Consider the following 144,179-nt stretch of genomic DNA (forward strand, 5'->3'; position numbering starts at 1 on the left):
CTATGTGCCAGATATTCCTAATCCTCAAGACAACTATTATTGTTACCACTTTCCAGATGAGAAACCTCAGAGTGGTGAGGTAACTTGTCCAAGAATGAAGAGTTGGAATGAGAATATATACATAGACAATCTGACTCCAGACCCTACACACACTTCACTGTACCTTACAATACCCAGATGAAAGTAAAGCCGGTATAGGTAGTGAAAAGTGCCAGAAAAGAAGCGTTTGATTGCCAAGGCATCCATTTCAAAGACATCCATCTCGAATAAATGTATTGCCAGCTGTACGGCACATACACTAGCTAAAAAACCCAGATCAGGAGCCAGGCCACCTCACCCATGGACTTCCTCTTTCAGAAAGCCCTGGGTGACCTAGAGAACGAAACACCTGAGTGACCCCGATTCTTCCCTTCCCGTGTCCTAATTCCCACCCTTATGTTTTAAATTCACCGATGAAGTGTGAACCCGTGAACCCCCATGCTTCCCTCCCTCCACCTGACCTCCTGTGTGGCCCTTGGGTGTGACTTGTACCCTACAGGACTTGTGTGTAATAAACCTTGTTTTTTTTTCAAAGTTCCCTAATTATTGTTGCTGAGGTGCTCTTGCAATCATGTTACCAAGTGCAAGCTCGTTCAACAGGCCAGTAAATCGGGGGAGGAGGTGCTGGGGCAAGGAGCAATGGCTTAATTCAGAAAGCTGGAATCCAAGAAGATGGCTGCAGGAAAGAAAAAATTAACATATCACCTCCCCCAGTCTGGCAAAACCAGGAGATATTTGCAAAACTTATGGCCCTTTTTACTTTACCTCCTCACCTCCCCCTCTCCCTGTTCTGTAAAAGAAACTAGCATCCAGACCCTGGGATGATGCTTCTCTAGGACCCTAGTCTGCCACACACAAAATGGAATACTACTCAGCCATAAAAAAGAAAAAAATCTTGTCATTTGCCACCACATGGATGAGGCTTGAGGGCATTAGACTAAAATTAAATGTCAGACAGAGGAAGATAAGTGCCATGTGATCTCACTTATATATGGGATCTAAAACAAACTAACAAACGAAAAACACTGAACTCATATGGAGAACAGAGGCACAATGGGTGAAGGGGGTCAAAAGGTATAAAATTCCAGTTATAAAATAATTAAGTTGTTGGTATGTAATGCACAGCATGGTGACTATAGTTAATAAAACTGTACTGCATATTTGAAAGCCACTGAAAGAGCAGATGTTAAAAGTTCTCGTCACAAGGAAGAAAACATACATTGTAAACATAGATATGCACAAAAAATTTTTCACAAAAATTCACAAAACATTTTCTCCAAAAACTTTATTCAACAGAAATTATAATAATAGGCTTCGAAGTAGAATCTAGGAGACACGTTGTTACATTACTCGTTTTATTTATCAGTATTGTGATGCTATCCAGAAAGAAAACTGAAATAACCAGTGACATTTGCCACACAGTATGCTTGTTCCTGTCATCTCTACCAAATAATATCAAGGAACGATATAAGTCCATCAGCTTTAATGGTCTTATCTGTGAAGCTAACGACAGTGTATGAAACGTTGACTTGTGGACAAAGAGAAAACATGAACTATCACGATAGCTTGCTGTCTGGCTGCGATGCCAAGCGGCAAGTTTCCTCATGGACTGGCTTTCTTCAATCAGCGCCATATCCTACAGGTATTATCCTTGCTACCTAATAAAGCAAATTTCACAAAGTTAGTTTTCTTTATTTTACTCACTTAACTCTCTCTGTTTTTACAGGTTGACATTTTCTGGGTCATTGTCGATGATCAGTATGTTTCATGTGCTAGAGCCTCAGTGCCCAGCTGCAGAGCCCCTCAGCAGCTCAGGCGTTTGGGGGGGGTGGGAATCTTTTTTTTTTTGCATTTTTCCATGTCAGTCATAAATTGGGCAAGTTCACATTCTACTTACACACCCCCGCGAGATTCATGGCATCTCCCCACCCCACCTTCACACATGGCCACCAGGTGGAAATATGGTGACTTTGAACATCTCCAGGTTTGAGTGACTAGCTTATGAGGGGGCAGCCCATCCCACTTTGGAACGTCTCAAAACGTCAACAGATTTTTCTCATCGTAGGTCAGAATGTGAAATTTGCATCCTCCTGCCCGCCCCACGACTATGATCGACACTCTTCCAAAGCAGCCTTGATACAACTCCTCCCCCAGGGACGCCATTCACATTCTGTCTGTGGGAATGACGGCCCTGGGCCCTGGTACGGAGCAGTGCTGGGCGCTGCTGCTTCTCTCAACCTCAGGGGCCAGGCAGGTACCATCGACAGAGGAAGTGTGAGGGCTGCACGGATCGGGAAAGCCTGTGAAAACCGCACATTCCCCGCAAAGGCACCTCGTATTTTTAAAAGTGTCATGATCACACCGGACAGTTTCTTTCCATTTAGTGACTCTAAACCCTCAGGCAGTCCACTAATAAATGCATGCAGTTAATCACACTGGGGTCTGACAAGAAATAGGGCAGATCAGTTCAAACCCAGTGCTCTGCTGAAGGCCAGGCAGACGTGTCACCCCCATTCTCATAAGCGCTGGCATCTAGTAGGTCAGTATTTAGCATGTTGGTGCTTTGGGAAATACTAAATAAATCGATAATATCTTAAAAGAGCTCAGGCATTTGAAGGCCACCACTAAAACAAGGCACAATCAACACATATTCCTTCCCTAACTCTTAGGGTCTTCTGTGGTTGAGGGGAAGAGGTACTGCATAGCTGACCCGGCTTAACATGAACGGTGTAGACTAGGAAAGCCTGGCCCTCAGCTCCTGTGCTTCCTGTCACAATCTCCCACCTCCTTCCTCATTGTGAGAAAGGATCCAACATTCTTTATTATGGCGTCGTCTTAGGAGTACCTATGTTTTAGTAACACTCGCTAACCGTAAGCCCAAAGGAAGTAATCTGCAATTTTAGAAATTATCCATAGTCAGGTGGAAAGGGGTGGTATTTCAGGGCAAAGGGGAGATTATTCTCAGCACCTCTGAAGTTATATGATTAGGAAGCTACCAAATCAGCCAATATATAAAGCCAACTTCGTATATGCGACATTTCACTTACTAGACGAGTTAAGCAATGTGAAAATCTTCTGGACACGATGAGAATCACTGAGAGTTAGGCAGATTCGCTCCTCTGTGCCCTCTGAGGGCATCCCTACCCAACACCACTGTAGCATCCCGCTCCCTGCCAAGGTTTCCTCCAGAGGCAGTGCACTAACGTAGTGCCATATTCTTGTCATTTTTTTTCCCCTTTCCACAATCTAAATTAACCTGATCTCAATCCACTTCTTATAAAATATCGCTAATATAAGTTATTCACAATAAATCGTTAATCACTGAAAAATTGCTCAATATGTGTTCTTTTCCCCCAATATTAATGTGTCACGAGGGGACATCCAAGGAGAAAACAATTTCACTCAAAGAACAAATCTCTAATGGGCTATAAATTCCACTGTGAAGAACTCAGGTCCTGACTTGTTTTAGTTACTAACATTTACTGCCGTCAACTGAGTATTGACCATCTGATGGACTGTACCTGGGGAAATGTAGGAAACAGGAAGAAGGCAGGCTACTGAATTCTTACTTCGCCTGGAGCAACTGAAACTGAGAATTCATAAAGCCTTACAGTCAGTGGCAGAGCTCACTCCTGTGGTTCTGCAATGCAGCTAAAATGAAATAAAGGACATAAAAGGCACCAAGATGAGCTAGGGACCCTGGTGGGGATGGGGGTGTCTCCTTTTGGTATCCAGCTTCGTAACTCTAACAGCCAATTTGAAAGGAAAACTAAGTCGATGGTGTTTATTTCCCCCCTACCTGTAATGATTATGTCACCTTTATAGTTGAAAGCACATGAAAAGATTTCATCTGTGTGTCCCTCAAGAACCTGGAAGCACTGACCCGTCTGAGCATCCCAGATTCTAGCTGTTTTGTCAGAGCTGCCAGTGAGAAGACGGTTCCCTTGGGGGTTGAAAGAAATCTATAAGCAAGAAAGAAGAAAAGTGACCACAGGTTTGTGTAATTTGATTCCCACTATATTTTTAATCAGCAGAAAGGGGACATTACTAAGTACCTGTCACCTTCTCAGCCTGGTATTTATTCTTACATAGAACAGTTCCTTCAGGATGGGAAAAATATTGCAGGGACTAATACATGAAAATTAAAATCTAGACAGTAAAGTTTGATTGCCCAACCGTCACACACGGTTCTAAGGATAAAAACCAAAGCTCCGTCATACTTTGAGTGTTCCCCACCCAGCTTCTTTCCAAAGGCTCCTGATGCCAATCTCCCCACGCAAACCAAGAGGCAGAGCCCTGGTGCGGATGAGAACCCAAGCCAGGCATCTTCATACCCAAACCTCGATGTCACCGCTGCAAACCAACTTTCTGTCATCACAAGCATAGGGATCGTCCTTCAATCTGTGGCACAGAATGTCAGGGCCACTAAGGGAGGACTTTCTGTCTGCTGCTACTTAAAGCACAGAACTTTCCATCAATGTGTCCTGAGAGCCCCTACATGCCAGGTATCGTCACATGGTATCTGAGCAGCAGAGAAAAGTGTTAGTCCTCGGTTCCTCTGGACATCACGCTTACAACCTTTTCTAAAGCATCAGAAGATGACCATTTGGGCCACTTCCTCTGTAACTGAAGGTTTGATGAGGGCAAGTCCCAAGGCCATGGCTTTTTTCATCACAGTGTCACTAGGGCCTAGCATAATGCCTAGCACAGTGGGAGCTTTCAAAAAGTATTTGCTGGGCTTCCCTGGTGGCACAGTGGTTGAGAGTCCGCCTGCCGATGCAGGGGACACGGGTTCGTGCCCCGGTCCGGGAAGATCCCATGTGCCGCGGAGCAGCTGGGCCCGTGAGCCATGGCCGCTGAGCCTGCGCGTCCGGAGCCTGTGCTCCGCAACGGGAGAGGCCACAACAGTGAGAGGCCCGCATACCGCAAAAAAAAAAAGTATTTGCTAAGTGAATGAACGAATGAATGAATGAATACCTTAGCTTGGCACCCCATAGAAATGCCATTACTGGATGGCAATTCAATAGGTAATATATACTTAACAAGCATAAAATGCAGTAATATAGTTTGAGAACTCTTTCTATTCACACACACACACACGCGCTTATTGAGTGTGACACACCAGACTCTCAGCAACATGGCCTGGGCTCCCTCTGTGGCCTGTCTCCCCCGGTCACACATCCCATCCCTCTTCCTGCCAGTCCCCAAGGCCTCCCAGCCTGTGAAGAGGATGTGTCCTGCACAGTCTCAGAGACCAACCCTGATGGGCAAGGGGGCAGTGGCCACCAGCAGCAGGTGCAAAGGCAGGAGATGGGGAGAGAGCACAGCAGCGGGCGGCCCCGGGCTCCAGCAGGAGCCTGCAGAGACCTGAAACCATCAAGCTGACAGTTTACAAGGAACGAGAAATCTATCTCAGGTATGAGACCAAAGAATTGGGCCAAACTAGGGGCTGAGAGTCACCAGTCCCAGCCTTCAATACAATATTCTGAGGACACATCTAAACCTCAGACCCCTGATTGGATGGCCCTGCTCTGTGCATAAGCTTTTGGGAGGAGTTCATATAAAATCCTAAACTACAGCTTTCAAGTTTCAAAATAGGTCATTTTTAACTTCGTTAAGTGTTAAATATTTCCAGGAAATACTTCCTCAATTGCATCTAATCTACAGGACACTTGATATTTGCTGTGCAGCGTGTCTTTTGCGTAATATAAACTTGTGTGTTTACTAGAACCAGGAAAAATACTTTATTAGCTTCTTAATAGCTTTAATAAGTACTTTTAGCTAACAGAATCTTTTGCTCATGGCTGAGGAGAATGCTGTTTTATACTTTGTAAAAGGTTTTAGAAATCATTTATTATGCTGAGTTTCAGGACACTTGTAAAAATAAAGTCTTTAGGTAACTGATTTCCAGAAAATGTGAGATAACTGGCCAAACCTTGGTACCATCAGTGCCAATAGACCTATTTATACTAAGCCAGCTGCCTATTTTTTTGAAAATAAATAAACTGCTCCAAATGAGAAAGCAACTCACCTTTGAAATTTCACCTTCATGGCCTTCCAATTTGGTAATGCATTTTCTCGTGGCTGCACTGAAAACTCTTGCTGTTCCTTTTTGAGAGGAGTTGAGATATATATAAATTCATCTGAAACACAGAACTTTGACCACATGCCTTGAATTATCTAAATATCTATCCCTCTGACACACACACTCTGTGCTAAGTTTGTCTTCTTGCCTGCGGTGAGAACCAGCCACTTAAAACTTAAAATGCAAGCTGGTTCCACTGCAGGAGAAGAGTGAAAAGGAGAGTCTCTCTAGCCCCAAGCTTATTAGAAGAGATACTGGGTTCCAAGGTAGATGGGAGTGGGGAGACAGGAATCCAAAAAGAATAAAGTTTTTAAGAGAAAAAAAGGGGAATTAAAACAAGTTCTGAGAGGCTGAGGATGAAATAAACAGCAAGACTAACATCATACACCAAATATGAGTCTAGGGTTACAGAAGATCGAGAGGCCTTCCTGAGAAGGAACAGCGTTCACTACTCAATGAATGAAGAACAGGCACTAAGAAACCCCTTTCAACAGAAAAGGCTAAGAGAATGGTTTGTTCCCTATCGGGTCCCCAGTGCCCGGAAGTGCCAAACTCATAGTAAACACAATAAATAGATATAGGATGGATGGATGGATGGAGCGTAGACGGATGGATGGATGGATGGATGTACAGATGAAGTACAATAGTAGATACATTTCCTTAGAATTAAGGAAGAGAGGAGTTGGGGCTTTGCCCTGATGGCACAGTGGTTGAGAATCTGCCTGCCAATGCAGGGGACACAGGTTCAATCCCTGGTCCGGGAAGATCCCACATGCTGCAGAGCAACTAAGCCCATGAGCACAACTACTGAGCCTGCGCTCTACAGCCTGTGAGCCACAGCTACTGAGCCCGCGTGCCACAACTACTAAAGCCTGTGCGCCTAGAGCCCGTGCTCCACAATAAGAGAAGCCACCACAATGAGAAGCCTGTGCACTGCAACGAAGAGTGGCCCCCTGCTCGCCGCAACTAGAGAAAGCCCGTGCAGCAACGAAGACCCAACACAGCCAAAAATAAATAAATAAATAAATTTTTTTAAAAACAAAAAAAAAAAGGAATAGAGGAGTTAAATAAGCATAGAAGGAGAAAAACAGAAGTAGTAAAATTGTTGTCAGAAAAAAAATTGAAATTTATCTGCCCAGGTGAAGGATGCTGTCTCACCACAAATTATAGATTACATCAAGGTAAAATTAGCAAGGATAGGGAATTTTGGTTACTTAACTTTAATATGGAGAAAAGCAAAATATCTTAATAAATTTTCTTTTTACTTATCTTTCTGACAATATCAACTTCAGGAAGAAGTAGACAAAAACTGCTATGTTAGAAATTAATATGATTAAAATATAAAACTTGCAACTTGGTTGGACATTTCAAAAGCCTTAAAGAAAAGTGATCCAACTGTTTTAAGAATTTGTTAATAAGAGAGATTGGTTCAAGATAGCGGAGTAGAAGGACGTGTGCTCACTTCCTCTTGCAAGGGCACCGGAATCACAACTAACTGCTGAACTATCATCAAGAGGAAGACACTAGAACTCACCAAAAAAGATACCCCACATCCAAAGACAAAGGAGAAGCTGCAATGAGATGGTAGGAGGGGCACAATCACAATAAAATCAAATCCCATAACTGCTGGGTGGGTGACTCACAAACTGGACAACACTTATACCACAGAAGTCCACCCACTGGAGTGATGATTCTGAGCCCCACATCAGGCTTCCCAAGCTGAGGGTCTGACAACAGGAGGAGGAATTCCCAGAGAATCAGACTTTGAAGGTTAGCGGGATTTGATTACAGAACTTCGACAGGACTGGGGGAAACAGAGACTTCACTCTTGGAGGGCACACACAAAGTAGTGTGTGCATGAGGACCTGGGAGAAGGAGCTGTGACCCCAGAGGAGACTGAACCAGACCTAGCTGCTAGTGTTGGAGGGTCTCCTGCAGAAGCGGGGGGTGGCTGTGGCTCACTGCAGGGACAAGGACACTGGCAGAAGAAGTTCTGGGAAGTACTCCTTGAGGTGAGCTCTCCCAGAGTCCGCCATTAGCCCCAACCAAGAGCCTGGTAGTCTCCAGCACCAGGTCGCCTCATGCCGAACAACCAAGAGGGAGGGAACCCAGCCCCACCCATCAGCAGACAAGTGGATTAAAGTTTTACTGAGCTCTGCCCATTAGAGCAACACCCAGCTCTACCCACCACCAGTCCCTCCCATCAGGAAGCTTGCACAAGCCTCTTAGATAGCCTCATCCGCCAGAAGGCAGACAGCAGAAGGAAGAAGAACTACAATCCGGCAGCCTGTGGAACAAAAACCACATTCACAGAAAGACAGACAAGATGAAAAGGCAGAGGGCTATATACCAGGTGAAGGAACAAGATAAAACCCCAGAAAAACAACTAAATGAAGTGGAGATAGGCAACCTTCTGAAAAAGAATTGAGAAGAATGACAGTGAAGATGATCCAAGACCTCAGAAAAAGAAAGGAGGCAAAGATTGAGAAGATGCAGGAAATGTTTAACAAAGACCTAGAAGAATTAAAGAACAAACAAGCAAAGATGAACAATACAATAACTGAAATGAAAAATATACTAGAAGGAATATATAACAGAATAACGGAGGCAGAAGAACAGATAAGTGACCTGGAAGACAGAATGCAGGAATTCATAGCCACGGAACAGAATAATAAAGAAAAAAGAATGAAAAGAAATGAAGACAGCCTAAATGACCTCTGGGACAACATTAAATGCAACAACATTCACATTACAGGGGTCCCAGAAGGAGAAGAGAGAGAGAAAGGACCCAAGAAAATATCTGAAGAGATTATAATTGAAAACTTCCCTAACATGGGAAAGGAAAGAGCCACCCAAGCCCAAGAAGCACAGAGAGTCCCAGGCAGGATAAACCCAAGGAGAAACATGCCGAGACACAGTAATCAAACTGACAAAAATTAAAGGCAAAGAAAAATTATTAAAAGCAACAAGGGAAAAATGACAAATAACATACATAGGAAAACATAGGAAGAACCCTCTTTGACAGAAATCACAGCAAGATTTTTGGCCCGCCTTCTAGAGTAATGGAAATAAAAACAAAAATAAACAAATGGGACCTAATGAAACTTCAAAGCTTTTGCACAGCAAAGGAAACTATAAACAAGATGAAAAGAAAACCCTCAGAATGCGAGAAAATATTTGCAAATGAATCAAGGGACAAAGGATTAATCTCCAAAACATATAAACAGCACATACAGCTCAATATTACAAAAAAACAAACAATCCAATCAAAACATGGGCAAAAGACCTAAATAGACATTTCTCCAAAGAAGATATACAGATTGCCAACAAACACATGAAAGGATGCTCAACATCAGTAATTATTAGAGAAATGCAAATCAAAACTACAATGAGGCATCACCTCACACCATTTAAAATGGGCATCATCCGAAATCTACAAACAACAAATGCTGGAGAGGGTGTGGAGAAAAAGGAACCCTCTTGCACTGTTGGTGGGAATGTAAATTGATACAGCCACTATGGAGGACAGTATGGAGGTTCCTTAAAAAACTAAAAATAGGACTACCATATGACCCAGCAATCCCACTACTGGGCATATACCCTGAGAAAACCATAATTCAAAGAGAGTCATGTACCCCAATGTTCATTGCAGCACTATTTACAATAGCCAGGACATGGAAACAACCTAAATATCCAACAATAGATGAATGGATAAAGAAGATGTGGCACATATATACAATGGAATATTACTCGGCCGTAAAAAGGAACGAAATTGGGTCATTTGTAGAGACATGGATGGACCTAGAGACTGTCATACAGAGTGAAGTAAGTCAGAAAAAGAAAAACAAACACCGTATGCTAACACATATATATGGAATCTAAAAAAAAGAAAGAAAAGGTTCTGAAGAGCCTAGGGGCAGGACAGGAATAAAGACACAGATGCAGAGAATGGACTTGAGGAAACGGGGAGGGGGAAGGGTAAGCTGGGACAAAGTGACAGAGTGGCATGGATATATATACACTATCAAACGTAAAATAGATAGCTAGTGGGAAGCAGCTGCATAGCACAGGGAGATCAGCTCGGTGCTTTGTGACCTCCTAGAGGGATGGGATAGGGAGGGTGGGAGGGAGATGCAAGAGGGAAGAGATTTGGGGATATATGTATATGTATAGCTGATTCACTTTGTTATAAAGCAGAAACTAACACACCATTGTAAAGAAATTATACTCCAATAAAGATGTTAAAAAAAAAAGAGATAATGCAGTCATAATATAGCATCACATGTGCCTGCCAAACAGACTTTGCAGATATAGCACTGCATCATATGTGGGTGTAAAGGTGACAACACAGGCATACTATGGCATCATATAGTGTCGTCAGTGCGATAAACAATAGCATAACAACATACATATTTACTTTAAAGGGATGTAGATATAGCATAACTTCATTTGTTATTGTCAAGAAAATGATGCAAAGTATACAACTATACAGTGCTGTCAAGTAGATGATTAGACACAGTGTAGCATCAGACCGTGGTTACCAATAAGATCAGACAGACATGGTGTAGAATCATAAGTGACATTCAAGAAAGTGATGTATAGCTCATTATACACGTTCATCACGATGATTCACTAGACATGTTAGAGCAGCGCATGTTATAAAGGAGACAATGCAGGTTTATGATAGAACCATCAGTGGCCGTCAAGCTGACGAGAACAACATAGTGTAGCATAATGCGTGATCATTAGGGGGAGATGACCCAAGGTACACCAATATATATAGTTATCAAGGAGATGAAGATCTAGTTTAACATCATATGTGGCTGTCAAGGAGGTGATGCAGACATTCTATAGCATCACATGTGATTATCAAGAATATGATAGAGACACAGTGTACTGACATACATGGACATCATAGAGATGAGGCACATGTAGTTTCTATCACAGCTGGTCACCAGGGAGATGACCTATAGTGTAGAATCACACGTGTTTATCGAACAAAACATAAATCTCTCCATAAATTAAATGTACCAACAGATTACCTACCATCAGCCGAAGCAGTTGCAATAAGCTTTCCAGTGTAATCAAAACAGCTGTCTAGTATTTCATCATCATGGCCTGTTAATGTTGCCACACATTTTCCATTTGTAGCATCCCACAGCTGAAATTTTTTTTAAAAAGAAGAAGATGACAAAGACTATGACTTCCTATCTAAAGTGCAAAGGTGGCCAGAAGTGGTCTTTACGACATGTTTATGGCTGGCTAAATTAACTGTGCCAAAATCATGTGTATAATTTTCACATGTTTGTTCATTTTACCTTGATTCATGACCGGAGACCACAGCCAACCATCTAACAAGGCACACTTTGGACACAGAGAAGACCAAGGACAGACATTTAGAATGGGTAGACAAATCTGCCACTACATTAGGAAAAAAATCTCAAAGTGCATGCTTCTCTGATTGGAATGGAAGCATCCTCTTTTCATGCAAAGGGCATCAAACGGTAAAGAGCTTGATCTAAAACTACAATGCTAGAAAATGAAAAGCACATTAAGATTATAATACATTTGGTATATAACCTATATATCTAATAATAATTCTAGAACATAAGCTCTTAGCAACAGAAACGTAAAGGCAGGGAGGCATTGTGTTGAGACTTCGTGAAGTTCACTCTAATTGAAGTTTAATAAAGGAATAGAGGGGCATTAAACAAAAATAACGTGCCTTTTAAAATAATAAGACCTTTCAACACATTTAAATCAACTAAAACTATTTTACATCATAATTTCTTCAAACTTGGAGGATCAGAAACTTGAAATTTAAAAATTACCAATTGTTGATAATATCTTAATTTTATAGCACCTTTAAAATTTGTTAATGTTGCAATGAATACCTGACACAGTATAAAGTACAGCCATAAGAATTATGAAGCAAAGATATTTCTTGAGCTCACCATGCAGGTTTTGTCCATAGAGCCAGTTAATATCAGAGAGCAATCCCAGTTGAATAAGGCACTGCTGATCTCAGCACAATGCCCAATTAAGGTATACACCTTCCTACAAAATGGAAATGGTTCAGACTGGTGAAAGATTCCTTAGTCAAGAATGCGTACAAAGAATGATCTCAAGCCATTGGTGTAAGAGTCTGAATTTTACTTTTCACAAAATAATATCTATGATGACCAATCAAAGATGGCTTAACTGTAGCTCCAAAAAGAGTCAACTAGGCTACTAATTTCATTTCAGCAAAAACTATGCTTAAACTTTTAACAACCCAAGATAACAACATTACCTAAGACAACACTTCAGAGAGGCGTGGATAAAAAATAATAAAGGTAATCTGAAGTTCTAGAACTACTTTTACCCCAGATAGGTGGACCCCTTGGTTGTTCAGAAACTACCCATCAGTCGTCTGAGAACCCTTCCTCCCCTCTCATTTCTTGTTGCAACCATGTTGATCGGTACCCCTGATAATTGGTCCCTCTATCAAAACGCAGACAAGTCCAAGAGTGGCGTTTTCCAACAAAAGTAGGCTAATTTAGTTAACTTCTTAGCAACTAGAACCAAAAATAATTAGGAAGGAAGTTGAAGTTCTTGGACAAAATTAAATTTGGGTCATTAGCCATGATTTTATTTATTCATGATACCCGTGCCTACCATAATGACAAGCCATTGAAATTTGATTACATAGTACCTGGAATAAATAATAGCTGTGTAACCAGGCTATTGTTAACATTCTCCTTTTATGTTACTGTTTGGCATTATTTCCTCAGAATTCCAAGGAAGCGTGTATTTTTGGTGGATCAGAAAAATCATTAAAGAATGAATTAATTTGCTTTCAATGTGTCCCTATTCCTATGGAATCCAAGGTAAAGAATAGATTTGACATTAAGCTGATAAATAACAAAGACTATCTTCTTAATCTTCTGATGCAGGTTAGAAAAAAATTCTTAAAAATCAAGAATACCTTCCAGTATCAGTATCCCACACTGTAACTGTATGATCGAAAGACCCCGTGATGATTCTGTTCCCTGAGGTGTTAAAGGACAAAGAGATGATTTCAGCTGAGTGTCCCTAGAAAAAGACCAGATATCATCATGCAGACCTGTAGATGAAACGATTTCTACAAATGTATAACGTAATAGTCTAAAAGAAAATGCTAAAAAAGGCAAAGCTCTATAGGGAGAAGAGAGATCAGTGGCTGGCTGGATAGGGAGAGACTGCAAGCAAGCTGAAATACATTTATGTGCTCAGAATTTTAATGTTCGGCTCCATTTAATTTTAATAAAGGACACGTGTAGAGCAGGACACGCACCTTCCAACGCTCTTAGGCATTTATCTGAAAGAAGAGGCAGTGAAGAAGCGTGACCCACAGAAGTGATGAGTACGAAGATCAGGAAAAGTATACTTACATGAATAAAACGAGGCTCTCTGATTTAAGAAAGAAAAACTCTTGGTGTTAGTTAAAAACACTGATTTTCCTCTTTTTTTCTAGTCCATTTTAACTTTTTCTAGAAGGAGAACTTCTAGAAAAAGTTCTCCTAGAAAGTGGATCCTATTTTTTAAATCCATTTATAATCTGAAAGAATAAAATAATGTGATTTCCCATCCAATTGTCCCCACTGATTGCCACAGAGCATCACACTTTTTTGCTTGGTAGTTTTCGCTGAGGCAGGAAGAAGTGGAGGGTAGCAGTCATAGGATGGTTCTGGACGGACATGTGGTGGCGACAGACAGGGGCCCCTGTCGACATACCACCAGCATCCACTCTGCGGGCAGTGCCCTTTGGCCTTGTCACTTCCTGCCACTTGCCCCTTATACTTCAGACTTTGTAATACCAGAGGCTTCTAAGGCTGGAGGATAGAAAAGAAGGGAGTTTCTTTAAGAAATCTTCTGGCAGGTTCCTCCACTTCTGCCTCTTCCAAAAGGTACCAGCCTCCATCTCCTTTGCTTTTAGCCAGGTAGGTGACCATAGGTTTTAAGCAATAGTTGGTACGGCTTACAGACTGAAGTTAGTCAAAATAAAAAGCCCATCTGGGCTTCCCCAGCACGTCCATTTAAGTCTTTAGGAATAGTCAGGAAACCAGCTGAAACGCTCTTCTACTACAGTCTGAAAACCAATCACTCAAAAACATCTTCTAACTTAGAGTTCATTTTGTAATAAAACTACAAATAAAAACAAACACAAGGGACTTCCCTGGTGGTGCAGTGGTTAAGAATCCACCTGCCAATGCAGGGGACATGGGTTTGATCCCTGGTCTGGGAAGATCCCACATGCCGCGGAGCAACTAAGCCCGCGCGCCACAACTACAGAAGCCCGCATGCCACAACTACTGAAGCCCGCGCACCTAGAGCCCGTGCTCTGCCACAAAAGAAGCCACCGCAATGAGAAGCCCGCGCACTGCAACGAAGAGTAGCCACCGCTCGCCACAACTAGAGAAAGCCCGCGTGCAGCAACGAAGACCCAACGCAGCCAAAAATAAAAATTAATTAATTTATTTATTTTAAAAAAAACCACAAGTAAAAGGCTTACCCAAAGGAATAGCTAATGAAAATGTAAAACTCTTGATGTTATTAACATTAGTAACATACTGTGAGAGTGAACACTTCCTCTCCATTCTGAATGTCCCACAGTTTGGCCGTTGTGTCCATACTTCCAGTAGCCACCAATGTGCTTTGAGGATTAAACGATAAACACACCTGAATTACATGAAATGAGAGAGATGTTAGAAAGACAGAGTTTTAAATTGTAAATTCTAACATAGAAAAGCTTGGAGATGTGACTCTCTCAGCAGATTCAGCCTAGTTCTTTGTACAGATATGCAGCAAAATACCAGATACGAGTAGCCATTTAACTGCAGGTAGATCCTGAAGCATTCTCCTCTTGAGAAGAGGCTGCTGTTCTCCCACATCACCCAGCTCAGGCTTGGAGAGGCACTGGCTCCCCTTAGTCACTTCCAGACCATAGAAGAACAAGAACAAAAGCAAAGCCCAGCTCCTTTGAGATTCATGCTATCTGGCTCCCATCTTTTTTTTTTTTTTTTTTCGGCCACGCCGCGGGGCAAGTGGGACCTTAGTTGCCCAACCAGGGATCACTCCCATGGCAACACCCTTACCTTGATGTCACCTTTTCTACAAGATTCACTACCAATACATCAGTCTCTAGTTACAATTTCCCAATACTTCTACTTTCTCTCTTCCTTACCAAGCCTCCCCTCCAACCTCCCCATAGGATACCTTCCATTTCATGTACACCCCTCTCTTTTCTCCTGGTCCATTATCCCCCATTCAGATGACACCTGGAAGCATCACTCCTGCCAGCATCCCAAAACTCCAAGTCCCTGTCTTTTCACCTGCACTCTTCATATAACTCCTAAAAACTTGTATCAATCTGGGATTTTATCACTCATTTGTCTGCCCTACCCTCAACCAAGGCAGTTGAAGAAAACAGTATAGCAGATACTAGTGATGTTCATTCATGTCTTCTGTCCTCAGCTGTGGCCTCAGTAGCTTTCCCGATTTTGTCTAACACGCCTCGGATTCAATATATTCTCCCATTCCCCATTTTTGCCTCCACTCCCATCCTCATTCCTCCTCAGCAGATAACCTGGCCTCCTAATACTTCCCTGAAAAGACTTACCTATCAGTTGAGAACTTCCTCCCCTGGCCCTCACTTTCCTTTCCTCCAGTCTCAGATTCAGAGGGATCACTTTGCCATTTTAAGACACTACGTTCCCTGTACACCTAGGAGAGATAAGCCCACCAACTTTTCCTTCCCTCTAGAAGGAGCTAGATCCTTTCCAGTGGCCTATAAGTATGCTTGAGCTCTTCCCACATGAAAACTCATCCTCCCTTGACTCTACATATCCATTTTTTAACTACCTTTTTTTCCCTTTACAACCAAATTCCTTGGAAAAACAGTCTACCATCACTCACTGCCCATCTTCCACTCTTCAACTCTACTGGAACCACTCTAGATCAATGTCCAGTTGAGAGGCTTGGTTGGTCTTGGTCATCTCACTTAACATTCCTGAGGTTCTCGATATTTTCTTCCTTCTTGACTGCTTTGATAGTGCTCTGCTTTTCTTCTCTAACTTCTTGTCTCTTTTATTGTATCCTTTAAAATTTTCTCTTCTCCATCTTCCCAAGATCCCACCAGAAACCTTCTGTGCGGGGAAGGCTGGGAAGCGCTGCCCTGGACGCTCAGAGCCACTTGAGTTCTAAGCACAAACCACGATTACACACCTCCTCTGGGCGTTTGCTGCTGCAGCTCCCTCTGCCTGGAACACACCTGCCACCTCTCTGCAGAGTCTTTCCTGAATACCAGTCCTGGCCACGGAGGCTTGGCCAATCCCTCTGTGCCCTCACTGAGCTCCCTGCCAACTTCTAGCCCACCTACAACACATCTTTAAACTTATCCATGGACACCTCTACTCCCTCTACAAGACTGCAAAATCCCTGGGGGACCAAGAACTACATCTGATTCTGTTTGGTACCCCACACACATAGGCCAGGGCTTCACACAGTCAATACTTAGTAAACATTCATTGGATTGATGTTGTTGACTACGAAAAATACGAAATGCCTTCCTAGGAACTATAAATAAAGAAACCTTTACAAAATTCCAAGGGAGTATGAAAACATGGCCACACTATGAGAATGAGGATTCTGTCTTTCTTATGACCCTGGACAAATTACTTGAGCTCTCTATGCCTCAGCATCCTTAACTGTAAAATGGGGAAATATCTACCCCTTACGGTTGTTACGAGGGACAACTAAGCTAATATATGTAAAGGGCTTAGGACGGTGCTTCAGGCATGTTGAGTGCCACTAAAGGGTCAGTTACAATTTCTAACTGCAGTACCCCCAGTGTTTAGCAAAGTACCTTGAACATAGCGTGAGCTCTTGTTGGATGAACATACAATGAATTTGAAGGATGAATATAAATAAATTTTTATTCCTAAAATAAGTAGACTGTTTATTTTTAAAAGCTATCACTTGTTCCATAGGGTGCCAATTATCTCACTAAGTGCTATAAGATGTAACACAGAATTGGCCAAGGACAAGGGCTTCCCAATAGTGAAAGCCATTTCGAGTATCAAACTATTTATGCAAATTTGAGTTCTAATTATATCCAGAAAACATCAGCTTAGATATCTTACATGATATAAAAAACTTATTTTAAAAGCTACTTTGAGAACTTCGTCAACCCTCATCAAGTCAGTCCTCTAAAGACAAGTCAGTGAAATAGAAAAAGTCAGGTTGGATATTGTGTTCATATACTTATCCCATTATCTGCCTACTTAGTCAAAGCAGGATATGGGTCTTTTACAGCATCGGCAAGATATTAAGACTAGAGTAGTTTATAAATTATATCAATACCACCATACATGATATATAGAAACTGAAAATATCAGATAGGCTTTAAAATTAATTATAAAGGTATAGCCACTACTTTTACAATGGAATTCTAAAAAGAAATAACAATGATGTGATGCGCCAGTGTAAGTTCATCAATTGTAATATACGTACCACCCTGGCGGGGATGCTGATAATGGAGCATGCCGCGGAGGGGAAAGGTGAGAAGTCTTTGTACTTTTTACTCAATGTTCCTGTCAACCTAAAACTGCTCTAAAAAACAAGTTCTACTGAAAAAAGAGGAAAGTAAAACAAAACAAAAACAAAAAGAATGACAACATAGAAATATAATAAAATAAACGTACTCACTATTTCTGCTGTATGGCCCCTAAAGGTGTGGCCACAGGTTCCGGTTTCTACACTCCATAGTTTACAAGTCTTATCAAAGGACCCAGTGGCAATTTTGTCACTAAGATTTAAAAAGAATATATATGGAATTTGAAAACAAATTCAACCACAGTATTTGATACACTGAATTAAGAGAAGAGATATTAATACATGGATCTCTATCTACTCAGAAGTTTATTTCACTTTTAAAATAATAAACTATCCAGTGAATCACCTATACTCCAACATAGAATAAAATTTTTTTAAAAATAAAATGAAACGACAAGCAATCTTATATCTATTTCAGTGAACTCTATAACAAAATAGAGTTCTAATTTTTGAATAGTATCAGTTTACATGTTCAGCCCAGTGCTATAAACATCACCAGGAACTCGCTGTCAGAGAGCTCCCAAGGGCAGAGAGTCAGCCCTGCAAAAGCTTGAACCCTTACTCACCTCTCTACTACTGTGTGAACCTGGGAAGGGTATCTGAACTTTATATACGTTATATGAAACCAGCAATACCTATCCCAAAGCTCCTTTAAGCACTGAAGAAGGTATTTAAGAGGTTTTCAAAGCATGTGTCAGGCACTCAATAACTTTTAGTTCTTTGTCTTCCTCTTTTCCTTCCCCAATAGATAGAGGGAGACATGAATAAAAGAATGAATGGATTAATAAGGAATAAGTGAACAAGGGAATGTCTTTTTACCCATAAGGATTGTTGAATGCTATGGCATAAACCACATTCCTGTGACCCTCCAGGGTGTGAAGTTCCTCTCCAGAGGCAGTGTCCCAGAGTTTGCATGTCCGATCATAGCTTCCTGTGATAAAGCTAACACAAGCAATATAAATACACCACAAGGTGAAACTAGCAATGTGTTAATAAAGACCTCATTGCTTTTGCCTGCAAAATTATAACCCCATTTACCTTGCTTTTTACAATGGAAGTTGTGAAGGCAGAACAAACAAATTGGGAGCAATAGCTAACCTTTGACCTGGAAACTTTCCAATTTTAACCCAAACCCAAAAAGGAGTTACTAGTTACTAAATAAAATAAAGAGTAATCCTTCCAATAATCATTCTTACAATATAAATAGTTACATCATTAAATAATATTAATAATCAGTAACATTTTCTGAAACTCTAATATATCTCAACAAATAACATCATTCTTCCCGTTGGTCAGACCATAAAGTCTTAGCATCACCTCTGATGCCTCTCTTTCCCTCACATCCCACACACAATCTATCAGTAAATTCTATTAGCCCAGTCTCAGAATACATCCCTAGTAGGGTCACTTCTCACCAGCTCCATTGTCTCCATCTCTTGCCCAAACAAATAAAACCACCTTCTAATAGGGCTTGACTCACACATGTCCCTTACAAATCTATTTCCCTCACCAAAATTGGATTTATTTTGTTTAAACTTCCTCAGGTGGCTTCCCAGTGATCTAGAGGAAAATTCAAACTTTGCTTGTGGTCCGCAAGGCCAGCAGTCCTGGCTACACCTGGGACCTCAACTTCTCCCGAAAGCACACCCTGATCAGCCACATTCCCCTTCCCACTAGTCTCTGAAGAACTGTATTGTTTCTTTCATACATGCTAGTTCTTCTACCCGCCTGGTTTACCACCATCATCCCTAGGCCCTGGAACATGACTGACACACTAAGTGTTCAATAAATATTTGTTTAATATTTAACAATCCTTGAACGTGACTATTCTACTATAGGAATCGTTAGTATCAATATATTGACCTCTAATAGCTTAAATTAAGAGTATCTTAGTTATTCCTTAAATACTCCATTAGGAAAAATATTTCCCAAGCACAGAACAAAAAGCACAAAATTGAAAAGCCAGTCTTAATGACAAGTGGTTATGATAAAAGGTGAAACAAATTCTGATCTACACCCAACTAAACAGGAAGGCTGACAAGGCAGTATATCTGTGGTTCTCTTCTAGGCATTTTCCTCCTAGCTTCTTGGGGAATGTAAATTGGTATGGTCATTATGGAACAGAGGATGGTGGTTACCAAAAAAAAAAAAAAATAGAACTACCATATGATCCAGCAATCTCATCTCTGGGTATATATCCAAAGGAAACGAAATCAGGATCTCGTAGCGATACCTGCACTCCTATGTTCACTGCAGCATTGTTCACTATAGCCGAGATATGGAAATAACCTGAATATCTGTCAAAGGATGAATAGGTGAAGAAAATGTGGTGCATATATATGTTTACAATGAAATATTATTCGGCCATGAGAAAGAAGGACATCCTGCCATTTGCTACTGCATGGATGAACCTGAAGGACATGATGCTAAGTGAAATAAGCCAAACACAGAAGGACAAATACCATATGATCTCACTTATATGTGCAATCTAAACAACAACAAAGTTGAACTCACAGAAGCAGAGAGTAGAACAGTAGTTACCAGGGACTGGGGAGGAGAAATGGGAAGACATTGGTCAAAGGGTACAAAGTTGCAGTTACATAGAATGAATAAGCCTAAAGATCTAACGCACAGACGTGATGACTACAGTTAATAATACTGTATTGAATGCCGGAAATATGCTGAAAGAATAGATGTCAGGTGCCCTCATCACACACACAAAAGATGGTAACTATGAAGATGAGATGTTAATTAACTTGATTGTAGTTATCATTTCACTATGTATATGTATATCAAATCATCCTGTTGTATTCCTTACATGTATACTTTTAAAACTTTTATCCCTTGATTATTAAAACTTAGAAATAAAGAATAGAAATAGACACAGATTTACACATAGAAATAAAGAACCAGAGCACAGAGGATTTTAGGGCAGTGAAACTGCTCTGTGTGATCCCACAACAGTGGATATATGTCATTATACATTTGCCGACCTGCAGAATGTACAAAACCAAGAGTCAACCCTAATGTAAACTATGAACTTTTCGTGATAATGATGTGTCGCTATCAATATCGGCTACAACTGTGACAGATGCAGGTCTTGGTGGGGGACGCTGATGGTGAGGGAAGCTGTGTGCAGGGGCACAAGGCAGACGCTTTATAGGAAACCTCTGTACCTTCTGCTCAGTTTTGCTGTGAACCTAAAACTGCTCTAAAAAATAAAGTCTAATAAACTGTTTTAAATAAACAGAGAACCTTACCATGAGCCTGATTTATTAAGTGCAACGTTAGTCAATGGCAGTATATGTGCTCTGAGAACCTTCAATGAAAGAAAACACCACTTATTTTAAACTTAAACAAAATTTTTCAGTTCATTCATTTTAACTGCAAACCAATGAAGACACTCAAATGTGTCTTAATTATACTTAATAAATGGACAATATCAAATATATGAACAAATGAGAAAACTACATGGACCTTCTATTATTAAGACTAATAACACATTTGGTGGTTACAACTAATTACAGAAACATAATAGGATCTGTGTTTTCCATCAATTTACCTTTAGATAGATTATGGCTATAAAATACCAAATAGCACTAATTTATATTTTCTTTCACATATTGCACATGGTTTTGTATATATGCATAAACAGTGTATATAGGAAATAAACTAAGTATGTTTCAAATACAGATTTACAATGTATCATTACTTTTTGAATCTTAAAGCTCCTTCAGAGTCAGGATACGTTGTGTTATTTATCTTTCCATCCCTACATTGTCTAGCACATAGTGGATGCTTAATATTTATTGAATGAATATACTTAAATTGGATCGTCTGTTTATGGACAGAGTGATTGGCTAGACTGGGACGGTTCCAGTTATGTCTACTGCCAGAGTGTAACTATTAATAGTGTCCTCTTTCACTATCAAAAATGTTCCCTTTGGAGGATAAATTACAAGGTCATGCGTTATAGAGCTCATATTTGAAGTTAAATAGTGCCACCTGCTGGACAAAGAACTATTACAAGAATAACCATCCTCTCGTGAAGGGAACAGATGAATACAGAAGATTGCCTGAATATTTTGCATCAGACAAAATAAGCTGAGTATTTAATAATAAGTCTACTTAAGTCATAAAAAATAAAATCAGTGTAATATAAAGCAATTCTAGAATAAATCATTAAATTTTGTTAAATAATAAAGAAAAAATAAAAGCTGTTGTTGAATAAATGACTACATTTGTTTTAATTTAGTCACCAAAATACTACAGGAAAATAAGCATATTTTCATTGAATTAAATTATGCAATCCATGTCAATAAATAATTTGCTAAAATATAGTTTAGTTCACATGGAAGCAGAAAATTTGAAATATTGATACACCATGAAACCTGTCTTAATATTACTCTAACGGGAAAAAATTTTAATTATTCAATAACTTAGATTATCCTTTAGATTTATCATTATAAAGAAAAGTTAAAGTTACTAGTACAAATCTTTATTGAACCTGTTAAGAAGTAAATTTTTGAATTTCATTCATTCATTCAACGAACATTTATTAAGACTTAGCAAAAATGTGTGAGGAACTGAGGAAAAGAGAAAACATGATTTGTACTTTACCTCAGATTAATAGAACATCAATTAATTCACTGAAGTTCTACTTAGTATCTTTGAAACAGACATTACCTTAAAAAGATAGAATTTGTGGTTGCTGTACTGTCCAAGTTTATTTTGTAACCTCTGTATTAAAAGTTTGACCTGGTCTGCTCGTGAAGCTGTGATCAGAGGTTCTGCTTTCTGTATCTCTTCTACTAAGGCATTGACATCTGTACTGAAATTCACCAAGAACAAAAAAGTTATTTTTGTCTTTGTCAAAAATTGCATATACATTTATTACATAAAGGATTATATAGCTTTATGAAGCATAAGATTTATAAAATGTCAACAACACCATCATTTTTACCAAGAGATTTCTGGGGGGAAAAAAAACCACAGAAATCACTGAAGAGCATTGTGTCACAGATGAAAGCTGCTTGGGTTCTCTCCAATGCCTTTCCATTAACTGAGATTTCTCCTGAGGAAGGTGTACAAAGATTCTCATTTGCTTACCTAAGAAGGCCAAGTGCATACTGCTTCTGAACAAGAGCTCTTTTTATTTATTTTTTTCCTGTTTCTTTTTTCTTTTAAATGAACATATATTAAATGTGCCCACTCCTACTACACTTTGCACCTTACATACGTTCTGTCATTTAATCCTATAACAACCTTCTAATTTAATGCGTTTTCACAACTATTTTAGTGATGAAGAAACTGAGGCTCAGAAAGGTTAGGTTTGCAATATTTTTAGGGAAAGAGAAAGTACCTAACCAAAAACAAACATTCAAAGAATTACTATTATTATTAGATTTCTTATGGGCTATAACATTACGTCCCTGAAAGAGAACTGGTGTGAAAAGTACAGATTCAAGTTTTCCCCAGTATTCAAATAATCTACAGCAATTATGGTAAATGTTGCTAGTCCAGAATAATATTAATTCAAGACAAATATTAATGTCTGTATACCACAAAACATCCAAAATAGGGTCATTTTGCAAAACATGTCACAAATGCGTATCGAGAAAGGACTTGGGACCCAGCTGCCGTGAAGGAGGTGGTAGTTGGCTGACAGCCTCCAGCTGCAGCTTCTTCAGGATCCACGTTAGTGTCTGAGCCCACGGCTTGCTCTTATCCACAGCCCTCGGCCGCTGGCTAGGCAAGGGGGCCGCGCAAGAGCCTGGACACTTCTGCCCCGTAAGGGGGTCCTCAAACCCGCAAGCTTTGTTCCGAGCTCCCCCACGGGCTGGAGAGACTCTTGTCAAACCTGCATCATCATCAAGGTTGATGTCTCCTCCTGCCCAGACGTGCCTCATCCTCTGATCTGTCCCAGGTGTCACTTCCCAGTCACCTTGTCCCCACCTACTTCTGTTTCAGCATCTGCTTCCCAGAAATGTGAAATCCGATAAGCATCCTCCTTCTGTTCACACACACATAGGCTGAGCTCCAGTTTTGTGCAAGGCACTGAGCTAGGAGACCATTCATTCAACTTAACATTTATTACCTACCGTAGGTTGAGTCCTGGGAGTGTCAGAGGTATGGTCCCAGCTCTCAAGAAACACAGTCTTTCAGAATAAAAGTGAATATTTGGAATGGAAATGAATCAGAGATGTTTCACAATGATGACTTTGAAAAACTCAGTTGTCAAAATAGTTATACTTTCATAAGAATTAAAAAGATAATAATGCCTCTTAGAAAGGTTTCCAACAAATGTTATGAATCAAAACAGATTTCCAAACTAAAAGGTTTATTTTTTTTCTTTTTAAATACGGTTGGTTTGGGAAGAAGAAGAAGAAAGATTGATGATCCTTTTTCTACTTCCTCCTCATTCAGCAAGACATTCAAATAAAATTCAACAAAACAAACAGGAAATAATATACCCCGGAACAACTTAATTAGTAATGCATTGTCTGTAGCTTATGCAGCTCATCAACACACTATCCTATGTCAGGGTCTCCCAATCACAATTTTGGATATGAAATACATATTGCATTATATAGCTAACTTACCTGGTATGGAGATCGAGCAGATCTATGGATTTGGTCTTTAGTTGTCCACTTTCTTCATATTCCAACATAATTCCTAAGAAATAAACAAATATTAAGTTATAAAACACTTATGATCACAGCCTATGCCAAAAGTTAACCTACTTTGACATAACTTTTTCATTTTTGTTTTTCCATTTTTCTACATAAAACATATGCAGTGATGTCTGATTTCAAAACAAGATGGTGTAGACCCACTTTTCCTTGGTCTGTCCTCTAAATACACTTGAAATCATTCAGCAGGCAATGCTAAAATAATTGAAAGTTGGATAGAAAAAGGTGGATGGATAGGGGCCTCAGGATTTGAGGAATGACAACACCGTGAGTTCCCTGGGTTTTCTTTTCATTTCACATGTATCCCAACAGTGGGGACCAAAAGGACTTGCAGCCTGAAACCACCGAAAAGCACAGATATCAAAACATCAAAAAACAACAAAAAAGCTTGCTTTCTGTGGCCAATGGACAAGGAAAAGAGAAGTCAGACAAAGTACTGATGAGGAACCCTGAACTGCTCCACCACGGGGGCCCCTGCAGGCAGTTCCACCCACAGTGGAAGCCCTGGGCTGTCCCAGTCCCCACTGCAAAGCTGGGCCCCAGTGCAGTCTCATCTGCCTGCAACAGCTGGAGCAGCAAAGCCGCAGACCTTCACCATCCCTGCTCCTTAGCTGCCGTCTGAGGGGGCCATCTGATCTGCCTACAGCAGCATCAGCGAAGTCCCAGGACCTCCCAGACCCCATTCCACAGCAAAGCACCAAAGCAGCGTCTCCCTGCCTTTCAACCAGTGGCACAACCAGGCCCAGGGGCTTGTCCTCCACCCCCAGAAGGCCACACAGTGAGAACAGGCACACTGGGGACATACCTTCTGCCCCTGCAGGTGGCACCAGAGAAGACTGAGCAGGAGTCTTGCTAAGACAAAGCAAAGCAGGAGTCTTACACCAGAAAAACAAATTAGACCAGAATAACATGGCAAAGGCTCAGAAAACTAAAGTATCACTGTAATTAAAGCCCACAGAAGCAGACCAGAACCTATGTGCTAAACCTAAACATGGTGACGGCATGCCAAAATAGACGTAGGTGGGATCAAGAGTCTCCAGGATACAATAAATAGTCACTCAGGGCTTCCCTGGTGGCGCAGTGGTTGAGAGTCCGCCTGCCGATGCAGGGGACACGGGTTCGTGCCCCGGTCCGGGAAGATCCCACATGCCGCGGAGCGGCTGGGCCCGTGAGCCATGGCCGCTGGGCCTGCGCGTCCGGAGCCTGTGCTCCGCAACGGGAGAGGCCACACAGTGAGAGGCCCGCGTACCGCAAAGTCCCATGACAAGGAGCACAAAGTGTGTACAGAGTAGGCCTTCAGTAAATGTGCTGACTGATTGATATGTACAGTCTGGAATTCAGTCACTAAGGTAATATGCTTATTAAGTATGCATTTTTCTTTTCATACTCAACACACCTTGACTTAGTCATTCTGGTGCGTTTAAAATAAAAATCAGTGTGGTCCTTGTCGGTGTCTTCCCTTCCAGAAACCAATATTCCACCACATCAATAATCACCTCCTATCCCTCCCCGTTCACTTCATTCCTAAGTAACCAGAAAGCATTATGACTCAGCAATTTAAAAGTTTAAAGACTTCCTGAGGGCTTCCCTGGTGGTGCAGTGGTTAAGAGTCCGCCTGCCGAGGTAGAGGATGCAGGTTCGTGCCCCCGTCCGGGGGGATCCCACATGCCGCGGAGCGGCTGGGCCCGTGAGCCATGGCCGCTGGGCCTGCGCGTCCGGAGCCTGTGCTCCGCAATGGGAGAGGCCACGGCGGTGAGAGGCCCTTGCACCAAAAAAAAAAAAAAAAAATCAATGTGGTCCTTGTCGGTGTCTTCCCTTCCAGAAACCAATATTCCACCACATCAATAATCACCTCCTATCCCTCCCCGTTCACTTCATTCCTAAGTAACCAGAAAGCATTATGACTCAGCAATTTTAAAGTTTAAAGACTCCCTGAGGGCTTCCCTGGTGGCGCAGTTGTTGAGAGTCCGCCTGCCAAAGCAGGAGACGCGGGTTCGTGCCCCGGTCCGGGAGGAACCCACCTGCCGCGGAGTAGCTGGGCCCGTGAGCCATGGCCGCTGGGCCTGCGCGTCCGGAGCCTGTGCTCCGCAACGGGAGAGGCCACGCCGGTGAGAGGCCCGCGTACCGCAAAAAAACAAAACAAACAAACAAAAAAAACTGAAAGAGTCTTTTTAAAACTTATGAGGAACAGAGTCCAGCATCCAAAGCAGTGAGGGGCCCACGTTAGGAAGCACCAGGCTTCCCGTGCCACAGGGATCACTCGTTCTGGACCCCACCTCTCGGGTTCCCGCACCCTCCTCTGCCCCAGACCCTCCTGGTGCAGGTTCTCACATGAGGGCAGAGCGGGGCCCGGCCTGTACCTGGCGGGTAATACCGGAGCAGGAGGCTCTTGAGCTTCATTCTCTCGCAGGGGAACCACCAGCCGACCGACTTGGTCGTCATGGAAACGGCCAAACAGCGGAAGGCGCCGGCGCGCATGCGCGCGCGCGCCGCACAAAGTTCCCGGGACTCGCGGCTTAGAGCCTAAGGTCTTGGGGTGCGTCTTGCGGCTCAGGCGTCCCGGGGCTGGCCGGGGTGAGGGGGTCCGGGATATGCTCGGTCGCAGAGCGCGCCCTGCCCTCCCCCCCACCCACATCTGCCTCGGGGTTCCGGAGGGCGGGCGCCGGGTTCCGGGAGCCGCTCAAGGAGTGCGCTCCTGCCCGCGCCGCGGCCTCCGGAATCTACACCCTTTGGTGTCTGGGGTGGGTGGGACGAGGGCCACTCGTGTCTTCAGTAAGGGAGACCTCACAAGGGGCGAGGCGCGGCCGAGGACCAAGGGCCTCAGCTACAGTCTGGGCCACACGCACTTTAACCCATTGGGTTTCCAATACTGAAGGGTGGGAGAAATATCCCACGCTCGGTTACTGTTCTCGGCCCCTCATGCCCTGTCCCTGTACCCACAAAAGAAAAATGACCTCGACGTAATCGCCTACATTTCCAGTGCCATGCACTGCGCCAAGGGCTCTATCCACTATACTCCCAGTCCGAACAAAGGTATGAGTTATGCACCATTTATTTCCACCCCATCTCAAGGATGAGACAACTGAGCATTAGAGAAAGTGCAGAACCACCCAAGGTCACAGAGAAGCAGGTGGGAAGGCAGACGTGTCAGAAGCCTATACCTGGAAGCCTCCACCTATGGAGGCTCCACCTGTGCTCTTAACCCTGGGTTTAAGGCTTTGGAGGCCTTTTGACTTGTTCTGTTTCTTGCCAGCATGGGTTCTTTGCCTGCCATGTTGAGTTTCCATCAGGAAGACTGTGGACGGGAAGAGTCAGCTAGCCAGGTTGTCAATTTCCTCTAAGGAATTTGGCCTAAATCCCTAAATTAGAATTTCCCAAACTTAAGCAATTCCTGAGGTATCTTTATAGCCTTGGGCCACAGCGCCTTATCAGCTGCATACCTAAGGGTTTTCTTTAAGTTCTTACAATTTCTCTGAACTGGCTCACTTGTTCTACTTCACATTTTTTAACGTAATTTAAAAGAAAACTGTTGTCAATACTGTGAATTAAAATTTTGTATAATTCTCAATGAGGAGCAGCAGGTAACTATAAAAATAAATTCAATTTTTAAAAATACTATTGAATCACACCGGTCAGAATGGCCATCATCAAAAAATCTAGAAACAATAAATGCTGGAGAGGGTGTGGAGAAAAGGGAACACTCCTGCACTGCTGGTGGGAATGTAAATTGATACAGCCACTATGGAGAACAGTATGGAGGTTCCTTAAAAAACTAAAAATAGAACTACCATACGACCCAGCAATCCCACTACTTGGCATATACCCTGAGAAAACCATAATTCAAAAAGAGTCATGTACCACAATGTTCATTGCAGCTCTATTTACAATAGCCAGGACATGGAAGCAACCTAAGTGTCCATCAACAGATGAATGGATAAAGAAGATGTGGCACATATATACAATGGAATGTTACTCAGCCATAAAAAGAAATGAAATTGAGTTATTTGTAGTGAGGTGGATGGACCTAGAGTCTGTCATACAGAGTGAAGTAAGTCAGAAAGAGAAAAACAAACACTGTATGCTAGCACATATATATGGAATCTAAGAAGAAAAAAAAAAAGGTCACAAAGAACCTAGGGGTAAGACGGGAATAAAGACACAGACCTACTAGAGAATGGACTTGAGGATATGGAGAGGGGGAAGGGTAAGCTGTGACAAAGTGAGAGAGTGGCATGGACATATATACACTACCAGACATAAAACAGATAGCTAGTGGGAAGCAGCCACATAGCACAGGGAGATCAGCTCGGTGCTCTGTGACCACCTAGAGGGGTGGGATAGGGAGGGTGGGAGGGAGGGAGACACAAGAGGGAAGAGATATGGGAACATATGTATATGTATAACTGATTAACTTTGTTACAAAGCAGAAACTAACACACCATTGTAAAGCAATTATACTCCAATAAAGATGTTAAAAAAATACTATTGAAATACTTTATGCTATTGCCTGCCAGACTGCAATAAAAAGGCCTTTCCTTTCTTTCTTTTTTTTTTAAAGGGAAAAATTAGCAACTATTTGAAATTTTCAAGACAAGCTAGCACACAACTGAACCTTTTTACTTCATATACTCGGAATGTTGGAGAGAGATTGAAATAAGAAAGCCTCTGCTGCTAAGTGATACAATTAAACCTAATACAAATGGACAGCACATAAAAATCACCTCATCCCACCAGCAGTAAGCATCCCACACTTGGGAAGCGGGGAACCAGATGAAATCTAAGACACCTTCTAGCTCAAACTTTCCCCTCATGATTAAGACTCCGGAAAGGGTTTAAGTAGGCAGAGGCAAAGAGCTCATCCGTAGAAATGAGGGGTTCTCCAGTAGATTTCGTTCACCCATGTTATTGCTTATGCTTGTGCCATTTAAAATGAGGCCTTTGGAAAAATAATAACTTTGCTGTAGAGAAATCTGGTAGACACCATTTAACCACTGGATCAAAGCTAACGTCACCAATATTGGGACAAACTGACATCTGTATCTCCATTACAATGCACTGCAAAGGACAGAGCAATTCTCTGGAATTTCTGCCCACGATGCATTACCTGCCTCTAATCATGAGGAAGCATCAGAACAACCAAAAACTGAAGAAATTGTACAAAATAACTGTCAAGGTCAAGAAAGAAAAAGGTAGACTGAAAAACTACTCCAGATTCATGCACACTAAAGAAGTTGAACAATTAAATGCACTGAGTGACCCTGGATCCTAGACCAGGGAAAAAATAGTTATAAAGGACATGATTGGGACTACTGGATGAAATTTGAATAGGGATTGAGGTTTAGAGTATATTTTATTAATATTATATCAATGTTATTTCCTAATTTGATCATTGTACTGTGGTTATGTAAGAGAATGTCCTTGTTCTTAGGAAAAACCCACTGACTTATTTAGGGATAAAGGGGTATGATACCCGCAATCAACTCTCAAATGGTTTTGAAAACTTATGTGTAAGTATAGACGTGTGTTGATAGAGCCAATGAGCAAAATGTTGAATCTAGGCAAAGGGTTCCTTTTGGGGTATTCCTTGAGTACTCTTGTAACTTCTCCATAAATTTGAAATTATTGCAAAATAAAAAGAGGCCTTTGTTTCCCACAGGCCAAGCCAGCTTCAGAACATTCTGGGATATCAGTGGCAATCACAGAACTATTTGGCTCCACTTTTGTTCTGTTAAGAGAGTCCAAGTTCAAGTACACTCCCTGTTTCACCCCTAATTCCACCTCCATCTTCCTCTAGTTATAGGACCCAAAGCCTCCATCGTTGCCTACCCTTCACCACTCCCTCCATTTCCACGAGTTCCTGTCCTCCCTAAGTGGCTCTTTTCTTCCTGTTCCAGGTGAAAGATTTTCCCTACTTCCTCGAACCAAACTTTTAAGTGTTGTCCTTTGCTTTTTTAAAAAAATTCCAGCTCTGTAGCTTTTGACATCTCTCCCTTTGCTCAAGGAGCATAAGCAAAGTTCTCCCACGTAAAAGGTTAGAGAACCTGCTAATCATCCCCCATCCCATGATATCCAGAGCTCAGAGCACAGTTCCTTGGAAATGAGGTCCGTTCTTCCCATAGCCCATGCCCACCGCAGCCTTCACCTCCATCTTTGCTTGAGTGTCATTTATCTGGATGTCCAAGCACCCTGACTGTCCATTCAGTTTCCAAAGTTCTTCTCACAATTTCTCCCAAAGACCTCTCTGCTAATAGGACTCCTAGTATTCTGACTTAACAGCCCAGAATCCTGGTACCGAATATGTCCCCATCCCCCTTTCTAGGAAGGCAGTAGGGTTATATGCAAATGAGGTGGTGATCCAAAGAGAAGTCATCAAAGTCCTGAGTGCAGGCAGATTTCTCTTTTGGCCTTGGCAGAAGAAGGGGTTAAAGCTGTGCTTAATTGACTCACCATCTACTCGTTCCTGGAAGCTCCTGCATGAATCTCTCAGCCTGAGGAAATAACTGTTGCACTTTAAATCACCCCCAGGGGAGGGCCATTAGTCTCAAATGATGTACAAAATTTTGCAAAAACAAAACTCCTACATTATCCTGGTGATGGGAGCATATCCCGGTGTGTAGAGCACTTGGTAGGACGTTCTCACAGGGCTTTTAGAGGCCTCCCTAAAAGTTGTAAAATACTTTTAATCAATTCATGGCATCCTGTGTTGATCTGAACGTTGACTCGCTAGATCAACAACTGCAATTCATATGGATTTGTACGTATGAATGTAATATTGACCCTGGGTTTCTTCCCACTGACACCTGCCTTGACCAATCAGAAACTGAAAAGTTAGCATTAATGTTATTCACCCAAATCGCTTCAGTCCAATGCGTGGAAGCCATGCTGAACTTCAGTTCTCACAGTGTGTCCCCAGACCAGCAGCAGTAGCATTACCTGGGAACTCGCTAGAAATGCAAATTCCTGCCCTACCTCACACCACCTACAGAATCAGAAGTGCTGGTAGTGAGGCTCAGCAATTCGTGTTTGGATAAGTTTTCCTGGTGATGCTGATGAATGATGAAGTTTGAAAGCCACTGCACTAGTGTAATAGGTTCCATTGGCTTGGCCAGGCCTGAATGAAATTGGATACCCTCTCCCTGCAATTAGGCCCTTTGTGTATTCTGAACAGTCTTCCCTGATTGTCAGGGACAGTAAACCGGTTGCTCAGATGATGTGAATAAGACCCAGAAACAACATGGGAAGAGACTGGAATTCTTTGCATACTTGTGTTTCAGGTGCTCCAGTGCACTGAGAGAGACCAATGGACATCAGACTAGGGTGGGAGAAGAAGGCTCCTGGGAGGGAAGATGGGGAGAGAAGAGGATCCCTACACATGGGAGAGGGAGAGAAGCAGGGGGAGAAGGATGACGGGAGGGAGGCGGGAGGCGGTCTGGGGGATCCAGATTCAGCACTGACAAAGGACGGGTGGTGCAGGAGGGGTTCCAGTTACCTGCCCCAGCAAGCCCCCAAGCAAGGAGCTGCACCAGGGCAGAGACACACTGATGACACATCCGTTTTTATTTTCTTCCCATCCTGCCTCCATCCCACTGAAGGGCTCACAAAGCCTCTGACCTTACCTGGGACCAGAAAACTGGTGGGCCAAGGTCTACTGACTGAATCATTCAATCAGTATGTGTTGAGGACCTATGAGTCCCAGGCATGTTCCAAGTACAAGGGATCTAATTCTGAAAAAATATTTCAGGGGACTCGTTCATAGAAAGAATCAGACTTCAGGTGGGTTTGAAACTATTGCGTTTTTGGAGAGGGGGCACGTCTCTAGGTGAGACCACATTTACATTCACAGAAAGGCTACTAGTGAGACATGCAGATCGCACCAGCAGGGCTGATTGACATAGATTTGCCACTTGTAATTCCTTAGAGCAGACTGCCTGACTGGAAGCCTGGCTCTGCCATCTACCAGCCGTGTGCTCTTGGGCAAGGTCTGTAAACTCTATGGCTCCAGTTTCATCACCAGAAAGATAGGAATGATCGCAGTATCGAATAACAGAGCTGTTCTCGCTGAGTCTGGCTCAATCAAAAACACTCCTTAAGTATCAAGGATGGTAATGCTAACAATAAGCATTTATTATCCTACGATGTTTCAAACTGGGGAAAGGGTGTGTCCATAGTGTTCTTATTGAACCTGATCATTTGGGTCGACAATTATTCTGATAATCACTTACATTCATCTTGGAGTCCCTTGTACGATAGTTAACAACAGGTGTAACTTACGACTTATGTTAATTAATATTAGTATAGTTGGTATAAATATTAAAACTAGCTTACGTTTCTTAAGACGTAACTACTTTCTCTGTAGATCCAAATAGATTTGTCTTCATAAAGAAATGGCTGGTGGGGATTCAATAGAAGCATGGAGAGGGTTCTACACCTTAACAAGTCTGGAGATAGTCCAGACTTGGACCGAACAGAACAATGAACAACAGATGTTAAAGGACCTGAGAATGTCCGGAACATGAACAAGGAGACCTGGGGTGGTCATGACACTACCTTCCATGTCTGGCACATAGTAGGTCCTCCATTAATGCTTGATGCTCAAGAATCTGGAGGATGCATTTGGAAGAGGAAGGAGTTGATTAAGTGCACGTGGAGGGCAGGGCTAAAAGAGCCGGACGTGCAAAGGCAGATTTCAGCTCAGTATAAAGAATTTTGTGCCAGTGGGTCCAGTAATGTGTCCAAAAGTACTGAGAATTTCCCAGCACGGGAAGTGTTCTAGCTGAGGCAGTTTGTCCAGCTTCCAGAATTATTGTAGAACACAGTGCTAAATTAGCTGAGGGACAGGGCTAGATAAGAGAGGTCTGATTTCCCTTAGGATGCTACGATTCCATGATTTTGTGCTGTCTGTGTTTTTAGAAGAGAATAAATGTGGAAAGGTGAACAACAGTGGATTGCTAGTTGGAAGATAGAAGTTCCAACCCTGGCCTTCACATCAATGACCTACCTTTAAGAAAGTCATTTGTCCTTCCAACCCTTGGTTACTCATTTGTAAATCACTCTCTTTCATTCCATGCAGCTTCAGCATACCACGACTAGCTTATTCATGCTCTGAGCTTTTATTCTTGTCATTCTTTCCACCTGATAAGCCTCCCACTTCATCTGTTCTGAAATCTTACCAGGCTAGAATCACCTTCTCCACAGGCTCAATTCAATTCAATACAACAGTGTGTGGTAAGGAAAGGTTTCACAACACAGACTCTGAATTATTCCTACCAGGCAGTTCCTGCCTTAAGCCCCCATTCAGAAGGCTGCATCTGGACACTCTCAGGTAAATTCATGTGACCCCAGTGATTCCTCAATCATTTCATGTTTAAAACAATGTTGCCTTCGGAGCTGTTGTTTTTTCTTCCTCCGATGGAGTTTATTATAAACTAGTGAGGGGTCTTACACAATAGCCACATTTTATGGATTGATGGAGAAAAGGCCTGACATTCTCAGTCTTGGTTATCCCTGGTCCTGGTCTCCTAGTTGCATTTATAACCCTCCCCCAGCTTGTCAGTGTGCCCCCTGCCACCTTGATGAAGCCAATTGCCGAGACGTAGCTATGTCCTGCTTTGGGCCCCAGCTGGACCGCCCACTGCATATCACCTTTGTATTTCCTCCTCTAGGCCAGGGGACCTAGAAGTCTCTCTAGCTCTTTGCTAACTTCCACGCATCACTAAGGGGTCCTGCAAACTTTCAGTTATCTAAAATCACCAGATTGACCAGGAGAAGCTAGGGGGCTCTCTCCAGTCTGCATCGAGAGGCCATTTCTACCCAATTTCCACCCATTTCTGTGATTCGTGAAAGCTCCTTGCTTGTAGGATTCCAGTGTCATTTCAGGGAAGCTTGGTATTATTCTTCTTGGCTACTGAAACTCCAAAGATGCTCCTCTCTCACCCCCCCACCCCACCTCTCACCATAAGGAACTCTCTCCATTCTTCCTCTCTTTACCCAGATGAAAGGGTCGTTTTCTAAATATGCTGGTGAGAGTGGTGCTGGGCATTAGGGGGTGGGACTGGTTTACAGTCAGTTTGCTGATGCCCTCTGCCTGCCTGAGAAAAAGGCCTCTGTTAGTCTTGTGACAAGCAGGTAAACACATCCAGCAGAGCTTTATTTAGTGCCAGCACCAGCAAAAGCCATGCCTTTGGACAAGTTATAACAAGGTGTCACCTCTGGCCTGGAGGTTTATAAAGGTATCTCTTCACCGGTCCTGGGCCTCTAAGGCCAGGCTTAAAGGGGCACTCTCAAAGCTGGCAGACCCAAGATGAGCATGGGCCAGGTTGCCCCCCAACTCATGGTCCCTGGCAGGGCTTAGTGGGCTGTCCAGACTGCCTGCAGTCCTCCACTCATGCCCAGGGGATTGTTGGTCCTTACAGCCGAGCTCACACAAAAGCCTTGACCCCTCTAAACCTCCCTATGTGGCGCGTTCTCTACTGTAGTGCATTTGCTTGCAAGCTCCTTTTCAATGCAGAAGAAAGTGGGGCAAGATAGCATGCCACATGGTTCGGTTAGACTTGCCAAGAGTCACACTTTCGTTGAACATAGTTGGTGACGCTGTTCTCTTCAGGGAGACTTCGTGGCCTAGAAAGGATGCAAATAGGAGTCAGAGGATTTTGAAGACTGAATGGCGGTTCTGCCACTTATTAGCTGTACTAGTAGCTTTTCAAACCCCAGTTTTTTCACTTACAGTGGGGATAGTAATAGTATCCGCCTCATGGGATTCTTGGAGAGATTCAATGATGTAAATATATGAAGTGCACTGTGTACCTCTTTAAATTGGTAGGCACCTAAATTTTTTTAAACCTTATGCTGCAGCTATCTGCCTCTGTAACTGAATTATCTAACTCTGGAATACTTACATGCGCGATATATCTAACCATCTGTTCAACATAAAATATCACTTTGAGGGATTTTTTTACAATCCTGTTATGGTTATTTAGCGGCTAAGCAACCCGCTGGCAGCAGGGGGCAGCAGTGTACATATGTTATAGATGAGCAGTTTCGCTTGTTTCCTTTCAAAGTTCAGAGCCAGGGTCCAGCCAGAGAGCAAGGTGTGTGCCGAGAACACACCTTTCTCCTGTCTTCACGAAACCTGTCTTGAGAGTCATTCCCTGGATATACCAAAACAGTCCAGAAGACAGATTCTTATTTCTTTTATCTTTTTACAATTTTGTATTTATTTGTTCAGGTTTTGTAATTTGAAAGTGTTCTTTTTGTTTTGAGAGCATATTCAAGATTGGTGAGGTAGATTTTTTTGTTGTTGTTTTCTATTGCATTTAACTTTCCTTATGTGTCACTGCGGTATTCTTAATCATAATTTAATATATTTGAGAGTGACAAAAAAACATAATTTTTGAATGTATAATAAAATAATGATAATTTTAGGCGGCATAGCTATAAGAAGTCAAAACGTGTAATTTGAATAGCCATGCTAATGACATGCAAATATGTTAGCAATGGCAACAATAATAGTTAACATTTACTGAGTGCCTATTTTATGCCAGGCGCTGGGTTAAGTGCATCACGCAAATTATTGCCTGATTTAATCTTCACAAAACCTCTATGAAGTAAGGACGATGCCCATTTTACAGATGAGAAACTGAGGTTCTGAGAGGATACGATAGTTTGAGATTCCTTCTCCCTGTTTCTGGCCTTTATAAGTAGTTCTTTTATTTGACCAGCTCTTTTGCTTGCCTTTTAGTCTAAATTTTTTATTTTAAAAAAAAACTAAAATTATATTTTCTCCTGCCTCTCATTTTTATGAATGTAGCACTTTTATCGTGAATAAAGAACTGCTTATAATACTGCTTTCCTGAGATGAGTCTGTGTCAACTCAAGAGCCACAGTCCCTGCAGGACTCATGGTACAGTGTCTAACAGACTCCATGACCATGAGAGCACGGCTGCCTCTCAACCAAGATTTTGACTTCACATGTGCCTATTGAATTGAATGCACGGTTGCTAAAAAGTAATATTTTAAAACAGAAAGAGAATCTAACTGCTCTTATTTTGTTTTGTTTTCCATGGGAATATATACAAAAACATTTTTGAAAATAAAAACTTGTGAGACCTATGGTGCTATTCTTCTTTTTTTTTTTATGGTGCTATTATTCTTTTTTTTTTTATGGTGCTATTATTCTTTTCTTTTTTTTTTTTTTTTACGGTGCTATTATGCTTGCTGTCATTGCTGTTGTTATCTTTTTTCCCAGGACTTAAATCTCCTTCCCAGCATCTCAGTGTAGCAATAATTGTGGGTAATTCTGGGAAGGTATAGCTGACTATCTCGGCTGATCTGCTATAGGTGGGGCTCCACATCTTTTGTCTCTCACTTCTCTTTCTCTGACCCCGTTGACGCTTCCTTCTCGAAGCTTCTTTTGCTTTCTCCTGCATTTCTGATCTATTTCTCTCCTTCTCATGTTTTAGTCCCACATTGCCATCTCCAACACAGCCTACGTAACACCATCCTTGTCCCAAACCAGCTCCTTTGCAGAGACTTCCTGTTCTCTCTTTTCTCATATTTAATCAGCTGATAAGTCCTTTTGTTTCCGAAACTCTTACTTGGCCACTTTGGCAGAGCTGACAGCTTGGCTCACTCAGTTCTCTTTTCTCTTACTGGTAGGATGGAGAGGACAGAAACTTGCCCTCAGTGGAAAAGACCCTGATGCCGGATAAGAATTTTCCCTCTCTGCCTACCACGCTCCCTCCTGCCACACCGTCTGCCTCATGCATTGCTGTAGGTTGAATATGTGTGTCCTCCCAAAATGCATCTGTTGAAATCCTAATGCCAAGTGTGATGGTATTAAGAGCTGGGAACTTTGGGAGGTGATTAGGTCATGAGAGTGAGCCCTTACGAGTGAGATTAATGTCCTTTAAAAGGAAGTCAGAGAGAGAGCTCCCTAGCCCCTCCTCCCGTGTGAGGACACAGCAAAAAGCTGGAAGGGGGCCCTCACTCAACCATGTTGGCACTCCAGTCTCACACTTCCACCCTCCAGCTCTGTAAGGAATACATTTCTGTTGTTTATAAGCTGCCCAGTCTGTGGTATTTTGTTAGAGTAGCACAAACAGACTAAGACATGCATCATCACGATATCCAAACCATGTTGCTACTGAACACAGCACCATGTACATGCTCAAGAATTAAGGCGGTCAGAATTCCCTGGCAGTCCAGTGGTTAGGACTCGCGCTTTCACTGCCGTGGGCCTGGGGTTCAATCTCTGGTTGGGGAACTAAGATTCTGCAAGCTGTGTGGTGCAGCCAGAAAAAATTAAAAATAAATAAATAAATAAACAAACAAATAAATAAGTTGACTATTACTTCCCTTAAAAAAAAAAGAAAAGAATTAAGGTGGTCGAAGAGTTCTCAGCTCTTCTTACCATGACCTGACCACCTGGAAGCCACTGGCCTACAGAGCACTTCGTTCCAGGGCCAGGTGGAAAGCAGTACTTGGTGAGATTGTGGCGTTTGCCCCTGATGTGGTTATTTGCCCTGAACCAGCAGACATACTGGGTACTGATTTTCCCATAGCTAGAATCCATTGTTCTGGGATCCAAAGGATGGAAATTAGGGTGGCATCTCTTAATATTCCACCTACTAATTCACTCACAAAAGTTTGATTATCATCTTTTCAAGTGTGGTTTTGCCAATTTAGATGTCTGAATTCCTGGGACAAAATTGTTCCATTAGACACAACAATGTTCCCATAGCTGCCCTTTGGCCATTTCAGATTCCTGTGTCCCTGGATAAACAGGTAAGAAAGGAGGGTGACCACATTTACTGGGGAGATTAGATCAGTTATCAAGGGGAAATGGAACTCCTGCTAAATTAGGCAGGCAATGGGAAAATATTCCTCAAACCAAGAAATTCTATGGGGACCCCACTTCATGCCACGTCAAGTGGTAAAAATCCATGGAAGACCGTGAGAACCAATATAACGAGGACCTCCATGATTCATACCCTTCAGGAGTGAAGGTCTGGGTTACCCCCTGAATAAAGAACCCTAACCTGATGAGGGGCTGGCTGAAGACAAAGGCAACATAGAACAGGCAGAGGAGTAAGAAAGATACAAGTAACAAATACTCATGATCAGTTGCAAAAAATGTACATTGTTGTAGCTAACATATTCCTTCTCACCATTTTATGTCGTATTTTTATCTTTTCTCTCCTTTTTTTCTACTGTTCTACATGGGGCTTAGTTTTCCCCACATGTTATAGTATAGCAACCAATACTGTGGTTAAACTAAAGGGGGAAAGACTGACACCCAGAGGTGAATGCTGCATGTGATAACATTTGGAGTCTCTGCTTTGGGGGGAAGTTGAATGTATTCTCACCTGCACGAGGGATGGTTTCATTACAATAATGGGCACATTTTTTGCTGCAGTTGTTGTGGTTTGAAAGTTTGTGAGGGAAGAAGGAAATCCATGGGTATCACCAATAGCCAAAGATGTCATCTATGGCAAGAATTGGATATTGGCTCCAGCAAGTGCATCAAGGGGAAATGGAACTCCTGCTAAATTAGGCAGACAATGGGAAAATATTCCTCAAATCAAGAAATTCCAATCCCCTTGTATTGGTGGTATGAGGACTTACTGCAAGCTGGAGCTGAGAAACCCGAGACTACATTTCCCAGGCATCTTTCTACCTCAGGTTTCTCAGAGGACCTTGCCACCCTAGCGGTCTGTAAAAAAGAATGGAGAAAGAAGTGCTTAAACCCAGTCTTGGGCTATGTTCTCAGCTATGATAGAAAGTTTGGAGACAGAGTCAGAAAGATGGGAGTTTGAAGCCCTACTCAGCTACCGCATCCTATGGGAATGTGGGCAATTTCCTGACTTTCTCAGCATCCCGTGGGTATAATGATAACCCCTCCCTGGGAAAATTACCGTGAGACGTAAGGGAGATCATGAGTGTAAACCACCTAGTACAGTACCTGGCACACACCACCAAAGGTTGGTTCCTCATCCCCTAACAATTGACTGATCTGTTTGGCAACTGGTCATATCTTTTCCCCCAGATACAATGAGTAAAAAATGGGCAACATTTCAGGAAGGAAAAGAAAAGCATCTATGATAGTATCTAACTGGGCATAAAGCCAGGGAAAACATCACTCCAACAAGGATGTGATTTCTTTTTTTCTTTTTATTTCTTTTTAGAAGTAGAAAGTTATCTGGACAAAAGACGCCATTAGAAACTAGGGCCAATAACACGTTAAGACGTTGGACCACATCGCTCTCTAACCAGATGTGCTAGTTAAGTTTTTTATAAGGGGTAGGGCTGTGTTTTGCTGCAGCCCACACCCCCGCTGCCCCGATTCCTCTAACACCTTGACTTACTCCTCTCTTGGAGCAGGAAGGTGCTACTTAATACCTAGCAATAGCCTAGAGTGATCTATTATTTTTTAGTACTTTCCAGGGCAAAGTTCCTAAAATATGTTGTTACATGCTCTTCACTTTCATGCTAAAGCAGAACTGTTTAAATTGCTTGTTCTCAGAATTCACCCATGACTTAAACCTACAGAGGTGAAAAGAATAAAAATTCAAACTGTGTTTCTTCACAATGGAAACCACCACTTTTGAAACAATAAAGTGAAGTTAGCTTTCAGGTCTGGCTGTCTTGCTAAGGCTATTGTTCTATAAATGTTTGGTATCTGATAATCCAGAGCAGAACAAGAAAGCTATTCACTATCAGGGAACAAAATATACAATGCGTGATAAATTTTCTGTTATAAACTGCTCAGTACTTCCCATGCTCAAGGTGAAGGGAGGAAGTTCACGTCTGAGAACTGGTTTGGAGGAGAGAAGGAACTTATTTTCTCTTTTATTAAAATACTTCATGAACCTAATTAAAGTTGTGTGCCATACTTAAATAGTTGCAGACTACATTCATTTGACTCTTCTAATATAACCAGGACTATCGAAACAATGAACTGATATTTAGGTATATACCTATGTAAGTATAGTACTTAGATATTGTTTAATAAATGTAACAATTCCACCTATTTATTAATGGGGGATATGAAGGAGGTAAAGGGAAGAATGGTGGACAAAAGAGAGAAACAAATAACTAAGACAGATGGTTAAAGAGGAGGAAAAGAGGGGCTTCCCTGGTGGCGCAGTGGTTGAGAGTCCGCCTGCCGATGCAGGGGACATGGGTTCGTGCCCCGGTCCGGGAAGATCCCACATGCCGCGGAGCGGCTGGGCCCGTGAGCCATGGCCGCTGAGCCTGCGCGTCCGGAGCCTGTGCTCCGCAACGGGAGAGGCCACAACAGTGAGAAGCCTGCGTACCGCAAAAAACAAAAACAAAAAAAAGCAGACAAAGAAAATTGATACAGCCACTATGGAGAACAGTATGGAGGTTCCTTAAAAAACTAAAAATAGAACTACCATATGACCCAGCAATCCCACTACTGGGCATATACCCTGAGAAAACCATAATTCAAAAAGAGTCATGCACCACAATGTTCACTGCAGTTCTATTTACCATAGCCAAGACATGGAAGCAATCTAAGTGTCCATTGACAGATGAATGGATAAAGAAGATGTGGCACATATATACAGTGGAATATTACTCAGCCATAAAAAGAAACAAAATTGAGTTATTTGTAGTGAGGCGGATGGACCTAGAGTCTGTCATACAGAGTGAAGTAAGTCAGAAAGAGAAAAACAAATACTGTATGCTAACACATATATATGGAATCTAAAAAAAAAAAAAAAAAGGTTTTGAAGAACCTAGGGGCAGGACAGGAATAAAGATGCAGATGTAGAGAATGGACTTGAGGACACGAGGAAGGGGAAGGGTAAACTGGGATAAAGTGAGAGAGTGGCATGGACTTATATACGCTGCCAAATGTAAAACAGATAGCTAGTGGAATGCAGCCGCCTAGCACAGGAAGATCAGCTTGGTGCTTTGTGACCACCTAGAGGGGTGGGATAGGGAGGGTGGGAGGGAGACGCAAGAGGGAAGAGATATGGGGATATATGTATATATATAGCTGATTCACTTTGTTATACAGCAGAAACTAACACACCATTGTAAAGCAATTATACTCCAATAAAGATGTTAAAAAAATAAAGAAAAAAGAAAAGCAGACAAAGAGGAAGAGAAAAATATAAGTCATTTGAACAAAGCCAGGGAGAGAGAGAGAGAGAGAGAGAGTGATGGTAGGTCTAAAATATAATAGGAAACACAGTGCTAAATAATCCGAATTCCAATTCTAGGTTTTGGGAGCAAGTGATCACAAGTGCAGGAGTGAAGCTGTTTATTTCTCTTCCCCCCCTCCCCGCTTTCCTAGTGTGTGTGTGCACCATTGTATCCCTCGTGCCTAGCCCAAGGACAATAAGCCCTCTTCAGTCATTGAATGAGGATGGGGAATCATCCCAGAACAACAGAAGGTCAGTTGCAAAGACATTGACAGGTACCCTCTCTCCCTAGTCGATGTACAGCCTATCTTGTTTCCTTTTGGTAATAAAGAATACATTTCTCGGGGCAGTTAGGGTGAACTTTCTTCTAATAGGATAAATTCTCAGCCGGTGTCCACCACCAGTTCAGCCCTTGAGACTGGATCCAGCAAATTGAAGTCATCTTCCATAGGAAAGTCCAGCAGAAGCTGGCCGTACGTGACCACCGTGCAACCCCACTGCTTCCTCACACCACTCTCCAGTCCCCTCTTCATGATGACCCTGCCCTCTGAAAACATTTTTCTCTTCTTCTTCTTTTCAAAGTATGGCATCCTCTTGGTGTGGTCTGAGTAGCGCAAAGGAAAGGGACTGTTATGTTCCTCGTTCTAGAGACCACAAACCTCATGCTGTACTTTCAATTCAAATGACTTTCCTTTGGGCACCACATGGGAATAGGAAAAGCTCACCACTGAAGAGCAGTTTACAGTTTACACGCCTCACACGAGGAGCAGTTTCCCTCCCCTTCTCTGGATACAAAGCTCTGGGAAGTTGTTGAAACAGGACAAGGACGTTTGTTTTCGGCTGTCTCAGCTCCCTTCACTCGCCAATTCTCCTTCCCACCAGGGAAGTGTTCTCTTCCTTCAGCGTCTGCCATTTGCAAGGGTCTTTCTGGACTCACTCCAGCTGCCAGCCTGTCGCAAGCCTCTACATTAGCTGCCCTCCTTAATAATCTGCCTCCAAACCCTTTCCCAGCCAAACTGCTTCCTCCTGCACAGCATTCTGGCAAAGCGGACGGATGCTGAGCTAGGCTGCGTCGAGACCCAGCTGCGTGAATCCAGGCAACCGAGTTCACTTCCATTCCTCCTCCTGGAAAGTCAGGAGAATAATGGTGCCAACTTGCTGGTATCCTCGTGAGACACAGCAATACATGTAAACCCCTAGAGCAAGGCCAGGCACTCGGGAGGCATTAGCTACTATTATAAGCTTACCCTGCCTCTGCCTCCCAAGAAAGCCCATGAGATTTACAAAGTCACGCCAAGGAGGGACTGACTCTTGCCTCCAAAGCATCAATGGCAGGATTCCTTAATAGCGGACTCCTGCAATGGTGTGCAAAATTATACGGATACAAACAATTTTTTTCCTGAAATTCTCAACCTTGGTTACACATTAGAATCACCTGCAAAGTTTTGAAAGACGACTGATGCCCAGGCTGCCCCTCCTCTATCAGATATTCTGGTATACGTAGCCTGGAATTGCTCCCCAAATACATAGGATGGGCGTCCATGGGTGAGAATCAGTAATGCATAGCAAGTTTCTTAATGAGGGTGGGCATCAGATCACTTGTGCGGTTTTATGTGTGTGTGTGTGTGTGTGTGTGTGTGTGTGTGTACACCAAGACATCACTCCCAGAAATTCTGATCCTATAGGTTTCAAGTGGGACCAAGTACCTCTATGCTTCTAAAGCTATACAGGTGATTCTGATGTGCTTTGGAAAACCATTGGCCAGCGAGCTTTCATCACCTTTCCAAAGGTGATGAAGAAAAGTTGGCTCCCAGACAGCAGTCTGAGCTGTGGTATCTGTCACGGATGACGTTTTCCCCAGTCCAGACTCCTCTCATCTGGACCCAGATGCTCTCACTCAGTTCCCGGTGGGGCCAGCCCTGCGAGGAAGTGCTACCAGGAAGGGCAGAGCCCTGAAGCCTCTGGCTCGTTCCTTCTCAATCAGGAAAATCACCAACCAGGGCAGGTTCTGTCACTGAGAGTGAGAAAGCCGGGAGAAATGGTTGGCACCACGAGATCCCTTCTTTATATTTATCCCAAACATTTTAGAATGAGTAAGATAACCTTAAGAAAGTTGTGTCTATTTCTGTCAATATTTGCATGTGAGAACAGATTTTCAACAATAACCGATAAAGGTTAAATCCAAGAAGAAGTAGGATACTGTCACTTCATTTCACACCTCACAAACTATAGATGTGCAAATTGACAAGCTTGTATAAAACAAAGTACACTGAAATAAAGTAAGATAAACTGTCATGTAGCTATTTATTTTTATCTATCTAAATTCTTTAATATATTCCTTTTTTAAAAAAAGACATTTAGGTATCAACATAACTTGATTCCTATGCTTAAGATGAATTTCCCATTATTCTGAAATTGTTCTTCCCATGCTTAAAATGTGAAAATAGCCTTTCTTTAATGAAATGATGGTGTATTTGCTCGTTGCTTTTAATGACTTTGCTTTGAAAAACAATGGATTGGTAACTCCGTTCATCAACCTCTCTTCGCTGTGCATCTCCCACACCTTTTTCTAAAAATTTTTTTGGAGTATAGTTGATTTACAATGTTGTGTTAGCATAGTGAATGTTATACATATACGTGTATGTAAAACTGATTCACTATGCTGTACATCTGAATGTATATTCATATATAATATATATATCCACTCTCAATTTTTTTAGACTCTTTTCCCACATAGACCATTACAAAGTATTGAGTAGAGTTCCCTGTGCTATACAGCAGGTTCTTATTACCTTATTATCTATTTTATATATAGTAGTGTGTATATGTCAATCCCAGTCTCCCAACTTATCCCTTCCCACCCCTCCCCGCAACACACACCTTTTTCAAAACTGATCTGTGAAATCCCAGAGTCTTTGAAAAAGGTAGCCTCTGCAAAGTGCTTTTCAAAGTACAGATCTTCCTCAACTTATGATGGGGTTACGTCCCAATAAACTCATTTGAAAATATCAGAAGTCAAAAAATCTTTTAATACACCTAACCTACCAAACATCATAACTTAGCCTTGCCTACCTTAAACGTGCTCAGAACACTTACATTAGCCTAGAGGTGGGCAAAGTTGTCCAACACAAAGCCTATTTTATAATAAAGTGTTGACTATCTCATGCAGTTTGTGCAAGACTGAAAGTGAAAAGCAAATTGGTAGTCTGGGTCCAGAAAGGCTGTAAGTGTGTTGGTTGTTTCCCCCCATGATCCCATGGCTGGTGGGGAGCTGAGACTCACTGCCACTGTCCAGCATCACGAGAGAGGACTGTACCACACATTTCACTAGCCCAGGAAAAGACCAAAATTCCATTCGAAGTACAGTCTCCACTGAATGCGTATCGCACCATTGTAAAGTCGAAACATCTCAGGTCAACCATCATTAAGTCATAGACCTTCTGTATTTAAACAATATACAAATATATGAAGTACTTAAACAGTATACAAATACATGTATACAAAATTGAGTGTCTCCAAAATATTGGCATCTTAACAAGTGCCCCAGATGTTTCTTGCCTATGAAAACTCAACAACCAAAGTAAAGATACTGCGTTTTTAAAAAGGAAGTTTCTTTACTCAGATAGATCTATAACTAGTAACACATCAAAATGACTAAGTATTTGGGGGAAGCGGGGATTCATGAATTTGAAAAGTGTTTCTTTGGAATAATGAACAAAGCAGGGAAGAGAATGTTGGATGGATGGATGGATGGATGGATGGATGGATGGATGGATGGATTGATGGATAGAAGGATGGAAAGTTGGATGGATGGAGTTTGGATAACTGATGGAGAAAAGGAAGGGGGCTGGAAATAGGAAGACTAGAAAGAATTGGGAAGAGGGAGATAATTAGATGAGGAGAAGAAAGAGGAAGAGAAATATAAGAGAGTAGATAGACGTAGATAGCATCGAGGGAAAAAATGCTGCGAGCTACTATGCAAGTGGATTAAATGGTGATTTTGTCCTCGGTTCCCTCCTCTGAAAACAAGCAAATTGATTTTGATTATCTCCAATGTCCTTTCCATTTCTGACATTCTTTGTGTCTATAGGGTACACAAAGAAGAAGAAAAAGGAAAAACAAAAGAGATGAAAAGAGGTTCAGTAATTCCAAAGTATTAGACTATGTATTTTCTTACTATGGTCACAGTAACAAACTACCACCGCCTTCCTGGCTTAAAGCACAAACTTTTTTCTCTTACAGTTCTGGAGGTTGGAAGTCCTAAAATCTAGGTAGCCCTCCTGTGCAGTTGTCATGTAGGCTTAGATTCAGAGATGCATTTGATTCAGGGACCCAGGCTTCTTCCATCTTTTGACTGTATCTTCTTCTACTTGTGGCTGCCAAGACTGCCTTCAGGATACAATTGCCAGATTTAGCCAATGAAAATACAGGACACCCCATTAATTTTGAATATCAGATAAAGCGCACATAATACTTTTAGTATAAGTATGCTCCAAATATTGCATGAGACATAATAATGCTTAAAAAAGTGTGTTGCTTATCTGAAATTCAAAATTAACTGGGTATCCTCTATTTTACCTGGCAAACTTCCTTGGGGATCATATCCATTCCAACCAGCCAGATGGCAAAAAGAGCATGGATAATCATTCTCTAAGGGGCTTTTATGGTTCAGGCCAGGATGAAAGTCTGCTCACCGATGAAGAGCATCGCATACTAGCTCTACACTCAGGACAATTTCTCCCATGTCACTCTGCCAGCCACTCTAGCCCCTTCCTAATCTGCTTCAGAATGCTAATCTGTGCACAGTACCACTCTGTTTATAATCCTCCCAAACACGTTTACATTGCTTAGGAATCCCGGCCCCTAACCTATTTCCACAGCCCCATTTACGACTCACTCCACACTTCCCAACTCCTGCCACACTGTCTTCCTTCAGCACCTCATATAAATCTTTGAGCCAAAATGAAACTCAACTGGACCTCCATAATTGCTCAGAAAAAGAGAAATGTCAGGGCCAAAATGAGCCAAGTGTCATATAAATTAACACCCAGGGCCATACAAAGAGGGACTGTGAGTAAGTCTTCCTACTGTTGAATATTTTATGAAATCCCAGGTTTCTTTTCAGTCCTTTCTGGATTTAGAGGCCAGGGCCCTCAGCTGGCTCAAGCAGCTTTTGTTAACATTTCCAAAAAGATAGAACTAAGAAACTGAACATAGAAAATAGTGCAAAATATGAATTTGTTTAAAGGAGGGTGGTTTTTAGGCTTCCGTTTAAAAAAATGGTCTGACCCAGTTTTCAACTAGGTCAAGATGTGGTAGACTGAGTTAAATCATGAAAGGCACAAATTACCCCAGAGCAGAGGAAGATTTTCATGAAGTCACTTCCTAACTGCTCCCTTAGCTTGAGTGGAACTTGACTTTCCAGCTGAGGGAGTGTCGCACCCCCAAGGAAAAGTGAACTCATGATTTTGACATCCCTCTACTTTTATATTCCCATCCTTCTCCCAGCTTTCACCAGGTTGCCCATTCCTTCCTGCAATGGTTGATTTTCCCCTGTCTTAATGACTTGGAGCGACTCAAAAGGGATGGCTTTGTGGTGTTTTTCACCTTTTCCTTCCATTTTTCTTTTACTTTTATTAGAGTAAATGCAAAGAGACCTGAAATTTAGAAAATCTAACAGTTTTTACCCTTTTTTCTTCTTCTGTATTTTCACTTGCATCATAAATTAAAAATTTTTTGCTCCTTTCACCCGATTATTTCCCTTAACATCTTTATATGATTGAACTACTAGGATTATTTTTTCCTCTTATGCCTTTCTTGTTTCTTTTCTAGAGGTTTTTCCATTACTTGGTTTTGTTGATCTTTGGACCTTCTTGGTTTTCTATAGATATTGTTCTTTGAAAAATAAGCCTCATTTTATTCTTGCCTTGTGAACTTTTAATTTTCACATTCCCGTTAGATATTTCTGATCAATTTCTCTTTTGTTTTTTGTGTTAAAACTTTGTTTCTTGCTTCTCTTTCATTTATTTTCCCCCTTCCTTCACCTGAGAGGGATATGGTCTTAACAACCCATCTTCTCAGATCTTCTTTGTTTCCTTCTTCCCTTTTTTCACTCTAGCTCTTGCCTATATTTTTAGTTTTTATGTCTTTAATATCTTTCTCTCTGTCTTCCTCCTGACTCATTCCCTACTCTCTCTTCTCCTTTCTATTTGTGCCTCAGTTTTCCCTTCTAAGTTTTCCTTATTCCTCTTCTTTTCTTTAGGTCTTCCTGTTTTGGCTTCATAAAAAGAAAAAAAAAAAAAAAAAAAAGAAATGTCCTCAGGGGAGAAGGAGGGTGTGGGATGGATTGGGAGATTGGGATTGACATATATACACTACTATGTATAAAACAGATAACTAATGAGAACCGACTGTATAGCACAGAGAACTCTCCTCAATGCTCTGTGGTGACCTAAATGGGAAGGAATCCAAGGAAGAGAGGATGTATGTATACGTGTGGCTGATTCACTTTGCTGTACAGCAGAAACTAACACAACATTGTAAAGCAGCTATACTCAATAAAAATAAATAGATACGTAAATAAAAATAAAATAAATTAAAGAAAAGCAATCCCATCATTATAGAATGCCACAGTTCTCCCACTTATATCACCTTCTCACCTCATAGGTTTAACCTCAATCAAAATTCAAAGCAGAATTGTAAATTTAACCTTAAAAAAACAAATCAGATATAACAACATATGAAAGGAATGCATAAAACAAATGTATAGTGTACTGAACAAATATTTATAACAATTCACAGAACCTCCACCCAGGTTAGACTCCCCAAAAGCCCACAGTGCCCTATTTTGGTCACATTCTCCTTACTCTCTCCTGAAAATAAGTGTACTCTTTGCCTTTATGCTAACCATTTCCTCACTTTTCTTTAGTTTTACCACCTTTGCATGCATTCCTAAACAGTAAGGTTGAATTTTTTCCTGTTTCTGAATTTTATAAAAATGGGATCATCTGTAGATAGATCCTATATATCGCTCTCTCTTGTCCTTTTTATTTCACTCAATGCTGTGTTCAAAAGTCTAGGCTATTCAATAAAAAAAGAATGAAATAATGCCGTTTGCAGCAACATGGATGGACCTAGAGATTATCATACTAAGCGAAGTAAGTCAGACAGAGAAAGACAAATACCATATGATATCACTTATATATGGAGTCTTTAAAAAAATGATACAAATGAACTTATTTACAAAGCAGAATCAGACTCACAGACTTAGAAAACAAACTTACTGTTACCAAAGGGGAAAGGTCGGGGGAAGGGATAAATTAGGAGCTTGGGATTAACATATACACACTACTATATATAAAATAAATAATCGACAAGGACCTACTGTATAGCACAGGGAACTCTACTCAATATTCAGTAATAACCTAAATGGGGAAAGAATCTGAAAAAGAATAGATATATGTATATGTACAACTGAATCACTTTGCTGTACACCTGAAACTACCACAACATTGTGAATCAAGTACACTCCAATATAAAACAAAAAATTTTTTAAAAAATTCTAAGCTATTGCTGCGTTTAGATCTCCACTGCATGCGATATTCCACTGTTTATCCATTCTAAGGTTGACGAGCCAGTTTGGAGCTACTATAAACAGTGCTGCTGAGAGCATTCTTGTACAAGAATCTTGGCACATGTGTGCCCACACATCTCCAGGGTATGAATGGGACAGCACTGATGAGTCACAGTGTGTGCTTATGTTCGGGTTTTGTAAAAAATTCCAAGCTGTTTTCCAAAGAGGTGGTAACAATTTACATTCCAACTCGCAGTCTACGGGAATTCCTTTTGCTCCACAGCCTCTCTAAACTTGGCCCATCCAATGGGCAGGGAAGGGCATCTTCATCTCTGTATGCCCGGAGCTATCCAGTTGACTGGCTTTTAAAAGATGCTCCCAGGCTTCCCTGGTGGCGCAGTGCTTGAGAGTCCGCCTGCCAATGCAGGGGACACGGGTTCGTACCCCGGTCCGGGAAGATCCCACATGCCGCAGAGCGGCTGGGCCCGTGAGCCATGGCCGCTGAGCCTGCGCGTCCAGAACCTGTGCTCCGCAACGGGAGAGGCCCCAACCGTGAGAGGCCCACGTACCGCAAAAAAAAAAAAAGATATCCCTAGGTAGAGCCTACGATATATTTTTTAAATCTCCCCCAGGTGATTATGATGCAACCTGCCTAGCATGGAAGTCCACAGACAGGTACACAGGATTTTAAGGTTTAAAGGCTTGTAGAGGTCATGAGACCTAATCTGCCATGTGATGCAAGAATCTCAATGCTGACATTTTGATATTTCCCAGTCTTCCTCTCCTGCAGATTATGTTATCGTCTGCAGTAATTTACCAACCTAGCAGAAACTCTATTAAGAAAAGCCACTTCACAATGAAATAACTTCTTCCAAAATTATGCAATAAAGGAAATGCCCAAGTTACATTGTGACTTGAAAAATCCACATTTTACTTTACAGAATGTATATTAAACTTTAATGGTATGTGATATACTACTAAACTCTTTAAGAATATTTTTATCAGCTTAAAGCACATTCTATATAGTAATACGCCAGAACAGGATCTCAAAGTAGTATCTCCCAGAACCATGGAATTGCTGGATACAAGATTAGAAGTAATCTTAAAGATAATTGTTTTAAAACAGGGACCTGTTTTAGAGTAGGAGGCAGAGCTTAAAAATTATGACATTGAAAAAAAGTGACTCCAGAGGCCCTGATGTTTGTCTTTTACTCAGCTGTTGGCTGAGCAAAGAGCACTGTATTTAACATAGCATTCGGGATTCTTTTCAAATAAATGCCAATTTATGTTCATTTCCCTACTTAATCATTCCTTAATTTTCACTGGGATCTTACCTCAAGATGCTTGTTAACTTCACCCCTTCTGTGGATCCAACTCAACATAAACAGTTGGAGAGTTGACTGAAGATAGACAAGAAAACAGAGCAAAATAAAGTAACAAAAAAATAACAAAAATCTGTAATTTTGAAAGAGCCCAGTGATTATGGATATGTAAACAATGAACCCAAATTGGAAAGCAAAGGTGGAGGGGCAAATTTCTTCCAGTATCACCTTTGAGAACCTGAAAAATAATTGGGAATGAAAGCCAAACACTCCAAGGTTCTGACTCTGATAGTGACAATGAGTGTTGCTTTCAATTGGTGATGGATTGGTGACAGAGGTAGACTCCAGCTGTACCCAAATTCCTTTTAATTTCTCATCCCTCTTTTGGGTATCCACTACACTGTTTTCTGAAAATTGTAAATCCAAGTGGCTAAATGATAGTTAAATATCGTAGAAAGAGTCTGATCTGACCTTTAGGGTAGAGAATTTACATTAGTAAATAAATAAACATGAGATTCATCTGGGTCTGTTCAGAAGTAAGTTCATGGTTAACAACTTCATATATATTCTTCATCTAATAAATAGGCTAGCAGGATCTCAGAGTTTGATATAGATCCTAGCCTTTCAAAGTTGTCCAAAGAGCACCTTCTAGGTACAAAGTCCTATGTTAGGCACTGCAAAAAATTCAAAGAGGTAGAAGCAATGTAATGCTTTTTTCATAAAGCAGAGCCCAGCATTGTGCACAGATGAAGCACAGGTGGTAGGTACAATTCATGGGAGAACAAGGTGAACACTCCACCACTGGGAGAGACACAACATGCTACACATGCTCAGAGGGATGAGGGCATAGCTTGGACCGGACTGATCTGGGAATGGTCCATGAAGGAGGAAGCACATGAAGGGGGTCTTGATCTAGATGGGGATGAGGGCAGCATTCTAAATGAAGCTGTAGAGAGAGATGTGTAAACAGAAAATGACAGAGTTTGCCTAAGCCATGGAAAGGAAGTCAGTGCGCCCGCAGCGCGTAGAGCACAAGTTACCCCAAGAGGCAGGAAGGGACGGGATCGCGGAGGGCCCTGAATCCCAGGCTGAGGACTTGATAGGTAATGGGAACCCAGGAGAAATGTATAACCCAATTATAATGGTAAAAATCGATTCCTGAGGATAAATATGGCAATGAATGCAAGGTGTTTTCCCATGGGAAGAGGTTAGAGGCTGGAAAATCTCTTAGACGGTGAAAGCAGCAGAAAGAAGGTGAGGGCAGTGAGAACAAACACCCTGTGGCAGCTCCAAAACAAGCCCCCGCCTGGAGTCCACACCGAGGAGAAGCTGCTGAGCTCGCCTAAAAGGGAGCACCTGGCCATGAGCTAAGACGGCCTTACCATTCCCCCATCTCCGCCAGCCTGACTAAACTTTAGACCTGTGTCTTCCTCCCTCTAGGTCCCTGACCTCCCTTTCCTTAGAGCGTCTATCATAGAAAACTTGTCATTCTAAATTCTTTCTCTGGCCCTTTGAAATTTAAACCATTTTTTGAAGTCTTTTGCCAGTTTTACAACTCAGGAGTGTCTTTCTCAAGCACCTGGGAACCATCTCTGTGAAATATAATCATCAAAGAAAATAGTGCCGCTACCTCCCAGACTCTGGGAAGGATGGAAGCCTAACCCCAGTGGGCACCTTGCGCCAAGTCACAAAACTGCTTTATGCAATGAAGATACAAGAAAGTTTACTCTTTTTTTTTGTCATGGGAGTGGTAGGTAAAGCCAATTAGCAAACACAGATGGACTATGATAGCCTACCCCGGCTCTGAAGAACCCTCCTGCCCTTTGTTTCAGGGGAATTAGGTCCAGACTTTAGTTCTGGCCTCTCTCCCCTATTGCAATAGCCTTGAACAAAGTCATCTTTGCTTATTTAACTTTGTGCAGTGCCATTTTTGCTTTGACAGTCATAGTGAAAGCCCAGTTGATTTCAAAAACCATGAATTTGCAATAGCACCAGACTATAGGTGGTGGAACTCTGCCACCAGGGCTTAGCCATCTGCAAATTAAGAATAAGAAGGGCTGGACTGAACCCCACATGCAGTGTTGTAGCTTGGATGTGGCACAAGGAAGCAAAAGGACAAGGATGTCGGCAGGAGAATTATTTCGGTGGCACATCATGGGGTTTAGGCTGGCTGGGGAAATAATTGGAGCCTGAAGATAGATGGAAAGAAAAGGGAGGAATCAAGAAATTAGAGGACTGGGTGGGATTTAAAAATGAAGCAAAGCAGATGTAAGGAAATGGGAGTAGTAGCAAGAAGAGAGGCAGCTGTCCTCAGAGAGGAGTCAGCTCAGTCTGACCACGTCACTCCTTACTGGAAGCCCTTTGCTGATTTCTCATTGTCTTCATGTGACTACTGACTCTTCCACTCTCCTCTCCCGCCACTTCTGCAGCATACATACACACGCAGACAGAAGCAAGTGTGTGTTTGTGCACATATGTCCTTCTCCCCACCTGAAACATGTCCTCACACACTGCTCAGCTCCTGTGTTTCTTGATCTCAGATGCCTTCTGCAAGTCCCAGGCAGAACCCATGTTGATCCCTTAACCTCCATAGCATTTCTATCACACAGTGATTTTTATGGGTTTAAAAAAAAAAAAAAAAAAAAAGCCTCTTCCTCAATTGTAGGTTCAAATGTGCAATTTAGGTTTTTTGTTGTCAGAGTTTCTTTTACTTTTGGGGGGAGACAATATTTTTACCCCCATAATTGTAAAAGGGAAAACATCCCTTTACTCCAGCTGACATTTCCACGTGGGCTGACCCATCTGCAGGCTGGTTTTGCATTTAGAGATTGTGAGCCGATTTTTCCAGTGGAGCAGAGAGGAGTGGAGGGCCGGTCAGGCCCAGACAAAGTCAGAGCTGAGTGAGCAGGGAGGTGGTGGCTGGAAGAGGCAGCGGGGAGCCCTGAGGGTGGAAGCTGAGGAAATGGAATCCCTGCTGCAAATGGAATCCAGGCCAGATGAAACCGCACCAGATGTGTTGAATCCAGGGAGCCACGAACAGGGTGAGGGAAGGTCAAGGCATTCACTGCAATTGCCTAAGACTCTATTTACTAAAGGAGACAGATGCCACCTGACCTATCTATTTGGAGCCTCTATCCAACATGTATTGAACCAAGGGCAGGCAGTTGGGGTCTGTGACAAAGAAAAAAGAGCTTCCTGACTCTCCTGTTATTGGGGGCAGAGTTGGGGGGACTCAGTGGTAACCTTCCCTTTTTCACAGAGCAACTGTGTGTCAGCTTCTGCCTTGAGAGGTGAATCAATCACTGCCAGGTAGTTCAGGTCAGATGGGAACCTTCATTTATTAAGTTTTGCCAATACTTTTCCTCGCAATGAACGTAGTCCCATCCCAATAACATGGCTGAGATAGATGCAAGAAAGCTTCTGTGACGGAAGACGTCACCTAAGGAACTGAAGATCTTGTGTGAAAACCTATTTATGCACCACGCTGAGTGAATTTATCAACACCTGTGATAAATCCCAAAGTTCTCAGGATCAGCTTCCATTCGCTCTCTTTGGCCTCTCTATCCATCTGTCAGGGCTGCTGGAACAAATACCGCAGGCTGGGAGGCTTGAACAGCATAAGTTAATTTTTTCACAGCCTTAGAGTCTGGAACTCCAAGATCAAGGTGTCAGCAGGATGGTTTCTTCTGAGGCCTCTTTCCTTGGCTTGTAGATGGCCATCATCTTGCTGTGTGTTTACGTGGTCTTCCTCTGTGCATATTTGTGTCCAAATGTCCCCTTCCTATAACGACACCACTCATATTGGATTAAGACCCACCCCTATGACCTTTTTTAACCTTAATTACCTCCTTAAAGACCCTATTTCCAAATACGGTCACACCTGAGGCAGTGGAGGTCAGGACTTCAACATATGCGTTTTGGGGGTGGGTGACACAGTTCAGCCCATAACAGCCCTTCACCTTGGATCCTGTATCTACCTGGGTCAGGCTCTAGACTTCATCCCTTAGGAATCCAGAAGTTCTCTTCTTCCCCAGATTTGGGCCTCTAAAGCACTGAGCTCATTATGGCCTGAGTCTGAATGAATCTAAATCCAACACTTTCCTCATCACCTGGAATTTGGGTGAACTTAAACTTAATATATTCCTGTTTTTTGATGTTGAGCTGCATGAGCTGCTTGTAAATTTTGGAGATTAATTCTTTGTCAATTGCTTCATTCGCATATATTTTCTCCCACTCTGAGGGTTGTCTTTTCATCTTATTTATGGTTTCCTTTGCTGTGCAGAAGCTTTTAAGTTCCATTAGGTCCCATTTGTTTATTTTTGTTTTTATTTCCATTTCTATAGGACGTGGGTCAAAAAGGATCTTGCTCTGATTGACGTCATTGAGTGTTCTGCCTATGTTTTCCTCTAAGAGTTTTATAGTGTCTGGCCTTACATTTAGGTCTTTAATCCATTTTGAGTTTATTTTTGTGTATGGTGTTAGGGAGTGTTCTAATTTCATTCTTTTACATGTAGCTGTCCAGTTTTCCCAGCACCACTTCTTGAAGAGGCTGTCTTTTCTCCATTCTATATTCTTGCCTCCTTTATCAAAAATAAGGTGACCATATGTGCATGGGTTTATCTCTGGGCTTTCTATCCTGTTCCATTGATCTATATTTCTGTTTTTGTGCCAGTACCATACTGTCTTGATGACTGTAGCTTTGTAGGATAGTCTGAAGTCTGGGAGCCTGATTCCTCCAGCTCCGTTTTTCTTTCTCAAGATTGCTTTGGCTATTCGGGGTCTTTTGTGTTTCCATACAAATTGTGAAATTTTTTGTTCTATTTCCTGAAAAATGCCATTGGTAGTTTGATAAGGATTGCATTGACTCTGTAGATTGCTTTGGGTAGTATAGTCATTTTCACAGTGTTGATTCTTCCAATCCAAGAACATGGTATATCTCTCCATCTGTTTGTATCATCTTTAATTTGTTTAACCAGTGTCTTATAGTTTTCTGCATACAGGTCTTTTGTCTCCTTAGGTAGGTTTATTCCTAGGTATTTTATTCTTTTTATTGCAATGGTAAATGGGAGTGTTTCCTTAATTTCTCTTTCAGATTTTTCCTCATTAGTGTATAGGATTGCAAGAGATTTCTGTGCATTAATTTTGTATCCCTCTACTTTACCAAATTCATTGATTAGCTCTAGTAGTTTTCTGGTAGAGTCTTTAGGATTCTCTATGTATAGTATCATGTCATCTGCAAACAGCAACAGCTTTACTTCTTCTTTTCCAATTTGGATTCCTTTTTCTTCTCTGATTGCTGTGGCTAAAACTTCCAAAACTATATTGAATAACAGTGGTAAGAGTGGACAAACTTGTCTTGTTCCTGATCTTGGAGGAAATGGTTTCAGTTTTTCACCATTGAGAACTATGTTGGCTGTGGGTTAATTGAAACATCCACTATGGAGAACAGTATGGAAGTTCCTTAAAAAACTAAAAATAGAACTACCATATGACCCAGCAATCCCACTACTGGGCATATACCCTGAGAAAACCATAATTCAAAAAGAGTCATGTACCACAATGTTCAACGCAGCTCTGTTTACAATAGCCAGGACATGGAAGCAACCTAAGTGTCCATCGACAGATGAATGGATAAAGAAGATGTAGCACATATATACAATGGAATATTACTCAACCATAAAAAGAAACAAAATTGAGTTATTCGTAGTGAGGTGGATGGACCTAGAGCCTGTCATACAGAGTGAAGTAAGTCAGAAAGAGAAAAATAAATACCGTATGCTAACACATATATATATAATCTAAAAAAATAAAAAATGGTTCTGAAGAACCTAAGGGCAGGACAGGAGTAAAGACATAGACGTAGAGAATGGGCTTGAGAATACAGGGAGGGAGAAGTGTAAGCTGGGATGATGTGAGAGAGTGTCATGGACTTATATATACTAACAAATGTAAAATAGATAGCTAATAGGAAGCAGCCGCATAGCACAGGGAGATCAGCTCAGTGCTTTGTGACCATCTAGAGGGGTGGGATAGGCAGGGTGGGAGGGAGACGCAAGAGGGAGGAAATATGGGGATATATATGTATGTATAGCTTATTCACTTTGTTATAAAGCAGAAACTAACACACCATTGTAAAGCAATTATACTCCAATAAAGATGTTAAAAAAACAACCTTAATATATTCCTGTTAAGATAACTGATATTCAAGTGACGAAGGAGGACAGCAAGAACAAGAAACACGAAAAAAGTTTTCCATGTTAAGCCTTTCAAACGTGTGACCATTGACTATTAAAAATGCCTGGATTCTGGGATTCCCTGGTGGCTCAGTGGTTAAGAATCTGCCTGCCAAAGCAGGGGACACACGTTCGAGCCCTGGTCTGGGAAGAGCCCACATGCCACGGAGCAACTAAGCCTGTGCGCCACAACTACTGAGCCTGCGTTCTAGAGCCCGTGAGCCACAACTACTGAGCCCAGGTGCCACAACTACTGAAGCCCACGTGCCTAGAGGCCGTGCTCCACAACAAGAGAACCACCGCAATGAGAAGCCCACGCACCACAATGAAGAGTAGCCCCCCACACATGCCACAACTAGAGAAAGCCCGTGTGCTGAAGCGAAGACCCAACACAGCCAAAAATAAGTAAATAAACAAAATAAATAAATTTATTTTTTTTTAAATGCCCAGATTCTAGTAATTAGAGGAATGGAGAATGTGTTGTACCATGCCAGAGCTTGGGCAGCGTTTTCTATAACTACTTTATTGTACCAGATTTATTCATCAACCTTGTTTATCTGTTTCAGTTAAGTCAGAACCATAGAAAGAAAACAAATTTGCAAAATCACCAAAGTCTGTGGATATAAATGGTGCTTTGTGCTAATTCAATCACCAAATTGAGGCCATAGTTAAGTACCTTACATTAGTCCCCAGTTGGAATCTTGACACTTGGTGGAAAAGTCAATACAATGAGGAATAGTTTACAGTCTGAGTAATTTGAACTTATGACCTATCCTTTTTCAGTCAGAAAAAGTCAGAGTAAGCCAAGGCCTAGTACAACAGTCCTCCATAGACCTTATTTCATCACAGAAAATTAATAGTATACTCTTGGGTAGGTTTAATCACGTTTGTCTTTCTTACTTTATCTAGATTCCTTGCTCAACCAAGGGGAAGACACAGGCATTGCTTCTGAAAGAAAGAAAGTAAATTGTGGCAGCTTCTTCACAGATATGGGGAAGTTCTACATCCCATCCCCATCCCCAAGTGCCTTTATTCTTCTTTCATATTATACATTTATTTGGTTATATGTTTTTTTTCCTGTCTCTCCTTCCATAAATCACATGAAAGCAAGGACTTTGTCCTGCTCATTCTCAGTGACCAGAACGATGACTGACTCATAGTAGGTGCTCAATAAATAGCCGTTGACTGAAGGAATGAATGGGTGGAGAACATAGCTTTCACTCAATAAACCATTATTTAACCAGAAGGAAAAACCTGTGATACGTGCGTAGCACTGCTGGGGAAGAAGGTAACCAAATCACAACTGGAACTTACTCCTTGACAAGGCAAACTTTTTAAGTCTTTTTGATACCAAAGTAAGAAAGTCTAAAATGTTCTATGTTCTAACACTTTGATACCATCTAAAATACCAGAGCATACAGATGATTATAAAGATGACAAAGAACCAACAAGAGAACCAACGTCAAGGAACATTAGACACCACAGGGCTGCCTTACTGACACAGAAACACCTTTATACCAGTCGCCTGGTCAGAAACTTGATACCAACTAATTCCATCATATCTCTAAAGACCGTGTGACCTTAGGTAAATTCCTTAGCTTCCTTGACCCTCAGTTTCTCTGTCCCCAAAATGGGCATAAAAATAGTACCTACCTCATGTTTAAATGAGATAATACACTAATGAACTTACAAATGATATTAGCATATCGCTTGCTGCTTACTAGTCTAGGTTTTATTAACGATGTGATTACTACCCAAACCCAAACACTTGCATGCATCTGTCCTTTCTCATATTTCTCATGCTTTCATCTGAATACTGCTGTATACCTCCAACCCATTTCCATGATGTCCAGCTCTGGCCTTTCCTAACAATTCTTTCCTGTCCTTCCAGCTTTTGCTCCCCTATCTCCTTGTCTTGGTTGAAACTTGAGTCTATGGCAACAGCACTCCCCTTATGGTTTTCTGAAGATGTCCACAGAGCCAGAAGCAGGTAGAAACCAACATTCTTGTGCTTCCATGATGGCACTTCTTCATTTCTATACACCTCCCCACTCTTTGAAGTACACGTGTGTCATTAGACCATCTACTTCTCCTCTTTCTGGCTGTCAGTCGAAGGTCTTGATCAGTTCTTTACTTGCCTTGAAAAATCTGGCCCAAGTTCACTACATCCTCTTTCACTCCTCTGGCTAACCTCAGTTTAGGCAACTTTATAACCATGCGGCACAATGACACTTATAAAGTGGTCTGGTCCCATTCCCCAACCCAGCCTCTATTTACAACTAGGAGTCAGGGAACAAACTAAGTAACACCACGGGAATGCAACCACCGAAACCCAGAAGGTGGGAACTCAGAAAAAGTTTCCTGGTTTCTCCAAAACATAAATCACAAAGGAAAAAGAGAAGGATGGTAATGATAAGAAACATAGATTAAACTTAAAAAGAAACAAATGACACAAATGCAGTGTGTGGACCTTATGTGGAGCTTCATTCAAACATATCAACTGTAATAAATAAACAAATACAACCCTTTTTTGAAACAAACAGGGAAATTAGAACATTGACTGAATATTTGGTGATATTGGGGAATTAGTGTTGATCTTTAAATCTGTGATAATGAGACTGTTTGTGTCTTTTTAAAAGTCCCTGTTTAAAAAATACATATAAATATGTGTATGCATGTTTAAGTATATATTTATATTCATATATAATAATTTGATATTGGGGAATTCCTTCAAAGTAAGTCAGGGTATATAAGTGGGGAGAAGTTGGGCAGAATATATGTAACCAGATGGCCATTGGTTGGTTGAAGCTGTTACTCTGGGGCTGGATGGATGTACGGGGGCATGAGGGAGCCATCTGGGTAATCTTGAATGGCCCAGAGTCATCACACAGGCGTGTACAGATGCAAAAATTCAGCTAAGCTGTACACTTACAGACTTGTGCATTTTACTGCATTTTACTGTATGTAAATTATACCTTAATTTAAAAATTAAGTAGAAAATACCTTTTCCAAAATGAAAAAAAGAAAAGAAGAGCTGCGAATTGGGAGCAACTTCTGTAATCCTTGAACATGGTTAGTGCAGTGAGACTAATGGATTAAACTTTCAATTGTACGGCTGAGACTCTGTGCTGTACTCTGATCCCAGGCTTAACGATCTGGCTTCGTGATTCCAATTTGAACTCCTGGGGGTAACGCACTGATTTGCACAGGTGCTTTTACCCATGCACTTGACAGCGGAATGTTCTCATTGTGATTAATAAATTGGCTCCAGAAACTCAGCTAATAGGTGTTAGGACTCCTAGTCCCAAAGAATTCACACACATTCAGAGCACTAACAAAATGTGCTACTTTCCTGATTCAGCAAAGCTCACCTGGTGAGACCTCCCAGCAGCAGTCGGCCAAATGGGCCACTGCCCTTGACAGTGGTCCTCTCTGGCTGTGCTGCTCCAGGAAAGGGTGACTGGTGGTGGTGGGGAGGGGTGGCAGAGGGAGAGTTATCTAGAATGAGTCTCAACAATTCCAAGCCCATCTCTGCTTCCTTTCTTTTTGCCATGGCCTTAACTGAGGTCCCACCGTTTCTCACCTTACTCATTGCAGCTCTCTCTGTATTTCTGCATCCATCTTCCATCCCACCTCCCTTTCCTCCTGCTTTGACTTCTTCCATGGTTCCCCTGTGTTTCCATGTTCAAGTTCAAACCACTATGCTTAGTTGAGGTAGCAGTTTTACTTAATTTGCTGCTGCTCCATCCTACACCCACTCCTTGCATACGTCCCGCTTCATCCAGTGTTACCCAACTGGTGGCATAATTGATATCTGGGTAAGAAAATTCTTCATTGTGCCAGGCTATCTTATGCATTCCAGTGGGTTTAGCATCCCTGTCTCCTGCCCACTGAATACCTTAGTATCCCACCTTTAGACATGGTGACAACTAAAATATGCCCCCAGATATTTCCAAACACCCCCTGCTGCTCCTTTTCCAATTGGGTGTCTCCTACTTGCCCTTCATGCCTCGACTCAAACAAGGGCTGAACCATACACAATTGCCATCTTCATAGTTCAAGAGCATCGAATATCGGCTATTTAATAAGGTTCAACTGAATATTCTTTTCTTCTGGAAACCCTCACTACTAATGCCCTGTCCCGTGCCTTCCTTTATCCAAGTGCTTACCACCCTGTGTTGTCAGAGCTGATTTTCTAGCCATCCCCTCTCTCTTCCCACGCTGCTCAGCACTAATTACCTGGGAGTGAGCACCAAGTGCTAACTTAATTTCCTGGCATCTCCAGCTTCACTTGGCTCGGTGCCTGGCTCATAATAGGTGCTAACTCATGTTTGATGAACAGTCAAACAGGATATTGAGCATACTTTCCCTGATGGCTCAGTGTTGTTATTTATGAGCACAGAGATGCCTTCAGAGCCTACTGAGTGTTTGGCTCTACACCAAATGACCCACCATTGCCCGCATTATGGATGTGCGTGTCTGGGTTTTAAATCCTATCATCAGTGTGTCTTCCTCCACTCATCCTGCATGGCTTTTGGAATCTGAAGCAGACTGTCCAGAGTGCTGTGTCGGGCACTCTGTGAACTTAAGTACATGACTATTGTGACAAGAACTACCCTGGTACAGGGTCTTTTCATCTTATTTCTGGGTTCTTGCTAGGTTTCACACATTTGTTGTCTCTCTTCTGGTTACTGAGGCAATCGGTTTCTAAAAACCCTCTGCATAGGACTTCCCTGGCGGCGCAGTGGTTAAGAATCCTGCCAATGCAGGGGACATGGGATCTAGCCCTGGTCTGGGAAGATCCCACATGCCACGGAGCAACTAAGCTTGTGCACCACAACTACTGAGCCTGCGCTCTAGAGCACATGAGCTGCAACTACCGAGCCCACATGCCAGAACTACTGAAGCAGAGTGCCTAGAGCCCGTGCTCCGCAACAAGAGGAGCCACCGCATTGAGAAGCCCGCGCACCGCAATGAAGAGTAGCCACCGCTCACCACAACTAGAGAAAGCCCGTGTGCAGCAATGAAGACCCAACGCAGCCAAAAATAAAATAAATAAATTTTAAAAAATAAACCCTCTGCATAATCATTTTCTTTTTGGAAAGTGCTTAAAGATGACTCAGGAGGACTTATAAAGTAGAGAAATGTTCCTCTGCTGAGATGCCCATTCCTAGGACCATGGCTGGTGACAGAATGACAGACTAAGTGATTGCTCAAGAAATTTTCTAAATAGTTGTTGTGTCCCTGGAGTCACAAAATAGATAGGCATACTTTTTTTATTTTGAAAAGTTTTATATCAAGAAATATTAACCTATGTCACAGATAGAATCTTTCTAATTTTTGGTTTAAATGACTTTGAATTTTTTTTTTAATTCAAAAAAACCTTTCCATTATAATCCATATAGAATGAAGTCCAGGACCACAAGGGGTAGAGATAAAGGGAAAAACCAGGAAGAAGTAAATGGGGAATACAATTTTCACAACATTTTCGTATTTACTAAACTCTTAACTATTCTTAATACACCTCTTAATAAATGCTATTTAACTCAATCCACAAACAAGTTTTGGTTCTTTTATGTTCAATATTTATTCTTCTTATCATTTTCCTCTTTAACAAGGTAATTACAACAATTTAGGAAACAGAACTATATAAACAGAAGAATGTTAAGTGTTTTTTTTTTAATAGCCTTCTGCTTGCAAGAAAGTCCATTTATCTTATTCCTCCAAGCATAACTTTATACCGCATACTAAACCAAATAGCTTATAGAAAACTAGTATTAAATAGCAAAACGCAAACAAAACCACATATATAAATAACATAACATAAAATAGAGTATAATGTGATGCTTAACAAAGCAAACTGTGATGCAATATGAATCAACTTCACTAATTGGACAAGTCCAATGAGACACAAATCAGATAAGCTCTGAACCTGCAACAGTGTGTAAGTGAAACTGCCGACTCAGCTAGGTTCCTTTTGTTCGTGGGCCGTGTCCAGTTCCAGTCCAGGGAGTATCCATTTTTACATCTTCTTGACTCTTTGACTATAAAGAGAAAAAGAAGAAAAAAATAAGCAAAGATGGGGTGCCTGGTGTGTGGGAATGTCTTTGGTGCCTACAGATTGCCTCAGACACCCCAATCTCATCTCAGGATACCAGGCAGCTCAGAGGCCATATGAGGAAATCAGGGTTCAGAGAGGATGGACCCTGCCCAACATAACCCAGCTAGCTAAGGACAGAAACAGGATATGAACACTAAGGTTGTGTCTTCATATTCAGTATCTGGCACCCTGGTGTGAGATGATTCTGTCCATTGATAACATGTCACTCCATTATCATCAGTGTAAATCAGAGCCATTGATCTCTTTTTAACTGTTTATTTTTTAGCTTTTAACAAACGAATGTCATGTAGTCTGTAAATTATATAAATAAGAGGTATCTTTGCAACAAGAATCAAATGCATAGAGGAATCTAATACGTCGTGTGAAAAATCATTAAATTAAAAACAATTAAAATAAAAATGGGGCTTCCCTGGTGGCGCAGTGGTTAAGAATCCGCCTGCCAATGCAGGGGACACGGGTTCGAGCCCTGGTCCAGGAAGATCCCACATGCCGCAGAGCAACTAAGCCCGTGTGCCGCAACTACTGAGCCTGCACCCTAGAGCCCGTGCTCTGCAAAAAGAAAAGCCACCGCAACGCGAAACCCACATACCACAATGAAGAGTAGCCCCAGCTCACCACAATTAGAGAAAGCCTGTGCGCAGCAACAAAGACCTAACGCAGCCACAAATAAATAAATTTATAATAAAAAAAATTTAAATTATCTGTAAGTGGTTGAAAAAATGAATTTTTTGTTTTCATTGTCCAATTCACACTACCCTTTAAAAATGTCATAGTGCTTAGGCTAAAGCATCCCAGCAAGCCTGCGATGCAACACTCTGAACACCACTCTTTCCCAAACATTTGGAGAGAGGATGGTGGATTGTAAACGTTCCATACCTGAGGATATGCACTACATGTTTCACCCAACTCTTCTTTGGATCTGCACACACAGCTAATCTTCTCTTTGTGTATAAGCTGAAAAAAGTCAGAGAATTTGATTTATGTTTCAATTTCATTTATTGTTTAAATGGGTTTTTTTTTTCTTTTTTTCCACAGGACATGCAATGGAAATTTCATATTCCAATTGGTGGCTCTACGCCCTAAACATTCTATTTGTTTCAGAGGTGAAAAAAATTGCAAAAAAAAAATTTCTTCTTATAAAGTTTGATGCAAGAAATAAAAGTGATTCTCCCTGACTTTCTCTGCAATCTAACAAAAAGTTGTGCAGTAACAGGAAGATAAAGTCCCAGAATTATTTAAGTTTGTTGTTGGTGGCTACATGAAATATGTATACATCTGATCAATACCTTATTTCTTTGAAAATATAATACCCTATATAAATCAAGAATATTATATGAGGGGCTTCCCTGGTGGCGCAGTGGTTGAGAGTCCGCCTGCCGATGCAGGGGACACGGGTTCGTGCCCTCGTCCGGGAAGATCCCACATGCCGCGGAGCGGCTGGGCGCGTGAGCCATGGCCGCTGAGCCTGCGCGTCCGGAGCCTGTGCTCCGCGACGGGAGAGGCCGCAACAGCGAGAGGCCCGCGTGCCGCAAAACAAACAAAAGACTATTATATGAGCTGGTGTGACTACTCTGAGCTTTAGCTTATAGCTCAGCCACTTTCTGGTAGAAGATGCTCATTTCAAAGTTTAGGTGTTTCACGTTTTCCTGAGATAGTCTCTTAGTAGCTTATAAGTTTATCTTCAAAAGTGATTTTGCCCTCAGCTATGTTCATTTTTTTTAAACTAAGTTTTGCCTTATTCCAGTTCCATTTAAAGTGAATTTTGAAGAATAAATGTACTACTAAAACACAGCTAGATTTTTGCCACATGAGTTATTTCTGAATGAAACTCCAAAAAGGCAAAGCTTTTTCTACATGAAATTCTCACGTACTCCTAATACAAATGAATTAGAATCCCTTAATAACTTACATGACCGCATTGATGTCACAAGCTTCATTGGCCAGCTGCTGTGTGAACCCCACGATAAATTTGGGATGAAGGATTTTTTCTGTATATTGGAGGCAGCAGTCAAAGTTGCTTGCTGCTGAAAAGAAATGAAAGACATTGAGTCCACATGAATGAACTTATGCTGTGATAGGTATAGTGGAACTACTTGAAGTTGTGGAAAACCTAGAATCTGATTTATATGGTAAATAAACTATTTAGAGGAACACCTCCAATATCTTTGAGACCCATTTTAACATAGTTTCCAGTTCTCTTAAAAAAAAATAGTTTGTGTACTGGGAAATTTTGGTTCAATAATACAGTTTAGAAGCACATGAGACATCAGTCTCATAAAAGGAATATCTTTAGTAAGAAACACAAACTGACAGTATTTTATTTCATTCACTATAATCACTCAAGAATATGAGTACCTTCCACTTGAAGAAACCCTTATAAATAACCTTCTAAATTCAGAAAAAAAAGTAAATTGGCAAGTTTTAATCTATTATCTGGCTACTGAATATTGAGAGGAGGGCAAGGACAAGAAGTTACAAAGAAAAATGTGATTTATAGGAGCTGTTAATAAGAGCTACAATTAAAACACTTTGAAATTGTAATATTAGTTAATGGGAATTTTGTTCATAAAAGTTCAACACGTGTATTTTCAGGAATGCACCTGTTGCTAAAAGTGATGTCCTCTTAGTAATAAAGCAATTCTTGGGCACTCCCCTGAGTTAAATTACAACCTACTGTACCCTTGACCTGCTGTAAGTGATAAATGTAATCCCAAAGTTGGCAAGTGATGTCCCCAAGGCCTTGCAAGGATGAATTCAGGTGCCATAATCTACCCCTAAAGGATGAGTTTTGAACTCTGCTAAAACTATTCAGTTGGGAAATGAGAAAGCTAGGGAAATGGGAGAATTTTCTACATTTCAAAATGGCCCCATTCACTGGTAATGTTACACAATTTACATCTCTCCCAGAATAGCACTTTGGGTTGTTCTGGAGTTAGAGGGTCTCTAAGAGCCCACCACCACCGCCCCCCAAATTTGCTGGGATTGACAGCAGAGAAAAAATCCTGATAGGCAGCAGTAACCTTTCCCTCTTCCACTCACCAATGAGATGACAACCCCCATCACTTCCTTTTGAAGATTGTCTAACAGGCTTCCAACCCTTGGGGACCCCTAAATGAGCTCAAGGCTTAGAGAAAAATGAAAATAGTTCTTCATCCTGTGCCAGCAGAAGGAGTGACACTTACCTTCTGACTTGCTGCAGAGGTGGAGTAGCAGCAGTGACATCAAAGCAGCCAGGAGCACACTCTTGCTACTGCACATCATTTTCAGCTCAAAGAATAGATGTCTCAGTGCTGGGTACCTAGTGCCTGGGAGAGCTGTTATGATTGATAGCAGCCTGGGCCTGGGATGGCCCTACTTATAGCAAATATTTGAATGCACATAGAAGGCGTGTTCTCACATGGGGTTTTCCCCATTGATTAACCTGCCCCATCATGTCGTCACAAAGAAGAAACCACAGGGAAAACTTCCTGCCTTTCCCTAATGTTGGGAAGGTGTGAAGGGCAGGATGGAGGGGGAGGGAGGGTTAAGAAGGGGAAAATCCTGTAAAATCCTTTGAATTTGCAAAGAAGGAAACGCAGCTCAGCCCTGCGTCCCAGAAAAGATGTCTGTCCTGTTTTAACTTAATCTCTTGTCTCTGAAAAGAGAGGACAAGGATTAACAATGACACAAAGATAAGCCGCACTCGGGAACATCCCAGAACTCCTATTGTTACACTCTGATTGCTTTCCAGAGCCAATAGGGGAGGGAGAGGATGAGGCAGGACACCAAGCGTACTCAGGCATTTACAATTTCATCGTTGCTGCTCAGCTGTCACCAAAGACCTTGAATTTCTGGGCTATTACGCAGAGCAGGTAATAGAGCAATGCTTAGTAGTGTCCCCAGTTTTAGTGGAAAATACCAGCTCTTAAGTGAGGCTCAAGTTTCAGCTTTATCTTAGTTTCAATCTCACTCTTCTAAATCTTCTACATTTTACATGACTCTAATCAACATTGCAGCCCAGAAAATGACCCTCATCTGCCCATAACTCTTCATGCTAATGTGGTTACATAACTCAATACAAAGCCTCAGAAGAAGAAAAAGAAAGAGGAAAAAAGTAGGAAGAATATCACTGTATGCTAGGAACTGGGTTTGCAGGAAGGGTATGACTATAAAGAAACACCACAAGGGAGTTTTGGGGGGGTGGCGAAGTTATTTTCTATCCTATTATGGGAATGGTTACACATCACTACATGTGTTAAAATTCACAGAAATGTACATCAAAAGAAAAAAGTGAATTGTATTAGATGATCATTTAAAAAATAAAGTTTAAAGATATCAAAATCATAAAAAAAGAACTGTCCACTATAAACAAATAGATTGAAAGTAAAAGATCAAAAAAGATATGCCATGCAAAGAATAAACAAAAGAGAACTGGAGTTGCTATGCCTATGTCTAAAAACACAAATTTTAAAACAAAAGAAAGTTACTAGAGATAAAGAGAGAGTTCCATAATGATAAAGGATCAATCTGTCAGAAAGATATAAAAATCATGACCATATATACATCTAACAACAGCACCTCAAAATACATAAAGCAAAAACTGACAGAATTGAAGGGAAGAATAAACAATTCAACAATAAAGGTAGACATTTCAATACCATATTTTCAATAATGAATAGAAAAACTAGACAGAAGATGCACAAGAAAACAGAAGATTCGAACAACACTATAAACCAACTAAGCCTAACAGACATCACTAGAACATTCTACCCAACAACAATAGAAGAGGCATTCTTCCAAAGTTCATATGGAACATTCTTCCAGATAAATCATATGTTAGGCCATAAAACAAGTCTTAATAAATTTCAAAGGATTGAAATCATACAAAATGTTTTCAAACCACAATGTAATTAGAATTCAGTAACTGAAGAAAATTTGAGAAATTCACAAATATGTGGATATTAAACATTACATGGCTAAATAACCAATGTGTCAAAGAAGTCATAAAGAAAGTAGAAAATACTTTGAGATGAATGAAAATGAAAACACAACATACAAAAACTTACATGATGCAGCTGCTCAGAGAGAAACGTATAGCAGGGATACATAAAATAGAGACTAGCAAAAAATAGAGGAAATCAAAGTAACCAAAATTTGGTTCTTTGAAAAGATCAACAAAATTAACAAGCTTTAACTAGGCTAACCAAGAAAAAACAAGGGAGGGGTGGAGTGAAGAGAAGACAAATTGTTAAACTCAGGAATGAAAGAAGGGGCGTCACTACCAACTTTAAGAAATAAAAAGGACTAAAAGGGAATATGATGAATAAGTGTATGCCAATACATTAGATAAAATAGATGAAAGACACAAATTATGAAGCTGACTCAAGTAGACATAGAAAGTTTGAATATGTAACAAGATATCAAACTGGTAACTAAAAATATTTCCACAAAGGAAAGTCCAGACGCAGATAGCTTCGCTGGTTAATTCTACCAAATATTCAAAGAAAAATGAAAACCAATTCTTCACAAACTTTTTTAAAAAGTGGAAGAGGAGGAAACAATTTCTAACTATTCTATAAGGACAGTATTACACTGATATCAAAATAAGACAGAGACATCACAAGAAAAATAAAACTACAGACCAGTATCTCTTATGAATACAGACACAAAAATCCTCAGCAAGACACTAGTAATCTGTATCCAACAACATATAAAAAGGACATAAACTAGGAAATGTAATACACAATATTAGCTGAACAAAAACAAAAACCGTGTGAAAAGCATTTGACAAAAATTTAACACCCTATCATAGTAAATGCTCAGTGAACTAGGAATAGTAGAGAACGTCTTCAATCTGATAAAGGTCATCTATGAAAATCCCACAGCTAATATCATACTTAATGTTGAAAGACAGAAAGAATGCTTTCCTTCTGAGATCAAGACCAAGACAGGCGTGTCCACTCTAACCACTACTATTCATCATTGTACTGGAGGTTCTAGCCAGGATAATTAGTCAAGAAAAGGGGGAGGCACCCAGATTGGAAAGGAAGTAGTAACTATCTTAATTTGCAAATGAGATAATCTTGTATGTAGAAAATCCTAAAGAATCTACTAAAAAACTATTAGAACTAATAAGTTCATCGAGGTTGCAAGATTCAAGATCAATATACAAAAAAATATTAATTGTATTTCTATACAATATCAATAAACAACTTGAATATAGAATAAAAAAGCAATTACTTTTACAATAGCATAAAAGAATAAAATAGCTAGGTATAAAATTAACAAAACAAGTGAAAAGTAACTTTAAAACTACAAAACTTTATTAAAGAAATTAAAGAAGACTTCTAAATAAATGGAAAGACGAGCGGTGGGATGAATTGGGAGATTGGGATTGACATATATACACTAATATGTGTAAAATAGATAACTAATAAGAACCTGCTGTATAAAATAAATAAATGAAATAAAATTTAAAAAAAAAAAAGAAGCTAAACATACACTTACGATATGACGCAGCCATTGTACTCCTAGGTATTCACCCAAAAAGAGTGCATATGCCCCCACAAAAATTTTTCCACAAATGCTTATAGTGGTGTTTTTTCAAACCAAATAAGCGATTATAGTTGATTTACAATGTTGTATTAGCTTCAGGTATACAGCAAAGTGATTCAGTTATATGTATATGTGTATATATATATATATTCTTTCTTCAGATTCTTTTCTATTATAGGTCATTACAAGATATTGCATATAGTTCCCTGTGCCATGCAGTAGGTCCTTGTTGTTTATCTATTTTATATAGAGTAGTTTGTTGTTTATCTATTTTATATAGAGTAGTTTGCTGTTTACCTATTTTATATATAGTAGTTTGTATCTGCTAATCCCAAACTCCTAATTTATCCCCCCCCCCCACCGCCACGTCCTTTCCTCTTTGGTAACCATGAGTTTGTTTTCTATGCCTGTGGGTCTATTCCTGTTTTGTAAATAGGTTCATTTGTATCACTTTTTTTGGATTCCTCATATAAGTGATATCAAATGAAAAAAAAACTTTTTAATTTAAATAAATAAATAAACGGAAAGACATCCCATGTCATGGATTGGAAGATATCCTTGTTAAGATGGCACTACTCCCTAAATGGATCTACATATTCAATACAAGTCCTATCAAAATCCCAGCTGAGTTCTTTTCAGAAATGGAAGATACTCAGACTCATATAGGATTACAAGGGATCCCGAATAGCCTCCTGATGACAAAACTTACTATAAATCTACACTAACCAAGACATGTGATACTGGCATAAGTGTAGACACATAGATCAAGGAAATAGAATTGAGAGTCCAGACATAAACCTTCATATCTATGGTCAACTGATTGTTTATTATGGTGCCAAGACCATTCAATGGAGGAGAGAATAGTCTTTTCAGCAAATGATGCTGGGACAACTGGATATCCATATGCAAAAGAATGATGTTAATCATGTTAATGATTAAGTCAAAATGGATCATAGACTTAAATATAAGAGCTAAAACTCTGAGCCTCTTAGAAGAAAACATAGAAGTAAATCTTCATGACCTTGGGTTGGGCAATGATTTTTCGGATATAAGAACAAAAGCTCAAGCAACAAAATAAAAAACCAACTGGACTATATCAAAACTATAAACTTTTGTGCTTCAAATGATACTATACAAATGTGAAAAACAACCCACAGAAAGATAGGAAATATTTGCAAATTATTTATCTGATAAAGGACTTATGCTGTATCCAGAATATATGAAGAACTCCTGCAACTAAATAATGTAAAGATAAATAACCCAACTTAAAAATGGACAAAATACCCAAATAAACATTTCTCCTATGATATATAAGTGGTCAAAAAGCACATGAAAAAATACTTAACGTCATTAGTCATTAGATAAATGTAAATCAAAACCACGACATACCACTTCACATCCACAAGGATGGCTATCAGCAAAAAGATGGATGAGTGTTAGCAATGATGTGGAGAAATTGGAATACTCACACATTATTGATGGGAATGAAAAATGGTGCAGTTGCTTTAAAAAACAGCTTGACAGTTCCTCAAATGGTTAATCATAGCGTTGCCATATGAGCCAGCAATTCCACTCCTAGTACACTCAAGATAAATAATATATCTCCACATAGAAACTTGTATGAATGTTCATGGCAGCATTATTCATAATAGCCCAAAAGTGGAAATAATCCATATGCCATCAACTGATGAACAGATACATAAAATGTGGTGAATGTATACAATGGCATATTCTTTGGCAATAAAAATGAAAAGAGTACCGGTGGATGCAACAGCATGGGTGAACCTTGCAAACATTATAAATAAGGGGAAAAAAAGAACAAGCACAAAGGCCACATATTGTAAGATTCCATTTATATAAAATGTTCAAAACCAGCAAACCTACAGATACAGGAAGTAGAATAGTGATAGTTGAGGGCTAGATTGGGGTGTTAGGGGAAAGGCAGGGGAAGGGAGAATGACTGCTAATGGGTATGAGGTTTCCTCCTTATTTTTTTTTAATCTAAAAATAGATAGTGATGACAGTTTGTACAACCCTATGAATATACTAAAACACATTGAACTGTGCACTTTAAAAGGGTGAATTTTATGGTATGTGAATTACATCTCAATAAAGCTCATAACAACAACAAAAAGTCTCCACCCACCTATATATAACACTCACCCCACAGAACCTCTTTGTTTCTTTTGCTAGATGTGTCATTTCATATCTGTCACTTAGAAACTTCTTAAAATATGACCTTCGACTGATTTTTTTGTTCAGTCAATGAACATGCTAATGAGAAGGTTAACATAAGAAAATTATTTCAAACCTAATTTATTAGAAGGCTATTAGCACACTGGTATTTAGCTTCTAGCCATTCTTTTCAAATATCTCAGACATTCCTGATGAGTCCTAATTCCCTCATGTAGTAGAATCTCAGCAACTTGCTCTTTTTTTTTTTTTCCAGAAAAAACATTTGACAAGTGTTTTATGTGGAAGGTACTTAGTGGTACATACAGATGGCTAGAACATGATGACTGCATTCAAGGCAACTTATAATAACAAAATTAAAATGAACAAATAACTATAAAACCAAGCAATATGGTTAAGTGCCATATTCACATTATATGAAATATTTTTGTAGAAATTAACAAAAGTGATCATTTAAAAATTACTTAACTCCCCTTCCATTTCTATGATGTATGAACACAAGACATGCCATGCTGACTTAAAAGAGTGACCATCTAAAACTTTTCTCTTTCTGATAGGGATTCCATGAAAAGTTTTTGGAAGGTGGTAGAAGTTCCTTTTAAAATAGCATTTACTGGGAACTAAGATCCCACAAGCTGTGCAGTATGGCCAAAACAAACAAACAAACAAAAAATAGCATTTATTGAGCACCTACTAGGCGGTACCAGATATTTTAATAAAGAATGTGACATTTGACTTCTCACAGGGCTGTATGTAATGCAGAAGACAAAGAACCAGACAGGCCTGAACTTTCTGGCTTCCACACCAGTGGGTCCTGACTATAGTTGAGCTTCAAAGAACAAACATGGTTCTTACCATGGTTTTTGAAGAGTACCAAATTATAGAATTTCTAAGATAGAGAAATGTGGAGACCATCTAGTTCAATACCTTAATTTTGAAGGTGAGTACACGGAAGCAAGAGAGATGTTTGACTTTGTCAGCACCGAACCATGAGGACCAGATCTAGAAATCAGATTCTCCTCCCCAGGTCAGAGATTGTTCCCTATTTCCTCCTCAAGGTTTTATTATCTGATTATTTAATAGGTGGAATTATATACCATCAGCCTAAATGTTGTTTTCTCTAGATAGTAACACGAGTTGTAATTTCCGTACTCACGCTCGTAACCAGCAGACTCAGACTGTACCAACGTTTCCTGTACACGGCCATAAAACCTCACCTTACCTGAAGCCAGCAAGGTAAGGCTATCAGGCAGTCTGAAGATAGCGTAATGAGGTTGATGAATGGAGAAGAACTGCATTTGATGTGCCGGCATCCAAGCCCATGGTGGGCTCATCCAGACACAGGACAAGTGGATCTGAAATCACCTCCGTTCTGAAGCTGGTCTTCTTTCTCTCTCCTCCAGACACACCTCAAATTAGCTGGTTTCCCACCTTGGAGTCCACCACTTTGCTTATATTCAAGTCTTGAATGATTTTGTTAATGTGCTTGTTTTTTGATTAACTGCTCATACTTGCCAAATGGCTGCTGAAAATTCCAAGTTTTCTCTTACTGTCAAAGTTCCCATCTTGCTATCATCTTGGGCTACGTAACCTGTGGTACTTTTGCAGTTGGCAGGTTGAGGGTTTCCTCCTTTGCGGCCAGTATGCCTGACAATAAGGATTTGCCTCCCCTCAAGGGTCCAAAAATCACATTAAGACCAGGTTTCATCACCCACTGACAACCTTCAATATCTCCTTCTCCACTGTTTTGGCCAACTAGGAAGTCACTTTTCCCCTTATCTTGCTAGCAAATATTATAAAAACTTAACACAGGTCAAACAGATTAACATCCCAAAACCCATGGAGGGCACAGCAGGTGGACCACTGGTGCTTCTTTTTGACATTGGGAAAACAGAAACGTTCTTTGCAGACACCTAGAAAAAATTTTCTCTACTGTGCCACCATGAGATGGAATAAATCTTTCCCACAGAATTTTTTTTAATATATATGTATTTTATTTATTATTATTATTTTTTTTTTGGCTGCATTGGGTCTTCGCTGCAGAGCACGGTCTTCTCTCTAGTTGTGGCATGCAGGCTCCAGGATGCGTGGGCTCTGTAGTTTGCGGCACGCGGGCTCTCTCGTTGAGGCGCACAAGCTCAGTAGTTATGGCACGTGGGCTTAGTTGCCCCACAGCATGTGGGATCTTAGTTCCCCAGCCAGGGATTCAACGTGCAACCCCTGCATTGGAAAGCGGAGTCTTTATCACTGGACCACCAGGGAAGTCCCTCCCACATAATTCTAAGTGAAATTCTGAGTTACGAAAATGCGAGGGCCACTTCTTTCCTGCTGTGGAAAATCATCTCTGCTTGGTCTTGAATTTTAAAACATGCACATGCCCTGCATGCACGCACACAAATGCATACAGATACATAAAGGGAAAAGTACAGGGGGAAGGGCAAAGGACATGAATTATTATCCCTCAAAGGAAAGATCCAGAGAGGATGAGTCATTTACATGGACCCTACTGTTCACTGAAGGGGAAGGAGAGAAATTCATCCATTCAACAAAGATTTCTGTGCACCTAACAAAGTCTCTACCCACATGCAACTTGCATGGTAGTAGATAAGACAGACAAGAAACAAATAAATTAACAGATAAGTAATTTAATATTAGATAACGTAAGTGTTATAAAGAAAAATAAAGTGGGATACTGGAAAAGACTGTCCATGAGTGCCATTTTAGGTAAGGAGATCAGGAAAGCATCTCTGGGGGAGATACTGAGCAAGGACTTAAATGAATAAAGGAGTGAGCTTTGCAGATGTCTAGAGGAAGAGCTTCCAATGTGAAGGGAACAGCAAGTGCAACATCCCTGAGACGAGAAAGTGCTTGGGATGCTTGAGGGACAGTGAGGCCAGTGTGCTGGAGGATATGCAGTGAGGGGCAGAGTGGTATGGAATGAGGACAAAGAGGTAGCCAGAAGGAAGATTAAGGAAGGCTTGTTGGCCTTGCTGAGGAGTTTGCCTTTTGTTCTAAATGGGTAGATCTGTGTAGGCAAACAATGTGCCCTGATTTAAGATTTTAAAAGGCTCCTTGGCTGCTGTGAAGAGAACAGAATAGAAGCAAGGAGGGCAGTGAGGAAGCTTGTTTATACTAGGGTGGACATGGTGGAGATGGTCAGAAGCAGTTGAATCAGGAATATGTTCTAAAGGTAAAAAGAACGGTTATTGTATATGAACTGGATAGTGAATGTGAAAGAGAAAGAAAAGGTAGAAATGACTCCAAGTGTTCTGTCTTGAATAACTAAGGAAAAAAATAAATAAATAAAAAATAACTAAGGGAATGGTAGTGCAATTTAATCAGATGGGGAGCAGTGAGGGAGGAGTGGATTATTGGGGGAAGGATAGAATCCAGATTTCCGTCCTGTCTGTAATGCCTAATGGACATCCAAATGGAGAAGTCTCTTCCCCCACACATGACAATCTAGGCTTGATTCTGTTTATTGTAGCTCAGGCATAGCTGAAACCAAACCTAATTTTGAGGACCCAATAATTGGTTAGAACCAATATAAAATCAAGAATTGGTCAGAACCCAATATAAAGTTCCTTAGAGACCATTTAGTCATTTTTTAACATTAGATTGTATTTAATTCAGCAAAATTTCAAACAAACAAAAAATCAGACTTTCAATATGGCCAGAGGGATTGGTTGTTTCACTGTATTTTTCCCGTTAACATGTGTAACAGAATCTTCACTCTTTGTGCTACACAGTGTGTTACCCATTACATGTCTAAGAAAAAATTTTAAAGCAGTGACGGACATTTGAGGGGAAAATGTTTTATGTAATTCAAAACTATTTTTTGAAATCCCAGTTTTTCCAGAATGTCAGTCATTGCTTAATTCCTTTCCCATGTCAGAAAGGAAAGATGACATTTCTACAAGAAATAGAGGCCACAAAAACTCATACAGGAGAAGATATGCTACTGTCTGGGGGAAAAGTGCTTTGGATACATATAAAAACTTCTCCTATACATGTGAAAGTAAACCACATTATCTAAAAAAGTTTTAAATACTTCTCTTTCTTTCATATTAACTTTCAGGTTCAATGTTCTTGTGATCAAAAAGTTTGTCGTTAGACATAGGAAACAAATTATGGTTACCAAAGGGGAAAGGTGTGGGAGAGAGAAATTAGGAATATGGGATTAACAGATATACGCCATCGTATATAAAATAGATAAACAACAAGGATTTACTGTATAGCACAGGGAACTATATTCAGTATCTTGTAATAACCTATAATGGAAATGAATCTGAATCTGATATATATATATATCACTTTGCTGTACACCTGAGGCTAGCAACAATATTGTAAACCAAATATAGTTTAATTTTTTTTAAAGTTTGTTGTTACTACATGATGTAAAATAATACAGATTCTTCCTGACCCATCACTTTAAAATTCTCTTGATTTTTCCAAGTCTATATTTTGCTTCTTCTGAATGAAGAAGTTGGGAATTTGGCTGCCTCTCAAGGAATCTTTCATTATGATGGAGACAATTCTAATTCTCAATGTACATCAGGGCTCAAGGTTTTAGCAAGAGTTTCCCACTATAAATTTCGAAGCCAGTGAGTCTCCCTTGCCACTTCAAAATAATTTGCATCGTCAAGCCAGTCAACTGCCCATGACTAAATTTTCCTTTCAAATAAAGAATCTGATCTACAGAGACAACTTCATCCCTTCAAAACACGACTGATTTTTTTAATCTTCAAGTCTTTTAGGAAATACATATGAAGTTTTCAAATTATAGTACTATCAAACAGGCTTGGCCTTTCTTTGCTCCATCACTAATAGAGTTCCCAAGCCTGGCTGGTCCAGCCAAGATCTATGCCTTGAAATACATGTTAAAGGAGAGTTACAAGGCTATACAAAACATCATGGGATGAAAATTTCCTAAGAAATTAGACAAATACCATACAAGATATCAAAATATTCAGTGTGCATGCTCGATGTGTGTATGTATACAAGAAGACATTTAAATTTTCTAGCGTACATTGTACACTAATTGACACATTGTACTCCAAAAATAGTCTTAATTTTCTGTATTTGCAACATTTATTTTACTTAAATTTCATCATGCTAAAATTAGGTTTCACTTCTTTCTTTAGTTATTCTGAAGCATTGATCATATTTTCATTAAAGGGTCTTCACTGATGAAATGCTATGCTTCTTGGTTTAATAGAGGTTCCTTACAACAACATTCAGTGGAAAATGCAATAAATGCTATTCAACAGTTTTATGATTGATTTTAGTATAACTCCCTGATGTGACAAACAGAAGTTAACCTTTTGTGAACTGTTTTGCTGAGAAGGATTTTGAGGCTGAGTGCAGGACATTGAGAAAAGAGTTTCATTGTGTATTAGGAATAGCTGCTGTGAGGCGGGGGGAGTGATGACATGAAGGCAGCATATTTATGGACGCTGGAGTAATATCTGCTCCTGAATTGTTTTAATGGTTTAAAAGAAATGCCTGAATACTTATTCTTTTTTTTGCAAAACTATTATCAAAAGTGTCTATGTCAAGCTGAATACATAAGTCTTCTAGTACCTTTTCTTCTCTTAAAGGATGAAGAAAGTCTATGAGACATAATACAGAAAGAATAGTTTTAAAGACATTTCTGCACTTAAAAATATTATAATAATGTATACTCTGTTGAAAGAAAAAATATATAAATAAATCAAAAGAGAAGCAAAAATTAATCATACACTTACCATCTAGAGGATTACAGTGGGGGAAAAAAATTTGTGTAAACTTCTAGACTTACTTCTCTCCACATACTTAATGTAAATTGAATCAGAATGCACATGTTTTCAAAAACCCATCCTTTTCATTTACGAATACAGATAAATCAACCATTCATATCAAAAAATGTACTCTCTATGCCATCGCTTTAAATTGTTGTTCAGTTTTCCATTGCATGATTATCCCTGATTTAATTCCCTAGGTGGTTTCTAATTTTTCAGTTTTTATAAACAGTACTATGGAGAACACTCTATGAATGAATCTTTGTACATATTCTTAATTACTTTCTTAAAATAAATCCAAGAAATGCAATTTTAAGGTCAGGAAATGTGTACATACTTAATAGTTTTGAGATTGCAAAGCTACCTATTAGAAATCTCTAATTTGGTGGACCCAGTTCCCTGTACATTTCACAACATCCAGAAATAGGTGCATTTACTTAGGGCTTTTCATTAAATAAGAGTCTAAAATGTGGCAAAAACCAGAACACTATCAACTACTGTGACATGTCCTAGCCTCTATCTCATTAACTGTTGGGGACTTTTTTTCTGGCACAAAGAAAAAAATGCCTTGTGAAATGTACATGCCACACCCTGAACTCTTAAAGTAAATATTTTGCCAGGGAAATCGAAGAACCGGAAGAAGAGAACCAATGGAGGGGAAAAGGGCAGTTCCTATCACTCCCGTACTTTCCAAAGGAGCCTCTGGGTACTGAGAATATTTATTTAACAGATCAAAGGTTTTAAATACATAACTGAGTTATTGCTCTGATGATGAAATCTTGGTAGCTCCCTATCATAAGTTTGAAAATTCCCCTACATGCTTCTCAAAGCTGACACGAAGGAGCTACTTATAATAACCTGATTAGGCAGAGAATAATTTGCTAAGGAATGCTGCTAGGTCAAGTCACAGGTGGGGAGTGAGGCCACAAGTTCTTTCAGAGCAGGTAGTTTCACATTTGAGCCACTAATTTTCATCTGGTCTTGAGGAATGGTATCAGCTAAAAGGCCAGCATGTGACCTGTTCCAAGTTCTAACATGTGATGTTTAAATATTCCAACATCATGTAAGTTTGCTATATTCCTGTAGAGAATCATTTGGCTGTCCATTTGTTATACGTTCTGGAGTTTTTCTAGGAAAGACTAAACCTAATTTTTGATTTAAGGCAATCTGTATCTACTAAGAATATAATCAGAAACCTTTGCAAAAATTACACACGACTGTTCATTGCAGCACTGTGTAGAATAGAAAAGGAAATGAAAATATCCAAACAGTTAATAATAAAGTAATGATTAAAATAATTGTAGGATATCCAAAGGATTGACTAATATGTTGCCATTTAAATACTTTTGAATAATTTTATGTAAGGGGAAAATCCTAAGGATTCAATGATAATGAGAGTAGTAGGATACAACATTTTAAATAGCCTGTTAACACATTATGGGAAATTGTGTATATTTATATCAGTGCTTTTAAAAATAAACAGATTGGAAGGAAATTCCAAAATGGAAACAGAAATGATCTTCAGTAGTTCTCCCTCCTTATTTTCATATTTTTTTGATTTTATCAATATTTTACAGTAAACAAATATTTTTATAATCAGAAAAGAATAAACTTTTCTAAAACCACATATAAAAAGAACACCATTTCATAGTATATGCAGTAATTAACTTAGAAATATGATTTTAAAGGGCTACTTTCACAGTTTTAATACTTTGTAGTAAAAAATTGCTACTGGAAGAGAAAGAGTGATCTTACTTCTTGGAATACCTCATACAGGCTTTCATGAAAATATTACAGTAAGTCTTACAAAATTTTTACTGTCCACCCCAGCCTCATGGATAATCCTAGAGGCAACATACCATGCCAGGAGAAACTCAATAATATATGTTGTGTTGGAATTTGCAAGATAAAATAGGTGAAAGCTAACTGGAAATAGTTTACAGGGGCTAGTAGGTTTTTCAAAATTTAGTAGTGAAGTTGCTGTATTAGGTTAGGAAAAAGTGTCCATAAAACAGTTTCAGAAATTGGTTACTTTGCTGGTTAGGGCTAAAGAATAACTAATTAACCACACCAGTAACTTGCTGTGTGATCGGGCAGGCCATTATGTTCTCTGGGTCCTTGCATCTCCATCAGAAAATGAGTGCTGTGCAAATACCCGCTCTCTGAATTCTCTTTCGAAAGGAATATACTAGTCGGTGATACAAGAGAATTTTTTTATAGATCTTATTAATTAGCAGCTTCATTTCCACTAAATAAGAAGAAATGGCTATAAGCTCTTGTAGTATTATACAATTGTTTTTTGTGGTGAAGACATTTGAGATTTCTCTCTTAGCCACTTTGAAGTATACAATGCGGTATTATTGACTAGCATCACGATGCTGTGCATTACGTCTCCAGAACTTACTCATCTTCTATTTACAAGTTTGTACTCACTTCCCAACATCTCCCCAACCAGCATCCCTTTTAACCACCATTCTATTCTGTTTCTACCAGTTCTGTATAGCCTTATGATGTAACTGGCTTATAATAAGCCTTTTAACCAGTAGGCTTATAAACGCTTCCTTGTGTTTCACCATGGTCTGACCCTAAGCAAGCATCCATTCTGAATCTTGTTATTTTTCTTGATTGTCTTACATCACACCATCATCCTTCCTGTCACAGTATGTTAGGCAAATCCTAAGAAACCTTGTCACTTCTAAGTACATCCATTACCTTCTATTTCTTCAGTGCTCACAGGTGCCCACTGGGAGTGAACCCAATGATGAAATCAGATATGTAATTGGAATGCACCACCATGCCCTCCAGCTCAAGCCAGGAGCTACTGATCTGCTTGGGGGTTATATGTGAGTTCAAGAAAATTAAATGAATCATTGGCTTTGTTCAAAAGATGTTTCAATAGCTACTGGGTGGAGTGCTATGTTAGCTAGCCAGGAAATGACACCAGTAAGGTCAAAGCTTTGGACTCATTACCGAATGGGCTTCTTGATTTGCCTCCTACAGACCTTAACCCCAGTCCATCTTCTGTAAGGGGGCTTGTGAGTTGTGGTAGATGAGTTGGTACAAACTGTGGTCTGTACCAGAATAACAATCAGTACAGCATCTCTAGAACAAGTCCAGAAACTTTTATGATGGTCAACCAAAGGGATATACCCTTCATGTTGATTGAATTTAACCCTTGTGAAATATTTCCACCCTTCCTAAGGACTACTACATTCCCTTTGTGGAAAAACACAAGTGAAAACTGTCAGATGCTTTCAAACATCTTTCTCAAACAGACTAAATTTTCTAGGAAAGATCTTTCTCCCAGAGATAAGTCAAGTAGAGCTGATGATTTTTGCCCAAGCTGAAGGATGAGCAGAACCATTGGGGGAATAAAAAGTTAAGAAAAACTATAAGATTTTAAGAAATTATTTATCTCACACCATGAAAGACTTCATCTTAAAAGACTTCATCTTAAAACTATGTGTTACTAATTGATAGAGACACATAATCATTTTAGAAAGACAATTATAAAAACAGCAACTTAAAACATCATGGACCCTGGGTAGCACATGAAGTATCTCCGTGTGGGTCTCTCTCATTCATTTTTCTTATCTCAATTTATCTTGTTTTAATATAGCTTCATTTTTCTTTCAAGATTTTGCTTATTTTCTCTCTCTATCTTCCTTTTCCTTTTCTTCCTTTCTTGTCCTTCCCATTCTTTTTTTTTTAATATATAAAAGATATATTTTGTCCTGCCTTCCTACTTCTTTCTTTTCCTTCTCACCTTTTGTACCAAATAATGGTATTCGAGTATAATATGCTTAACCAACTCTAGAAAATATGTTGGTCCTTTTACTTATTGACTAAACACATACGTATTTACTTTCTTCCTCTGCCCCCAAGAGAAAATACATTAGTTGAGTCTTCCACAGACTTTGGGGATTTACAATAAGATGGTAGCATGGAGACATAATTGTATAAATTATAATTATAAATGAGAAAGCTTTTAGAGTAAGAGCAGCTAAGGAAATAATTCAGACATAGTGCTCTTCATCCCTCCAACTCCAAGGAATTCCGACCCTTGTTGAATGTCACAATAGATAACATAAGTAAGGAACGTAGGGATTATTTGGAGCATCTGGAAAACTAAATCTAATGAGAGCTTTCACTGAAGGAAGAGCAGAGGAAAAGAGGGCACTGAGTGTTCTGCTTCCTGTAATTTATAGCAATAAAATACACTGGAAAAACCTCATCTTTCAGTAATTCCAATCATGCCGGATACATAAATAAGAAATCAGCACTGAACAGTAAATGTGACCAAATTACTCTCTAGAATGTGAAAGAAGAACCATTTTAGGGAAGCACGTAAATAGCCACGAGTATTTGTTGGACATCTGCCATGTGGTCAGGTTGGCTGGAGGAAAGAGCTTGGGCCAAAAGTCAGAAGGGCTAAGTCCTGGTGGCACCTGGGTCACAACCTAGCCACGTGGACCTGACCAAACTGCTAAGTTTCAGCCTCAGTTTCTGCATCTAGAAAGTGGAATAAATACGTATCCAAATATCATTGAGAGGATGGATAAGGCAATCTAGGTGAAAACACTTTTCACAATGTAAGGTATAAATCAAATGCAAATGATTATTGATTGATACTGTTTCCACCGCGCTAAGCAATGCGGTCAAGATAAAGAGGTAAAAAAGACAGTCCTGGTGGTTGAGAAGCTTATAATTTAGTTAGAAAGAAAAACATAAATTCATGAAAAAGAAGTAAGAGCAAGCACTTATGTAATAACTTGCAGGCACTTTTACAAGTACTTTATGTACATAAATTTGTTAAATCATTACAATAACATTATAAGATATATATATATATATATATATATATATATATGTATGTATCTCACACATATATAAGAATGACCAGTATTATTCCCACTTAACAAGTGAGGGAACTGCTGCAAAGAAATACAAAGTAACTTGCCCAGAGTCACAGGTAGTAAGAGAAGTGAGATTTGAATCCAGGAGTAAAGCAGGGATAAAGGGAGGGCAGGGAGGAAGAGATGGAAGAGGAAAGGAGAAGAAACGTATAGAAAAAGAACAAAACAAGGCCCTAAATTCTGGGTCTCAGACTGTATGCTATTAAAGGAGGTTTATTATTTAGATAGCCAACAACTTTTTGAAAACCTCCTCTGAGGAGCATTCTCAGGGAAACAAAGATATTTAAGAACGACTCTCTGTCCTTAAAGAATTGAGTGAAGTGTGAAGCTATTAAAAACAAGGTAGGATATGGAAATCTAACACGTGACACTTTACACAAAAGGAGAAATGAAGTTTTTTATTTAAAAATAAATAAAACATTCTCACTTGATACTGATACAAAAACTTTTGAAATTTCCTACGTGTGTAAAGATCACCTCCTGGCACCTGTGAAAATTTCTTGTGTGCATCTTCTCAAATTAAAAAAAAAAAAAAGCAAGCCACACCTCACTTCCATCCTGTCATTCTAAAAGAGCTTGCAGTCCACCCACAGCGTGTGTGACACCACCTGGCAATTTCCCCAGCACGTGGCCCATTCCACCAGGAGGTGTGGCAAGGACTCCACAGCTTCCTCTTTGCCTGCAGTTTAAAGGTTGCTGATCTTTTGTTTTGCCTTTCTTGTGACCTATTTACCATTTCCTGTATGCCAGGAAGAGCCTTGATCTTGGGAGTAGAAAGTAGTTTGTCAGCATCAAGTCACAGTCAGTGCTTTAGAACTTGAACCAAATCCAGGTTCCAGGAGTGACTAAGGCAGCTTAGCAGGATCACACATGAACTACCTGATCGCCTTCTTCAAGGCCGTGAGAACGAGGCTCACAACTCAAATAAGGGAGTCTAGATGAGCTTCTTAGAACCAACACCAGGGCTGTGATCAAGATGAAAGGGGAAAAGTTAATGTCAGACTTCAGAAAAAAGGCAGAGCCAAGAGTGGAGGGAAAAGGGACTGATTGTATTTCTCTCTCTGGGGGTTGCCACACCCTTCTTGAAGCCAGGCCTTCAGGAACCCTCACTATGAAGGTGGTGGTGACCAGAGTGGGTAACACTCACCATACATATCTACAGGCTTGGGGAGACCCTCAGAATGTAGGAGGTCCTCACTTGCTGGAGCTCTGCCCTCACCCCTCAATGTACAATGCTATTGTCCCAAGGAGTTTTTAGGAAACCTAAGAGTCCTTCTGGTCTTGTCGATCGCCCAGCAATATGAATATATTGATTTAAGGGCCTTTCTCCTGCATATCAGCCCTCATTCCTAGAGTAACTCCTTTTACCCCCTCTACCGCCACCTGGCCCATCACTATTGTTAGGTGTTCATATCCTATTTAGCATTCAAGACCTAATTCAAAGGCTACTTTTCCATGGCAATTTCCACAATTGGATGAAATAGTTCTTCACTTTGAACTCCCATAGGACTTGGCTTTTCACATCACACAAGAACCTGTACTAGTCTTTTTTTGTACAGCACCACAAATCACCACTGGTTATTCCCACCCGTCATTCCCCATTTCTATTAGTCACTAATTCTTCTACATACTTTGCTTCCAACTCATTTCCCTGATTCCCACCACAGCTGCCCTGACCTCGGGTCTCAGAACCCCATGTCTGCATTAATATGGTACTTTTCTGAAGCCTTGTCACCCCATCACATAATTGAAGGTTATTATGGTACTGACATGGAGAAACTTGTTCTCTGTTGTTCCATTTGGTTGATTCCCAAGGAGAGGGAAAGAAGAATGGACAAGTTCACCTTCCCTATGGGGCTGTGTTTGAAAATAAAATAGGAAAGATCCCTTTGTAGGAGCTAGATCTTAAGGGAAGACATAAAGGAGAAAAAAGAATGATGATAGAAGGGTTACATATAGAAAGTGAGGTGAAGAGATTTGGGGGGGTGGGCAGCAACCCTGAGTTTGAAATTTTAGAGAAAAGGGAAAATTAAAATTAATATCTCTTTAATTTTTATAATTTGTCATTAGGCTCTTCATAGATCTTCTATTTCCCCTCAAGATGGCCCTTCCATTGAAATTAAGTTGGACTACTTCATCATAGTAATGACTATTAATTGTTGAGTGTTCTCTAGGTAACACTTTACTTAACATATTCACCATTCTTTGGGTACGTATTTCTATACCTCTCTGAGAGATAAGAGATTTGGGGAATTGAGTAACTTGCCCCATGTCACCCAACTAATAACATCAGAACTGGGATTTGAAACCAGATCAGTCCAGACACACACTTCATGCTGCTCCTCCATCACCTGCCTCTTCTTTGAACAGGAAAGGAGAAGGATGAGGGTTATAACTGCATACCTTACTGTCAAGCATGCTGAGCCACTCTTGTCCAAGTTCCCATGGCTATACTGTAGTAGAATTTGAATTTCAGTCCTGATCTGCTTTGATCCAAGAAATCCAAGCTTCTCCAACTTTTCTGCTTTGATTTCCACCTAGCAACCTTGCTTCTCTCCGTTCCCTTACAGCCTTTCCCAATCTTTCATGGCACTGCTAGAAGTAAACCTGTCTTCCATGAAGCCTTTCTTCACTATCTGTGTTTTATAATTATGTATCACTTACTGCACTTTGCTACAATACTTCTTAACTGAAGGATTAGTAACCTCAATATCGTGGATCCCTAGAACCCATGGTTGGTGTTCAAGATATTTATCAAACTGCAGAAACTGTAGGTAAAATATTGGATCTATCCAATACAATATTGAAGGAGAAAAACAAAGTTGGAGGATTGACACTACCTGACATGAAGATTTACTATAAAGCTACAGTAGTCAAGACGGTGTAGTATTGGTGAAAGAATAGGCAAATAGATTGATGGAACAGAATAGAGACCCCAGAAGTAGACTTGCATAAATATAGTCCACTGATCTTTGACAAAGGAGCAAAGGTAATACAATGGAGCAAAGATAGTCTTTTCAACAAATGATGCTAGAACAGCTGGACATCTACATGCAAAAAAAAAAAAAAAAAGACACAGACCTTACACATTCACAAAACTTAACTCCATATGGGTCATAGACCTAAACGTAAAGTGCAAAACTATAAAACTCCTAGAAGATAAAATAAGAGAAAATCTAAATGATCTTAGGTATGGTGATGACTTTTACATACAACACCAAAGGTACAATCTATGAAAGAAATAATTGATAAGCCAGACTTCATTAAATTAAAAACTCTGTTCTACAAAAGATTTGGGATTTCTCTGATGACATATGATATACAGCACCTTTTCATATGCTTATTTACTATCTGTATATCTTCTTTAGTGAGGTGCCTGTTGAGGTCTTTGGACCATTTTTAATTGGGTTCTTTGTTTTCTTATTGTTGAGTTTTAAGAGATCTTTGTAGATTTTAGATAATAGTCTTTTATCAGATGTGTCTTTTGTGAATAGTTTTTCCCAGTCTGTGACTTGTCTTCCCATTCCCCTACCGTTGTCTTTCATAGAGCAGAAATTTTTAACTCTACTGCTGGAGGGGATGAGGAACACCAAGGACTCTCAACAATTGCTGGTAGGAATGCAAAATGGTGCAGCCGCTTTGGAAAACCGTCTGGCACTTTCTTACAAAACTAAACATACTCTTATCATATGATCCAGCAATCATGCTCATTGGCATTTACCCTAAGAGTTGAAAACTTACGTCCACACGAAAACCTGCACCTGGATGCTTATATCACCTTTAGTCGTAATTATCAAAATCTGGAAGCAACCAAGATATCCTTCAGTAGGTGAATGGCTAGATCATCTGGATAACCGGATAAACTGCATCAAATGGATGTGGTACATCCAGACAATGGAATACATTCATCCCTCGGCATCTGAGGAGGATTGGTTCCAGGACCCACCATGAATACCAAAATTCCTGGGTGCTCAAGTCCCATATATAATTTAGTGTGTTATTTGCTAATAATCTACACACATCCTCTCATATACCTTAAGTCATCTCTAGGTTACTTACAATGCCTAATACAATGTAAGTGCAATGCAAATAGTTGCTGACTTGCAGAAAACTCAAGTTTTACGCTTTGAAAATTTCTGAAATTTTCTCCTGACTATTTTCTATCCATAGTTAGTTGAATCCACAGATGCTGAACCCAAGAATATGTAGGGCCAGTTGTATTATTCAGCGCTAAAAAGAAATGGGCTATGAAGCCATGGAAAAGACATGGTGGAACCGTAAATGTATATTACTAAGTGAAAGAAGCCAATCTGAAAAGGCTAAATACTGTGTGATTCCAACTATATGTCACTCTGGAAAAGGCAAAACTATGGAGACAGTAAAAAGATAGTGGTTGACAGGGGTTTTGGGTAGTGAGAGGGATGAATAGATGGAGCACAAAGGATTCTTAGGGCAGTTAAAATCCTCTGTATAATACTATCATGATGGACGTCATTATACACTTGTCAAAGCCCATAGAATGTACAATACCAAGAGTGGATCCTAACATAAACAGTGGACCTTGGGTGATAACGACATGTCCATATGTGTTCATAGATTGTACCAAATGCACCACTCTGGTGCATTTGCAGGGGCAGGGGCTACATGGAAAATCTCTATACCTTCCTCTCAGTTTTGCTGTGAATTTAAAACTGCTCTAAAAAAAAAGTTTTAGAAAAAGACTTTTTTCTAATGCCTTAGAAAAAAGTGTTGGGTCTATGGACATAGGTGGATTTTTCTGAGGAAAGAGGCTACAGTTTTCATCAGAGCCTTTAAGGATCCTCTAACTCCAAAAAGTTGAAGAATCACTGCCTGGGAGCATTTCTGCAAAGTTTTTTTTTCTCTGAAAAAAAAAAATCTGTGCTTATTCCTTTAAATTCATTTCCCTGAGCCCACCATGCAAAGGACTTTCAACTTCCCTTAGTCTTTTCTGTAACACAAAGTAGGCTCCGAATTGCTCTTAGTTGTTTCCTTGGGCAGAATTACAGGACTCCTATTATTTGAGATGGTAATTTCCCAGCCTTGGCACTGCTCCTCTTTCCTTTATCCTCATTCAGATAATCATGCTGCACAGCTTGTGTGCTACTTGATTTCCCCTCCTTAGAAAAACCTAACTGATATGCTGTTCCCAGGCCCTTTATCTCTGGCCTTCCCCCATTCTGCCTGGCTGAGCAGGTAGTTTCCTGGTGCTGGGAACAGAGCCAGTTAATCCTGGTGTTATTTTGTTTTCTTTTTTTAATTCTCAAAAAGAAAAACTCAGACCTATTGGGAAATGAGAAGAATATGGACCTACTTTATTCCTGTCATCTATTTTTATCAATTCAGAGCTTCAAATTAGAAACGTAAAATTGGTTTGGAGGGAAGAGGGTAAATGTTCAAATCCACAGTAAAATTTCAGTGTTGTGACTTCAGAACAACTCAACAAATAAGTCAACCACACAGCAAAGAGTTTTGTCAAAGTCTTAAAACTAGTTAGTTGTAGAGTCAGGAGAATTGTTTTCCTAAACCAATCTGCACCACCAACTTCAAAATAAACACGTGTTCTTTTTCTTACTTGAATCAATAGCTTTCTAATTTTATGTACCAGCACTTCGGAGTCATAACACCAAGAACATGTGGGTACATTACATGGGAGCAGTTCTCCTGGCTAAATGCCTAAGCTGAATGATACACTTACAGATTAGCTATGCTGACAATCACCTTCTCGGAAAAGAATTGTGCTTTTATGGAAAAGAAAAATTAAATAAAAACCAAAGTTGGGGACACATATAAATGGAACACTACTGAAGATGTGCCTACTGGCTTCATGGATCAAGGTCTAGCAACTGACTCTTTCTTAGCTCAGCAGCAGGCTCCCAGCCCCTCACTGAAATATTACACCTGCAAAGACAGCTCTATTGCAGAAGGCCAGCAGAGCTTCTGCTGGTTGTGGGGTTCAGGGGCTTCCAAAAGCAAGGCAGAGGCTCTCCATCCAGCACCTTGCTACCCTCATTTTCTTTCCAATAAGAAAGATCTAGCGGCGAGTTCTATCAACTCTGCCAAACCCATCTGCCTGCCAGCTGCAGCTCTCCTAGGAGAGACGAAAAGGAGAAACTGACGGCTAGTTTCTCATTTTATTCTTTGGAATCCCCCATGGAGTCCAAGTTCAGGAAAGCACAGACACAGTCAGAACACACTTGTCCTTAAGTGTTGGGGATTCTCTCTCTCGGGTGTCACAGGGATCTGGGAAAGTGAAGTTAGGGACAGGAGGCAGGTGAAGGGGGAAAGGTTTTGATACCGGGCTTGAAGTTGAGTGGACAAAGGAGGATAAAGGGGATATTCTAGTAAGAAGGGCAGGGGTCTTCAAGATAGCACTTGAGATGAGGGGTAGTACATAGGGAATTGCTACCTGGTTTGGGAATCAGAAGTATGCTTGATATCTGCATAGTTTTTCTTTCAAGAAGATTTCCTTAAAAGTACACTTAAGTTTCACCTCTCAGCCAGCACAGTTCCAGCTCCTCCATGCTGCCTGGGGTTCTGCTTGTCCTCTGTGGTCCAGTGTTACCATGATGGAACCCAGCAAAAGTGGGGCATCGCCCCAAATCCTGCTATGACTAGCAGCATTATATGAGAGATTTTCTAATTTCTTCCCTAAGCCAATGACTCACAGGTCCTTATTATATAGAAGGAAGAAGAAAGATAAATCTCTTCCTTTTTTTAACACATAACACTTAGACACCTTATGTACTAGGCCTTGTTCTTAGTGATTTTCAAATATTAGCTCAACATACATAAGTTCTCTGCTAAGAAGTTTCATATCTGTTATCTACTCCAGTGTCTCTCGAAATGATATTTGGGAACTACTCATACCAGAATCATGGAATTCTTGTTAATAACAATGATGTCTAAATCAATTCAAAACCTATCCTTAAAACCACCATGTGAGGTAGGTGTATTAATCCCTATTTTACAGATGAGAAAACTGAGACGCAGAGAAATTTGTATCCCGCACAAGGTCACCTGGCCACTAAGTCCAGAGCTAAGACCAAAGCCGGAGCCTGCCTGACTCTAAACCTCATGCTTCTTTGACAACAACATGTACAGAATCCAACCCCAAGGGAGAAAGATGACACTGATGCTACTTGCTGCAATTTCAGCAACAAACCTTGTGCATCTACCTTGTGCGAGACACTCCAGAGGGGCACTGCCATATCTCAAACGTATCTTGGGTATCTTGGGATCACTAAACTACTGTGGAATAGGGGATCCTGGGTGACAGTGACCAGGACATAGGGAGGGACAGAAATTGGGATCTGTGCAAATTGTTGATCATCCAAGCAGAAGAATGTGCTGTCAGGATGCAAAGCATGAAAGAACCTGGAGTATCCCAAGGAATGACAAGCAATCTCTGAAGAGACTTACCCAGTAGGGTGGCTAAGGATGCAAAGAACCATGGGGAAATTGACCAGGAGCTAACAGAGCCCCAGCCCCCGGGCTGAGTTTTCAGGGCATGGTTGGGGTCCCTGGGCAAACTGATAAGAGCAGAAAGACCTGGAGAATAAGAAAAAGGCAGTCTCCAGGTCTGTGGCCTGAGCCCTGAGATATGGCTTGGGCCCCAGCAATCAGGGCAGAAGCCCCATAATCTTGGCTGCAGCATGTGGTCAGGCTGGGCCAGTGGTCCTAGAGTGTTCCCCAAAGGATGAACTTCCACACTTTTCTGTGGATCACATTGTCCCTGGAGATGGTGAAAGATAATCTTGTATGCCTCTGGGCTCACCAAATACTTTAACCAAATACTTTACTGATGTTATTGAAGAGACGTTCATATGCTCAGTTTCATTTCAAATCTCCAGAGAGGGAACATAAGACATTTCCCAAATGTATTTGATCTCAGAATGCCTTATTTTGTTTTTTAACAGATCATCTCTTGTGACTTTCTGGAACATCAAAACACTACTTGGGAAACAATGAGGCAATGTTCCTTAAATCCATTCTCCACCCCCAAGATTGAAAATAGGTCCTTAAAATGGAGCAGTGCTATGCCAGCGGGTGTGGGTCCAGGTGTCCCATCCTGGAAGGCAGAGGAGGGCCAGACAGACACAGGAGCACGACACACAGAAGAAACAGCATTTCCGCTTTCAGGAAATGTACACTCTATGGAAACCCAGTTCTTTCACAGAGGCAGCTACACCTTTTTTCCTGTTTACCCAGGCCACACCGTTATTGGTGCGAAATCTCTGCCAGCTTTCTCCTCCGCTTTTCATGGCGTCAATCACTAAAAATAAAATGGGATATATCCATACAGTGGAATATTTAACAGCAAAAAATGAAGTACTGATACATACTACAACATAGATAAACCTCAAATACTTTACGCTGAGTGAAAGAAGCCAGACACAAAAGACCACATCATACATGAGTCCATTTATCTGAAATGTCCCAGACTGGCAAGTCCATAGAGATAGAAAGTAGATGAATGATTACCAGGAGATGGAGGTGGCAGGAAATGGGGAGTGACTGCCAAAGCTCTGTGGGTTTCTTTGGGGGGGGGGGGACGGACAAAAATGTTCTAAAATAAGATTGTAATGATGGCCGCACAATTCTGTGAATATGTTTGTAAAACATTGAATTTTACACTTTAAATGGTATGTGAATTAAATCTTAATAAAGCTTAAAAAAAGAAGAGTTACTGAGAAACTTCCAAATGCCCAGCTCACCTGGGAGCAAAGAGAACCTTTTCTTGCCTTCCTATCTGCTCAGGGCTTGAAGAAATTGATGCTTCTTTTTTGGTTAAGTCACTAAAACTCTGAGATGGGGAGAAGCAGCCCCCTTCCAGCTGTACCCCTGGAACTCTTACTCTCGATAAAATAAAGTGATTTTCTAGACATTCTCCCTAGAGGACAGTTCTCTTCTTCTAGGCAGAAACCATGAATTGATAGAGGCAATTTTTCTTTCTTCTTAAACAAATGGCGTGTTTGAAGTGATACAAAGTAAAGAACAAGTAGAAAATGAATCATGTGCATCAGGATTGCACCTGTCAGCACCGAGGCAGGAAGAAAAAGCTAAACCAAAACATGTAAATGTCAACATTTTTCTTTCTGTTACAAGAAAGGCCTTTACAGTTGGCATCATTTTTCACATGAGTTTTCAAGGTGTGGGAGAGAATTTTTCCAGTTTCTAACAGAGCAGGCAAAATACCAGTACACCAGGGATAAAACGTGAACACAATACTTTTTGGAAACCAATGTTGACAGTGTCCCTATGATAACCAAACCAGCAAGAAGGGTAAGAACATAGAAAACTCCTATAATTCCAGGTGGAAGAGAAATGAAAGATTTTTAATCAGCGACAGAGTCAGAGGAGAGGCTCAATGCCCTTTTTATGATTAATGGAAATTCTAAAAGATTTTACCAGAATTTTTATTTTAAAAATTAACAAATGGAAAAGAGTAGACTCATCATTTCCTCTCTTATATTCTTGGTCTCCCCTTTTAAACCGGCTTACCTAGATTTGGAGACTTTCTAGGGTCAACGTAGATGTGGAAAAATCTACTACGAAGAGTGACCTACTTAGAGTTCAGTGATATTTTTCTAGCAATTTTAGAGTCATCTAGCACAGCCACTTGAGTTTCAGATAGAGAAATGGGGGCCCAGATCGACTGAGTAATTATTCCAGAGTGAGTTATCTAATAAGTGAAGAACCAAGACTGCAACCCATGTCTTCTAATGCTATAGCTGATGGTCTCTCATCTACCCCTCAGTCTTCTTTCTGCTCATCTCACTTTGGGCAAAAAAGCATAAAGCGTTCAGATATAGAGAAAGGGTCAATTTATTTATGATTACATTAAAAGGAAAGAGATTCACAACCACAGTAGAAGGCCAAAGGAGAAATCGGAGATAATAATTATCTGTTATTGAAAAGAAACTGTTCAATCATTATGTTATAAACTATTTATTTTGCACTATTTACTCAGAAAAAAAAAAAGTGATGCTTTCAAAGCAAGACTACATTCCAGTTCAAGCTCAAAATCCTCTCACTCTGGGCAATACTCTACCCTCCTGTCCATGTATATTATAGAATAATTAAGTATGCAGAATATAAATATGCCACAATTTTAACACCTCCTGCTAGAAATTCTCTCAGAGAGGGAATTGTTTTTGTAAGCAAAATGTGATGATCAGTGGGTAAATTCATCGTAAGAAAAGACAAAGACACAAAAGACAAAGCTAAAGTGTTTTGCATTAAAAAGCAATAGAAACTAAAACACAAAACCATAAAACTCCTAGAAGATAGCATTGGAGAAAATCTAGATGGCCTTGCACATGGCAACATTTTTTTAAATACAACACTAAGGCACAATCCATAAAAATTTGATAAGTGGGACTTCATTAAAATTTAAAACTTCTGCTCTGCAAAAGACAAGGCCAAGAGAATGAGAAGTAAGGCCCCAGACTGGGAGAAAATATTTGCAGAGAGATTTGTGATAAAGGGCTGTTATCCAAAATACACAAAGAACTTATAAAACACAATAAGAAAAAAAACAACCTAATTAAAAAAATGAGCCCAAAACCCTAATAGACACTTCATCAAAGAAGACATACAGATGGCAAATATGCATATGAAAAGATGCCCGACATCGTAGGTCATCAGGGAAATACAAATTAAAACGACAATGAGATATCAGCTAATGGGAATGCAAAACAATGGTACAGCCACTTTAGAAGACAGTTTGGCAACTTCTTACAAAGCTAAACATACTCTTAGCATACAATCCAGCAACTGTGCTCCTTGGTATTAATCCAAAGAAGTTGAAAACTTCTGTCCACAAAAACCTGCACATGGACATTTACAGCACCTTTATTCATAATTGCCAAACTTGGAAGAAAGCCAAAAGTCCTTCAGTAGGTAAATGGATAAATAAACTGTGATACAACCAGACAATGAAATATCATTCAGTACTAAGCCATGGAAAAGACATGGAGGAAGCTTAAATGCCTATTACTAGGTGAAAGATACCAATATGAAAAGGCCATAATGTATGATTCTAATGATGACATTCTGGAAAAAGCAAAACTATGAAGTCAGTGAAAAGATTAGCGGTTGCCAGGTGTTGGGGGGAAGGCGGAAGGATGAAAAGGCAGAGCACAGAGAGATTTTAGGGCAGTGAAAATACTCTGGGAACCGGAACCAAGATGGCGGAGTAGAAGGACGTGCTCTCACTCCCTCTTGTGAGAACACCAGAATCACAACTAGCTGCTGGACAATCATCGACAGGAAGACACTGAAACTCACCAAAAAAGATACCCCACATCCAAAGACAAAGGAGAAGCCACAATGAGACAGCAGGAGGGGTGAAATCACAGTAAAATCAAATCCCATTACTGCTGGGTGGGTGACTCACAGACTGGAGAACACTTATACCACAGAAGTCCACCCACTGGAGTGAAGGTCGGAGCCCCACATCAGGCTTCCCAACCTGGGGGTCCGACAAAGGGAGGAGGAATTCCTAGAAAATCAGACTTTAAAGCCCAGTGGGATTTGATGGCAGGACTTTGACAGGACTGGGGGAAACAGAGACTCCACTCTTGGAGGGCACACACAAAGTAGTGTGCACATCGGGACCCAGGGGAAGGAGCAGTGACCCCAGGGGAGACTGAACCAGACCTATGTGCTAGTGTTGGAGGGTCTCCTGCAGAGGCGGAAGGTGGCTGTGGCTCACCATGGGGACAAGGACACTGGCAGCAGAAGTTTTGGGAAGTACTCTTTGGCGTGAGCCCTCCCAGAGTCTGTCATTAGCCCCACCAAAGAGCCCAGGTAGGCTCCAGTGTTGGGTTGCCTCCGGCCAAACAACCAACAGGGAGGGAACCCAGACCCACCCATCAGCAGTCAAGCAGATTAAAGTTTACTGAGCTCTGCCCACCAGAGCAACAGTCAGCTCTACCCACCACCAGTCCCTCCCATCGGGAAACCTACACAAGCCTCTTAGATAGCCTCATCCTCCAGAGGGCAGACAGCAGAAGCAAGAAGAACTACAATCCTGCAGCCTGTGGATCAAAAACCACATTCACAGAAAGATACACAAAATGAAAAGGCAGAGGGCTATGTACCCGATGAAGGAACAAGATAAAACCCCAGAAAACAGCTAAATGAAGTGGAGATAGGCAACCTTCCAGAAAAAGAATTCAGAATAATGATAGTGAAGATGATCCAGGACCTCGGAAAAAGAATGGAGGCAAAGATTGAGAAGATGCAAGAAAGGTTTAACAAAGACCTAGAAGAATTAAAGAACAAACAGTGATGAACGACACAATAACTGAAATGAAAACTACATTAGAAGGAATCAATAGCAGAATAACTGAGGCAGAAGAACGGATAAGTGACCTGGAAGACAGAATGGTGGAATTCACTGCTGTGGAACAGAATAAAGAAAAAAGAATGAAAAGAAATGAAGACAGCTTAAGAGACCTCTGGGACAACATTAAACGCAACAACATTCACATTATAGGGGTCTCAGAAGGAGTAGAGAGAGACAAAGGACCCGAGAAAATGTTTGAAGAGATTATAGTTGAAAACTTCCCTAACATGGGAAAGGAAAGAGCCACCCAAGTCCAGGAAGTACAGTGAGTCCCACATCGGATAAATCCAAGGAGAAACACGCCGAGACACATAGTAATCAAATTGGCAAAAATTAAAGACAAAGAAAAATTATTGAAAGCAGCAAGGGAAAAATGACAAATAACATACAAGGGAACTCCCATAAGGTTAACAGCTGATTTCTCAGCAGAAACTCTACAAGCCAGAAGGGAGTGGCCAAGCCAGAAGGGAAGAACCTACAACCAAGATTACTCTACCTGGCAAGGATCTCATTCAGATTCGATGGAGAAATCAAAAGCTTTACAGACAAACAAAAGCAAAGAGAATTCAGCATTACCAAACCAGTTCTACAACAAATGCTAGAGGAACCTCTCTAACTGGGAAACACAAGAGAAAAAAGTACCTACAAAAACAAACCCAAAACAATTAAGAAAATGGTCATAGGAACATACATATCGATAATTACCTTAAACGTCAATGGACTAAATACTCCAACCAAAAGACACAGGCTTGCTGAATGGACACAAAAACAAGACCCATCTATATGCTCTCTACAAGAAACCCACTTCAGACCTAGGGACACATACAGACTGAAAGTGAGGGGATGGAAAAAGATATTCCATACAAATGGAAATCAAAAGAAAGCTGGAGTAGCAATACTCATATCTGATAAAATAGACTTTAAAATAAAGACTGTTACAAAAGATAAAGAAGGACACTACATAATGATCAAGAGATCAACCAAGAAGAAGATATAACAATTATAAAGATATAGGCACCCAACATAGGAGCACCTAGATACATAAGGCAACTACTAACAGCTATAAAACAGGAAATCGACAGTGACACAATAATAGTGGGGGACTTTAACACCTCATTTACTCCAATGGACAGATCATCCAAAATGAAAATAAATAAGGAAACAGAAGCTTTAAATGACACAACAGACCAGATAGATTTAATTGATATTTATTGGACATCCCATCCAAAAACAGCAGATTACACTTTCTTCTCAAGTGCTCATGGAACATTCTACAGGATAGATCACATCTTGGGTCACAAATCAAGCCTCAGTAAATTTAAGAAAATTGAAATCATATTAAGCATCTTTTCTGACCAAAACATTATGAGATTAGAAATCAATTACAAGGGAAAAAAACGTAAAAAACACAAACACATGGAGGCTAAACAATACGTTACTAAATAGCCAAGACATCACTGAAGAAATCAAAGGGGAAATCAAAAAATACCTAGAGACAAATGACAATGAAAACACGATGATCCAAAACCTACGGGATGCAGCAAAAGCAGTTCTAAGAGGGAAGTTTATAGCTATACAAGCCTACCTCAAGAAACAAGAAAAATCTCAAATAAAAAATCTAACCTTACACTTAAAGGAACTAGAGAAAGAAGAACACACAAAACCCAAAGTTAGCCGAAGGAAAGAAATCATAAAGATCAGAGCAGAAATAAATGAAATAGAAACAGAGAAAACAATAGCAAAGATCAATAAAACTAAAAGCTGTTTCTTTGAGAACATAAACAAAATTGATAAACCATTAGCCAGACTCATCAAGAAAAAGAGGCAGAGGACTCAAATCAACAAGATTAGAAATGAAAAAGGAGAAGTTACAATGGACACCGCAGAAATACAAAGCATCCTAAGAGACTACTACAAGCAGCTCTATGCCAATAAAATGGACAACCTGGAAGAAATGGACAAATTCTTAGAAAGGTATAGTCCTCCAAGACTGAACCAGGAAGAAATAGAAAATATAAACAGACCAACCACAAGTAATGAAATTGAAACTGTGATTAAAAATCTTCCAACAAACAAAAGTCCAGGACCAGATAGCTTCACAGATGAATTCTATCAAACATTTAGAGAAGAGCTAACACCCATCCTTCTCAAACTCTTCCAAAAAATTGCAGAGGAAGGAACACTCCCAAACTCATTCTATGAGGCCACCATCACCCTGACACCAAAACCAGACAAAGATACCGCAAAAAAAGGAAATTACAGACCAATATTACTGATGAATATAGATGCAAAAATCCTCAACAAAATACTAGCATACAGAATCCAACAACACATTAAAAGGATCATACACCATGATCAAGTGGGATTTATCCCAGGGATGCAAGGATTCTTCAGTATATGCAAATCAATCAATGTGATACACCATATTAAAAAATTGAAGGATAAAAACCACATGATAATCTCAATAGATGCAGAAAAAGCTTTTGAAAAAATTCAACACCCAGTTATGACAAAAACTCTCCAGAAAGTGGGCATAGAGGGAATCTGCCTCAACATAATAAAGGCCATATATGACAAACCCACACAAAAATCATTCTCAATGCTGAAAAATTGAAAGCATTTCCTCTAAGATCAGGAACAAGACAAGGATGTCCACTTTCACCACTATTATTCAACATAGTTTTGGAAGTTTTAGCCACGGCAATTAAAGAAGTAAAAGAAATAAAAGGAATACAAATTGGAAAAGTAGTAAAACTGTCACTGTTTGCAGATGACATGATACTATACACAGAAAATCCTAAAAATGCCACCAGAAAACTACTAGAGCTAATCAATGAATTTGGTAAAGTTGCAGGATTCAAAATTAATGCACAGAAATCTCTTGCATTCCTATACACTAATGATGAATAATCTGAAAGAGAAATTAAGGAAACACTCCCATTTACCATTGCAACAAAAGAATAAAATACCTAGGAATAAACCTACCTAGGGAGACAAAAGATCTGTATGCAGAAAACTGTAAGACTCTGATGAAAGAAATTAGAGATGATACAAACAGATGGACAGATATACCATGCTCTTGGATCGGAAGAATCAATATTGTGAAAATGACTATACTAACAAAAGCAATCTACAGATTCAATGCAATCCCTATCAAATTACCAATGACATTTTTTACAGAACTAGAACAAACAATCTTAAAATTTGTATGGAGACACAAAAGACCCCGAATAGACAAAGCAGTCTTGAGGGAAAAAATGGAGTGGGAGGAATCAGACTCCCTGACTTCAGACTATACTACAAAGCTACAGTAATCAAGACAATATGGTACTGGCACAAAAACAGAAACATAGATCAATGGAACAAGATAGAAAGCCCAGAGATAAACCCACACACCTATGGTCAACTAATCTATGACAAAGGAGGCAAGGCTATACAATGGAGAAAAGACAGTCTCTTCAGTAAGTGGTGCTGGGAAAACTGGACAGCTACATTTAAAAGAATGAAATTAGAACACTCCCTAACACCATACACAAAAATAAACTCAAAATGGATTCGAGACCTAAATGTAAGACCGGACACTATAAAACTCTTAGAGGAAAACTTAGGAAGAACACTCTTGGGCAGAAGACCTAAATAGGCATTTCTCCAAAGAAGACATACAGCTGGCCAAGAAGCACATGAAAAGCTGCTCAACATCACTAATTGTTAGAGAAATGCAAATCAAAACTACAATGAGGTATCACCTCACACCAGTTAGAATGGGCATCATCAGAAACTCTACAAACAACAAATGCTGGAGAGGGTGTGGAGAAAAGGGAACCCTCTTGCACTGTTGGTGGGACTGTAAATTGATGCAGCCAGTATGGAGAACAGTATGGAGGTTCCTTAAAAAACGAAAAATAGAATTACCATAGGACCCAGCAATCCCACTACTGGGCATATACCCAGAGAAAACCATAATTCAAAAAGACACATGCACCCCAATGTTCATTGCAGCACTATTTACAATAGCCAGGTCATGGAAGCAACCTAAATGCCCATCGACAGATGAATGGATAAAAAAGTTGTGGTACATATATACAATGGAATATTACTCCGCCATAAAAAGGAACGAAATTGGGTCATTTGTTGAGATGTGGATGGATCTAGAGACTGTCATACAGAGTGAAGTAAGTTAGAAAGAGAAAAACAAATATCGTATATTAATGCATGTATGTGGAACCTAGAAAAATGGTACAGATGAACCGGTTTGCAGGGCAGAAGTTGAGACACAGATGTAGAGAAAAAACATATGGACACGAAGGGGGGAAAGCCGCGGTGGGGTGGGGATGGTGGTGTGATGAATTGAGCAATTGGGATTGACATGTATACACTGATGTGTATAAAACTGATGACTAATAATAACCTGCTGTATAAAAAAATAAATAAAATTAAATTTAAAAAAAGAACCTGGAAAAAAAAAGAAAATACTCTGTATGATACCATAATAATGGATTAATTTCATTATACATTTGTCCAAACCCATAGAATGAACCCTAGTATAAACAACGGACTTTGGTTGATGAGGTGATTATGATGTGTCGATGTAGGTTTGTCACTTGTAACAAAGGTACCATTCCGAGTGGGATGTTTATGGTGAGGAAACCTCTGTGGGGGGGGGCGGGATATGGGAATTTTCTGCACCTTCCTGTCAATTTTGCTATGAACCTAAAACTAAAAAAAAAAAAAAAAAAAGTCTTAATATAAATAAATTGACAGAAACCTGGATATGATGGAAAAGTAGGGGAAGGAGAGTAGGGTGACCATAAAAACACACTCTAGCTGTACACACATCCCTGATACTGTCAGAAACCCGGGTGAAGACCGCAGACCTTGGAGAACCCCACTGCAGACTGAGTTAGAACCTAAGGAACAAAGCAATCACTGGCTCACACCATATAATACATGCACTGTGGCCTGCCTGTGATTAGTGAACGAGGGTTGGGTGTTCTGCCTATAGTGTAAACTGTGTGGTTTACAGGGCTGGACCAGGTCACTGAGAAGTATGAATTTCATTCATACTGTATAATCATCCCCCTTCATCACACAGACCAAGGAGCAAAGAAATATGACTTCTCAGAGCTTTGAAACACTCTCTCTCCTTTCTTTTGTTTCTTTTGTTTATGTCCCGGGCTTATTGGTTTGCTTCGCACTTTGACTGCAATCCTCATTGCTCTGGGGGTCTCAAGGAGCAAAGTCCCAAAAGGAGAACCTCAATAATGACCCCGAGGGGCTTCCCTGGTGGTGCAGTCGTTGAGAGTCTGCCTGCCAATGCAGGGGACACGGGTTCGAGCCCTGGTCTGGGAGGATCCCACATGCCGCGGAGCAACTGGGCCCGTGAGCCACAATTACTGAGCCTGCGGGTCTGGAGCCTGTGCTCCACAACAAGAGAGGCCGCGATAGTGAGAGGCCCGCGCACCGCGACGAAGAGTGGCCCCCACTTGCCACAACTGGAGAAAGCCCTCGCACAGAAACGAAGACCCAACACAGTCAAAAAAAAATAAAAAATATATATATAATAATAATGACCCCGAAGACCTCACAGAGACCTTCATCACAAACAGGAGAAACGTTTAAGGGTAGACTTAACTGAAAAGAATCCCAACATGGGAAAGGAGGACGGCAACTTACAGACAACCTAGCCAAACCCTTTGCTTTATAGTGAGGAACCCGAGGTTAAAGAGGGCAAGTGGCTGAGCCCGAACTGGTCAGCTGGTTGGAGTACAGCCCCACTTGCTGATATTCAGATCAGCCCTGAAACAACTCCACTCACCCACCGTGAAACATGCGTCCACCTCCTTCAACAATTCCACTACGTTCTCTAGGACTCTTTCTGATACGGAGGGAATTAATACTCCTCCAAAATCCAGCGGCCGTTTTCTTCCGCTGAGTGTGTTCCCTGCGCAAGCTCGTGTGAGCAAAACAGAACTTTGACAAAGCCCAAAGTTCCATGGACTCGTGATCAACGGGAAAAAGGAGTTCCAGAAATGAGGAAACGCTAAGGAAAACACCTATCCTACAAGGCTGGCGGAAATTATCGGAAGTCATCATGACAGTGCCAATTGTGATGATACATAAAATTAAAATATGAAGTATAATAAAAAGCTGCTACTCAAAATGTATTTTCAGCAAACAAATGTTTTGTTTACTAGCAGGTAGAATTCCTAAAGAATTCTAAAGGAAGCATTTTCTCTGACCAAATAACACTTCCTAAAGCTAAAACATTTGCTTTGGGGGTAGGCCTTATATTTTGCAAATATTTTCAGAGCTTTTCAGTTTCCCCCTGGACTAAACAGGATCCCCTGAGTCATCCAGTTTGGCTAATATCCAAGAAAAGGTGGTGTGGTCTGCTGAATAATGGCCCCAGAGATGTTTGGGTCCTGATCCCTGGAACCTATGAATGTGACCTGACATGGCAAAAGGGACTTTGCAGATGTGTTTTCGTGTTTTGAGATGGGAAGATTATCCTGGATATCAGGGCAGGCCCTAAGTGTAATCTCAAGTGGCCTTATGCAAAGGAGGCAGAGGAGACTTCACTACAGAGGAGGAAGAAAGTGATGTGACCATGGAAACAAGAGGTTGCAGTGATTCCAGGAAGGGCTTATGAGTCAAGGAATGAATGAGGCCTCCAGAAACTGGAAAAGCCAGGGAAGGTGATTCTCCCCCCAGAGCCTCCAGGAGGACCCAGCACTGCCAACGCCTCGATGTGAACCCAGTGAGGCTGATTTCAGATTTCTGGCTGCCGGAACTGTAAGAGAATAGATGTGTGTTCTTTGAAGCCAAGTGGTTATTCGATACAGTGGCAAAACTTGTGCAAATACAGGTGCTAAACCTAATTAACCTCCACAGGGTGAGCCAAGGCATGTTTTCTTTTTCAGTTGAAATGTAGTTGACTTACAATGCTATATTAGTTTCAGGTATACAACATCATGATTCAATATTTTTATAGATTATACTCCATATAAAGTTACTATAAAATACTGGCTATAGTCCCTGTGCTGTACATTACATCCTTGTGCCTTATTTATTCTATTCATAGGATCTGTACTTCTTAATCCCCTTCACCTATCTTGCCCTTCACTCCTCTCCTCTCTCCACTGGTAACCACTGGTTTGTTTTCTGTATCTGTGAGCCTCTTTCTGTTTTATTACATTAGTTTGTTTATTTTTTAGATTCCACACATAAGTGAAAACATACAGTATTTGTCCTTTCTTGTCTTATTTCACTAAGTATAATACTCCTCAGGTCCATTCATGTTGCTGAAAATGGCAAAGTTTTCATTCTTTTTTATGGCTGAGTAATATTCCACTGAGATATATACATATATATTTCACATCTTTATCCATTCATCTCTTGATGGACATTTAGGTTGCTTTCACCTAAAGATAAATAGAAACAAACTTTTATCATGTAGGAACTAACAGAACAAACAAAGTAGGAACAAGGCACAGAGGAATTCCACATCTCTGGACTGGCCCTTGAAGCCTCACTCAGAATCCCTTTGCACAGACTCCAGGACATATTTCTCCCACTTCTTTTCTAGGTGCCCTAAGAAAGTTTTCAGGACTTAAGGATTTCCAAATTAATAAATGAGCACAGAATATAATGTTACTGACAAACAATAAACAACAGAGGAACAATTTCCTAGTCACTCCTTTTGATACTGTTCGAAATAATGAGAAAATTAAAAATATCAACAGTATTCAGCAAAAGTGAATCTTCCCATGGACTTTAGCAGAAAAAGAGTGTCAGAAAATGGCAGTGTTCCGTATTTTATGATTCCAGAACTGTCTTTTGAAAGTCGGATATCAGATAGTCACCCCTGGGAGTGAGGCAGTCTGGCCCTGATCCATTAAAAGCACAAGAGAGTCTATGTTTAGCCAGGCTCTCACCTCCAGCCCACTCTCTGCTCTCTACCTCGGCACCCAAGCCTCAGACTCCAGCCACCACCAGCAGCTATGGAAGAAAGATCACTCCCTTTAGGAAGAATGTGGAGGTGTAGCCACGTGAGTGTTTGTCAGTGGCAGGAGAGTTCGTTTCACCTCTTTATTCTGCTACTTTTTTTTTTTAACACCTTTATTGGAGTATAATTGCTTTACAATGGTGTGTTAGTTTCTGCTTTAAAACAAAGTGAATCAGCTATACATATACATATACATATATCCCCATATCTCCTCCCTATTGAGTCTCCCTCCCACCCTCCCTATCCCACCCCTCTAGGTGGTCACAAAGCACTGAGCTGATCTCCCTGTGCTATGAGGCTGCTTCCCACTAGCTATCTATCTTACATTTGGTAGTATATATAAGTCCATGCCACTCTCTCACTTCATCCAGCTTACCCTTCCCCCTCCCTGTGTCCTCAAGTCCATTCTCTATGTCTGTGTCTTTAAACCTGTCTTGCCCTTAGGTTCTTCAGAACCTTTTTTTTTTTTTTTTGATTCTATTTATATGTGTTAGCATACGGTACTTGTTTTTCCCTTTCTGACTTACTTCGCTCTGTGTGACAGACACTAGGTCCATCCACCTCACTACAAATAACTCAATTTTGTTTCATTTTATGGCTGAGTAATATTCCATTGCATATATGTGCCACATCTTCTTTATCCATTCATCTGTCGATGGACACTTAGGTTGCTTCCATGTCCTGGAAATTGTAAATAGAGCTGCAATGGAAATTGTGGTACATGACACTTTTTCATTTATGGTTTTCTCAGGGTATATGCCCAGTAGTGGGATTGCTGGGTCATATGGTAGCTCTAGTTTTAGTTTTCTAAGGAACCTTCATACTGTTCTCCATAGTGGCTGTATCAATTTACATTCCCACCAACAGTGCTAGAGGGTTCCCTTTTCTCCACACCCTCTCCAGCATTTATTGTTTGTAGATTTTTTGATGATGGCCATTCTGACTGGTGTGAGGTGATACCTCATTGTAGTTTTGGTTTGCATTTCTCTAATGATTAGTGATGTTGAGCACTCTTTCATGTGTTTGTTGGCAATCTGTATACCTTCTTTGGAGAAATGTCTATGTAGGTCTTCTGCCCATTTTTGGATAGGGTTGTTTGGTTTTTTGATACTGAGCTGCATGAGCTGCTTGTAAATTTTGGAGATTAATCCTTTGTCAGTTGCTTCCTTTGCAAATATTTTCTCCGACTCTGAGGGTTGTCTTTTCGCCTTGTTTATGGTTTCCTTTGCTGTGCAAAAGCTTTTAAGTTTCATTAGGTCCCATTTATTTATTTTTGTTTTTATTTCCATTTCTCTAGGAGATGAGTCAAAAAGGATCTTGCTGTGATTGATGTCATAGAGTGTTCTGCCTATGTTTTCCTCTAAGTGTTTTATAGTGTCTGGCCTTACATTTAGGTCTTAATACATTTTGAGTTTATTTTTGTGCATGGTGTTAGGGAGTGCTCAAGTTTCATTCTTTTACATGTAGCTGTCCAGTTTTCCCAGCACCAGTTCTTGAAGAGGCTGTCTTTTCTCCATTCTATATTCTTGCCTCCTTTATCAAAAATAAGGTGACCATATGTGCATGGGTTTATCTCTGGGCTCTCTATCCTGTACCATTGATCTATATTTCTGTTTTTGTGCCAGTACCATACTGTCTTGATTACTGTAGCTTTGTAGTATAGTCTGAAGTCTGGGAGCCTGATTTCTCCAGCTCCGTTTTTCTTTCTCAAGATTGCTTTGGTTATTCGGGGTCTTTTGTGTTTCCATACAAATTGTGAAATTTTTTGTTCTAGTTCTGTGAAAAACGCCATTGGTAGTTTGATAGGGATTACATCGAATCTGTAGATTGCTTTGGAGAGTATAGTCATTTTCACCATGTTGATTCTTCCAATCCAAGAACATGGTATATCTCTCCATCTGTTTGTGTCATCTTTAATTTCTTTCATCAGTGTCTTATAGTTTTCTGCATATAGGTCTTTTGTCTCCTTAGGTAGGTTTATTCCTAGGTATTTTATTCTTTTTGTTGCAATGGTAAATGGGAGTGTTTCCTTAATTTCTCTTTCTGATTTTTCATCATTAGTGTATAGGAATGCAAGAGATTTCTGTGCATTAATTTTGTATCCTTCTACTTTACCAAATTCATTGATGAGCTCTAGCAGTTTTCTGGTAGAGCCTTTAGGATTCTCTATGTATAGTATCATGTCACCTGCAAACAGTGACAGCTTTAATTCTTCTTTTCTGATTTGGATTCCTTTTATCTCCTTTTCTTCTCTGATTGCTGTGGCTAAAACTTCCAAAACTATGTTGAATAATAATGGTGAGAGTGGGCAACCTTGTCTTGTTCCTGATCTTAGTGGAAATGGTTTCAATTTTCACTGTTCAGAACGATGAAATGGTTTCAATTTTCACTGTTCAGAATGATGCTGGTTGTGGGTGTTTCATATATGGCTTTTATTATGTTGAGGTAAGTTCCCTCTATGCCTACTTTCTGGAGGGTTTTTATCATAAATCAGTGTTGAATTTTGTTGAAAGCCTTTTCTGCATCTATTGAGATGATCGTATGGTTTTTATCCTTCAGTTTGTTAATATGGTGTATCACATTGATTGATTTGCATATATTGAAGAATCCTTGCATTCCTGGGATAAACCCCACTTGATCTTGGTGTATGATCCTTTCCATGTGCTGTTGGATTCTGTTTGCTAGTATTTTGTTGAGGATTTTTGCATCTATGTTCATCAGAGATATTGGCCTGTAGTTTTCTTTCTTTGTGACATATTTTTCTGGTTTTGGTATCAGGGTGATGGTGGCCTCATAGAATGAGTTAGGGGGTGTTCCTCCCTCTGCTATATTTTGGAAGAGTTTGAGAAGGACAGGTGTTTTAGCTCTTCTCCAAATGTTTGAGAGAATTCACCTGTGAAGCCCTCTGGTCCTGGGATTTTGTTTGCTGGAAGATTTTTAATCCCAGTCTCAATTTCAGTGCTTGTGGTTGGTCTGTTTATATTTTCTATTTCTTCCTGGTTCCGTCTTGGAGGGTTGTGCTTTTCTAAGAATTTTTCCATTTCTTCCAGGTTGTCCATTTTATTGGCATAGAGTTGCTTGTAGTAATCTCTCATGATCTTTTGTTTCTGCAGTGTCAGTTGTTACTTCTCCTTTTTCATTTCTATTGATTTGAGTCTTCTCCCTTTTTTCTTGATGAGTCTGGCTAATGATTTATCAATTTTGTTTATCTTCTCAAAAACCAGCTTTTAGTTTTATTGAGCTTTGCTACTGTTTCCTTCATTTCTTTTTCATTTATTTCTGATCTGATCTTTATGATTTCTTTCCTTCTGTTTACCCTGGGGTTTTTTTTTCTTCTTTCTCTAATTGCTTTAGGTGTAAGGTTAGGTTGTTTATTTGAGACGCGTCCTGTTCCTTGAGGTAGGATTGTATCGCTATAAACTTCCCTCTTAGAATTGCTTTTGCTGCATCCCATAGGTTTTGGGTAATTGTGTTTTCATTGTCATTTTTTTCTAGGTATTTTTTAATTTCTGCTTTGATTTCTTCAGTGTACTCTTGGTTATTAAGTAGTGTTTTGTTTAGTCTTCATGTGTTTGCATTTTTTACAGATTTTTTCCTGTAATTGATATCTAGTCTCATAGTGTTGTGGTCAGAAAAGATACTTGATACAATTTCAATTTTCTTAAATTTACCAAGTCTTGATTTGTGACCCAAGATATGATCTATCCTGGAGAATGTTCCACGAGCACTTGAGAAGAAAGTGTATTCTGTTGTTTTGGGATATATAAATATCCATTAAATCCATCTTTTTTAATGTATCGTTTAAAGCTTGTGTTTCCTTATTTATTTTCATTTTGGATGATCTGTCCATTGGTGAAAGTGGGGTGTTAAAGTCCCCTACTATAATTGTGTTACTGTCAATTTCCCCTTTTATGGCTGTTAGCATTTGCCTTATGTATTGAGGTGCTCCTGTGTTGGGTGCATAAATATTTACAATTGTTATATCTTCTTCTTGGATTGATCCCTTGATCATTACATAGTGTCCTGCTTTGTCTCTTGTAATAGTCTCTATTTTAAAGTCCATTTTGTCTGATATGAGAATTGCTACTCCAGCTTTCTTTTGACTTCCATTTGCATGGAACATCTTTTTCCATCCCCTCACTTTCAGTCTTTATGTGTCCCTAGGTCTGAAGTGGGTCTCTTGTAGACAGCATAAGTATGGGTCTTGTTTTTGTGTCCATTCAGCCAGTCTCCATCTTTTGGTTGGAGCATTTAATCCATTACACTTAAGGTAATTATCGACATGTATGTTCCTAGTACCATTTTCTTAATTGTTTTGGTTTTGTTTTTGTAGGTTTTTTCCTTCTCTTTTGTTTCCTGCTTAGAGAAGTTCCTTTAGCATTTGTTGTAGAGCTGGTTTGGTGGTGCTGAATTCTTTAGCTTTTGCTTGTCTGTAAAGGTTTTAATTTGTCCATCGAATCTGAATGAGATCCTTGCTGCATAGAGTAATCTTGGTTGCAGGTTTTTCTCCTTCATCACTTTAAATATGTCCTGCCAGTCCCTTCTGGCTTGCAGAGTTTCTGCTGAAAGATCAGCTGTTAACTTTATGGGGATTCCCTTGTATGTTATTTGTTGTTTTCCCTTTGCTGCTTTTAATATTTGTTCTTTGTATTTAATTTTTGATAGTTTGATTAATATGTGTTTTGGCATGTTTCTTCTTGGGTTTATCCTGTATGGGACTCTCTGTGCTCCCTGGACTTGATTAACTATGTCCTTTCCCATATTACGGAAGTTTTCAACCATAATCTCTTCAAATATTTTCCCAGTCCCTTTTTCATCTGGGACCACTATAATTCGAATGTTGGTGTGTTTAATGTTGTCCCAGAGGTCTCTGTGACTGTCCTCAATTCTTGTCATTCTTTTTTCTTTATTCTGCTCTGCAGTAGTTATTTCCACTAGTTTACCTTCCAGTTCACCTATCCATTCTTCTGTGTCAGTTAATCTGCTATTGATTCCTTCTAGAGAATTTTTAATTTCATTTATTTTCTTGTTCATCATTGTTTGTTTGCTCTTTAGTTCTTGTAGTTCCTTGTTAAACGTTTCCTGTATTTTCTCCATTCTATTTCCAAGTTTTTCGATCATCTTTACTATTATTACTCTGAATTCTTTTTCAGGTAGACTGCCTATTTCCTCTTCATTTGTTTGGTCTGGTGCATTTTTACCTTGCTCCTTCATCTACTGTGTGTTTCTCTGTCTTCTCATTTTGCTTAACTTACTGTGTTTGGGTTTCTCCTTTTCGCAGGCTGCAGGTTCATAGTTCCCGCTGTTTTTGGTGTCTGCCCCCAGTGGCTAAGGTTGGTTCAGTGGGTTGTGTGGGCTTCCTGGTGGAGGGGACTGGTGCCTGTATTCTGGTAGATGAGGCTGGATCTTGTCTTTCTGGTGGGCATGTCCGCATCTAGTGGTGTCTTTTGGGGTGTCTGTGTACTTATTATGATTTTAGGCAGCCTCTCTGCTAATGGGGGGGGGTTGCATTCCTGTCTTGCTAGTTGTCTGGCATGGGGTGTCCAGCACTGTAGCTTGCTGGTCGTTGAGTGGAGCTGGGTCTTAGCACTGAGATGGAGATCTCTGTGAGAGCTTTTGCCGTTTGATATTACGTGGAGCTGGGAGGCCTCTGGTAGACCAATGTCCTGAACTCAGCTCTCCCACCTCAGAGGCACAAGCCTGACACCTGGCCAGAGCACCAAGACCCTGTCAGACACATGGCTCAGAAGAAAAGGGAGAAAAAAGAAAGAAAGAAAAAAATAAATTAATGTTATTAATATAAAAAAACTAATTTTTTAAAAAAATTGAAAAGGAAGAAAAATAAGGGAAAAAGGAAAGAAAAAAGAGAGCAACCAAACCAAAAAACAAATCCACCAATTATAACAAGCGCTAAAAATTATATTAAAAAACTAAAGAAAACAGACAGACAGAACCCTAGGACAAATGGTAAAAGCAAAGCTATACAGACAAAACCACACAAAGACGCATACACTTACACACTCACAAAAAGAAAAAAAAGAAATATATATATATAATCTCGTTGCTCCCAAAGTCCACCTCCTCAATTTGGGATGATTCGTTGTCTGTTCATGTATTCCACAGACATCAAGTCGATTGTGGAGCTTTAATCCGCTGCTCCTGAGGCTGCTGGGAGAGTTTTCCCTTTCTCTTCTTTGTTCTCACAGCTCCCAGGGGCTCAGCTTTGGATTTGGCTCTGCCTCTGCGTGTAGGTCGCTGGAGGGCGTCTGTTCTTCGCTCAGACAGGACGGGGTTAAAGGAGCCGCTGATCCGGGGGCTCTGGCTCACTCAGGCCGGGGGGAGGGAGGGGCACGGAGTGCGGGGCGGGCCTGCGGCGGCAGAGGCCGCCATGACGCTGCACCAGCCTGTGGGGCGCCGTGTGTTCTCCCGGGGGAGTTGTCCCTGGATCCCGGGACCCTGGTAGTGGCGGGCTGCACAGGCTCCCCGGAAGGGAGGTGTGGACAGTGACCTGTGCTCGCACACAGGCTTCTTGGTGGCGGCAGCAGCAGCCTTAGCGTCTCATGCCCGTCTCTGGGGTCCGCGCTTTTAGCCGCGGCTCGCGCCCGTGTCTGGAGCTCCTTTAAGCAGCGCTCTTAATCCCCTCCCCTCGCGCACCAGGAAACAAAGAGGGAAGAAAAAGTCTCGCCTCTTCGGCACTTCCAGACTTTTCCCGGACTCCCTCCTGGCTAACCGTGGCGCACTAACCCCCTGCAGGCTGTGTTCACGCCGCCAACCCCAGTCCTCTCCCTGCACTCAGACCGAAGCCCGAGCCTCAGCTCCCTGCCCCGCCCGCCCCCCGCGCTCGGCCTGGTGAGTGCCGGACGGCCCTGATCCTCTGTGCGGGAATCTCTCCGCTTTGTCCTCCGCACCCCTGTTGCTGTGCTCTCCTCCGCGGCTCCGAAGCTTCCCCCTCCGCCACCCGCAGTCTCCGCCCGAGAAGGGGCTTCCTAGTGTGTGGACACCTTTCCTCCTTCACGGCTCCCTCCCACAGGTGCAGGTCCCGTCCCTTTCCTTTTGTCTCTGTTTATTCTTTTTTCTTTTGCCCTACCCAGGTACGTGGGGGGTTTCTTACCTTTTGGGAGGTCTGAGGTCTTCTGCCAGCGTTCAGTAGGTGTTCTGTAGGAGTTGTTCCACGTGTAGATGTATTTCTGATGTGTTTGTGGGGAGGAAGGTGATCTCCGCGTCTTACTCTTTCGCCATCTTGAAGGTCTCCCCCTGCTCTGCTACTTACTAAATAGAAATAGCTGAGTAGTAAGACTGTGAAGAAAGCTGACGATGGTTAAAGGCATTTGTTAGAGAATAATCAACCAGTGAGACTCCCATTCCATATGAAAGCTCTTTTGAGGCTTCCCCTATTGTACCTGAAGGCAATAAACATTAATGTCTTATAACTGGGGGGAGTAATGTGAGAAGAGGAAAAATGTTGATATTTCTTGACATTTGAGACCAATATGTCTCATCACTGGCCCAGCAATCCGCAGTGTGTTCCACCCACTTACCCTTTATCTTATTATTATAAAATTTAAACAAAGGTTCCCACGCCACCCCTGGTATAAGCAAACATTGTTATTTTTCAAAACCAGTGGCGACACTGAACCACGCAGCGTTCGAAAACCACAAAGCTTATTTCTAGCAAATGTGAGCTAGCTGTGCCTTACCCACGCTGCGTTGCTCGGTGGTTCATTACATCAGGCACACAGGAGTGTCTTTCTCTTTAAAGAATCTACATCTTTAATTGCCTCAGCCTTCTAGACGTTAACCTGCGGTTTTTCTACCTAAAACTGGTATCCCAAAGTTGCAAACTCTTCTTAAACAGTGGCTTTGCCCCAAGGAAAGAAAGTAATGTATTAGAGTCCATGCAAGCTTTCAATGCATGAAGAGTCTGTGAATTCCTATAAGGCAGTTTTCTCTCTGTCCTTCAGATCCTCGTGTGAGTGTGTGTGTGGGCGCGCACGCAGTTTTTTTCTTAAGAATCATTACATATACATATGTATATATACATATATAATGGTTCTTAAGAAAATGCTTCTCAACAGTCAGCCAGGGGTTATCAGTTAGGGGAAACAGCTCACTTTCACCCAGACAGCACGGTGGGATTTTAGGGGTCAGGAGGGGATGTATCTCCACCTGGGCTGAGACTGTAGTCAAAAGCTGCTGGACAGAGTGAGGGGTCTGCAGGCATCCTGCAGAAGTGGTCCTTCCCCCTCCACTCACCCACCCACACCCCACAGTGGACTTGCAGCACTATTCTTAGAACTGCAGTCTGTTTCCAGGCAGTTCACTGCACACAGGGTGGAGAAGAATTCAACTCTTGTCAAGAATCCATCCAAAAGTCAGGTGTAAGAAAGGATTTTTCTCCTCCTAGATCAGTTCAATAAGTGATTTTTAAGCACCTGGCCTAGTTGTCCTGGAGGAGTAATAATTACTGCACAGTTATGGCTTCCCACTGGTGTTTGGATAAAGACAAAATTCTGAACAAGTCCCCAAGCCCTGGGTGGCCCGACCCCTGCCGACTCTTCAGCCTCATTTTGCTCAAGCCCCACTCCCGCCTCCGTCCTGAAGCCATGTGGTCTGTGGAAGAAAACAGCTATCCCAGGGAAAGCCATCTTTTAGTCACTGGCTGATGCTGTACTCAGATCAGGGGGTGGCAAACTTTTTCTGCAAAGGGCCAGATAGGAAATTTTTTAGGCGTTGCAGGTCATAGGGTCTAGGTCACAACTACCCAGCTCTGCCATTGTAGCACAAGAGCCCACAGATGACAACTACCTGAATGGGAAGGACTGGGTTCCAGTGAAACTTGATGACACTGAAATTTGAATTTCATATAATTTTCACATCACAAAGTACTATTTCCCCTTGATTTTCTTCCACCCAATTAAGATGTAAAAACTGATCTTAGCTCATGGGCCAAATAAAAGCAGGTGACAGGTCAGATTTGGCCCGTGAGCCATGGTTTCCAACCCTTGCTCTAAATGACCTGCCCTTGCAAACTCTGCATGAGGCCTTGACACTGACCGAAAAAGGGTTGATGGCAGTAAAGCTCCCAAAGCTACCCCATCAACGGGATAAAATCTTAGGCATTAGATGACCTAGAGTCTATCAGAGAAACTATTCACATTATTCACTCATTATCCCTGTGAGTTATCATTTCACAAATATGCCTGTATTAATTTGCTTGGGCTGCCATAACAGAGTACCACAAACTGGGTAACTTAAACAACAAAAATGTATTGTCTCACAGTTCTGGAGGCTGGAAGTCTAAGATCAAGGTTCCAGCGTGGTTGATGTCTGCCGAGACTTCTCCCCGGGGCTGGCAGATGGCCACCTCCCTACAGTGTCTTTACATGGTCTTTCCTCTTGGGGTATTGTGTCCCAATCTCCTCTTCTTAGGACCCCAGTCATATTGGATTAAGGCCCACCCTGATGACCTCATTTAACCTTAATTATCTCTTTAGAGATCCTATGTCCAAGTACAGTTCATTCTCAGGTATTAGGGTCGGGACACGAATATATGAATTTTGTGGGGAGGACACAATTCAGCCCATAACAATGCTTTACAGTCATCCTTTTGTCAAGACCCAAGAGCCAAAACACTTGGGGATGATACACACAGGAAATGACAAGACTGGTCGTTCTCACAGGTCAGCCGGGATTGACCCTTTGGCTCCAAATAAGACCTCCCTGAGCTAATCCCACCCAGAGCACCCAGTTTCCTGTCTTGGCCAAAAACTCTTGTCAAGGCTACTGATCCACGTGTCCAAACTTGTCGGCCTAAAATAACCTCGTGGAACTTTCAGGCTGGCAGCACATGGACTCTCAATGTAAGGCTCCCCCTGGCAGCCCCGCGTTAGCCCACCACACTGCACACTCCTCCAAGGAAGCAGGAGAAATAGAGCAGGTGTCACCGAGGCTGCAGTGTGTCTGTGACAAAGGACAAAGGCTGGGGGTCCTGGGGAGGAGGGTGTATTCTCTTCCATTCACATCCCTGATTTTCCACTTGACAAAGCTATATGGCACTAAGAACGGGCTCTTTCTCTCCACATTCACGTGCACATTTTCCAAAACGGCCTTCTGTGCCCTGGTAACCCCAGTATTCCAACCTCGTCAGGAAGTTCTGAGACCCTGTCGGAGGGCCGGTTTCGCTTTCAGTCCTAGAAACATACAAGGATCTTCTCCCAAAAGAAAAGGAAAAGATAGGCAGATTTGTCATGTTACCCACGCACGGCGCCTTGACTGTAGCCTTTGTGCCTTGCAGCGTGCTGCTGCCCCTGCCTGGAATGCCTTCCAGCCCAACCTTCCTAATTTCTGCTTCAAGGTCACATCCTCCAGGGAGCCTGCTCTGAAGTCCCCAGGCAGACTGGCGGGGGCACACCTCTATTGTTGCACTTCCCAACTGCAACCACAAGGTGGCAGCACAGGGCTGTGTTTGAGAGCCCAAACTGCCTAAATTCAACCACCAGTTCGGTCAACTACTAGTTAAATGACCCTGGGAAAATCAACTAATGCCTCTCTGTGCCTTTTTTTTTTTTTTTTTTTGGTCTGAAAGATGGACGCAAAACAGAATCTGCTTCATAAAATCATTGTGTGGATCATACGAGCTAATATGTGAAAAGTGCTCAGAAAGTCCCACGGTAAATGCTCAGTTAAGAACTGTTAAATTTCAATTTTCTATTGAGGTGTCTGCCCCTCCCAGCCGACTGTGATTAGTATTTAATGCTTAAACATGAATAGGAGAGAATCTATTTCATAGGAGCTGCTTAATTCTATCCTAGGGGTTTCACATTTTCAAATTACTTGCGAATTTTCCTGGCCGGTTATAATTACCCCCTCTCCTTCCCCTCCCCCCTGCTTCCTTCCACCCTCCGTGAACTGCTTGGTCAAACACTTTGTTTTCTGTTTTGTTTGTTTTTGCGTTACGCGGGCCTCTCACTGTTGTGGCCTCTCCCGTTGCGGAGCACAGGCTCCGGACGCGCAGGCTCAGCGGCCATGGCTCACGGGCCCAGCCGCTCCGCGGCATGTGGGACCCTCCCGGACCGCGGCAGGAACCCGTGTCCCCTGCATTGGCAGGCGGACTCTCAGCCAGCGCGCCACCAGGGAAGCCCAAAATTTTTATTTTTACTCATTTTACTTATTTTTATGCCCCACAGACCCCTGCGTGCTTAAAATCTAAACTTGAGACTTTAGTCAGAGGTGAAATCTAAGTATATGACCCTGACCAGGTAACAAGGTATGATTGTTAAATCTTAGGAAAGAAAGGGAACACAGAAGATTGCCACTTCCTGGTGTCCAGAGGCTGGATGGTGATGGTCAAAATACATGTGTAGACCTGACCGGGGACACCCCAAGCATTACCTACGTGGCTGAGAACTCCAGTATTTTGATTCCAGCCATTGCCTACATCAAAGAAGCAATAAAGTCAAAAGCATATAAACGTCATCATCATTTATTCATTCATTCATTCACTCACTCAATAAAGCCTTGTCGATCCTGCTGGTCAGTTTCTACATGCCAAGCCCGGTATAGCTCTGGGCATACGACCTTACTAGCCATGGTTACACATTCAACCAACAGCAAATCACTCTCCAGAGAGATAGTGAACATCCACTGTATTCGTTTTTTATTGCTGCTGTAACAAATTACCACAAACTCTGTGGCTTAAAATACAAATGTATTATCTTACAGTCCCAGAGCTCCAAAGTCTGAATGGGTCTCACTAAAGAAGGTCAAGTTGTCTTCCAAGGCTCTGGGAGAAGATGGGTGCCTTTTAGAAAAGCTGCATTGCTTTGTGGTCCATCTCACTACAGAATCACAGTTACCCCGGAAAAAATGACAATATGAATTATCAATTCATATTGAAAAATAAATAAATAAATCTTCCCTGCAACCTCTTAGCAAAGTTCAAAGTGGGAAATGGATCACAGAAGCCAGATAAAAACATCCTAAACACCTTCATCTCCTGACTCTCCAGTGCCCTCCACACCAGAGTGTGGCCAAACTTCTCACGTCTCCCCCATCTCTCAAAAGTACCCCCAAATTTCCAAAGAACTCAGCCTGGGCTTTCGTCTCTCATGAACCACCTATTTTCTTTCCTTGTCTAATCCTTCCCTGTTCTCCAGATATAAATTGATTTTGTCTTTTTGAACTTCTTTCATTCTCTGCTCTCAGAACTAGCAGGCAAACTCAAAAACTATGGGGTGGAGGGGAAGATGCCATTTTTACCCATAACTCGCTTTTATCTGTGTAACATATGCGACACCTTATCTAAGATACTGTGCACACCCATATATATGTACCATGATGATCCCACTTCTGTAATTTTACCTAGGAATAGGTGGCATGCAAGGGGCTAAGTGCAAGAAAACAAAGCATCTTCTATGCTTTTGTGAATGTTTGGTTTTAAATGCACACAGAAACATGTTTCCACACATATTCAACAAAATACCTCAGGCTCTTTTGAAGACAAAGAACATAGCTGTGACTGTGTTAGTCATTTAAGAAGCTATTTTCTCCACTGTGAAAACAGAGCCTGGGGAAATGTCTGTAAAGATGCTTTACAGCCAATTATGAAACTTGACCCTTTCCTCGTCTGGTGCACTTTACTCTCTTGTGCTGTGTGCAAAGGGTCGGCACCCTTATTTTGCATAATTGTAATTCAAGCAAGTGAGCATTCTTTGTGCTATTTATGCAGCCAGCTTTCTTCTGTAGACCAGAACATGTGTGCAGAACGCCACAAAAGTGCTCCAGCCCCAGCTAGTAACCATAGCTGATGTTCCTTCAAAGGCAAACCATACCCCATTTAAAGTAAAATGTTCAATGAAAATATACCTGGGACCTGCCACCTTTCATGTATTCACACAGATTTTAGTAGATGACTTCTGCTATCAAATGGTTCCTGGGTGTAGGTTTTGGAAAAGAAAGGGAACATATGAGTCACTGAATACAGGTGAAAGTGTGAACCCTCCTCCTCTTTCACCCCATCAACCTAAAGCACGGAATGGGGATGGGGTGAGGACACCAAGACCAACCACGATCTTCTTCACCAATTCCTCAGGCCAACCCTCCAAAATACCACCCTGAATGCCAGCCAACTGCCTCTCATAAATCAACATCATTGGGATATAGTCCAGCAACCTTGCACACACCTATGCACGTGGAGGCGCCCACATCCTGTGCTCCAGGAAGCTGACTGTCTATATGATTTGCTAAGCAGCTCCTTTGTGCCTTTTCTGTTTGTCCATCCTTGTTTTCCTTAGACCTTAATCATAAAGATGAGACCATTAGGCAACATTCAACTTAGCTCCTGATTTCTGCTCTTCTAAGTATACGTAATACCTCGCCTAACGTGTTGACTCCTTTTCTGGATAAGCAGGAATAACAATGAAGAATCAAGAAAAGAATGACTGACTCTCTACCCCTAGCTTCCCCTAGGAAAATTTGCATGCGGACCCTGTGGGTGCAGGCAAACCACAGGGCCAAGAGAACATCCAACTAAAGGTGGACCACGTGAGCAAGACAGCATCCCAGGGAAGATGGGTAGAAGTCAGCAGTCCTGCACGCAATGGAAAAATGACCTCCTGCCTTAATGGTTAACTGAGATTGTTTCCCCTTTTTCTCTTTAAAAATTGTCCTGGCTGAGCAAAATCTTGGGAGTTGGTCTCTGGATGCAAGTCCACCTTCTCCCCAGATTGCCAGCTTTTCTGAATAAAGCATCTTTCTTCTCTACCAAAGCTTGCCCCTCGATTTATTGGTTGTTGAGTGGCCAGCAGCCCAACCTGAGTTCAATTACACTAAGTATCTTCACCTGTAAATTTAGGTTCTGGAAATGGGAACAGTGCTCACTGAATCCCAAACACATCAAGAAATATTGTTGTGATTAGAGTCTTAGCCAAATAATGGCCAAAAAAAGAAAGTTGTCTACTGAATGGAGAATACACATTGACACTGTGGTTGTGAACATATATAAGTAATAAGCTATTTTTTCAAAACTAATAAAGCTTTGTGTTTCTTTGGTTTTATTTTTAACATCTTTATTGGAGTATAATTGCTTTACAACGTTGTGTTAATTTCTGCTGTATAACAAAGTGAATCAGCTATATGCATATGTATATCCCCATATCTCCTCCCTCTTGCGTCTCCCTCCCACCCTCCCTATCCCACTCCTCCAGGTGGTCACAAAGCACCGAGCTGATCTCCCTGTGCTATGCGGCTGCTTCCCACTAGCTATCTATTTTACATTTGGTAGTATATATATGTCAATGCCACTCTCTCACTTCGTCCCAGCTTACCCTTTCCCCTCCCCGTGTCCTCAAGTCCATTCTCTACATCTCTGTTTTTATTCTTGTCCTGCCCCTAGGTTCATCAGAACCATTTTCTTTTTTTAGATTCCATACATATGTGTTAGCTTACGGTATTTGTTTTTCTCTTTCTGACTTACTTCACTCTGCATGACAGTCTCTAGGTCCATCCACCTCACTACAAATAACTCAATTTCGTTTCTTTTTATGGCTGAGTAATATTCCATTGCATATATGTGCCACATCTTCTTTATCCATTCATCTGTCGATGGACACTTAGGATGCTTCCATGTCCTGGCTATTGTAAATAGTGCTGCAATGAACATTGTGGTACATGACTTTTTTTTTTACTTTGGCATGAAACGTATTTTTCACGGAATTGTGTCCTTACTTTTAATAAACGCAAAACTGAAACAAACTTTAACAAATATGGTATGATACCACTTATATGTGGAATCTAAAAAAATGATACAAATGAACTTATCTACAAAACAGAAATAGACTCACAGACATAGAAAACAAACTTACGGTTACCAAAAGGGAAAGGAGGTGGGGATAAATTAGAAGTTTGGGATTAACATAGACACATTACTATATATAAAATAAACAAAAAGGACCTACTATATAGCACAGGGAACTATATTCAATATTTTGTAATAACCTATAATGGAAAAAAATCTGAAAGAAAAACGTATAACTGAATCACTTTGCTGTATACCTGAAACATTATAAATCAATTATACCTCAATAAAAAAACTAAAACAAGCTTTAGTATTTTGTTTTAATTATCAATGTAAACATTTTTTCAGCTTTACACTTATTAGCCTCTCAATTTCAATATATATATGTCTACATATCTATATATATCTATGTGTGTCTATTTACAACTTTAGCCATTAGGTAATTTTTTCTAACTTTGGTCTGATTAGTTGATGAGGTCCTAATCACAAGACAATGTTTCGTCTTCTTCCTGATCTTAGTGGAAATGGTTTCAGTTTTTCACCTTTGAGAACAATGTTGGCTGTGGATTTGTCATATATGGCCTTTATTATGTTGAGGTAGGTTCCCTCTATGCCTATTTTCTGGAGAGTTTTCTATCATATATGGGTGATGAATTTTGTCAGAAGCTTTTTCTGCATCTATTGAGATTATTGTATGGTTTTATCCTTCAATTTGTTAATATGGTGTATCACATTGATTGATTTGCGTATATTGAAGAATCCTTGCATTCCTGGGTTAAACCCCACTTGATCATGGTGTATGATCCTTTCCATGTGCTGTTGGATTCTGTTTGCTAGTACTTTGTTGAGGACTTTTGCATCTATGTTCATCAGAGATATTGGCCTGTAGTTTTCTTTTTTAATGACATCTTTGTCTGTTTTTGGTATCTGGGTGATGGTGGCCTCGTAGAATGAGTTTGGGAGTGTTCCTCCCTCTGCTATATTTTTGACGAGTTTGAGAAGGATAGGTGATGGCTCCTCTCTAAATGTTTGAGAGGATTTGCCTATGAAGCCATCTGGTCCTGAGCTTTTGTTTTTTGGAAGATTTTTAATCCCAGTTTCAATTTCAGTGCTTGTGATTGGTCTGTTTATATTTTCTATTTCTTCCTGATTCAGTCTTGGAAGGTTGTGCTTTTCTTAGAATTTGTCCATTTCTTCCAGGTTGTCCATTTTATTGGCATAGAGTTGCTTGTAGTAATCTCTCGTGATCCTTTGTATTTCTGCAGCGTCCATTATTACGTCTCCTTTTTCATTGCTAATTCTATTGATTTGAGTCTTCTTCCTTTTTTTCTTGATGAGTCTGGCTAATGGTTTATTAATTTTGTTTATCTTCTCAAGGAATCAGCTTCCAGTTTATTGATCTTTGCTCTTGTTTCCTTCATTTCTTTTTCATTTATTTCTGATCTGATCTTTATGATTTCTTTCCCTCTGCTAACTTTGGGGAATTTTGTTCTTCTTTCTCTAATTGTTTTAGGTGTAAGAATAGGTTGTTTATTTGAGATTTTTCTTGTTTCTTGAGGTAAGATTGTATTGCTATAAACTTCCCTCTTAGAACTGCTTTTGCTGCATCCCATAGGTTTTGGGTCATTGTGTTTTCATTGTCATTTGTTTCTAGGTATCTTTTGATTTCCTCTTTGATTTCTTCAGTGATCTCTAGGTTATTAAGTAGTGTGTTGTTTAGCCTCCATGTGTTTCTATTTTTTACAGATTTTTTCCTGTAATTGATACATAGTCTCATAGCGTTGTTGTTGGAAAAGATACTTGATACGATTTCAATTTTCTTAAATTTACCAAGGCTTGATTTGTGATCCAAGATACGGTCTATCCTGGAAATGAGAGGAAAGCTGGTCATTAATCATTAATGGTGCGTGTGAAGTTCATCTCTTCCAATCTCACCTAACCTGCCTCTCTTTGGCATTATACACAATTTACTGTTTTGAAGAATTATTGGATCCTTTTCTTTACCATGCATCAAAATAAAATAGGTGGAAGTTTGGGGGAAATGAACATAGAGAAAGGTTTTTCATAAAGTATACCCTTTTCCTGCAGGAAGAAAGATCTCAGGGTGGATCAGTAGGAACAAATTAGAGAAGCTGAATTCTTGGGAAGCAACAGCAAAGAAAAGTAAACCACCAACATTTTTCTTGTCTCAAGTGCAGATGGCTTTTATTGATTGCTTATTTTCTTTCTTGCTTATTTATGTTCCACTTTATTTCACAAAGGACTTGAGATAGCTTTCAGAAAACACGCAGAAAGATAAAGTTGAAAAAGTAATGGCAAAGGGAAAATATAGGTGTGTAAATCAAAGCTAAGAGGAGAGATTAATACAGAGAAATATACATTATTCAGTGCTACCCACCACTAGAGTCAATAAAAAGATTTTAGGCTTCCTTCCAATCAAAGTCAGGCAGAGAGAGTTATGAAACCTATTTAACATTGTATCCTTAGTGTTTAAAGTACATACCTTAAAAAAAGTTTTTAGAAGTTTTTTTGGTAGATGACTTTTGCAAGAAGGGGCACTAGACTGTAACCCCTTCTCAATAAACCAGACTAACTGATTCTTTCATGGACCACAAAGACAATCATAAAGTTGCTGTGTCTTTCTGATTTTTAAAATAATTTTTAAAATAATTTTATAGTGTGTATATGTACCCATACCAATGTATAGTAATGTTGAGGAAGGTCTTATATCATTTTGTGAGAAGAATGTAATATTGATTCCAAACTAAGGGTCATGCCAGAGGAGAAATGTGTAGGGACATTCCACTTATAAAATTCACTACTTCACTAGATTGAAGGAGAAAATTTAAAAGACTATCTCAATTTTTTTATGCAGAAAAAAATTTCATAAAATTTGAAAGCTGTTTATGGTTTATGAAAAGAATATCTCTTATCCACCTAGAAATGTCTAGTTAACTTACAACAAACATTATGTTTAACAGAGAGACTTTAGCTGTATTCTAGTTACTGTCAGAAACAATACCGGGATGCCTAGAAATACTAATAGAAACAACTGATAAATCATTAGATCTAATAAGAGAGCTTAGAAGGGTGACCAGATGTAGGACCAAATAGAAGAAATCAATAGCAGTTCTTTATATACCTCTCTTAAATGCAGGATATTCAACACCTATAATTTCCTAGGATTGCTGTAACAAAGTGCCACAAACTGGGTGAGTGAAAACCACAGAAATTTATTGTTTCACAGTCCTGGAGGCCAGGAGTCTGAAATCAAGGTGCCTGCAGGACCACGCTCCCTCTGAAACCTGTACGAGAGGATCCTTCCTTGCCTCTTCCTAGCCTCTGGTGGTTTTCTGGCTATCTTTGGCATTCCTTGGCTTGAAGCTGCGTAACGCCGCCGATCTCTGCCTTCCTTATCACGTGGTGTTCTTCCTGTGTGTCTGTCTTCATATGGCCATCTTCTTATAAGGACACCAGTCCTGTTGACTTAGGGGCTCACCCTGCTCCAGTATGACCTCATCTCAGCTAATTACATCTACAATGACCCTATGTCTAAATAAGGTCACATTCTGAGGTCCTGGGGGGTTGGGACTTCAACATATGAATTTTTGAGGGGGGAAGATACCATCCAACCCATTACAATGCTCACCTGCAGCAGATTATAGCAAGTGCCCTAGAGCGGGCCAGGCGAAAGGCTGTGGGGAAGAGACGAGAGTGATGCCTTGTACCCCAGCACCTTATGAAAGGCGGAGAGAGCACTTCAAATTGACTTTGTAGGGACTTCCCTGGTAGTGCAGTGGTTAAGAATCCACCTCCCAATGCAGGGGACACGGGTTCAAGCCCTGGTCTGGGAAGATCCCACATGCCACGGAGCAGCTAAAGCCCGTGCGTCACAACTATTGAGCCTGCGATCTAGAGCCCGCGAGCCACAACTACTGAGCCCACGTGCTGTAACTACTGAAGCCCACATGCCTAGAACCCATGCTTCACAACAAGAGAAGCCACTGCAATGAGAAACCCATGCACCACAACAAAGAGTAGCCCCCGCTCGCCACAACTAGAGAAAGCCCACACACAGCAGCTAAGACCCAACGCAGCCAAAAATAAAATAAATAAAATTTAAAAACAAATTGACTTTGTAAATCTGGTCCAGGTGGAGAAAAATCATCGAATTTTTGACATCAGAAATAGTGGAAGAAAGTGTGTGAGTTAATGCAAATATAGATTGAATGAAGAGAAATTGAAAAAATTAAATTCAGAAAAAAGGCTGAGGGGGGTCTTGAAGGCATTGGTACATGAGCAATTAGGAAATCGGACCCTTCCTCATTTTGGCAGGAAAGAGCATTTTGCAGGAAAGAGCTCTCTGCAGGAGGCCCCTTTTGTCTCGTCATGAACCTTAAACCAGGCGCCACCATGCTCCACTCATCTCTGGCCCTAGCACACCTTTCAAATCTTTTGATCACACAATATCTTGAGTAACCTGTTAGTTCTTTCCATAGAACAGAGAAGTAGAAATGAAGAATAAGTAATTAACAGATTACCAGATCTCTTCCCTACCTCCCGCTTCAGTCATCTCGTGAAAAAACTGTGTGAACAAAATAACATCAAGAGAAAGATCGCAAGAAGTCCACAAGCCGGCACACAAGCCGACACACAAGCCGGCACACAAGCCGACACACAAGCCGGCACACAAGCCGACACACAAGCCGGCACACAAGCCGACACACAAGCCGGCACACAAGCCTGCACACAGTGGGGAACGACAACTCTGACCCCTTATCTCAATGACTAACTGAGATCACTTCTCTTTTTCCTTTTAAAAACTGTCATGGCTGAGCAGAATCTTTGGAGGTGGTTTCTGGGGGACACTGAGTCCACCATCTCCCCAGATTGCCGGAATTCTGATTAAAAGCAACTTTCCTTTCTACCAATATTTGCCTCTCTTGGGTATTGATTTTCAAGCAGCAATCAGCCAGACCTGAGTTCGGTAACACTAGTCCAATCTCTACAGACATTCAGTTACCCATTCTTTTTCTTTTTTTCACTCTACTGATTTGTATTGAGTGACCAGCACAAGCTATTCCTGGTTCTGGAGACATAGCACTAAACCAGACTCTCATGACACTTGCAGTAAATATGGGAGGGATCAAACCATAAAAGGCAAATTCCTATCATTTCAGTATGTGAGAAATGCTATGATGACAGTCAAACAGAGCAAGGGCAGAAGGCATCTCTGAGGAAGTAGCTTTTGACTGAAGGATGGCAAGGGGCCAGAAGTGCAAAAATCTAGGGAAAGTGTGTTCTAGGAAGATGGAACAGTAGGTGCAAAGGCCCTGAGGCAGGGAAGATTAACCTACTGCCTGGAGCACAGAGTGTGGGAGAACACTAGAAGCCAGTAGCCAAGGACCAGATCACATAGAGACTTGGTCAGGAGAAGCCTTCAAATGGCAATGAGTTTTAAACAGAAATGCTAATATTCAATTCACGTTGTTCATGTCAAGGTTTGAGGGGTGTGGAAAAATACAATAATATCACCAAATAACGTCAGCAAAGCTGATTGGTGGGGTGCTCAGAAGAGACCTGACTCTCGTTGGAGTCTCTTTCTTGATTTCACCACTATTCCAAAAAATAAAAATCAATAAGATATGCTTCTGAATGTGAAAATATCTATACTTAAATGAAAAAAGACAGTCGTCTGCTGGGACAGGAATGGGACAGACATCTTGTTTCATACTTCATAAACTTCTATATTGTTTGAATTTTTCCAGTCTTGTATTCACATACTACCTGTGTCATTTTTTTAAAGTGTGGCTAAGATGGCAACAGCTCATTTTAACTAGTTCTTCAAAGACAGCATCAATTTTAAGTGTCTTATCTGTAAACCCGTCCCAGACATACCTCCCTGAGGTTACACCCGTAACTATCTAATCAGATTTCAGGTGTTCCTGAATCTCCTTAATCACACATCCCCAGGCAGTTTCTTGGCTTTGATTATTTCTTCATGAACCGACATCATCATGACTTTTTTTTCCTCTGAAAAAAATGGTGGGACTTCCCTGGTGGCGCAGTGGTTGAGAGTCCGCCTGCCGATGCAGGGGACACGGGTTCGTGCCCCGGTCCGGGAAGATCCCACATGCCGCGGAGCAACTGGGCCCGTGAGCCACAACTACTGAGCCTGCGCGTCTGGAGCCTGTGCTCCGCAACAAGAGAGGCCGCGATAGTGAGAGGCCCGCGCACCGCGATGAAGAGTGGCCCCCGCTCTCCGCAACTAGAGAAAGCCCTCGCACAGAAACGAAGACCCAACACAGCAAAAATAAATAAATAAATTTATTTAAAAAAAGAAAAAAGAAAGAAACAGTCACAAGACAAGGCAGCTCCCATTCTACCATGTAACAGCTTAGAATACTATTCACATGTCGTGAAAATTCCTAAACATTAAAAGGGAAACACTTAAAAATAAATGGTGCAAAAATTTTAATGTACAAAAAAAGACAAACAGTGAAAAATAAATTTCCCTCTCTCTCCTGTCCTTCAGCCACCCAATTCCCCTCCCTTGTCATTATCTTGAGTATCTTTTTAAAGCAGCAGTCCCCAACCTTTTTGGCACCAGGTTTCAAGGTTTCCTGGAAGACAATTTTTCCACGGGCAAGGTGGGCAGAGGGGGTTGCTCAGGCCGTAATGGGAGCGATGGAGGGCAGCAGATGAAGCTTCGCTCGCTCACCTCCTGCTGTGTGGCCCGGTTCCTACCAGGTAGCCGTCTGTGGCCCTGGGGTTGTGGACACCTGTTCTAAAGCGTAGGTTACCATTGTGTTCCTCATTTTGAAAGTAATACAGAGACAGCTGCTTCATTTTTGTTCATTGCTACATTTGATTCTTTTTCATCTATGTACTGTACCTGAACTAAGTCTCCCTTGGATGGATCTTTAAAGGTTTCCGTTTTTTTTTCCTTCTACAAATAACGCAACAAGTATCCTGGTACACACATCATTTTGCCCCTGCAGGATGCATAGATTATATTAGAAATCTTCCTAATTTTATTCTTAGAAGTTAATTTTGATTCTAGTTTGAGGCTCCCTTAATACTATGTGTTCTGTTTAAACTACTCCACCTTGGTGGGTTTACAATAAGAGTATGTGTTATGAACTGAATTGTGTCCCCTCAAAATTCATATGTTGAAGGTTTAATCTCCAGTGTGACTGTATTTGGAGATAGGACCCGTTAGGAGGTAATTAAAGATAAAGGAGGTCATTAAGGGTGAGGCTCTGATCCAATATTACAGAGGTCCTTATAAGAAGCGAAAGAGACCAAGGATGTTAGCACACAGTTAAAAGGCAAGAAGATGCCTGTCTGCAAACCAAGAGGCCTTAGTATAGAGAGGCCTCAGGAGAAACCAAACCTCCCAAGACCTTTATCTTGGACTTCCAGCCCCCAGAACTGGAGGTATAAATTTAAATAAAATAAATAAATTTCTGTTGTTCAAGCCATTCATTCTGTGGTATTTTGTTATGACATCCTGAGGAAATGAATGCAGTATGTACTCTTGGCAGACGATGGAATTAGAAGTTACTTAAATGGTTTAGTATGTTACACCATATTTCTTAGTAATTGATCCTTGATATTTATGTAATTAAAAACTAAATATTACAATACTTTTTTCTTTATCACTGGAGGTTTAATTCAGTATCATATTATTTTAGGTTAATTAGTCTAACAAATATTAAAAAACAGTTATTACTTAAATCAGTTGACAATGTAGGGTAGATTGAGGGCACCATGCTATTAGTTCAGGTTCTTGGCAAGTTCTAAAGATACTCTCATGTTGACGAAACCTGAGTCAATGATTAATACAGAAAGTCAGTAAGGCTCTGTTTAACTTCAGGCATCTTTATTAAAATTGGTCTTTTTTCCTTTGACAGCAAAGAGAACCATGAGTCAAGTCCAAAGAGAAATCTAAATAGACCAAATCTCACCTTTCCAAAGTGTAAGGTGTGTGTGTGTAAACATATATATATATATATATATATATATATACACACATATACACACACACACGGTATACACAGTGTCTACTCAAACAGTATTTATTAGGAAACTAGAGTATGTGCCAAGCCCTATGACCCATACAAAGTATGTTTGGGGTCTACAATCTGAATCTAATATTCCTCTTAGAAGTGAAGGCAAAAGATCTTGATTAGATAAGTAGACCAAAACAGCGATTTTTTCAAGCCGAGATCTTTTTTGGTTTAGCCAACGTAGCAAATTAAGCAGACCTGCTTCTTCTTGGAACACTCATGCCACTGGAATAGAATAAATACATCACGAATGGGAACAGAATGATTTATGAGAGAATTTCACCTATAATTCCTTGGACGGCTCTTTTAGGCTGTTATCAACTCCCTTTACCTTTATGCCTTACAGAGTGAAACAAACAACCTTAAAGGAAATGGTCAGTCCCTCACCTAATCGTTGTCCCTATTTAATACAAATTTTTAAATGGGCTACCTTGTACAGTATCCCATATCTCTCAGAAAAAAAGAATAAAGGCCACCATATACTGTTCCATCACTCTGTCAGTCAGCTTAGGCTGCCATAACAAAACACCATAGCCTGGGTGTTACACAGCAGAGGTATATTTTCTCACAGTTCTGGAGGCTGGAAGTCTGAGATCAGTGTACCAGTATGGTCCGGGTTCTGGTGAGGGCTTTCTTCCTGGCTTGTAGACAGCCACCTTCTCACTGTGTCTTCACATGGCAGAGAGAGAGCTCTGGTATCTCTTCCTCTTCTTGTACCGATCCTATCAAGAGGCCCACACCTTCAGGACCTCATCTAAACATAATTAACTCCCAAAGACCCCATCTCCAAATACTGTCACATTGGGGTTTAGGACTTCAGCACATGAGTTTGGGGGATACATTTCAGTCCACAGCAATCACCATTGTTATCTCGCCCATGTGTAATGGTAGATGTTGTCGACATTTACTGGGGTTTGTACTTGCCCACAAATACCCTGGCTGTCCCTCTGCCATTGTTTCAAGTCCTTGTTGTTTGTCCCAGGATTACTGACATAGCTGCAGTTCTCCCCATGAACCAATTAACTCTGCAGGTTGCTGCACAAAAGTCCCTCCTCGAAAACCTTCACTGGCCTACAGCATTGCTGCATGTCAGAGCTCCACCACCGGCAGCTGCTGTGTGCTTTAAGCAAGTTATTTAAGCTCTCTGTGCCATGGGCATAATAACAGTGCTTCTGTCAAAACATGTAGTACATTCTTAGAAGAATGCCTGGCTTTTAAGGGCAACATGTGTGCTGGTCAGTGCTGTTATTGTAAATGACAGACCTAGTCTTTTCAGTGCTCATTTCTAACTATTTATATTGATATACTCTGTACTTAGGCCAAACTCATGGCTTGCTAGTTCCCATATGTGTCTTGAACCTTTCCATCCCTCATTTGTTTGCCCTACTTCTAGAATATCTGCCTCCAAACATCTTCACCTGTCAAAACCTTACTAATTCTTCAAAACACATCTCAAAATGTCATCTCTTTCTTGAAGCTACTCTACCCTTTGCACCCATTTCCCATCCAACCATGAGGAGCCCCTCCTGCCATGATACACAACATCATGGACTTTTGGTATGTTTGTTTATTACTATTCTGTCTTGTGTTCATGGTTATTTGTGTATGGCTGGATTGTAAATCACACCAGGGCATAATTATTTGTGTATCCTTGAGAGCCCCCACCCACGGAAGACCATAATTAAAGCTAGTTTAATAAAAAAAAACTCTAATCATAAAACAAGGGAAACTGTTCAGAATTTATTTTTGTATTTTATTAAGAGATTTTTAGGGCACCATCTAGAAGAAACTCTATGGCCACAGGAAGGACAGAACATTTATGGTAAAAACAAGAAGACAATGCATAGACAGAAAAGAATTTAACAACAAAGGTGTAAATCATCACCTCATTTTTCTGAGCTCAATAACCAAGATGTTCTCCATCTTTTTTCTTGGATGACATTGAATAAAATATCCACGTGACCATCTTAAAAATAGAAAAAGTTACTTAAAGTCAGAGAATAAGAACCAAAGAGGAAAGTGTGATAAAGCCCAGGTGGCAGAGAGACAGCACAGAGCAGACGGATGGGTGGAGGGAAGCCTTAGGAGTGGGAGCAATCAGACGCCCCAGCAGCGCCTGCAGACCAGCCCGCTTAGCAGCAGCGTTGCTTCCGGCAGCAGCTCTCGTGCTGGCAGCAGCCCTTCCACAGCCGCAGCCACACGGGCTGCAGCTCCAGGTGCTGCGATGGCGGCAGACCGCGGGGACGCTGCAGCAGCCCCCAGGGCAGCCGTAGCAGCAGGGGCAGCAGCTGGGGCAGCAGCCGACCCGGGAGCATCTGCACGGGGCGCAGCTGCCGCCACCCCAGCCGAGGCAGCCACCACACCTTCCACAGCCACAGCTGCCCACGGTGTTGGGGGAGAGGACTCGGGAGAGGTGAGGAGGGAGACCCAGGAGGGGAGGGAGGTCTGATGCCACCTTCTGCTGGCGAGGCTCTTATATACCATCTTCAGGGGCTGAGCCCAGAATACACAGCTTGTGCCTTGTTGTAGATCCCACTTCCTATAAAAGACCTCACGAGGCCCCTTACGTCCTTCCTTATTGAGGTCTTGTCTGGTGAATATTGCTATTTTAACCTTTACCTGTCTCTTAAATCTATATTTGAATTAGAACACACTTCTAACAGTTGTGTGCCCGTAAGAACTTAAATGTGCATGTACTATATGGTTTGCCCCAGCGTCTAGAGTAGCGCCTGGCCCGTCCTAAGTGTTCAACAGTCAGCTGTTGAATTAGATAAATGCCTGCATTGAAAATTTTAAAATAGTCTTCATTTTGTATGACCATGAGAGTCTGAATCTAGGGCCAGGTAAAAGTCCCATGTTTCTACATATACTTCTTAGTCATCGCGGGTTAGAAAAAAAAAGAAGATTGTTTTTCTCTCTACTGGGATTCATTACTAACCCTTAAGTTACAAAAACCTCTTGGAAAAATAAGTGAAAAGCCAGACCCAAAAGGGAAAGAGTCAGCATCCCTAAATGTATGATATCTCATATTATACCTCACCTTAGAACACAGCTATGTTTTTTTCTGGCTCCCTGAGATTCTTTGTTCACCAGAAGAATTGCTTGATCATTAAAAATTACAAAAAAAAAAACTTGTGTGATGTCAGATGCTAAAAATATAATTTTGTGTAGTCTACTCCTAAGTCATCTGCTGAGAGGGAAGTTCCTACTTGTCTGTCTGTTAATTAACTGGGAAAACAAAAATAAAAAAGATTTCATCCGGTGGCTGGCCTTCTCTCATGCCTCTCCAGGTTTAAGACCTGTGGCCAGCCCAGCGTTTCAGCCCGATCATGGCCCAGGGGAACGTTTATTCGAAATGAATGGTCTCCACCTGGCTGGCTCTACCTGTTCAGCATTCTTCTTTCTCCCCAGGTAGCCTGCAGGTGTGAACGGTCGTCCATAGAGATACGCTCTTGCTTGCCTGTCTTGAAAACTGAGGCCTGCCCGGCTGGTCCCAGGGCTCCAGGCAGCTCACAGGGGAGGGACCCACTGTACAGTCTCCCTCGAGACTTACACTGCAGCTTCTGGATCCGAGATGCCCAGGCTTTGGCGGGTCCGTGCTTCTCCCAGGATGTTGGTGTCCCTGGATTGACAACTGGCACCTCTTTGATAAGTTTACCTTTTCTTAAAAAAAAAAAAAACTATTTATTTATGGCTGTGTTGGGTCTTCGTTTCTGTGCGAGGGCTTTCTCCTGTTGTGGTAAGCGGGGGCCACTCTTCGTCGCGGTGCGCGGGCCTCTCACTATCGCGGCCTCTCTTGTTGTGGAGCACAGGCTCCAGACGCGCAGGCTTAGTAGTTGTGGCTCACAGGCCTAGTTACTCCGCAGCATGCGGGATCCTCCCAGACCAGGGCTCGAACCCGTGTCCCCTGCATTGGCAGGCAGATTCTCAACCACTGCGCCACCAGGGAAGCCCAAGTTTACCTTTTGAAAGCAAGAGGAAGAAGACTGAAAATGCCCTCCTTTGATCTACTTCTCACCCACCGGCAGGCTGTCAGGACTCTCCCAGCCCTCCAATTCGGGTGCCCGGCATCGTGGAGAAACTCTTCTGCGCTTGTGGGAACTCGAACCATCTACGATGGTCGTGTCTGAGATGCAGGCAACGTTCTGAGGCCCCTGGGGCTGCTTTTTCCCTACACGGTCGGCCATCACTTTTCTACTTCTGAACTAAAGATGTAACACACAACTATTTCATCCCTAACAGAAGACTCAAGGTTATGAGGCCGCTTGCTAAAAATAACAAGTTATCATGGCGCAGGTACTCAAGAAGGAAGTAAATAAAAGGTCTTGGGAGATTCTTCTGTGGAAATTGGGCTTAAAAAGGGGGGGCTGTCAGTATATAAGGGCCTCCCCCAGCAGAAGGCGGCACCAGACCTCCCTCCCTTCCTGGGTCTCCCTCCTCACCTCTCCCGACACCATGGGCAGCTGTGGCTGTGGAAGGTGCGGTGGCTGCCTTGGCTGGGGTGGCGGCAGATGCTCCCGGGTCGGCTGCTGCCCCAGCTGCTGCCCCTGCTACTACGGCTGCCCTGGGGGCTGCTGCAGCGTCCCCGCGGTCTGCCGCCATCGCCGCACCTGGAGCTGCAGCCCGTGTGGCTGCGGCTGTGGAAGGGCTGCTGCCAGCACGAGAGCTGCTGCCGGAAGCAATGCTGCTGCTAGGTAGCCGATGGGCTCTGCCTCTAGGGTAAGAGATGCTGGGAGCTCAGCTCACAGCATTTGGTAAGACTCTCCTCCATCCCTCCAGCCCTCTTCCTCCTGTCCCAGGTACCTTGATGCCTTGGAACTGCTCTTCTGCCCCTTTTAGGCTTAAGTTTCAGGGCTTGTTCTTTCCCATCAGTGTGGTGTCATGATGACAATTTCTTCTCCCTGTATCTTCAGAACTTAGCATAAGGAGGTATTTATTCTCTGTCATCTTTGTAATCTTGTCTCCTCTTGGAAAAAAAAAGATGAAAGACCATCATACATTACCAACATTAGTGCGTGGGAACACAGCCTCTCGTGTCAAAAATCTATTAATGTTATAAACATAACGAAGTAAAATCATGATAGGTAATATTTCGTTTTTTTGAAAACATTACATACGATGGATTTTTTGTTCTTTCCTGTTGTACATTTACTAACTTTTTCCCCGTTTCTATGTTTTGTTAAAAAAAAAAAAAGGAACTCTTTCTTAATTAAAAAATGATCTTTCCTTATTCTAATATGTCTCTCTGTTCTATGAGTTGTATACCAGCCCATGGGTGAGGCCAATGGCACAAAAGACGAAGAGTGATACTCAAAGATCGGGATAGGTTTCAGTTAATGGATGATTGGTCCTCTACTGTCCTATATCTGGTTTTACAATAAAGAAAGAAATTTGGGGGGAAATCCCCAACCTTTAGTTGTCAATATCACTGAGGGAAATTCCTGTGCTCTCCTACAGATGCTGTTGTGACGTCTGTGTCTGCATGTGAGTTCTGGTTTTAAGAGTTGACAGCCGCATTGTGGCTGGTCAGAGCTTCACTCTCTCTATGTGTTTTTTACTCACTCATTCAGCCAGCAAATACGTACTGTATTAGGCCAGATATTCAGCCAAGCACTAGAGGTCTGAGGCTAAACAATCACTTGCCTTCAAGGAGTCAACATCAGAGAGGGAAATGGAGAGTCAATTACAGTACAGCTTTCTATTTCAGTTTTCTTTGTCTGGTCACCTTTTCTCAGTGATTGATTCTATATCAGCAATTCAAATAGAATTTTGGGTACATTATTGCTGCCACTTTGATGAGTACCAATGTAAGAGACACTCAATTCACTTCCTGTATAAGCCAACCAAAGGAATAGTTGACACGTTCCACAGGGCTTTTCACCCAGCCTCCCAGCAACAAATGACACAGTTGACCACGCCCTCCTCCCTGGTAACACCACCGTACCCTTTTTTTTCTCCTTCCTATTCAGCCTTTTCTGCGGGTCCTTTCCCAGCATTGGTACCCAAGGCTCAGGACTTTGCCCTCTTCTCCATCATTCTACACCCTCATCTGATCTCTACTCTTTTTTCTTTCCCATAGTACTCACCACTTTCTAACATACCATAACATTCATGACTTTACCACGCTTACCCTTTGTCATTCTCTCTGCCTCACCCCACACCCAACTAGAATGTACAAAGATTCTCACTCTTGTTCACTGACATTTCTCTAGCACCTAGAACAGTGACTGGCACATAGTATGTACTCAAGAAATAGCTTCATAATGAACAGATGATTTTTTTAAACTTTTTTAATCATAGAAAATGTCAAACACACACAAAAGTGGAGAACAGTACAAGAAATTCCTAAGAACCATCACCCAAGACAACAGCTGTTAACACATGGCTCATCCCTTGTCATCTGTGCCCTCACTCACCCCCCTCCCACCACTGGATCATACAGAATGGAGTCCTCAGCAAATATGTTTAGGTTTCTATGAATGAAAGAATTCCTCATCATCTCTCTCTGGCTTAGACTATGGCTAAGAGAGATCGGAGAAGCACAGCAGTAAACTCCTCAAGGTCCAAGGTGAGGAGGTCTCTCGGGGAGGTGTGTAGAGGAAAGGCATGACACCCTCACCTTTAAGAAAACTTCAGTTTTCCCTGGGAGGGCCCTACAGTTTACTCATTGCCACTCCTGTGGTGCATCCTGGTAATTTATAGGCAGACTTCTTAAAAGTTACAGGAGGATGAGAATAGAAAATCTAAGCCAATAGGACTTAGTGACCCAAGACACCTGGGGAGACTTTTAATCAATTCCATTCTCACTAGGAGCCTTTAGAAACCAAGCAGTGTTCATCTTTGGAGAGAGTTTTCTATTCCCAGCAACAAATAAAGAGAAAAAGTTTAAAAGCAAAAATCTATTTTAACCAATGAGAACTTCATAATGCTTTTTTAAAAATCTCTGCTTAATAAAAAGTATTTAATAAATGGACTATTTGTATTAGAAAATTCTCAAAGCTCCAGAAAACCACCACCTCGCCACCGTTAAAAACAAAAACAAAAACAATGGCTATAAACATTGGCTCTGGAATTAGGATATTCTGACAAAAATCCAGACTTCTCTATTTACCAGTCTTATTTCCTTCAGCCTCACTTTATTTGCAACATGGGAATCATGACTGAGCCTCCCTCATAAGTTTTTGGAATAGATGGATTTATACGAAATGACACTGCATTCTGCTCATCTTGCTTTATTTCGTTGGGTATCAACATACTACTTTCAGTTGGTCTTTTCAGGTACAGAGCTGTTTGCCCGCAGACCGCGGATTCCTGCCTGTAGTTCAAAGGTTCTGGAAGCTTGTAAAGAGCCCACACAAAACTTTGGGGCGGGGCCACCGGCTCCGAGAAGGGCCGGCCACGCCCTTGCCCCGCCTCCGGGCCCGCCCCCGCTGCTACCTTTAGAGCCTGGCTTCATCATACCCGACTGCTGAGGGTGCTGGTCCCGGGGCCTTGATATCCCGGGCTGTGAGCAAGTTGGCGAGCAGAAATCCCCTCCTGTAGGTAAGAATGTCTCCAGGAGGTAAATTAATTGAAGAAATACCTTCATCCCTCGGCCGCCTCGCCACTCCTTCCCCCAGTTTCGGGAGCTTGAGCGGGGCGGGTACCTGCGCTGTAGCAGGAGGGTTCGGACTGGCCTGGGTTACATCCCTGGGCCTTTGGCGGACAGCCAGCTGCTTCCTGCTGCTACTCCCCTTCGGATCCATAGCTCTGCCATCCACAGTGCTGAGATTTGCCCAAGTAGGTTTGGCTAGAATTGCTACTTTCAACCATCTGGAAAAGCAGATTAAATAAAACCTGAATTCTGGTAAAGGGCCAGCATTCCCCATAGTTACATCCATGGTCACAGCTTTTAACTAAAAGGAAATCTTAGCACACAATTCCAAATCCCCATCCAAGAATGTCGAAAAGGTCCTAGTGAGGAAAAGAAAGGGGACTTTAAAGGTAAGAGGTCCGGGACCCTATTGAGACTACTTTAACTGAAATTTTAAAATAATACAGTCGTATCTTACGACAATATTTCTGGAATGGATACCTAATTCATTAAAAACGTGTAACAATTACTTATCAAGTCCATGTTGCTGCCGTAAATATGCAAAAGGTTTGAGCTCGTGGAGCGCTTAAAATTTGAAAAGGGTGAAGGAAATAATGTTTTCTAAAAATACACAGAAGTGTTTTGCTTCTGCAGACAACAGAACATATTGGTGTCTCGTAAGGCAAAATGTATGTCTTCGTTAAGGTACGTGTTTTAAGTAGACCAAAACATAACTTCCAAATACAGACATACTTCCCTTTATGGAGTTTTTTAAATACTTTTGCTCACTTCTGTGTCTCTGTGTCACATTTTGGTAATTTTCACAGTACTTTCAACTTTTTTATTATTATTGTATTTGTTATGTGATCTGTGACTTTTGATGTTACTACCACCACTTGCTGAAGGCTCGGATGATGGTTAGCATTTATTTAGAACTAAAGTATTTTGAGATGCTGTGGCCTTTCCCGTTGCGGAACACAGGCCCCGGACGCGCAGGCTCAGCGGCCACGGCTCACGGGCCCAGCCGCTCCGCGGCAGGTGGGATCTTCCCGGACCAGGGCATGAACCCGTATCCCCTGCATTGGCAGGCGGACTCCCAACCACTGCGCCACCAGGGAAGCCCAGCATTAAAGTATTTTTAAATCAAGGTATGTACATGGGTTTTTTAGACAACGCTATTGCACACTTAATAGGATACGATATAGTGTACACATAATTTTTATATGCCCTGGGAAACCAAAAAACTCCTGTGACTCGCTTTATTGCAATATTAGCTTTATTGAACCCACTCACGGTAGCTGGGAAGTACGCTTACATGTTTGTTTGTTTTTTCAAGCTGCCTTAGTGGTAGCTGAAATGGACAAAAATACTAATTTCTTTCGGTCATTATTGGTTATGGGCCAACAGTGGTTTCTCAAGGTTAGGTAACGGTAAATGCAATTCAAGCCTAAGTATTTAAAGATGAATTGATTTGGCTCACTGCCCCTTAGCAGTTTAGGTGAAATTAGCTACTGTGTACCTTTCTGAAATTACTGTCTCTGAACTATGAGGGCCCAGCTGTGTTCGTTCTGGTTGGATATGCAAGGCGTGCTTGCATGAGGGAGACGGGAAGGAAGCTGTGTTGAGCACCTCATATGGGTCAAGAACCAGATGGAGCAGTTCCTGAAATAACCTTATGGGGTGGGTGTGATTATCCCCATTTTTTTTTAATTAATTAATTTATTTTTGCTGCGTTGGGTCTTCGTTTCTGTGCGAGGGCTTTCTCTAGTTGCGGCGAGGGGGGGCCACTCTTCATCGCAGTGCGCGGACCTCTCACTATCGCGGCCTCTCTTGTTGTGGAGCACAGGCTCCAGACGCGCAGGCTCAGTAGTTGTGGCTCATGGGCCTAGTTGCTCCGCGGCATGTGGGATCTTCCCGGACCAGGGCTCGAACCCGTGTCCCCTGCATTGGCAGGCAGATTCTCAACCACTGCACCACCAGGGAAGCCCGATTATCCCCATTTTTAAGAGAGGGCTGGAAAAAGTTAAATGACTGCCATCAGCGGGCGGGGCCAGGAGGAACATGGGCTTCAGACTCTAAACCTATGCTCTTTCCACGGGACCACACTGGCTACCGCAAACACAAACCTAGGGAAAAGAATTAAATAAACAAAATATGTACAAAATAGATAACTAATGAGAATGTTCTGTATAGCACAGGGAACTCTGCTTCACTTTGCTGTACAGTAGAAACTATGACAACATTGTAAAACTACTATATCCCAATAAAAAAAATTAAATTAACAAGCGTAATGCTGGGTAGTCTGCAGTGAGATGTCAAAAGATCAAAGCTCATTCGGTAATTTAACAACTAGTCGCAAATCATTTAGATTCAGAAGAATAAATTGGAGGTTATTTGCATGCGCTGGAGGCACAGTGACTACTTAAGTATTAAAAGATACTTTTCAGAAAGAGATAGTCATGACTCTCATACAGATTGAAAAATAAACACATGTTAAAGGTTTTATTGCCTCATTAATGAGGAAACTGGTAGGCTGTTAGAACCGGATCAAAGGAGAATCCAAAGAATTGGTAACATTTATAGATCAGGAATGTTGAAATGGAGGTAAAACTGGTTTTCCATGGAGGTGAGGGGAAGAAGGCTATACCTTCCTTGGACAGCACTCATTTTCATGTCTACAGACAAGAGTTATTTCACATTGCCTCTGAGTTACTACAATTACTGTGCAGAGTAGCAAAATAGCTCAGACAATGCCTAGTTTTTCCTTGAAGCACTTTTTCCCTCCACCTCCACCCCACCCCGTGCCTTTGACTAATTACCACACTGCATTTCAGTGGTTAGATGTGATGGGGTGACTTCGCCAGGGTGATGGTTTGATAGGCATATTCCTCCAGCTGCACCTAAGACCAGATTGATCTAAGCATAGACATACAGAGAATAAACAATCTGGGAGGGGATGATTAATTCCTCAGCATATGTTTCGTGCAAGTAAAAAAAGAGTGCCACATATGATAAAATGGAATTCGAAGGGTACAGTTTAAAGGTCACCTGTATCTACTCTTGCTGTAGTTTTGACCAAAAGCAGAACTATTCGAGCCTGCATATTGAATATCTGGACCTAATTACCTTTTAAAGTTGTGTGGAGTTTTGGAGTTGTGTGTGTGCTTCACTTCAGTGCTGATTCCATGGTTTTGGTTTCACTTTGGTTTGGTTTGGGGGAAGGGGGCTACCTGAAGGATTATGAGTGGGTGGTGGGTGATATAGGACTACTTCATAGTTTCCTTAGATTCTAAGTCACTTCATACAAAATTCTAGAGAGACTAAATCAGATTACTTTAGTAATAGCACTCAAGAGGGGAGTGCTTTGTTATTTTTACCTCCCTAATTATCTGTGTTTTAGAGAGATCTGAATCTCTTTGTCTGTTTTATTCAATGGCATTCTAAAGAGGGTGGCTACGGAACAGGGTGGGTTCCAGAGTATGAAGCCATCAGAAGGGGGGTGAGGTTTGGTGCATATAAAGCCATTGCTTCTGACAGCTCCATTCTGAAGGAGGAGGGCTTGAAACGCCAATGAAAGGAAGGGGCATTGTGACAGGGACTCGCAGCGGCTGGCAGCAGGAAGGAGCCGAAGCTGGATCTCAAGGCAGGAAACTGGACTAGGTTCAGGGCACAGAAGGAGCAGGTAACTCTGATTCTATCTGTATTATTTTGAAGGATGTTATATGTGCCCAGACTTACAAAGTTTGTTGGCCTGTCCTAGATTTGATTTATGGTCACTGTTTCCATTCCAATATTCTAGGACAGACCCAGTTTCAAAGATGATGTTCCTTTTTTGGATTAAATAGAGGCCTTGCCCCGATGTAGAATTTGGAAAAACCTTAGTTGTTGCACCAATAAGAAAAGTGCAACTTTTGGGGAGTCCTACACAGCAAAATGCTCTGATGGGGGGGAAGCAGGTGTATTTCTTTTAACTGAGGTATAATGTATACACAATATAAAGTATAGATTTTAAGTTTGAGTGTTTATAATTGTATACACCCATGTAACTATAGCTTATCAAGATATAAGATATTTATCAAGATATTATCAAGATATTTCATCACCCCCAGAAAATTCCCTCATGCCCCTTTACAGACAGTTCCCACCCCACCTGCCCCCAGAGGTGACAACTGTTCTGATTTCTCTCAGTAGTAGAATCATATAAGGGTGTCCTTTTTGTGTCTGGATTCTTTTTAGGCAGCATAATATTTGAGATTTATTTTGCCTTATTCCAAGTATCAATGATTCGTTCTTTTTTTTCAAATTATCTTTATTGAGGTATAGTTTACTTGCGTATAATAAAATGTACATAAAATGCAAATGAATTTTGACAAATGTAAGTTTGTAATTGCGCTACAATCAAGATGTAGAGTATTTTCATCACTCCAGAAATTTCCCTTGTATTCCACTGCAGTCAGTCCCTCCCTTATCATCTCCTACCCCAGGCAACCACTGATCCAATTTCTGCCACTACAGATTAGTTTTGCTTGTTTTAGGACTTTATATGTATTAATGGAAGCATACAGTTTTAAGTCTTGATTCTTTGGGACAGCATAATGTTTTCCACATTCAACCAAATTTTTGCAATAGTTCATTCCTTTCCATTGCTGATTAAATCTGTATTGGTTGCTTAAATATACAGCATTGTTTATTCATTCACCTTTTAATGGACATTTCAGTTGCTTCCCTTTTTTTTCTTTTGCTATTATGAATACTTGAACTTTCTTGTATAGATTGCCAAAAGGTTTTCCAAAGAGTTGGTACCATTTCACATTCTCACAGGCTACGTGTACAAACCCAGTTGCTCTAAATCTTTGTGAACATTTGGCATGCTAGTGTTTTTGTACTTAGACCCCCTAGTGGTTGGGAAGTGTTCTCTGTGGTTTTTCTTTCCAGTTTCTTAATGGTATCTCTTGAAGAGTAAATATGGTTTTTTTTGATGAAATTCAGTGTATCACTCTTTTTCAAGTTGTGTCCTTGCTGTCACTGCAATGAAATATTTACCAGTCCTTAGGTCACAGAGATACGTTTTCTCCTCGATGGTCCTCTATGATACTAGAGTTTACGAGGTCAAATTCGTTTTTCGGCAGAGAGTGAGACAGAGATAAGTAAAACGCATTTGAAATACGATGAAGTCACAGCTAAAATGCAGTAGCTCGCTAGAAGCCGCTGCAATCACCCTCCAGCCCTGACTCTGCAGTAGAGAACAATAGCTAAGCGGTTCCCGGGAGTCACTTACCCGGCCCTTCCTCCAGCACGGCCTTGTCTTGACTTAAGCAGACTGCAGCTCTTTGAGCTGGATGTCTTACTCAAAGTCATATTTTCTTCTATTTTAGTAGGAAGTAGATTAAAAAGCATAATTAGTTGTTATTCTCAATCAGCAAAAAGCGAATGTTTCAGTTTTCGGTGGTTAAATTTTTGATTTGCTTCTAGCTGGTGGAGAAGCTTGGCCTGGCAGTGTTGAAAACCCAAAAGGGGAGCTTGAGCTTTTTGGAAAACGTAACAAATATTGGTTCTACCTCTGTTTTTACAAAAGCTTTGGGCCTTGGGGAGTGAAACCTTTTGCAAACGTCGTCTACTTGCCCCGCTGCCCAAGCCCTTTGGAATTTAGAGGCTGTGAGATTCATAATTATTTTAAATTATCAATCTCTTGCTCTGGTATTTGAGATAGGTGTTCTGACTACAGTGAAGGTTCTGAAAATTATGCCCACTTGTCGGGTGCTGGTCGTCTTGTCAAGCACCCTCTCCGAGATGAATGGAATGATTAGTAAGGAGGGGTGCATAGGAACTGGGTGGAGACTGAGGCTTCTAGATAGTTTCCTTCAAAATTATTAGCATCTCATTGAGTTCTGGCAGCATCTCCTAAACAAGCATGGAAGAGGATATAATAAAATGAATCCTTTCTGCTGACCCAGTCCCTTATACTCCAGGCCCTCTGTTGTGGGAACCATTGCAAAACCGGTTTGGGGGAAGGTCTTGACCCCTGCCTCAGGGAGCCCCGCAGCTCTGAAAACTTTGGCTCTGGGAGCAGAATTCCATCTTCTGGGAGTGAGTGGGGGGATGTGATCAACTAAGGTCCCTTTTAGCTAGGAAGTCCACCCAGATCTCAGAGCCAGGAAGCCTACTGGTGTGCGTCAATTTCTACAGTTCTTGCTTTTTAATAGCTGCCTGTCCTATGCCACTGGAAATATGTATTTAGAAATTTGTGGCCATAAGAATTTTTATGTATATATTCACAGCCTATGGATTAGGAAATAGGACACTGTCCATGCCTGAAATTTAGATGAAGTCCAAGTTGTCATAGGCCCAATATGGGTCCCTGTGGTATACAGGAATAATACATGAAAATTTTTATGTGCACAAACATGGAAAAGGTTTATTTCACACAATGAGTCTACAAGTTAAGACTAACTGAAGGACATACAGCAAAGTGGAGGGCTCTGGACTCCCTGGTAGAGGAACCAGGAAATGTGCATTCTAGGTTAACCTTGAAACTCACTCAAAATGGGATCCTGGCAACAAAGTCAATATTTTTGTTTGCTTTCCATTAAAAAAAAGTTTTATTTTCCCCATACCATAGAATTATAATGACAAATGAACTTCTTTTGCAGTCAATATAAGAAAAATGGGAGTTTCAGGGATGATATTATAAATTAGGGAAACACTTAGGATTATTCCTAAAGCTATGCACATTCATATAGAAAAGAGTGTTGGCCTGAAACCAGTTGGAAAGATTTAAGGATGTGATTAAAGAACAAAAGAAATGGAAAAAGTCAACAACATAGTAATTATTGGAATAAAAGAGGAGAGGAAAAATTGAACTCTGATACCAAGACACTAAAAACAGTTAAGAGGTTGCATAGAAAAATTTTTCCAAGGCAGATGGAAACAACCAGCCCAACTTGATCATAGTCGAAAGTAAATCTTAATTTTTTTAGGAGATGAAGAAAAGTCTCTGAGCACCTCAAAATGAAGTCAGATTAGAAGGGGATTGTTATGTTAAGAAGGTTACTGTCTCCACATACCTTGAAGAAAGAGAAGCAGCAGTAAAAATGTGGGACCTTCTAGGACTAGATCCAAATTAGAGATTGAGAGATGCTGAAGATTCAACAGTAGAATATGAAGGATCCCTGGTGGGATGGCTGTGGATTTTAAAGAAAAAAAATCATTATCCCCCTGCCAGCAAAAAGAGAAAGGAACACATAGATCCCAAAGTAATTTAGGTGGGTCGCTTCCCATCACAAAGGTGTTGGTGGTCTTTGGGGTTCGTTCCAGGTCACATGGGCTGGCTGGTCACCCCAGTGGTGCACATGGCAGTGTACGCCCAGGGCCCGTGTGATGTGCCCCCCATGTGTGCAGATAGCACAGCTGGGTCTGGCCTGCGGGGTAGGAGGCACAGGGAGACTGCAGCCTGCCTGGGGCCACCGTGGCTCAGGAGTGACGCGGAGGCTAAAGCTCAGGGCTCACCTGCTCCATCTGCTGTGTCAGCTGGAGTTTGCCCTCTGAAGAGTGCTCCAGGGCATCCCAGGCCACCAAGGAAGTCTCTATGGTAGATGTAGCTGCTCCAAGTCTCTGCTGTTTCATACAGCCTCTCATGTTACTTGCGCCGTCTTCATTGTAGATTTCGAGTCACGGTAGCCAGATAGGCTGACTTTTGTTTGGAGACTGCCCCTTTTTTTTTTTTTTTTTTTTCTCCTTTAATCTATTGCCCGCACAGTGTCCTTGTACCTTTCTTAAAACAGTGACGGAGCATGTGAGTAATATGTGAGAATTACTGCCACAGGAGCAGCTTTGGAAAGGATTATCTTATTTAGAAAATGCAGAAAGGGGAAAGAAAAACATCTTTCAAAAGTGCCAACTCAGAAAATCAACCTGATTCATGTCCTCAGGTTAGATTCAATGAAGCAAAGGGAAGCTTAGAGTACTCTTTAGAAGGAGGATAACTTTATGGGGTCCAAGTGGAATGATAAGTGGTCAAGTAGCAAAGAACCCAGCCTGTTCCAGAATGGTACATTGCCCTGAAGGCTGTGGTCCTTCCAGATAGAATAGGTGTTCTATGATGATGTAAACAGGTGTGCTTATGAGGGATGTCATTCAATACTTAGTCTTATTCTTTCCTCTGAAACTTCTAACCCACTGGCTGTATCCACAGCAATATAATGTACAGTGTGGTCATATATATATACAGTTGACCCTTGAACAACATGGTTTTGAGTTGCACAGGTCTGCTTATTTACAGACTCTTTTCAATAGTAAATACTCCAGTAGTGCCCAAGCTGGTTGGTTGAATCCGCGGATCCAGAATCATGGATAGGGTGAAACTGCGAACACAGAAGGCTGACTATAAGTTATACTTGGATTTTCAACGGCAAGGAAAGTAGGCACCCCTAACCCCCCGTGGTTCAAGGGTCAACTGTATTGATATATCCCAAACAGAAGTTTTGGAAAACACAGGCATACTCTGCAGTGCGCTTTGATATTTAATGTTTTTCTGAAACATTTTTTTTTAATCCTGTTGGCAGCCCACTAAAATTTTTTGATACTGACAATCTGAAAAACACTATTTAAAATAAATTTGAATTGGAATTTTGAGGATATAGCCAGGCACTCTCAACACAGTGTAAGAGGAAAGATTACTGAACTTGTAATTAGAAAAACTGAGTCCAAGTTCAGGTTTTAATGTTGGTTAAATGTGAAAACCGGCACAAATCTTATTGCCTCTGGCCCTCAGTTTCCTTATATATAAAACAAGGACAATACCACCTCCTCTATCTACTTCACAAAATTGTCAAAGAAAAATTAAAATAATTTGCAGCCATTGTGGAAGACAGTATAGAGATTCCTTAAAAACTAAAAATAGAGCTACCACATGATCCAGCAATTTCACTCCTGGGTATATATCCGGAAAAAATGAAAACACTAATTCGAAATGACACCTGCATCCCAGTATTCATAGCAGCACTATTTATAACAGCCAAGACATGGAAGCAACCAAAGTATCCAGCAACAGACAATTGGATTAAGAAGATGTGGTATGGGACTTCCCTGGTGGCACAGTGGTTAAGAATCCACCTGCCAATGCAGGGGATACTTGTTCAAGCCCTGGTCCGGGGAGATCTAACATGCCACAGAGCAACTAAGCCTGTGCGCCACAACTACCAAGCCTGCTCTCTAGAGCCCGCGAGCCACATCTAATGAGCCCACGCGCCACAACTACTGAAGCCCGCATGCCTAGAGCCCGTGCTCCACAACAAGAGAAGCCACTGCAATGAGAAGCCTATGCACCACAACGAAGAGTAGCCCCCGCTTGCTACAACTAGAGAAAGCCCGTGTGCAGCAACGAAGACCCAATGCAGCCAGAAAGGAAGGAAGGATAAGTTAACGTGTTAAAAAAAAAAAAAAAAAAGAAGATGTGGTATGTATATACACAATGGAATATTACTCAGAATGAAATACTACCATTTGCAGCCACATGGATGGACCTAGAGAATATTATGCTTAGTGAAATAAATCAGACAGAGAAAGACAAATACTATATAATATCACTTATATGTGGAATCTAAAAAATAATACAAATGAATGTATATACAAAACAGAAGCACACTCGGACATAGAAAACAAGCTTGTTTTTATCCAAAGAGAGAGGGAAGGCAAAAGGGACAAATTAGGAGTATGGGATTAACAGATACAAACTACTATAGGTAAAACAGATAAGCATCAAGGACCTACCGTACAGCACAGGAAACTGTTTTCAATATCTTGTAATAACCTGTGATGGAAAAGAATCTGAAAAAAAAAATATATATATATATATATATAAACTGAATCACTTTGTTGTACAGCTGAAGCTAACACAATATTGTAAATCAGCTGTACTTCAATTTAAAATTTTAAAATAATTTTCCAAATGTAAAAATTGTAGAAAGAAATTGCATAAGTGATTTGATTATCATAGTCATAGTCATGATGACAGAAAGAGCAGCATCTCCTCAGTAAGATAAAAACAAAAGATGATAACTAGTACTTCCAAGCATTGTGAGGCCAGTAGCCTCAGGCTTCTCCACTAAGAGAGAGAGGATTTGGGCGGGACCCAGGTTGTTCGGTTGGAATCCTAGAGCCCATATTGACAGCGCTTTCTGGGGTTGCTGGCAAGGAAATGAGAAGAAGAAAATGTCGAGATGGTGGGCATGGTGCCACGGAAGTAGGAGGCATCTACCCCTCAGGGAAAAGTAAGATAAACTTGGAGCCAACAGACCCAACCCTGAACTCAGATTTAACCCTTTTTAGCTGAGTGGCCGTGAGCTCTGGGGAGGTTCAGTTCCCACGTCTGAGAAATTGGGGGCCATATATATATATATAATCTATAAAATAGTTGCTTTATATAATTATTTGTCTCTAATCCTTAGAACAATTCTAATTTTATGTAAATTTTATATATATAATATATTGTATACAGATCTTCCTTGACTTACAAGGGTTAGGGCTAGGCCTCAATAAACCCATCAGAAGGTGAACATATCCTAAGTCAACAATGCATTTAATGCACCTGACCTACCAAACATCACAGCTTAGCCTCACCTACCTTAAACGTGCTCAGAACATTTACATTAGTCTACAGTTGGGCAAAATCATCTACTACAAAGCCTGTTTTATACTAAAGTATTGAATGTCTCATGTAATGCATGGAATACTGTACTGAAAGTGAAAGGCAGAATGGTTGTCAGTGTCCAGAAAGGTGGTAAGTGTGCCGGTTGTTCAACCTGATCGCCTGGCTGAGTGGAGGCTGCCACTGCCCACCCAGCATGACGAGAAGGGATGGGTTAGACCACATGTCACTAGCCTGGGAAAGGATCAAAATTCAGAGTGCAAAGTGCACTGTCTACTGAAGGCATGTCACTTTCGCACCATCATAGAGTCAAAATATCCTAATTTGAACCATTGATAAGTTGGGCATTACTGTATTACAGAATATAGAATTATAATTAATTATATATCATATTATATATAAATAGATCGTATTTTATACGTAATAT

The 144,179-nt window shown here is 40.9% G+C and overlaps 2 protein-coding genes across 5 annotated transcripts; both read right to left on the bottom strand.

Annotated features, from left to right (window-relative positions):
• Nucleotides 1-1,309: 1,309 nt before the first annotated feature.
• Nucleotides 1,310-28,790, bottom strand: DAW1 (dynein assembly factor with WD repeats 1). Of its 3 annotated transcripts, none has more exons than XM_022567881.3 (13): nt 26,811-28,790; nt 24,361-24,433; nt 22,445-22,589; nt 21,019-21,077; nt 18,578-18,700; nt 17,852-17,951; nt 14,717-14,824; nt 13,092-13,198; nt 12,079-12,181; nt 11,171-11,285; nt 6,071-6,147; nt 3,839-4,001; nt 1,310-1,697 (listed from the first exon to the last, which is right to left on the bottom strand). In XM_022567881.3, the coding sequence occupies exons 1-13, from the start codon at nt 26,926-26,928 to the stop codon at nt 1,663-1,665; spliced, it is 1,326 nt and encodes a 441-aa protein (XP_022423589.2). In that variant the 5' UTR covers nt 26,929-28,790; the 3' UTR covers nt 1,310-1,662. The 3 variants fall into 3 exon arrangements, with proteins under 3 accessions (XP_022423589.2, XP_089772395.1, XP_022423588.2); XM_089916269.1 differs by having other exon boundaries at nt 1,310-3,738; XM_022567880.3 differs by having other exon boundaries at nt 1,310-4,001.
• CCL20 (C-C motif chemokine ligand 20) lies at nt 28,786-66,208 on the bottom strand. Of its 2 annotated transcripts, none has more exons than XM_022568322.3 (4): nt 66,050-66,208; nt 64,777-64,888; nt 63,744-63,821; nt 28,786-62,790 (listed from the first exon to the last, which is right to left on the bottom strand). In XM_022568322.3, exons 1-4 carry the CDS (start codon nt 66,126-66,128, stop codon nt 62,769-62,771), a joined length of 291 nt encoding a protein of 96 aa, XP_022424030.1. In that variant the 5' UTR covers nt 66,129-66,208; the 3' UTR covers nt 28,786-62,768. The 2 variants fall into 2 exon arrangements, with proteins under 2 accessions (XP_022424030.1, XP_022424029.1); XM_022568321.3 differs by having other exon boundaries at nt 64,777-64,891.
• Nucleotides 66,209-144,179: the final 77,971 nt, after the last annotated feature.

This window comes from Delphinapterus leucas, chromosome 8, assembly GCF_059928025.1.
Source record: "Delphinapterus leucas isolate spDelLeu-1000000601 "Yukka" chromosome 8, BTC_Dleu_Yukka2, whole genome shotgun sequence".
In the NCBI taxonomy this organism is placed as follows: domain Eukaryota; kingdom Metazoa; phylum Chordata; class Mammalia; order Artiodactyla; family Monodontidae; genus Delphinapterus; species Delphinapterus leucas.

Coding starts and splice junctions, on each gene's coding strand:
- DAW1 (XM_022567880.3), bottom strand. CDS start 26,928: ATGCGCGCCGGCGCCTTCCGCTGTTTGGCCGTTTCCATGACGACCAAG. Junction 13,199..14,716: donor AGGAAGTGTTCACTCTCACA/GTATGTTACTAA, acceptor GTCTTTTTCTAG/GGACACTCAGCTGAAATCAT. Junction 4,002..6,070: donor ATGAAGGTGAAATTTCAAAG/GTGAGTTGCTTT, acceptor TCTTGCTTATAG/ATTTCTTTCAACCCCCAAGG.
- CCL20 (XM_022568321.3), bottom strand. CDS start 66,128: ATGATGTGCAGTAGCAAGAGTGTGCTCCTGGCTGCTTTGATGTCACTG. Junction 64,892..66,049: donor CCTCTGCAGCAAGTCAGAAG/GTAAGTGTCACT, acceptor ATTTCTTTTCAG/CAGCAAGCAACTTTGACTGC. Junction 62,791..63,743: donor CATGTAGTGCATATCCTCAG/GTATGGAACGTT, acceptor TTCTCTTTATAG/TCAAAGAGTCAAGAAGATGT.